The following is a 144,179-nucleotide window of genomic DNA, read 5'->3' on the forward strand; positions in this document are numbered from 1 at the left end:
CAGGCTTCCTGTGTGCGCACCTTTATTATATTTTTATATTAAGAATTTGAGTGCTTGCCAATTCTCATAAAACATATACCCACTCACCCACCTCTGCCACCAAATGATTCCGATGCAGAGACCATACAGGGGTTAATAAAATTGTTCCCCAGGGTTTCCAAGGCTGCAAATCTTTCCAGACCTCTATTTCTCCCAAGGAGGGGCTGGTAGGTTTACACTGCTGATCTTGTGGTCACCAGACTCCTCAGAGATAGGTTAACTCATTACATACAATGGATACTTAGGGTTTAAATCTCTAGAGCAGAGGATATTCTAGATAAAATTCCCAATTCTCAGCACCTTTGGCAGTTAACGTTGGTACTCTGGTTCATGATCCAGGATAAAGTGAAGGCTATCTAAACTTTTGCAGCTCCCCCAGATCCTTCAAGGGTCCACCCCCCCCCCCCCACTGCCCCAGGGCTGTATCATCACCTACTGTGTGAGACATCGTTCTGGCTACTAAATTCTTTAGAGGACAAGAACTGCAATGGTTATGATAGCTTAGGGCCTAGTTCATGCTTATTCATTAGATTTTCACAACTGAGAATTAGGGGTTTGTATGACCACATTGGTAATGCTATGAGAGGCTATGTGAAATAGCTTCATTACATTTGATAAAGTTATACTCAATTCATTATATGCTCACTCTGATGAGACTTAGAAATAAAATCTCTATCATAAAATTTCAAGAAATGTGAAGAATATAAATACAGTAAAACTTTAAATAGGTAGTCAACCAAACTTTTATTGGGGTTTTATTGCAATCTAGTTTCAGTAAATAAAGGGAAAGTAACCATAAGAATTCTGATCAGCTGTTATTCAACAAAACGGTTTTTCATGAATGCTTAAGGTCAGTGTATGGTCAGCTCGGTTTCTGGTATCAACTTGAGTACTTCATCATGGAAATGTATGCCAGATGTACAACAGTAAGGCATTGCAAGATCTTAAATTGTCTAACACAAACCGGAATTTACAGATTACAATTTCCTAGGACAATAAAGTAGACTAATATGCTACAATAAATAAGGATTTTTTAAAAAGGTGTCATTTAGCCCTTGTTTAACTAAATTCAATAATCAGCTTACTCTTTAAGTACTCCAGTTAATAAAGGTTTGATTGTACTTTTCCAAAGATAAAAAATTAGTTACTTGTTTATGGCAAAAATTAAGCTTAAAAGTACATTCACACTGTCCTTAAAAGCATGTTTACATCAAATCTGAGACTTTTGGAATCATGGCTAATCTGGCAATAAAGAAAACGTATGTAAAGAATAACTAGAAGGAAATTGCCCCAGCCCAACTTCCTCCCCAAGCCCACCCGTCCTCCCCGCAGAGCTGTGCTTTACTGTCACGCCACAGGCTGTGTGATGTCGGCACTGTCAGGAGAGATCGAACTGAGAGCGGCAAGGGCCCAAGGGCAAACAGTGTTGTGACAGGTACAACAAAGCTTCATTTAGCTCACAGTGGTTCAGTTTTGCCAATATTCCAAGATCCAAATTAAAATTTAAAACGCTGATATGGAACAGCATTAGAAATACATTTATGCATAGTACAGTATCACTTCCATCTTTTATTAGAGAAATCTGGAATGTTTATAAAGTAAATAAATCATAGGGAGTAAAATTCAGATTTCATATACAATTTGGCAATGGTAGTCCCACTGTTTGACAACTTTTTATAAAAGAAAAAGTTAAAAATCTAGTAAGCTACCTTTATACAAAGTTGCGATATTTATGCCTTTATGTAGGAAAGAAAATTAACATTTATAATGCAGATTAGGACATACAGTAATCTTACAATATTTTACAATGTAATGAAAATAAAAACACAACACAAAATTTGTCCTTTATAAAACATATATTTTGCATTTACGAATGCAAATGTGGCACACTGGTGACTACTGTACTATCAATACCAGTCTGTTTCCATCTATAAATGTCCGACTGTCATAGAATTACACTGGTAACAATGTTACAAAAGAACTGTTACGCCCCCCACTCCCCCCAAAAAGAGGAAATAGGGATAGGGAAAGGGATGCAAAGCGAAGGAAAGATCAACACGGTGCTGGTTCGCCCGAGTGTATTGTGGTGGGTCAGAAAAAAGATTTATTAATTTTTCAAGCCAAAACATCTCTATACATTCTGTATTTCGTACCAATGCCTTTATTCAAATTTGGCAAACGTCAGGGGAAAGGTTAATTAGTACCATATACCTCACACATCAGAAATAGGAATGAGATGGCAAAACATCAAGTACTTCAGTATGATGTCTCTGATGGTATATTTCGAGACACACACACGTATATACATATACATACACACTACACATTGCACAAAACACTAGGGCATTATGGGTTAGAATGAAATGACAGCACAGGGGAAAACAGGAAGTACTTTTTAGCTTTCAAAAACCTTTACCTTGAGGCAAAAATATGGTGGCACATTGTTGGGAAATTATTAAAACTTAAGGCCCCTGTCCCATTTTTAATAGAACATTATTGAGGTACATTTTTATATGCTTTGCCACAGGGTTATTATTTTGTTGTTTTTTTGGGGGGGGGGACACGGGGAGGAGAATAAACAAACACGAGCATGACTTACTCTCACAATATTGAACTATGGAGTCAACATTGCTATCTATTAAAAACAAAGACTGCTTGGCAGATTTCCCCAAGTTCCAATGTGATCTCTTCTGGACATACTGGGAAGTGAGAAGCTTTTTGCTGAGTCTTCAAGAGTAAAGTGCATATCTCATCACTCCGCAGCAGCAGGAAATAGAGGGAAACATTTGCCAGTCTTTCTAGAGGGAGGGAAGGCACCATATTTTCATATTTAAAGGAAGCTGAAACTGGAATAAAACAAAAGCAAAGACACGGGTAACACCCACATCTGCCTCCAACCTTGCTCTGGGGTAAACACACTGTGATCCCCACAGTGATAAAAGACGATTTTACTGGGGGAAAGGGAGAAATATAGGAATAATTATTATTTCCAGAACCAAAAAGTGGGATCAAATCGTCTGTTAACAGAACAGAATATATAAAATTAGGTTTGCCTCAGAAAACCTGAGACTTAATGGCCACATTTAACTATATTGCCAACAAAATATCTCATTCTAAAATACACTCAGTAATTAGGAACTTTTTTTTTTCCAGGAAAGAGCTTAATGCCCAGTACTAGACCACTTCAAGAGAGTGTCCTAAATTACTTTTTATTAAATAGGAACACAGGTGACTTCCAGAAGAGTAGAAACTACCGCCAGTTGTATACATCTCCCTAATGCTCGTACAGAACCTAATGTAAAATTCTTAGCAGACAATTGGTCCCATTTTCATTGTTAAAGCACATCGTATTTAAAGCACAAACTGTAATGATTATACTCAAAGTTACCTTAAAAACACAACAACCTAGTTAGAAGCTGGAGGAAAAGATGCAAAGGACGAGAGAGATAAAACAGTATCTAACCCGAAAATGAAGAAACAGATCAGCCCTTTCACTTGGCGGTTGGTTCCTGTGCTGCCCCGCCCGCCCGCTCTCAGGACCATGTGCATCCATCCCATGTCACTCTTGTCCCACGTTACAGCCCCTCAGAGATTTGGCACACTTAGCAACCTACTCAGAAGCAGCACGAATGGAGCAACGCATTAAAAATGGAAACTGCATCCCCATGCCACTGACGTCTTTTTAAAAAACAGCAAACTCTTTAGTAAAGCACCAAGGTCACACACACACACGAAAGAAAGAAAATCTGCTGTGCACACAAACCAATGGCACTGAAAGTGCTAAGGACACCTTTTACCATTTCTTTTCTTTAGAATGGTCCTGCTCGATGGTTCTGCTAACACACTGCTATTGTCTAGGCTGGAGGGAATTTGGACCGATACTTTTTCTTGTTGAATCCAGATCATAAGCTCAAACTTGCACGGATTTTGTGAAGAGAGTGAAATATTTTGTATAGGGTGGCCAAACCTGTACTCCACCCAACCTTTTGATATGTTCTGGTGTTTGGAAAACTAGAACATGCTTGATTTTCAAGGACACTCCGCAGTTCATATGAACTTCCATTAATCCTAAATCCTTAAGTGTGACACAGTCTAACTGCTACAAGACTTTCACTGTCCCTGCTCTGCTGGCAACAATATTAATATCCTGTAGAAAGCAAGAGATACTCGAAGGTCCAGCTATGAGTGAAAGGAGAGCGGAGGAACGAAACAGCGGGCAGAGGACAACTGCAGCCGTGGAACCGAGTGAATCACTGCTAAAGTGCTGGGGAAGAGTGCCCACAGAGAGAACGCCGTACCTTTAGGGTAAACTCTGCATGGTCAAAGTATCTTTTCTTTTTTTTCTCAGCTGCTAAAGAGATCACCTATGGACACGAGTGAAATTAAAAATGGAAAAAAATGTTTTATCAACTAAAAAAGTAAACAGCATATAAATAAATACTGAACAAGGGCAACCCTGTTATAGAATAACAGTAAGTTCCAAATGAACCTTCAAAATCATTAATTTGATGGGAAAAAAATGCAAACCAAACAACAATGAACACATAAATCCAATCTCAACCTATGTACAAACTTAGACATTTTAAGTTGAAAAAGACATCAAGCAACAAAATAACATACCCCAGACACCAAAGGAAAAAAAACCCTGAAGGTAAACGGAAGCCTAATGGCACAAATACCTCCAGAAGACAATGATACTTATTTATAGGACAGGAAACTACAGAGACCGTGGTTCAGATTTTCCAATGTTTTTGGGTAAAGTGACCTGAGACTTGATTCTTGAGCCTATTATAATTTTGATTAAGAGATCTGGGCATGCCCTTCAAATGACATCATGAGATGAGTAAACATAAAGTCCTTTCTCCTTCTCGCCTTTCTCCCACACCAACAGCCAACCTGATCCAAGGACCCGGGACTCTCTCCAGTGATGCTCAAGGCAAAGGAGCTGATTGGTATATAAGGAGGTGTGGTATTTATATTTCCTTTACATAGGTCTTGGCTCATGTTGAAAAGCCATCAGTGAGGGAAGTGAAGGATTCCTCATGTTACATGCTGGCGGCCACATACCATGGACAGTGAATCTACACATATTACTTTCAAATCCTAGCGTTATCTGCTAGCAATGCACATTATCAAGAGGCTTTATAAAATGTTTTCAATGCCAGCCATGACTTACACGTGAATGCTATGCCTAAGTCCAGAACATCCAAAGGAAGCAACCAGCACGTCACTTACTCCGACTCCCGTTTTAAATAGGCGCTGTGACCACGGGAGGGCGGCAGGACAAGAATGAGTAGTATGTGCTGACATGAGTGTCCTTGATGAGTGCCTGCTCTACGCGAATTCCCTTTACAGAAGCACACGGGATAGTCAGGAAACAAAATTTTATCAGTCTACAAAAAGTTAGTGTTTAGAAATGAAAATGAAGCACTTGCATCTTCATTTTTTAAAACTTCACAAAGGTGCAAACAATGTAATGCTTTCCAGGCTCACATGGGCAGATCAGTACTATTATGCCTAGTCTTCCTAGATGTACCATCATCTCGTGGCAGTGCTTTCTGCAAATTTGACATAGCAGCAGTTTTCTCAATGTCTATCACAGCATACAACTCGGTGCGCCTGGTGGGGGTTTGTGGCAGCGACGTGGTAGGCGTTTTTGGAGTCTGAGGGTTGTCAGAATCACTGCCACCTTCCAAGTCAACTTGTATGTAATTGAGCTGCCTGTGTTCCAAACTCGGGCGTCTAATGTCAAAGTTAAAGACGGTTGGTGCGCAGTCCCGACACCTTGCATGCTCCGTTCTGTGAGCGCTGGCTGGCACGGTTACATTCTCTGTATTTACATAGTTATGCATTGCATCTAGATGATTATGGTAGCCATTCAGAGATGGGGTCTTTGGTCCTAAGTTGTCATCTTCATCTCTACTAAGCTTGCGGGCTTCCCAAACAGGAGGCAACGAGGGCAGGTTTTCATAATTTAATAATGCAGTTCTCCTCTGCGCTGAGTTGTTGATGTTCTGGGTATCTGAGGTACTGGTGGATGTCAGACGACCTCTCCTGATCCCTGAGGCACTAGGGATGGATAGCCCATTTATATTTTCATACACTAGTTTGTTAACAGAGGGTCCATCTCTTCGCTCATCACTGTCATATCCAGTGTCCCATTCTGTGTTACTTGCTCCACTTGCGCTAAATTGATCTCTTCCAAGTTGCTCCAGTTTCTCTTTTTCCATTAATTGCTTCTGAACAGGAGTTGGTCCTAAAACAAATTTGACTCCTTCAGGCTCAAGAAGAACCTGAGGGTCCCTGTCTTCAGTACCACTTGGTTCCTCTTTGGGGGTAGTGCTTTCAGCGTTAGAAACCCTTGCCTCCAATGGGACATGCACGCTGGTTCGGTTTTTTCGCTCTTCTTGAACACCTGTAGTGTTGACATAGGTATGTACCTGAAAGGAAACAAAAGGTGAGTCAGGAACTCATTGAAAACAACAGCAAAACACAAACAGAAACTGGCAGGCCATACCAGTTAATTTCAGTTAATAACTTTCTTTCTAAATGCACTGCTTTGATTTTTGATAACATAACAATAAGTGTGTGTGTGTAGCAATGTCTTCCAAATTTGGTAAAGAAAAAAAAGGTACTTTAAAAGGACACACGCAGTATTGTAGTTGATTGTGAAACACAAGATGTATTCTGTTACAAAAATAAAGATTACTGCTCTGATATCATTCTAGAAATTCTCAATAAAGCATTGTTATGACTTGAACTGTGTCCCTTCAAACTACATGTGGCAAACCCTCACCGACACATTACAGTGATGGCTAACCCCCTTTGGGAGCGTTTTCTTCTTTGCGTCAATGAGGCCTTACCAGTGCAGGTGTTGTCTTAAACCAGTAAATTGTGAGATGTACAAAGAACAGATAGGCACAGATGGAAGGATGCACAGGAGGAACGAGTCAGTCATGTGGAGTGCTCTCCAATGATTGCCAAAAAGAAGCTGAGAAAAAGACTCCCCTAGAAAGTCAGAGATCATCTTTCCCTAGAACCAGCATCCTGAATACAGACCTCCTCATCTGTGAGAAAATAAATTGCTGTTTATTAAAGCCACCTACTTGTGGTAATTTTATTATAGCAACTCGAAGAAGTCAAGACATGAAGACATAATTCAGTAATCACACATATCGGAGTGATTTGTCACTATTTGCAGATTTTATCTAACTGTACCAATGCACTGCCATCACGTTGAGATTTGTGACTATTTGCAGATCATATCTAACTGTACCGATGCACTGCCATCACGTTGAGATGTGTCACTATTTGCAGATCTTATCTAACTGTACCAATGCACTGCCATCATGTTGAGATCTGTCACTATTTGCAGATCTTACCTAACTGCACCAATGCACTGCCATCACGTTGAGATCTGTCACTATTTGCAGATCTTACCTAACTGCACCAATGCACTGCCATCACGTTGAGATCTGTCACTATCTGCAGATCATATCTAACTGTACCAATGCACTGCCATCATGTTGAGATCTGTCACTATCTGCAGATCTTATCTAACTGCACCAATGCACTGCCATCACGCTGATGCCAACTCGTAGCAGCCCTAAAGCGCAGGGTGGGACTGCCCCTGTGGGCTTCTGAGAAGGCAACTCTTTACAGGAGGAGAAAACCGCTTCTTTCCACCCAAGAAACGGCTAGTAGTTTCAAACTGCTGACCTGGCAACCAGAAGTGTAACCACTACACCACCGGGGTCTTCAAAAGGTTCATGGGAAATGCACTGCATGAAAAACTCTGAACGGGTTTCAAAAAATTTTCACACCAAAAAGTACCTCAATAGGATGTTTGTAGCTAAAATATAAATATTTTTGAAGTATATATAAAAAAACCTTAAAAAAACCTAAGAAATAGAATGCAAAATTAGAAGAACATAGTTATAGCAAATAAAGAACTTATAATTATTATGTAAGGAACAAATGATACTGGTTTTAAAAATACTAAATCTCAATAATAAATACGGTTTACAAAAAAGAATCACACCTAACTAATACTTAGATCTGCCAGATATTTCTCTTCTCAAATTAAAAAAACAACACACAGAATCCAGGAACTGGAGTGGGAATAGTGATACCAGAAGGGTAGGGGGGAAGCAGGGGAGAGGAAGGGAGAAAGGGGGTACCGATAGCAATGATTGACACATCACCATACACCCCTCAATAGGGGGAAGAACAACAAAAAACATAAGGAAAGGGAGACAGCGGTCGGTGTGAGAGATGAAGATAATAACAATGTACAATCTCTCAGGGGCTATGAGGGAAGGGGGGAAAGAGCTGATATCAAGGGCTCAATAGAAAGTAAATGTCTAGAAAAGAATGAAGGCAACACATGTACAAACATGCCTGATTCAACTGATGTATGGATTGTGATGAGTTGTATGAGCCCCCAGTAAAATAATTTTAAAAACCCCAACACAATAACTAGTTCCATAATAACATTAAGAAGATTTTACCTTCCTGCTAATAGTCTACTAGTTATGAAAAGCTGCATAAATTCTTAATCCATTGACAGTTACCTCAGTGGGAACTATTTATATCTTTATAAATTTCCAACAGCATGTGTGTTTATCTGTGGAAACATCTCCCGATTCCAGAAACCAATTTAATACTATGTTTTCCTTAACATCTGCAATGAGCATATAAGCCAGTAAACACCGTATATACAAGTCTAAGCTGACGCAATTATCAGCCGAGGCACTTAAGTTTACCACAGAAACTGCATTAAGAATGCACTGGGAAAAATCGGCTTCTATTTGAATATGTACAGCCCACACAATTTCCTCGGTTTCTTCATTGCAACAGTAATTTGTCAACAGTGACGGTTAAAACTCAAAGTAAATACAATCTTCAAGTTTATTAGCACATTCACACTAACGTCACATTCATTGTCACTATATACTAGCAATATACTTACTTGATCCTCAGATACAAGCAAAGGGTGTGTCGATTCTTCACCTACTGAAGGCAGGCGTGCACTTCCCACAGAAGGATGTCTGCTTGAAGGATGAGATGAGCCATCTCCAAATGAGGGATATCGGGGATATCCATTAGGTAAATTCTGAGCAGCAAACCCTGGAGCTGAGAAAATTTTGTTTATTGGTTTAAGGAGAAAGACAGGACATGGGGATGGGAGGGAGAATGACCATCAGGTTTCTCCTGAGAGATTGAAGGAAGAGAGTAGAAAACAAAGGAACAAATAGCCCCATTCCATGTTTTATTCATATTTTATCATAGTAAGTCAAAAAGTATTATTATTAGGATTCCTCTAACAAACAAACAAACATGCTCAAACAAAACATGCTCACACATGTCTATGCAATCAGGGGACAGCTGCAGACAAGATGTCTCAGAATACACCTGTCTTAATCTGACTAGGAGACATTCAAAAATAGAAATGAAAAAGTCTAAGCCAAACAGTGGCTTCAAAGACTGCTGGGGTGGTTAAATTCAAGGCATAGAGGTCAGCTCAGAAGACTATGACAACTGTTGTTTGCAATTCCAAAGGGGTGATTTTGGTAGGTTTTCTAGAAAGAGAAGGGGCAATCAAGGCGGCTAAATAGGAAAACTGAAAATGACACACCCAATCCCCCGTTGAGGCTCGCAAGGTCTGTCCTATGAGAACTTCACTGGAAAGCCCACCCACCCTACAAGGTCTGACTTTGGTCCTTTAAGACTTCATTTTGCTCCCCAAGTTCAAATACCATTGAAAAGGAACATCTGAGCGCCTGTCCCTCAAGGAGGCTTCAGCTCTCACCTTGATATGGTGTAAACCAAAGAGCACCGAAGTATTCAGGGAAGGGGTGGAGACAATGGAAACACTGCTTTCAAAAGCATATAAACGTAGATGCAGGATATGTGAAAAAGCAATAGCTACACATTTTTGGTTAATAAAGGCTTCTGTGATATTCTGTATCAATACTTTTTGACTTACTCTCATTTTGAGAATTTGCTGTTTTGAAAACAGACAGTCATTAATCAGTCACTGATGGTTTCTGGGGTGCTACGCACACTGTGACCCTGGGAATGGGCACTTACTTGTAGGGGTTCGAGGTGTTCTGGGAACCTCCAATTCTGCCTGAGGGTTGGTCCTTTCTACCACTGGCTCCTCCACCACATTTATACTATTATTTTGCATAATCTCTTGCAACATGTTGAATAATTCTTCTGCACGAGCACACTTAAAGGCAAAGATTCCTATAAATATAAACCAGAAGGGAAAAATGGTGACCAAGGTGTCAAAAGAGCTATAGAAGCACCGCCAAAGAAAAAAACCTGCAAAATACGCATTCTGTGCGCCAGCAGCAAGTTTCAAAACATAAGACCCAGAAGAAAATCAGACAAAAAACAAGGTTGCATACTTAATCTAGTCTCCTTTCTGACAGCAGGGGGAGCACATTTCTTCATGCTTAAGGGGAGCAGTTACCATTTCATAGGACTTCTTATTAGGCATTTTACATCATTATTTTGCTTCATTATTCTAAGAACTCTCTGAGAGAGAAGCTCTAGCATGACAGTGGGTTCTGAGTTGGGCTGCTAAGGGCAAGGTCAGCAGCTGGAACTCACACAGCCACTCCTTGGGAGAAATGCTCTGTCAGGATGTACAGTCTTCTAAGCCCTTTGGGGCTGCTATGGGTCCAAATCTAACCAACGGCGGTGAGTTTGGAGCTTTTAAACACGTAAGACAGGTATCATCACCATTTCACTTTTACAGAGAAAATTCTTGAAGCCCAGCAACAGTTATGCAATCTGCCGAAGGCCATCCGGGTATTAGGAGCAGAGAAGTAAACAAGATTTGGTTGACTCGTGTTTAGGCTCTTTCCCCAACATCAAGTTAAAATGAGAGACACAATGGGGTGTCCACAAGTTCATGGGAAAATCGCACACCTTTTAATTCCATTTTCCCATGAACTCAGTATTTTAACTCCCCCGTACAGTTAAGGTACTAGAATTATTAGCTTACTGAAAGTCTCAAAAAGCTGAAATATGACAAAAAATTCTTTACAGGGGAAATATGCTTCAGCAAACATGCGTCACATGAACAGTTAACCATATCTATCTTTTGGACAATCCACTTGTGTGCTGCTTTTTTTCATTTCAACATCACATATACAATAACTGAAAGCACAACGTTTTAAATATATACTGCTTGGAGAGAGAAATACTACCCACCTTGTCCCGTTTGACACCTTCGGCCACTTTCAAAAGAGAAGAGATGTGAGTCATAGCCATAGCGCCGCAGGCAGAGGTAGTGCCATTTCACCGAGTCACGTTTGCGCGTATACAAAATCAGTTCTGTGTCTGTAAGCTCCATTATGCCAGAACCTAACTCATTTCCATCATCGTCCACATTAATGACCTAAAAAAGAAGGTTCGATGAATGCTAAGGTCACCCTTCCACAAGATACTCAAACACATAGTTTACAACTCACCAGAAAAAACATCCTTGGCTCAATTATCTATTCATTTGCTAGGCCATCAAACGCATGTAACACAGACTGTGTAGCAATGTATTGCTTGGCTCACAACTATAAGGAATTTACATCATCATCGGGGAGTCAAGATATACAAACAACACCACAAACCCAACAGCACAAAAGGAATATGAATGCAAATGAGTGCCAAGGAGGCTGTAAAGGTGAAGAATTACAGTTTAAGGCTATTGGAGAAACCTTCATATAAGAAAAGGCTTTAGCTGGGTTTCAGGGACAGTTAAATTTACTTAGGGAATAAGAGGGGAAAGCCAAAGGGTAAGAAGTTGTAGGACATGGAATAAAGATATAAGCTAAGGTAGAAACAAAGAAGGTTATACTTCAAATAGACCAAAATAAGATTGGCATACAGTTCATGTAAAGGATGGGGTTTTTATTGCAGAGATTCAAAGAATAAAAAGTACACATAACATTTATGGTAAGCTTATTATTACATGCCTAGAAATGAGTGAAGTGGTTCACATACATTCTCTTCATTTACACAATCCTGACTGCAGGTACTACAATATTTTCCACTGTATAAAAATGGAACTAATTTGTGATAATGTAACCTGTCCAAGGTCACAAAACTGTGAAATAACAAGGTGGTGACTTATACTCAGATTTGTTTGATCTTGTGACTATAATTCATCACAATCGGACTAAGGTCAGATTACAAACATGCTAAGTAGCTCTGGATGAAAAAGGGACAGAGCAGAGTCTAGAGAGAAAAACACCACAGACCTGTTAGTGAACAGTTTGATGAATGAAGAAAGAGGAAGATTAATTTTAAGGCAACTTCGGGACAGGTTACTGGGGTGACTGGAGGCAGACTGCAGCGAGGAGATAGATCCTGCAGCCATGAGGTGATCAGGTTTGGGCTAGGAAGCAGGGATGGGACAACAAAGGTACCCTTGTGGTGGCATTTGAAAGCTAGGACTAGCACAATTGTGTGGCTAGTTGGATAGAGAGGAGCCCGAGAAAAGTCAAAGAGGCTTCTACATTGCTATCAGCAAACAGCTAGCAACACTTGCTAACAAAGGAAAGACCGTTTGGAAGGGAAGGAAGCAAAGGCATAAACGTGAGGAGGTTAAGAACCGACCTTAAACTTGTTTCGATGGTTGTCTGGGACGGTGTCTTTATCTGGACAGCTACAACAGCTACCCATGGCTTCTTCAGAAGACCATGTGAGCTCTGTGGGGACATGATTTGGAACCAGCCATTAGACGGAGGGTACCAAACCAAACAGGAAAACTTTAAAACCACTGAGCACATGCCCTGCACTATTTTCATGAGGAAAATAAATGTCCAACAAGGTCCATGGCTTGTGTTGGATTTTATATAATTGGTCGATGAAAATTCATCAGTGACAATGAGAATAAATTTTGTAAGGCAGACTTCGTAGAGATCTTAAATTTTCAATTTGCAGAGTCTGCCTAGTCTAAAAGTTGGTAGTCAAGGTGGTTATATTCAAGGAAACATTATTACATATTCTAGTTTAAAATAATACAATTTGTAGAATTAGTGATTTCCCCTCCTTAAATGTAAACATCATTTTACCTAGATCTGGCCATTAATATTCTTAGTCTCTGCTGCAGCATCAGGAGTTTAATCATACTTCAAAATACCATGTTTGATTTGCTTGCTGATTTAACCTATAAAGAATAGAAAAAAATTTAGCAACTTCTCATTTCTTTTAAAATAATGGTTCCTTAAACTTCTGGCAGTATTAATTCAGTTACTCTATTTAAACAAACCAAAATCCAAAAATACCGATAAAAAATATTTAAGAAGATATATTTAAAAGATTAACATGATATTCACCTTATCATTAACATAGCCTTTTCTAAACAAAAATAAACATGCAATCATCTAAATTCCATGATAGTTGGATATCACAATCTTTCAACATGGGACAATTCCCTCCTCCATACAGTCATCCCTTGGCATCCACTGAAGGTTACTTTCATAAACATCCCTCCCATACCCAAACCTTTGGATGCTCAAGTCCTTTACATATAATAGCATTACATTTGCATATACCTATATATCTCCTCATATTAAAAAAATCTCACAAAAGCTCCCAGAACCTTTCCAGGGCAGTCTATCAGAAGACAGATGGTTATGAACAAGCATGCCATAATCAGAGGACAGCAATAAATTGCAATCTGGTGATAAAAGAGTTACAAGAGACTTGAAATATTTTGCCAATTTCTTGTCACTTTCTCTATAGCACAGGAAAAAAAAAGGCCACTCAAAAATAAGAGTACTAGCGTTATATAATATCCTGAATACCTACCCGAGGTCAAGCGTGACATTAACGGCTTTGTACCATTTCATTTTAATCTATGTATTACTGTAAAACCAAAAGTTTCAACCCTGGACTTCGAATAACCTATATATAAAATCATTTCAGCTAGGTATTTACTGATGCCCTTCTCAGTTATGGCACTCGGAGTTTTTTCCTCACCAGCCCTTTCTTTCCTCCAGAAGCCTAAACATACATCGTGTATTTTTTTTTTTACATCGTGCATTTTCTCTGGCTTATAAAACTAAGCAGAACTGAGCTAAATCTACCCTAAAGCATTTCTCTTATATGAATACATATAATCATTGTTCATCTCTCTCCTCTAAAAATATTTGGCCAATGAGAAAAACCTCTACTTTGTCTTCTTCTGCTTATTAAGGACCCCTCATCCCAAATCACATCAATTATAGTAAATAAGATGAACAGAACTCAAAGTTAATTCTGTAACTGCCTGTAACTCTACATTTAAAAAATAGTCCTAAATTTTGAAGCAGAGTTAAATATATGAAAGAAATCAGTGAACCAACTTATAAATGTCTTTAAAAATAATAAAAGGCCGCCATTAGAATGTTTGGAAAATTTTGGTTCTGCTCACCCACCTTCAGTCTGCTTTTTGAGAATCAATTATTTATTTGGTTTGATTGTTTTTTAACTTTTATTTAAGCAAAAGTATTGTGGTACTTTTGCTTGCTTTTACTGTTTTCCAGTGCAAATATCGAGCATGCTGGTTATATTAGGGATCCAAAGGCTTTTTTAGCTTCAGTTAAAAGGATATTCCTAACAAAACAAAGGAAAACACAAAATGAGTTCCAAACAAATGACATACCAAAGCACTCCTGGAATGAACACAATCCATTAATAGACTTTGGTGTCCTACTTTTGCCTTTGGAACACAGATACCTCAGAAATGCTCTCTGACTTCCTCACCACTGTGGATGGCCAAGGAAGGAAAGGTAACTGGGAGGTAGAAAGAGAAAAGAGGCAATCATAGCCACTAACTACATGGAGCTATAATTTCATTGTTGGAACATGGGTTTTGTTTGGTAAAACACGTATATAATAGCATTCTCTACTTAAAAAGAACACAATGTCTTTATACGTAGAATCACCTAATAGAAATACATTTTCATAAAAAGAAAATCATGAACAGGCTAAATATTACCTAGATTTAATTTGAATTATGTCATTTAACTCTAAATTACTCAAATATAATTCTTAAAGGGTGAAACTAAAGAGAAGACTAAAGTCTATTCACAAATGTGATGATAAATTTGGTGCTTAGAAAGATAGGTCTATTTGTTCTTCCAGTTCACCGAGGGTGAATCTGGCCTACCTCCTTTAGTAGTTCGGTTCAAATACAGACAAGATAGTATTTATGGTAAGAAGCACTGCAATACAACTGTAACAGCCATGTTTCATGACATAAAAAAAAAAAATAAAAGAATGACTCAAAAATCTTCTTTGGGTAAGTAGTTTGTCTGGTTGTTTTGCAACTATTTTTGGGGATTTTCACTTATTTATACATATTACTTTTTGTTTATTCTCAACATTAATAGGGATTTTAAACATTTTAGTTGTTTTTAGGTGGAGGTAATTATAGAGAGATTTCCAGTAAATTCTGCTACTTATCTAAAACCCAGAGTGTTCAAAAGCATTAACACCTGCAATGAAGGAGCCTCACTAGCTGAAAGCTCTAAGTACATACATCCACAACAAACCGCAAAGATGGAAGGCTGAATCTACATATTGAATGTGATGTATCCATAGATCCCTAACTCACTGTTCTCCTGTTAGCCCTGCTCCATCATTTAACCCTCAAAGAAAAACATTTCAAGTATGCTATTTGCATATTACCTCTCTCTCTGAGACTTAGGTTGGGGAACTCTATATCCCTTATACTGTAATATAAACTAGATTCATCTAATTTTTTTCAGTAACAGACAAATATTTAAATAAACTGCCATCAATTCATTTTTCTACAGATAAATATAAAATATTTAATAAAGTGACCTGTTTTTATTTCAAACAGTTGTTTGAATTAAGCTAACAGATGACTAGTCGGTAGGAAAAACTTATTTGTAAACAGTTATCAATATGATTGAGGAGAACAAAAAAGGGAGTTCATTCTTTTTTTCCCCATTCATTGAAGCACTCAACAAGTACTTTCAGAGCATCTGCAAGGAACTAAGTTAAATGCTAGAAATGAAGACAAAATGTACAGTCCCAAATTCCAAAGAGTTATCTCTAATGAGGAAGACAGACACCCCACCAAAAAAACAAAACAAAACAAAACAAAAACCCAATACAGAGGAGAGTTACACACCCCATTGCTACGAGTATGTGACTCAAACAAGGAGGACAGGAGTGTCCAGCAAAGCTTCCTGGGGAAATGTGATTCCTAGGTTGGCTAGAGCAGGCATCCTCAAACTACGGCCCATGGGCCACATGTGGCCCACCGAGGACATTCATCCGGCCTGCCAGGTGTATTTACCCCGTTTGCTTTTTTACTTCAAAATATGATATGTGCAACGTGCAGAGGAATTTGTTCATAGTTTTTTTGTTAAACTATAGTCCGCCCCTCCAACGGGTCTGAAGGACAGTGAACTGGCCCTTGTTTAAAAGTTTGAGGACCCCTGGGCTAGAGGAAGGGCAACTCACACTAAGAGCACAATGTGAAAGTGCAGAAGCCTAAGAGAAAATGGCCAAGTCCAAGAGTAGCAAGTAGTTCCATATGCTGGAATGCAGGGTGGACATAGGAAATCATTAGCAGATAAGGGGGAAAAGAGATTTCATCCAATATCATTTTGCAGAACATATTTTCCCTTACAATCTTTTTTTTTTCTTTAACAAATGCTACATATATAATTTTATTGGGAGCTCTTAGAGATATAACATTCCACAGTTCAATCACATCTAGAATTATTATACAATTGCTACCACAGTCGGTTTCACAACTTTTAATTTTTCTTGAACGTCTTGATATCAGCTCCTTTTTATCCCCTCCCTACCCCACTCTGCCTCCCAGGAACCCTTTTTTATTTATTAATTTTTTTTATTTTTTATTTTTTTAATTTTTTTTTCTTCTTTTACATTTTATTAGGGACTCCAACAACTCTTACCACAATCCATACATATACATACATCAATTGTACAAAGCACACCCATACACTCCCTGTCCCAATCACTCTCAAGGCATTTGCTCTTCACCTAAGCCCCTTGCATCAGGTCCTCCTTTTTTTCCCCCCTTCCCTTACAATCTTAAAGGCACCAATGATATGTCTAGTAACATGAAATTAGTAAGAATAAATTAATGGTACTTTCCTATTGATGGTATCCCAAGCCTAACGTTCAAGTGACAATATCCATCTGGAAACACAAACATTTACCCTAGAGCACCGGAAACTAAAACAAGCATCAATTTTTAGGAAGAGAAATACAAAAGTCAATTAAAAAACGTACAACTGTGCATGTCTTTTGCAATTATTGAGAAAATGTTATTAAATTGACTTGCTAAAATGAAGTAATTAAAAAATAAAACAGCCTTAATTTTTAATAATGCAGGCCATAACTAAATCCTGGAATCATAACCTTGGGACATTCTTACTACTCAAGACACTGGTGATGAAATCCAGACAATCAAATTTGGATACCCACAGTATCTGCCCTAAGATATACAAACGCACTTACAGAAGTGCAAACGCAGCAGATGACTCACTCTGTTCTAGCCAACAACAAAATCATTAGCACCAATAGCAACAATCCCAGAACCTCACCTTCAACTAGAGGGCAACGTATCATCAGCCTTGAGAATTCACATACAAAAGTTCTTGGTTTTAGTGTTCTATGTTAATACATAAAATATGTAGAGAAAAAATCACAGTCCTCAAGCAATACCGAAAGGATGAAACATTCGGAGTGAGCGATCATGTAACTCTCTCCATTAAAAATGGGCATATGCAACGTAGGAAGAAGAGGTCTGACTGTAAGATAAACATAAGACTGTATGGTAAACATTCATGACCGTAAGAAAACATAGTTTTCTCTAGAATGTCTCTCATGAACTCTGATGAATATATTTGATGCTACCAAGAAACCACATTCAATTTTCTGTATATTAGCATTCTACACAGGAACTTATATAAAACATTTACTATGCCATTTTTCCCTCCTTCTAGTGTACAGTTTAGTGAAAACAGCCTCATTAGTCTTGTTGTATAACATTAACCATAATCCATGGTGATTTCCCCATCACTACAGATAAAATCAAGTCTTCTCCAAAGAGTGATTTCTCCTTTCCACTGAGTCCCAACCCTAATAACCAATTGAACACATTGGTCTCAGCATAATTATCTAGAATTTTCATATTTTATAAATATATATATATATGAGATCATACAATATTTGACCTTTTATGGTTGACTTATTTTGCTCCGTTTAATGTTGTTGAGGTTCATCCATTTTGTAACATGCATCAGGACTACATCTTTCTACAAAGCTAAGTAGTCTTCTATCATATGCTATTGCACATTTTGTTTATTCATTGTTTGCAACGTTTACTATTATGAATAATGCTGCAACGTACATTAGTGTGTACACACGCACACACACTTGTGTCATTGTTTTTAGGGTTTTTAAGACTGTAAATTTCTTTTTTTCAGGGGAGAGCGCGAAAGAAGTCCCCCACTACCACAAATTATGCAGTCGAGTTTCCCACATTTGGGGAAATCTCAGGGGTCAGCACATCCGGAGTGCAATGGATAAGCCTCGCCCTGGGAAAACCACCTTCGTGATCATGGTATCTCCCATGCCAGGTAAGTATGACTGTAAATTTCTAATGAAAGCAGAGAGACATCTTTCTCCCTTGGAATAGCTGGTGGCTTTGAACTACCAACCTTGTGGTTAGTGGTCAATCCTAGCCCATAGCACTACCAAGAATATTTGAGGACTTTCAATAAAACTTTATGCTAATCATTTATTTTTCTGTCTTTATCTTTTCCATTTTTCTCTCATATACACATATAATACATAAACCTAGAACAGATTAAATTGAAACACACACTGAATCATTTGGTAGTGATGATAGGGACTCTATATTTTTACCTTATGTTTGACAGAGGGTGAACTGCTTTTATAATCAATAATAAATTATAAAGAGCGTACAAAGCAGTATTTAATAAAGACTTCTTCCAAAAGAAAAATTGTAAATATATAAGAGCCCAAAGGCAGACTCACATATAAAACAGGTTAGGGCAAAATGCAGAGTACACTGGCCAAACGAAACGCCTGAAGGCTGCAAAGAGGCAAAGACCCAGTTAGTCTGGGCTGGAAGCCTGTCCATACACAGGACTTAGCATCTCTTGGTTTTAAAAGTGCCTGTAGCCAGCAAAGCTCAGAATCCATGTGTCTGGGAGAATGCTCCAGAAGGTTATCGAATAAGAATTTGTGGAGGGACATAGACTGGGTTTGCTCCAAACAAATAGAATGCAGTTGGATACCTGGTATCAACGACCCACTAAAATACTTACAGAAAGACCATGTTTGGTACCACAATATGTTCTTTCAAATTTTCTCCTTTTCCTTCTCTTACATCTTCTATTTGTTCCCAGTTCTTAGCCCTAAGGCCTGAAGATGGCACCATGGTGTCATTCAGCAACCTGGGTAGAATTAGCAGGGTGACCACTTGGAGTCCGAGTTGTGCCAACTTCTTTAGTGAATAAGCTAGCCTATTGAATCTGGTTACTGAGTCTAAGCTGAGGTCCTCAGGAGAGAGAGAGACTGGTGGAACTCTTAAGATTCGGACCCTCAGACACCTTTCTAATTTAGAATATAGGCTATTCCCAGAGATTACTTTTCAGTCACATCATAGCTTATAAGAGAACAGCACTATCTGGGAGGAACATGCTCTTCAGAATAATTCACTATCAAGATCAAAAGGCCAGTGTCTGTCCAAAAGCAAAGTTAAGAAGACAGTAAGGGGCAGAAACAGTGGAAAAGAAGCTGACAGCCAAGGTGGAGATGGGGAAAGTGCTGATATACTGTAGGGATTGCCACCACATCACAGGGCAAATCCGTGTAAATTGTTGAGTGGGAACGAATTTGCTATGTAAACTTTCACCTAAACCACAATGAATATGTTTAAAAATAAAATGGATGACTATGAGTCAGCATGGTGCTGATGAAGGTGGGCTGTTTGTTTTATTTTGATGAATGACAGCCAGTAATGTACAAAAGTGGCAACGCTCCAGGACTTCCCTGGAGTGATGCCAGGATTCAAAGATTTTTTTAAAATGAAGAAAACCAAAGGATTCTCCACACTCACAGATGAAAGGAGAAAAGAATCCTTCTTATTAATACATATGAACAAGATAAATCTCTTCAGAGGCTTCTCTCAACTGAAGGTAGAGTAACGACAGTGCAGCTTTGGGGGATTCAAGTAGTCTCTAAAAGGACCCAGCACCCTGGATCGAAGAGAGAAAAAAGGCTCTAGTGTTCCAGAATGGGAAAAATGGTATACCTGACAAATGTACTACCAGGATCAGGTTGTTTTGTTAATTAAAAACAAAATTAAGATCAGAAACCCTAAATCAGGTTTTCTTTATGAAGTTCTACATGTTTGACAAGCTCACATACATTTGTTCCGACTGTCCACTAACAAAATGCTTAGAAAACAATCAATTTGTAAGACAATGATGGTCTGTAGTATCCCCTCACACTTACTAATACTCATCGGCTTTAAAGGGGAGATGAATTAAACACTTGGGCATGATTACTTTCTCCTCCACCTTGTTGCTACCCATTTAAGGGCTCCCTACCAAAGGACGTGGGACAAAGACAGGCCTTTCAACTCACATAAACAGTTACAGTCTTAGATGCTCACAGGGGGCAGTCCTACATGTGCTATAGGGCCTATGTTAGTCTGGGTTGACTAGAGAAACAAATTCATAGGCACTCATGTGTGCGAGAGAACTTTATATCAAAGATGAATTGTCTATTAAGAAAACATCTCAGCCCAGCCCAGTTCAAGTTCCTAAGTCCAAGATTAGCCTATATATCCAACACCAATCTATAAATTCTCTTCAGACTCATGAAACTTGCAATGACGCTGAACGCAGGAAGACCAATGGCCAGCGGGTCTTATTGATCCAATGGTGATGGGAGCATCTCAGTGCTGGTGTGGGTCTCCATGTGGCTCCTCCAGCGACAGGGCTCTGGCTCCAACAGCATAGCTCCATTTGGCTTATCAACAGGAATGGCTCACCTCCAGTGAGCTATTTATCTCCATTGTCTCCAAATGAGGTCATCAAGCTGCGATCTGAGAGGCAAGACTCCACCCCTTTATTGACAAATTATGTAATTGCCACAGGGTTGCTATCAGTATTGACTTAATGACAAGAAGTCTGTTTTTCCATTGGTGTAGAATTAAGAAAATTTAGTAGGGTCCATCTTACTAATTCAAAACAGCCCTGAAGTTATTTGGCAAAGTGGAAAACAGAGTAACAACACAACACAAAACACACCTATTTAAAAAAAAACAAATCCGTGAACATATAGTTTAAAGCATATAAAAAGGACAAAAATTCTCCAAACAGAAGCAAGTCTCCCCATCGCCTTCTAAACCAACAGTTCTCAACCTGTGGGTCATGACCCCTTTAAGGGTTGAACAACCCTTTCACAGGGGTCGCCTAAGACCATCGGAAAACACATATTTCCACTGGTCTTAGTAACCAAGACACCGCTCCTCTATCTGTCTCCAGGCAGGTCTGCCCACATGCAGATACGCCCACATACAGTACCTGGTGTGATGCCATCATTGCTTCAATCCCATCATATACACCCCGTACAAATACTGGTGTTTGTGACAGGGTTGGTGTGCTAGACACGGTTCTCTAAAGAGATAAAACCAGATTGCTGATAATTATATATATATTTACATATATATTTATAAAGATAGATATACAACACAAGAAATGAACAGTGAAATTATAAAGCAGTACAAATGGCTCAGTGCGACTCACTCCCGAGAGAGAGTTGTGAGACACTAGCAGTCCTTTAAATCTTGAGGGCCGTCAGGTAGTCCTCTGTAGAGAGAGAAAGCTAGGCTATCCCAGCACAGGCAGCAAACAGCAAGGCAGGTCACCATCAGCCAGCTCACCGTCAGTCCTCAGGTCTGGAGATGTAAATTTCATTCGTGTGGTCTTAAAGGGACCTCAACTTACAGCAACACAGTCCACAGGCTAGGCGTCCCACAGGTAAGTGTGCCCTTTAAATTGAGGCACAGAACAAGCAAGGCAGTTGCACACTGGTCCAATGATTAAAGCGTGAGAGACAAGAAAGGCGAGGCTCACCAAGCCACTTATCTCTCTGCCCTTCAACTAATCCCACTTGTGGTTATCGGCCAGGCTGGTACAATAAACTATCTCAGTTGGTGCCATATTTATGCGGACCAGTCACACGTGTGTAGAGAGCAGCTATTGTGTAGAGAGCAGCTACTGTGTAGAAAGCAGCTGCTGTGTTGAAAGACTATTCTGTTGAAAGCAGCTGTGTTGAAAGCAGCAGTACTGGAGGTAAAATGACACTTCATCAATTATAATTACTGGGTAAATGTAAAATCATGTACTGTAAAATCATCAACCACTGCAAAAATATGTGTGTATGTATATACACACACACCACCATGGGCGCTTAATCTGGATGCTGATCAGTCTTTTTATATTCAGCTGTGGTTGATGTGACTACTGTCCCCTGTGATAGTAACAGACATGTAAAAAAAATGGTAAATCATAGCAAACTTTAATGAACTGTATTGACAACTACGCTATGTATCATCTTTTGTATTATTAAAGCTATTGCTATATATTATTTTCATCAGCAAACCATCCTATGACAATGGATCATGTAGACACGAACGTTAAGAAAAGAAAATATAGTGGGGATTTTTTTTACAGTATGGTTGTATCTCAATAATTACAGCAGGAATTGCTGTGAAGTTCTATCAACCGAATCCATGAAGCCAAACCAACTGAAACACCATTTTGATAGCAAGCATCTGAGCAGTACCAGCAAAGAGACCAACTATTTCAGAAGCAAAGCTGATGGAATCAAGAAAGCAGACTTGACAATGGTGACAAGTACCACAAGCAAAATGTAGTAGCCATTGAAGCTTCATTTTGGTGGCTCTCAGAATCACCAGAGCTATGAAACCGCACACCAGGGATTTACTGTTGCCAGGGGCCAGAGGATTTACTGTTGCCAGGGGCCAGACATTGTTCGAGCTATGATCAGCGATGAATTTGTTATGAAATTGAGTGCAATTTCCTTATCTAACGATATTGTCTGCAGAGGAATAGATGGCATGTCTGCTGATATCCTTGACCAGGAAATCCAGGAAATTAAATCAGCTCCACTTCCAATATTTAGCATTCATCTTGATGAATCTACAGACGTTGCAAACCATTCACAGTTACGGGTTTACGTGAAGTATGCTAATGATGGAGACTTTAAAAATGAGTTTCATTTTTGCAAACTTCTTGAAACAATAACTACTGCAATGTGATGTGATTGACATAGTTGGTTCATTTCTGAAAGAGCATAAGATCTCTTGGGAAAAGGTCTGTGGTGCTTGCACAGATGGTGCTCCAGCTATGCTAGGTGTCGATCTGGATTTCAACATCAGAACTCACTGTATAATTCAACAGCAAATATTAGCAACAAAGATGCTGCCATACGAGTTACAAGAATAAAAAGCATCATAAGTTGTCAATTTTGTAAAGGTGATACTTTAAACAGTCAACTGTTTTCGCAATTGTGGAACAAGTTAGATGCGCGGAATAATGCTCCAATATTTCACACTGAAGTGAGATGGTTGTCGGGAGGAAAAGTTTAAAACGTGTTTTTGATCTTCGTGATGACCTCAAAACGTTTTGTAATCAGAAAGCAAGACCACAGTTTGAAGCACTTTTGAGGGATAAAAGTGAACTGCAGGAAAGAGCCTATGTGGTTGACATCTTCTCCATCTTGAATGAGATCAATTCATCACTGCAAGGACCAAATGCAATATGCCTCGATTTGTCTGAAAAGATCCGATCATTCGGATCATTGGGATCCGATCATCAATAAAAAAAAAATTGGATGAAAATAGATGAAATTTCATACTTTCCACATCTACCTGACACCCCATGTGCACTTGCCAGATGCCCATTCACAGTCAAAGCTGAAGATGTTCCTGAGAAAGCACAAGAGGAATTCATTGACCTTATTAACAGTGATGCAGTAAAAACTGATTTCTCTACAATGCCAGTTACAAAATTCTGGATCAAATGTTTGCTGTCATATCCTGTTCTGTCTGGGACTATGTTGCACCTTCTTCCAATTTCAACAACATAAACATATCTTTGTGAAACAGGGTTTTCCAGCTTGTTGGTTATCAAGTCTAAATACAGAAGTAGCTTGTTGTGGAAGATGATTTTCACCATGCTCTTGCAAAGACTGCCCCAAGAATTTGTGATCTGGTGAGAAACTATCTCAACCTTTGCACTGACATTGGCTTTCTACATACGTATTCCAGCACAAAATGTTGCGATATAATTTACCGTTGTTCCTGCCCCTCCCCCGAAAAGAATTTGTTCCAAAGGACGACATTGACTCTGCAGCTATGGGAGATGGACATATTTGATCAGAGCACACGGGAGCAGATGAAGGGGCAGGAGGAGAGAGTGGAGCACAGCCTGGCCCACCAGGCCGTAATGATGATGTTCCTGAGTAGAGCAGCCAGTCCACAGAGAGAACATGGCTGGCCCTACTATGAGACATGATGCCCCTCAGTGACTAAGGGCGATACAGGGGACAGCACCGGAGACACAGTGTGGGAATTGCACCTGACCTGATCCCACCATACCGAGGCAAAGCACTGGGGGAGTGCAGCGGAACAGCAAGGGAATGGAGTGGCAAGGTCCCCAGGGAATGCTGAAAGTGGACTTCAGGGCCAGGGCGTGGTGCCCCAACAGACTGGACTGGAAAACGCTCCTAAGGGCCAGCAAACGATCCCTGAACTAACTACAAGCTTTTCTCTTGTGAACTGTTTTGTTCTGTTCTTTTTCAGTGGTTTGTTTTGGTTGTTTTGTTGTCTGGTTGTATACTGTTGCTTTGTTTTCCTCTGTCTAGTTTTCGTGCATGTTAGTGACTCCACAGGTCTGTCTGAATAGGACAGGCTGGATGAACTATCTGGATGAAAAACAACGGGACCGACAGTTCCGGGGGGACTTGGGGTGGGGTGTAGGGGGGGGTAAGGAAGTGGTGTTAACAAACCCAGGGACAAGGGAAAAACATGGGACCCCAAATGGTAGAGAAGGGGGAGTGGCAGGCCTGGTGGGAAATGATCAAGGGTAAGGTTGCTTAGAGAAGAGGTATACTCTAGCCCAGGTGGCGATGAAGCATGGTAGTAGGGCAGGAGGAAGGTCAAGGGAGATGGAGGAAAGAGCTAGGAGTCAAAGGGCATTCATGGAGGTCTAGACAAAGACATGTACATGCAAATATATATAGGAGGATGGGAAAATAGATCTATGTGTCTATATTTATAGGTCAAGTATTAAGGTGGCGGAAGGACCTTGGGCCTCTACTCAAACACTCCCTCAATGCATGAATACCTTCTTTTATTAAATTGGAACTCTATGATGCTCACTCTCCCAACACAACGGCTGGAGCCAAAGTGGGTGAACAAGTAAATGTGGTGAAGAAAGCTGATGGTGCCCGGCTATCAAAAGAGATAGTGACTGGGGTCTTAAAGGCTTGAAGATAAACAAGCGGCCATCTAGCTCAGAAGCAACAAAGTCCACATGGAAGAACACACCAGCCTGTGTGATCGAGTGGTCCCAAAGGGATCAGTTACCAGGCATCAAAGAACAAAAAATCATATCATTGACTGCACACCTCCATGATAGGATCGCTGAAGACAAATGGGTGCATAAGCAAATGTGGTGAAGAAAGCTGATGGTGCCCGGCTATCAAAAGAGATAGTGTCTGGGGTCTTAAAGGCTTGAAGGTGAACAAGCGGCCATCTAGCTCAGAAGCAAATAAGCCCACATGGAAGAAGCACACCGGCCAGTGCGATCACGAGGTGCCCAAGGGACCAGGTATAAGGCATCATGCAAAAAAAAAAAAGATATAAGTGTGTGTATGTATGTGTATATATGTGTATATGTATATATGTATGTGTATATATGTATATATATATCATATTAAATGAAGGGGGAAGTGCAGAGTGGAGACCCAAGGCCCAAGTGTCGGCCAATGGAGATCCCCTCATAGAGGGGTTTAGGAGAGGAGATGGGTTAATTAGGGTGTGAGGTAGTATCGATGAAGAACACAGCTTTCCCCCAGATCCTGGATGCTTCCTCCCCCCAACTACCATGATCCGAATTCTACCTTGCAGGGCTGGATAGGACAGAGGCTGTACACTGGTACATATGAGGGTTGGAGGTACAGGGAATCCAGGGTGGATGATACCTTCAGGACCAAGGGTGTGAGGGACGATGCTGGGAGAGTGGAGGGTGAGTGGGTTGGAAAGGGGGAACCGATTACAGGGATCCACATGTGACCTCCCCCCTGGGAGAGGGACAGCAGAGAACCGTGGAAGGGAGACTCCGGATAGGGCAAGATATGACAAAATAACGAGGTATAAATTACCAAGGGCATATGAGGGAGGGGGGAATGGGGAGAGGACCTGATGCAAGGGGCTTAAGTGGAGAGCAAATGCCTTGAGAATGATTGGGGCAGGGAATGTATGGATGTGCTTTATACAATTGATGTATGTATATGTATGGATTGTGGTAAGAGTTGTTTGAGTCCCTAATAAAATGTAAAAGAAGAAAAGAGAAAAAAATGATTAGGGCAAAGACTGTACAGATGTGCTTTATACAATTGATGTATGTATATGTATGAACTGTGAAAAGAATTGTATCAGCCCCAATAAATTGCTAAAATAAAAAAAAATTTACCGTTGTTATATTAAACATGCTACACCGTGCTTCAAGACAAAATTTCATTTATTTGTCATTAGAAATAAATATTTCATATTATATCATTACATATTATTTTGTGATTAATTACTATGCTTCAATTATGTTGTTTTTAACAATGAAAATATATCCTGCATATCAGATATTTACATTATGATTCATAACAGTAGCAAAATTATAGTTATGAAGTAACAATGAAAATAATTTTATGGTTGGGGTCACCACAACATGAGCAACTCTATCAAAGGGTCACGGCATTAGGAAGGTTGAGAACCACTATTTTAAATAGAGGCCTAAATGAAATTTTGAGCCTATTTCTTGCATGATCCTTACCTAAATGTATGTTTCTCTGAAATAGGTCAAGAATATCTATTTCTAGTAACATGGCAGATTAGATGTTCAGAGAGGCTTTACTGCTCTAAACCCACTGTTGCTGAGTTGTTTCCAACTCATAGTGACTCTGTACCGTGAAGAACTCCTTTGGGTGTCCTACACTGCCAGTTTTCAAAGGGATCTATAACTTCATCTTTCTCTCACAGAGGAGCTCCTTTCAGTGGGGTTTAGCTACAAACCTCACAGTTAACTTACTGCACCACCACCACAGCTTTTTTCTTGCTCAGAGAAAATGTCTGCAGCCATCCACTGATCAGAGAGGTAGGTTTAAACATGGTTTGCTGTAATAAACCTGTACACATATAAACTGCAACCTTAGTAATACTTTTTGATTTACACTTGTAAAAATGAAAAATAAATTGAAGAGAAAAAGCAAGTGAATAGATGATAACACTGAAGAGCAGTTTAAAATATTTCTACTGAAAATTAACAAGGGCCCTGATAATCTTATAAGTGATTATAATTAAACAACCAAAGAAGAATAATAACAATCTCTCTTTTTTTTTGTTTCCACAATTTTCTATATTTTTGGTTTGTAATGTTTGTTTTTTAAAAAATCATTTTATTGGGGACTCTTACAGCTCTTATAACATTCCATATATCAATTGTATCAAGCATATTGGTATATATGCTGTCATCATCATTTCCAAAACATTTTCTACTTGAGCCGTTGGTATAAGCTCTTCTGTTTACCCCTCCGTCGTAATCCTTGATCAATTATATCTTGTTATTATGTCATCTTACACTGTCCATTGTCTTCCTTCACCCACATTTCTGTTAACAATCTTTTTTTACCTTCTGTTATCAATCTTAAACCCTTCCAAAAGCAAGCCAAACCAAACTCACTGCCACTGAGTAGATTCTGATTCATACAAAACCCAACCAAGATGATGAGTTTAGGCTTTCTTTTCTTCTTGATAGTGCCTGAGTTCTTGAAACTGCAAGTGACAGTCCAGGCACAACAGGCTCTATTCACCTGGATCAGCAGAGAAAGCAGCAGAAGGAACAGAAGGAGGCAATGGAACATGTTGTAACTGTCTCTAGGAACAACTGTCTCCTTTGCTGTAAGCCCCAAAGAACTGGATTGTTTCCAACTACATTTATTGAGCAGAATCCTGATCATAAAGGGGGAAATGTAGAACAGAATGTGAAATTCTTCTGGAATCCAATCTTTCTAGACCCCCAGAGACCGGCTGCACTCCTGGATAGTGTTGCCTGGAGATAATCTTTAAATATGAAAACAAAAATATCCCTCAAGTCTTCTTAAAATCTAACAACAGTTTAGCTTAACTAGTACAAAATGGCTGCCTTCAGCCCATGCTCTTTTAAGATCTAACTATATGGGATCAAACTGACAAAAGAACTTCAAAAGATTGGATAGAAGGAATGTTCTCATTGTCATCAAGTTGATTCTAGCTTATAGTCGACTCTACAAGGGCAAGGTAAAACTGCCCCTGTAGGTGTATGAGACTGTAGCTCTTTTTCACAAGAGCGGAAGTCTCACCTTCTTCCTGCAGAGAAGATGGTGGTTTCAAACTGCTAACCATGAGGTTAAAGCCCAACTCATAACCCACTATGCCACCAGGGCAGTATGTCATGGGGGAGGAGGAGTAACTCCGAAAAGGTGTTATGAATGGTTGAACAATTCAAAGAAAATAATCAATGTACTGGATTGTACTTGTAGAAACTGTTGAATCGGTGAATGTTTTGCAGTGTATTCTCTGAGTAATAAAAAGCAAAATTATAAAAGCTAAAAATCCAACCAGGACATTATGAGAAAATTTACAGGCTAATTTGACTCATGAAAACAGATGTTAGCACCCTATATAAATGCAAGTAAACTAAATGTGGTGATTTATATAAAAGATAATTCATCATGATGAAGTTGGGTTTATCCCAGAAACATATGGCTACTTTTAATTTGAAAATCTCTATAACTGATCACATTTAACAGGTTAAAGAGGACAAAAACAAGTCATCTCCAGAATTCTAGTAAAACTTTCTGATAGACTTCAACACCTACCATTCATAATTAATAATTTTAAAAACCCTCTTAGAAGGTAGAAATATAATTAAACTGCCTTTACTTGAAAACAAACAAACTTACTACAACAAGCGTCATTTCCCAAACAAACTTACTACAGCAAGTGTCATTTTCTGGTGAAACTGAAAATTACTTCCTTTGAGATCAGGAAGATGAGAAGAAGTAAAATTGTGAATCTGTGAAGACATCTAAGATAATACAGATATAATTCAGTGATAAATTCACTAACAATACAAGAAGATAGATAAAAGCCTACCCAGATATGGAAACTTGATTTATGATACAAAAGTAGCTTTGTAGATCAATGAGAAAAAGAAAATATTTTCAACAAATAGTATTGGGATAATCAATTATCCCTTCTGAAAAAATTGAAATTATATTTCTTACCTTTCACAAAAAAACTATTAAGAGATTTAAGAATTAAACATGAAAGACAAAATCATATAGCTTTTAGTAGGTAATGTAGAAGAGAATATGGGACCTCTCGATAGGAAACGATTTCCTAAACAAGAAAAACTACATAGGGAAAATTCCATATGTCTAAATAAATTAAAATCAGAAACTGTCCTTGGCAGTAGAGTGGGTTATATGGTGGGTAGCTAACTGCAAGGTCAGCAATTCAAACTACCAGTCATTCTGTGGGAGAAAGTTAAAGCTTCCTGCTCCCAGACAGATTTATAACCTTAGAAACCCAAAGGGGCAGTTCTACTCTGTATTATAGGGTCACTAGGAACTGGAATAAACTAGATGGAAAATTGACAGATGAGCTATCATGGTATGTATGATGAGTTATAAAGATAATATTTATCCCAAAATAATCTTTTTGTCCCTTATATCAAGAAAAATAATTCCCACTTCATTCTCCATAAAAACACACTCCCTTCTACCTAAAACTCACACAGACTTAAAGGTAAGCACTTTCAATTTAAACTGTAAGCCTCTGGTTCACATAAAAACAAAATGATTTTAACCACACACAAGCTCCAACGTTTAGACTCATAATTTCTACAGGGCTGCCCACCCAGCACTTTGTGAGCATTTGATTAAGGGGAATGAAGCACAGTCACACCACATTCCTTCCCTCAGCTCACACATCAAGAACCTGCCCTCGCAGCTGCATTCTTCTCTAAACAGCCATGGTCACCTTAGCAACCCTATGCTCCTAATATGGACAGCTGGGCCATTTAAAGTCAGACCTTCTTGGCAAGGAAAATGCTTGTTCTTCAAATTGGGGACCAGAGAAGAGGTTTTCCTTTCAATACACATTACAGAGGTTGATTTAACTCGATCAGCACTTTTGTTCTGTGGCAGCAATTTCTGTTGAGTTTCAACCGATTCCGAGTTTTTTTCTATTTTGTTTTCAAATTTAAAAGCAAGTGGTTAAAAGACAGAAATCAAGACAGCCCAAATGGGCTTTTAAGGAAGAAGGGAATATGAAATAAAAAGGTATTTGAAGTAATTGTATCCTTTTATAAACTTACATTTTTGAAAGACCAGTTTTACTGAAATTTAGTTGTAGTATCTGAAACCGTAGCACACAGTCAGAAAAGAGAGGCAAGAGACCTGTCTTTTTAATATCATAGCCTATTTCTGAACAATAAACATACAGTGAAACTTCACAGGTTAACTGCAGCTTTTTTAAACAGACTATTAAATCTGCATTCCTTCTGTGAGATCTCTCATAATCTTTCCGCAGGTCCAAATACAAGCTAGGTATTAAATACCAAAAAGTCAGTATATCAGAGCTCTTTCAGCTCCAGAATGTCTTGGAATAGCACTGGAGTGCTCAACACCATCTTGATGTGTCTGTACCCCCAATGTTGGGCCCGAACCAAAGTAAGCCCCTCGGGATAAAAGATTCAGGTTTATAATCCACTTCACATTAACAAACAAATTACTTAGGGAGTGAGGATGGGCCTACACATTCTCAAATATGTGACTTAAATTGCACCTGTTATATACAGTAAGCTATCAGTTGCTATGGTGGCAGGATAGATCAAGAAAAGAATCTGAAGTGACTCCCATAGCTGGTTTCCTCATTTGTAAAATGGGAATACAATTTATCCTACTTCACTATGTAAAAACATAATAAGGTCCTAATAATGAAAGTAATATGTTAACATAAAATGCTCAAAAATTGAAGGGTATTTTGGAAACAGAGAAGGGTTAGAGAGATGGAAAAACTATCTTCAGAAGTGCATAAACTCATATGGAAGATATGCTGAGAAACAACAGCTTCACCTTGTGATATGTTTGTTTTAAAAAGATTTCTATCATCTTGTAGCAATAGTTTTGGACTTAACCTTGTATTTGGGTTAAAAAAAAAAAAAGCAATGAAAACCCCAAAGCGACTGCTCTCTAGTCAATTCCAACCCTGTAGGACAGAGAATTGTCTATAAGGTTTCCAAGGCTGTAATCCTTACAGGAGACTTTGCCACCTCTTCCCCGTGTTATTATTATAATGGTGTTATAATGACTTTTAAAGTAAATTTCCTTTAAAGTTGTGATTAGATAATATTACACTTAGGATTCTTCAAATGAGGCACAGTACAGCCACAAATTTTCTAAAATTCTATGTTAGACTTTGTCAAAGTAAAAATATAAGTTGATACTTTAAAATGTCTGCTCGGTCTTCATTGTCTGTCCGAGTAGATAACACGGCTGTGGAGTAAAACCAGATTTAGCCACACTTACTCGTCGGGGTGAGGAGCCACGGCTGCAGCGTACTTTATGACATACTGCTGTCTCATCACTGTTCCAGCCGAGTACCTACTTCTTAAGGGCCATTTCTGAAATAAAAGACAGTTATTCAGTTACTTTAAATATGATATAAAAGAATTTAAAACACAATCTTTTAGGATAGCTAAATGTTTACTGACCACAGAGAACAATCCAAACCATTCTTGAACCCTCCAAAACAGAAGAGCAGGCACACATACTATTAATGGAGCGAGGGGCAGTGGGAGGGCTGGAGTACTGGCTATTGTCCCACAAGAGCACATCTCAACTCCTGAATAATGGTGCTCTAGTCTCTGTGGCTCTCCAGGTCTGTGACCCAGCTGGGCCTCACGATTCCTAATGGGAAACTGAAATATGAAGGGGGAGGAAAAGGGAGACAAGCTCAAAACCCACTTGCTGTCAATACACTAAGTTAATTCACTTTCCGATTATCATACTAATATATGATATCATACAACTAATGAGATAGAAATAGAGAACAATACAGTTAGCAATGTTGAGGGGCACAAGGCAACAAAGTCCCCAAGGAATACGGAAAATAGAATTTGGACTGGGGGAGTGGGGCAGGACTTGGTACCTCATCAGACTCAATCACAAAACATTCATAAGGGTCAGCAGACAGACCTGGAACCATTTACAGGCCTTTCCCTTCCCCCTCTTCTTTTTTTTGTCTGGTCTATCTATATAAGATAGGCAGGATAAATAACCCTGAGGAGAAAACAATGGGACTGAAGGCTCTGAGGGACACGGGAGAGGGGGAAGTGGGGGAAAGGTAGGGGACAGTCAACAAAACTCAGGGTCAAAGGAACATCAAGAGATCTAAACTTGATGGAGTGGAGAGCACAGAATGCCTGGGGGGGTTTGATAAGTGCAATGTAGCCAAGAAGAATTACAGAGAGCCAAATGAAGGTAGGTAGAGCATGATAGTAGGACAGGAGGAAAGTAAAAGGAAATAGAAGAAAGAGCTAGGAGGCAAAGGACATTTATAGAAATATAAATTTAGGCATATATATTAATATATAACAAAAGGGATATAGATCTATGTACATGTATTTATATGTTAAGCATCAGGTAGCAGATGGACATTGGGTCTCTCGAGTCCTCCCTCAACTCAAGAACATTTTGTTCTTATAAACTGGCCTTCTGTGATGCTCACCTTCCCGACATGATCACTGAAGACAAAATAGGTGCATAAGCAAATGTGGTGAAGAAAGCTGATGGTGCAAGGCTATTACAAGATATAGCATCTGGGGTCTTAATGGCTTAAAGTTAAACAAATGGCCATGTATCAGGGAAGCAACAAAGTCTACAGGGTAAAAGCACACCCAGCCTGTGTGATCACAAGGTGTTGAAGGGATCAGGTATCAGGCATCAGAAGACCCAAAACAATCATATCAACATGAATGGGGGCAGGGTTGGAGTGGAGACTAAGTGCCCACATGTAGACAATGGGACATGCACTCACAGAGTCAACCAGGATGCAGTATAGCCTCAATGAACACACAACATTCCTCTAGTTCTTTAATGCTTCCTCCCCTCCAATATCATGACCCCAGTTCTACCTTACAAATCCTACTAGACTAGAGCGTGTACACTGGTGCAGATACGAGGCTCTCGATGCAGAGAATCCAGGTAGATAAGCCCCTCAGGAATAGCAAAACCATGAGATAGGGGACAGATGGGGGGGAGGAAGGAAAGAAAGAAGGAACCGATTGCAATGATCAACATGTAACCACCCCCCAACAGAAATGTGGGTGAAGGGAGATAGTGGATGATGTAAGATATGAAAATAATAATAATAACAATAATAATTTGTTAATGGGTCACGAGGGTGGGAGGGTGGGGAAGGGATGAAAAAAGAGGAGCTGATACCAAGGGTTCAAGTAGACAGAAAAGTTTTGAAAATGATGATGGCAACGTATGTACAAATGTGCTTGACACAATGGATGTATGGACTGTTAAGAGCTGTACGAGCCCCTAATAAAATGATAAAAAAAAGATTTATTAAATAATTTAAAAATTAGCAATGCTGAACAAAAAAACCCATACAAATGGGCTGTTTCTTCACATTCATGACTACATACTTCATATAGGCCTTTCAATATTAATATTTCCTGGTAATACTGCTTCATTTCTCTGGCTTGTGATCATGATCTTTCATATTTCCTTCTCCCCCCAAACCTCCACTACCTGTAGCCTCCCTAATTCTAAAGTGATAGCCTGGCTTTGTATTTCACTGAGAAAAGGGGAAGCTTTCAGATAAACAGAAATTCCATTCATCTTCCCACAACCACATGCATAGATAGACATACTATGGAATCACGTCTTGGTGCCTCTTTTCTGTTGTTCTGTCTGAATGATTTCTGTCATACGCATTTCCTCTAAAAGAGGAAAGCTACTTTCCCAACAAGTCCCTTTGTAAAATTCTGCTTCACAACTTGTCTATGACCACAGGTGAGTTTTCTTTCAAGATCCATTTGGCCTAAATGGTGCCACTTTACACTGTGACCCAAGCTTTGATACACATGCTAGAAAGTTTTATATATGAGGAACTTATCTACAAAAATATTAGTAAATGGAATTAAAAATATGAGTTTCTGTCCAAGACTTTTTGCAATAGAGAAAGGTTATCAACTTGGCCACCTATTTCGCCCATGCAGGACAAAAAGTGCCAATCAAAGAGCTACTCGCTAGCTATTTTTGTTTAGCATTTTTCAGGGGGGAGGGGGGAGGTGAAGGGAAAAAAGAAAACCTTCCCTTGTTCACCTCAACAAGGCCACCAGATTAGTTTTTTTCAAAGTAAGAGTATGCCACTCCTCTATTCTAACTGCCCCAGTGAAGGCCCATCTCATTCTGACTTCATCTTCATTCTCTTTGCCAATGGTCCCTCCACTGTAGGCCCAACAACCTCTCTTTGCTTTTCTCAAACACCTCAAACCCCATTCTTCTACTCTCTGCCTGCAACACCAGAAGGAAGTGCTAGTGGTGCTGTGGGGGAACACTGGGCTGTAATCACAGGCACATGTTTTAAACCCAATGGCTGCTCTCCCAAAGAAAGAGGAGCCTGTGTGGTCCCTAAAGATTTAGTGTCGGAAACCCCTAGGAGTGGGCTGGTTGCAACATCAACTCGTTTTCAGGCTTATTCCTCTTCCACTTCCTTTAGAACTTGGTTTTTAATAAAGGCACCTTGTCAAAGGGAAATGCCCTTCCAAACCAAAACCCAAAACAAACCCCAAACCTCACTGCCATCAAATTAACTGGGGCTCACAGCAATGCCACAGGGCAGATTAGAGCTGCTTCCGTGGGTTTCCAAGACTAAATCTTTTTTTCAAAGACTAAATCTTTATGGACATAAAGTCTTATCTTTCCCTAGCAGAGTGGTTGGTAGGTTCGAACTGCTGATCTTGTGGCCAGCAGCCCAATGCACATAACCCACTACACCGCAACTTCAAATATCTGTCTCTGTTCTTTAAAAAATATTTTTATGATCACAATTTGAAAGAGTCAATGACAATATAGTATAGCTACTATCACAGCTTGTGTTTGATTGTTGTTTCTTTTCTAAATTATCTGTATCAAAACTACAAAGGGTCATTAATAGGGTCACTATGAGTTAGAATTGAATCTAGGGCATTTTGGGTACCAGAACTTTAGAAAGGAGTGGTGGCTGATTTGAATGTAGTAGGTCCAATTAAGAAACAACAACTATTAGCAAAATAAATGGTGTTCCTTCTTTCCACTCTGTAAGGGGTTTCTGTTTGGGATCACATTATTAAGTTCCAAGTAATTGAAAAAAGAAAACAAAAAGGTTTAACTACTTCAAATTTATCTCCTCCTTTAGGCCCCATGACCACTAGAAAGAATCAAAAGACTCACTAGCTCCAACATGATTAGACTAGCTCTGACATGGTAGGGATGCTTGAACTTAATTGTTTTTCTTTAAATAAACAAAATCCCCCTGGGCGAAGGCCTGCTCTGCCTTTTAAACATTCCATAGCTGGCAAGCTTCAGGGACTTAAGAGAGACAGCCAGGGGAAATAGAAAAAGTCAGTACGATTCAGTGACTACATTGATTAGTCCTTGAACATCCAAACAAAGATATCAATTTTGGCAAAAGTTCTCTAGAATTGCCCGAAAACTGACTTAGCCACATATCTTTCATCTGAACAATCTATTTTCACTTAGTTTAAGGTTCACAAAGCATTTGTTATGTACCTGTCAGACTTGAGGTACAAAAAGCCCAAGAGTACAATGAAAACAATTGCTGAGCTTCCAAGAGTTGAATCCTGAAATTTAATATTAAAATTTGTTTTGTTTGGGGTAGAGGGGGCAGAGAGAATCTTTGAGCATTTTTATGCAGAAATGCCCCATTTGTCTGGGAATCTTATTTTAGCAAGGTCACTCATTTCGAGCCACACCCGTGGCGCTCACATTTATAGACTCTAGCTCACTTCACTCTCACGAGTCCTCTACTGGAAGGGTATTGACCAAGCAGAGTGCTTACAGAACTTGCCCAAACCAGAAAGGGGCAGACCTAGGATTAAAAATATGAGCCTATCTTTTTAAACCTGTAGTAACCAGGTATAAAAGTCTTAGTCATAAATTCCACATTTCCATTTACAGTAATTGGTGTTCATTCGTGATGATTAATCTGAATCACCTCTGACTATACACCCTAAAAAGTCTACGAAGAAATACAAGAATTTAATCCAGTGGGGGTATACACATTGTTTATCAAAATAGATTCTTTACTTTTCTGAATATTTGAAATATTTCTCTCTCTCCACAGCAATACATGTGTGTTTGTATACACTTACTGATATACATACATGTAAGTCTAAACATTCCATTAATTTATTTTAATTTACAATAAAGATATTAGTTATGACACATTTCTCCTTGAAAAAAACCTCGTGTTAAACTAGTCCTTGATATCAGATAACACTTATTAACCTTAGTCCACAGCCAACAGAATCTAATTTTTTTTTAAATCACTAATCAGAAAAATACTGGGTAGGCATATTTCCTTTCAAAATTGCAAACTTAGTTGGATGTTATTAAACACAAAATAAAGTAACATATTATTCTAAAATAAAAATCAAGGTGATTCCTTAATAATTGGCATGTGGCCCAGGAAATCCAACCTTGCTACATTAATGTACTTAATTATTTGGAGAAAGTGAAATTCCTTGGAACAAATTATTCCCATGGCTAAACAACATGCCATTTAAACATCAATTTATGACTTAAATTCTCTGCACAGAGAAGGATCATTTTAGAGTTTCCAAAAGGCCTAAACATATGCTAGACTTCTAAATACATGATCATATCCTGGAAATTTTCAACATAAATTAAAATTTAAAAAAAAAATCTAACTTCGCAATCCTCAATTCACTTGATGGATGATTAAGGGAAAGGCAGAGAAGAGTGATACACTCTCCCAGGACATCATCGATAAATGATACACTATTTAAAAGAAAAAAAGAACGACAATCCCTGAAATTTACTGTGGAGGTTCTACCCTGTCCTGCAGGATCACTATGACTCAGCACCGACTCACTGGCAATGAGTTTGGTTTTTAAATTAAGAATTGGGCAGCATGGGATAAATAAGCTGGAGGAGAAAACAATGGGACCAACATTTCTGGCAGGGGGGAGGGGAAGGGGGTGTCAACAAACCCAGGGACAAGGGTACAATAAGTGATCTAAAATTGATGGCAAGGAGGGCAGAGGATGACTGGTGGGGCTTGATCAAGGGAAATGTAGCCCAGAGGAATTACTAAAACTTGAATGAAGGCCAAGGAAATAGAAGAAAGAACTAGGAGGCAAAGGACATTTATAGAGTCTAAACATAGGCATGTACATATGTAAATATTATTTATATATGACAGGGAAATACATCTATGTACCTATATTTTCATGTTAAGTATTAAAGTAGCAGAGGGCCTCTACTCAAGTACTCCCTCAATGCAAGAACACTTTGTTCTAATAACCTGGCATTCTGTGACGCTCACCTTCCCAACACCATCGCCAAAGACAAAATGGGTGCATAAGCAAATGTGGTGAAGAAAGATGATGGTGGGACACAGGGAGCTAACACCCAAGGGGAGGGTATTGTTTATATCTCCACAGGGAAAGAGGGACCAGACTTCAACCTAGTGCCCAAGGTGTGAATGCAACATTCTGGCTTTTAGTAGGGAACCAGTGGAGAGGCCTGGGGGGCTTGCCCCAGTACCAAATACTAAGTGGACACCTGGCCCTACCCACAAAAGAATTTATTTCAAAGGACGGCATTGAATCTGTAGCTCTGGGAGAGGGGCATATCTGATCGGAGCACACAGGAGCAGATGAAGGGAGAGTAGGACAGAGTGGAGCACATCCTGGCCCACCAGGCCTTGAGGACCATGAACCCAACTAGAGCAGCCAGTCCACAGAGAGGACCACATGGCCAGTCCCACTATGAGACATGACGCCCCTCACTGACCCATGGCCCTGCAGGGGACAGCACCGGAGACGCAGTGTGGGAATTGCGCCAGACCTGATCCTGCCACACTGAGGCAAAGCACTGGGGGAGTGGAGCAGAACAGCATGGGAATGGAGCGGTAAGGTCCCTAGGGAATTCTGAAGATGGACTTTGGGGCCAGGGCGTGGTGCCCCAACAGACTGGACAGGACAACACTCCTCAAGGCCAACAAATGATCCTTGAACTAACTACAAGCTTTTCTTTCTTGTTGTATTTTGTTTTGTTCTTTGTCAGTAGTTTGCTGTTGCTGTTTTGTTGCATATTGTTGCTTGGTTTTACTGTCTTGTTTTTGAGCATGTTATTATCTCTGCAGGTCTGTCTAAATAAGATAGGCTGGATAAACTATCTGGAGAAGAAAACAATGGGACCGACAGTTCTGGGGGGGACAGGGAATAGGGGGAGGTGGGGAGAAAGGAAGTGGTGTTAACAAACCCAGGGACAAGGGAACAACAAGTGATCCAAATTGGTGGTGAGGTGGGTGTGGCAGGCCTGGTAGGGCATGATCAAGGGTAATGTAATGAAGAGGTATTGCTGAAACCCTGGTGGGGACCGAGCATGATAGCGGGACAGGAGGAAAGTCAAGGGAAATAGGGGAAAGAGCTGGGAGGCAAAGGGCATTTATAGAGGTCTTGATAAAGACATGTACATATGCAAATATATTTATACATGAGGTTGGGGAAATAGATCTATGTGCCTATAGGTTTAGTATTAAGGTAGCAGAAGGACATTGGGCCTCCACTTAAGTACTCCCCAAATGAAACAATACTTTCTTCTATTAAATTGGCATTCTATGATGCTCACCTTCATGACACAACCGCTGAAGACAAAGCGAGTGAATAAGCAAATGTGGTGAAGAAAGCTGACGGTGCCTGGTTATCAAAAGATATAGCGTCTGGGGTCTTAAAAGCTTGAGGGTAAACAAGCTACCATCTAGCTCAGAAGCAACAAAGCCCACATGGATGAACACATCAGCCTGTGTGATCATGAGGTGCCGAATCAGGCATCAAAGACCAAAAAATCATATCATTGGCTGCACACCTCCATGATACGATCGCCGAGGACAAACAGGTGCATAAGCAAATGTGGCGAAGAAAACTGATGGTACCTGGCTATCAAAAGAGATAGTGTCTTGGGTCTTAAAGGCTTAAAGGTAAACAAGTGGCCATCTAGCTCAGAAGCAACAAAGCCCACATGGAAGAAGCACACCAGCCTGTGCAATCACGAGGTGTGAAAGGGATCAGGTATAAGGCATCATCAGGACAAAAAAATCTTACCACAGTGAATGAGGGGGAGAGTGCAGAGTGGAGACCCAAAGCCCATTTGTCGGCCACTGGAGATCCCCTTGCAGAGGGATCTAGAGGAGGAGACGAGCCAGTCAAGGTGGGACGGAGCACTGATGAAAAATACAACTTACCTCTAGTTCCTAAATGCTTCCTCCCTACCCCCACCCCCCCTATCATGATCCCAATTTTACCTTACAAATCTGGCTAGACCAGAGGATGTATACTGGTACAAATAGGAACTGGAAACACAGGGAATCCAAGGTGGATGATACCTTCAGGACCAGTGGTGTGAGTGGTGATACTGGGAGGGTAGAGGCCAAGTGGGTTGGAAATTGGGAACCGATTACAAGGATCTACATGTGACCTCCTCCCTAGAGGACGAACAACAGAAAAGTGGGTGAAGGGAGACGTCGTACAGGGCAAAATACAACAAAATAATAATCTATAAATGGTCAAGGGCTCATGAAGGAGGGGAGAGCGGGGAAGGAGGGGAAAAAAGAGGACCTGATACCAAGGGCTTAAATGGAGAGCAAATGTTGTGAGAATGATGAGTGCTATCAATGTACAGATGTGCTTTACCCAATGGATGTATGTATGGATTGTGATGAGTTGTATGAGCCCCTAATAAGACAATTAAAAAAAATAAAGATGATGGTGCTGGCTATCAACAGATATAGCATCTTGGGTCTTAAAGGCTTGAAGATAAACAAGCGGCCATCTAGCTGAGAAGCAACAAAGCCCACATGGAAGAAGCATTTCAGCCTGTGTGATCACAAGGTGATGATGAGATCAGGTTATCAGGCATCAAAGACCCAGAAAAAAAAATCATACCAATGTGAATGGTGGGAGGGAAGGGTAGAGTGGAGACCCAAAGCCCATCTGTAGACAATTGGACATCCCTTACAGAAGGGTCACAAGGAAGAGACAAGCGAATTAGGATGCAATATCGCACCGATGAAACATACAACTTTCGTATAGTTCTTTAATACTTCCTTCTTCCCACTATCGTGATCCCAATTCTACCTTACAAATTAGGCTAGACCAGAGCATGTACACTAATACAGATAACAGCTCGAATCCAGGACAGATAAACCCCTCAGGACCAATAATGAGAGTAGCGATACCAGGAGGGGAAGGGGAAGGAAGGGGGATAAAGGGAGAACTGATCACAATGATCTACATATTATCCCCTCCCTAGGGGATGGACCACAGAAAAGTGGGTGAAGGGAGACAGCGGTTGGTGTAAAACATGAAAATAAAATGAGTTGATATCAAGGGGTCAAGTAGAAAGAAAATATTTTGAAAATGATGGCAACACATGTACAAATGTGCTCAACACAATGGATGTATGTATGCATTGTGATAAGAACTGTAATAAAATGATTTAAAAAAGAGAATTGGGCGGCTAACCTAAATGTTGGCAGTTTGAACCCACTAGGGGCTCCTCAGGTAAAAGATGAAATAATCTGCTTCTATAAAGATTTACAACCACAAAAACCCTTCCGAGCATTTGTACTCTGTCCCATAGGGTTGCTATGAGTGAGAATAGATTCTTCAATAATGGAAAGGGGTACTACCTTCCCACCTGGCTAATGAGAGATCATCAGAGACAGACAGAAAGAGTGTGTGTATTAAATACATGTGAAAAAAAAGTCCATTTCAACCATTTTTATATGTACCTTAATTAAGCTTACTCTGTTTGGCAGAAGGAGCCCTAATAGGGTAGTGGTTTTACATTGGGCTGCCATCCTCAAGGTGGGAATTTAACAACACCAGTAAGCAACAGCAGAGATAAATAGGGCTTTCTCTGTCCATAAAGAGTTATAGGCTCCAAAACTCAGAGGCATGCCTACTCTGTCCTATGGGGTCCTTAAGAGTCTGCATGAATATTAAACCAGTGATCCTCACCGGTATACAAGAAAGAACATTATATCATCAAGAAGCAACTTTACATCCAGAGCCCTAGCCCAGTCAACTCAAGTCCATAGGTTTAATGCTGGTTGGAGGCCTCTCTCTTCAGATTTACCTGTCTGTAAGCAGGTGACACCAAAACGTGAAACTGGAAGTGGGGGTAATGCTGAACGGTGAAGTGGAAAGAAGTAAGATCATAAGATGGTGAGAGCAGGCACCCGTGGGTCCACTATTGCTGGTGGAATGGTGCAGTATGAAGCCAGCTCAAAGGGTTATCAGTTCTCATACAAGAGGCCACACCCTCAAGGAGGTGCCATCAAATTACCACTTGATTGAAAGATTGAACTCTGCCCTTAGTCAGGAGTGTCTAGTTTGCATAATATCTGTGTGTGTTAGTCTGGGTAAACTAGGGAAACAAATCCACAAAAACTCATATGTATACAAGAGAGTTTTATATAAAGGATAAGTGTGCATTAAGGAAGCATCCCAACCCAGTGCTGTCTGAGCTTAAGTCCAACATCAGACCACATGTCCAACACCAATCTACAAAGTCCTCCTCCATCTCACCAAACTCACGCAATGACAGAGACTGCAGAAGGAAAACTTAATCAGTGAATGTGTAAGCATCTCAGAGCTGGCAGGGGTCTCCACACAGCTGCTCCAGCACCCAGGGCTGCATCAGGGTAGGTCTATGTGGCCTCTCCTCAGGGATGTCTTGCAGGAAGTGAGCCTTGCCAGCTGAAGCAGGGAACTGGCTAGGGCAGCTGCATCCTGGTCCAACCCTCAGAAAGCAAGAGACCCAAGAACTAGAAAGGCAAAGTTCACTGAGCCATTTATCTCTCCGCCCTTCAGTTAATGTTTATCAGCCAGGTTGGCGCAATAAACCTTAACTATCTCACTGTGTATGCAATGATAACCACTATCCATTTAGAAATTTTTTCCATTACTCTTAAAAGAACCCAATACTTCTAAAGCAGTAACTGCATTTCCTCTCCCACCTACCCTGGGCAACCACTAATAAACTTCAGTCTCTGTGCATTTGTCTATTTTAGATATTTCATGTACTGTATATACTTGAGTATAAGCCAACCCGAATATCAGCCGAGACACCTAATTTTACCACAAAAACTGCATAAAAATGTGCTGAAAAACTTGGCTTATACATGAGTGTATATGGTAAGTGGGCTCATACAATACAGAACTTGCCCTTTTGTGTCTGCCTTCTTTCAGTCAGCATAATGTTTTCAAGGTTCATCCATGTTGTGGCATGAATCAGGACTTCATTTCCCTTCATGACAAATAACATTCTATTGCATGTAGGTACCACATTTTATTTGTCTATTCAACTGTTCCCATCATTTGACCCTTGTTAATAGTGCTGCAATGAATACTAGTGTACAAACATAAGAATCTCTGATTTCCATTATTTCTAAGAGTGACTTTGAGGCGCTCTCCAGGATGGAGTTAATGCAGTCTCAAAAAGCCAAATGCCATCATTCCAACTCCAGAGTAGAAGGTACTTTTCAATGAATGTGATCTATAGGGGAAGTAATCCACCACGCCAAAAGTCCCTATTGCTTGATAGCCTCTTCTCAAAGAAGCTAACACTATGGTAATAACCCCACAATGGTGATCCCCACTCCATCAACTCTCTCAAAAATAGAAGCAATTTTTACAAAGTTCATTTTAGCCCTCTGTTTTCCTAAGAATGCAGGCAGTCTCTGGAAATATGGGCATGTGCTTTTTCTACGGCTGTCTTTAAATCAATTTGTACTTAACTCAGAATAGATAAGTATGGTTGATATCAATCAAACATCAGTTAGTTAAATGTTTGTCTCAGTATATGCTACATAGTGTACTTTTTCTATACTAAAAAAAATAAAGCATTATTTTTTCCAGGCATGAAAAATTAAGTTACACTAAATACTTTGAACATAGTAACTGTAATGATGATTTTTTGTAGTACACTGCAAAATAGCATGTTTGTTATTATAAAACATTTAACGTACCTCAAAACTTAAATAGAATAGGTTTTAAAGGGGCTGTTTTGTGACTACAATCTGTAATCCATAAAAAAGTTGCACACATATACCAGAAGTTAAGTCCGCCAGCCTCCACCCTGAATTTCTCTTTTACTTGAAAGGATAAAACATTATCTTCCTTCTTTGGGAGTTCTAGTATATTCTAAAGATTTTTCAGCAATGCAAAGGGTGTAAGACAATTTTCCCCACAATCAAATTCTAAGGTATTTTCTCATGGTAGGCAGTGTACAGGGTCAATAAACAGATCAATGTCTATAATAAAATTCCAGCAACCTGAGACCAAAAAAAACTCAAGTCTCATGAAAGGACTATCTGTACTTCCACAACCCAGATATACCTGCTCTCCCAAGCTACTACTATAAAATATGGCTCTTCTTAAAACCCATAGTTACATAGATAACATAGATTTGGTTACATAGATAATTCAGAGAAATTAGGGTAGTCCTTATGGTGTATTTGGGGTATTGAAGTTCTGGCCCAGTGGTCCACTCCTTTTATAGAAGGCATTTCTGCATATATGTGATAGCAGCAATTCTTATCTAGATGACTAGTTACATTTATCATTAAGTAAGAAATTGCATACACCAACATTTTCAGTCTACAGTTTAAAAGGACAATTTCCCATTTGAAGATTGCTAGTTCACAAAAGAGCACACAAATGAGGTATAAATCTCAAAGTAAAGTTGTATAATAGTAGAGTATATGACACCCCTAGCATTTAAACAAAATTCTGTTTTATAAGAGCTTCATTGTACAGTATACGAAAAACGCATACAGAAATAACTTCTCAAATTAAAATTTATATCATCCTAGGATAGATTCAATAGGGTAAGGACAAAAAGCACAGTATACTCAAAACTAAAATTTAATACTGCAAGAGGGCAAAGTCACTTTCAATTTCATGGACATTTACCTTACGCGATGCATTTCTCTAGCACCCAGCCCATATGTAGACTGTTTACATGGAAGGGGGTTTAATCTATTATTCACTTTGACAAAATTACAGCTGCACAAGTGTGCAAGGCAACATTGTAAATGTTTAGGCAGCACAGAAAATCTGCAGAATAAACAGATTTGTACAAAAGGAATAACTAACACAAGTTGTGGTTTATGAAGAAATACTCTAGTTTAGGTGACATCATAGTAACTGCAGGAGTTTGTCTTTATTTTACCCCCAAACGAAGTTGGATACTTCCCAAGCTAAATAACAGCTACTGTTTATTACTCCTAGATATCACATCCCCCCCTCCAGCTTTAAGACAAAATACCTATCAAAAACCAGACTAACTAACACCATTGATGTCAAGTTGATTCTGACTCATAAGCCAATTTAAAATGCAAGCTGGTAGAGGGGGTTAGGACCTACTGTTTACTCTATGAAAACATTCTAAACAAAACCAAAAACAGCTCAATATTTCCCAAAAGCAAAGGAGGAAATGTTTCTTACATTACAGTATTTTAACCTACCATTAAAAGTAACAAAAGGATATAAAGAATGCTGCCTATAGGTCGACATATATATGAATATGCCTTTCCTTCCACATGTCTGTCTTACTGTATGTGCTTCTCCCCCACCCTCCAAGCCTTGTCTACCTGTCCCCCAACCCTCACCCAAGCAGCCGGTCTTTCTTATACTCAGTAACTCACTTCCCAAGCATTGATATTCAGAAAGAAAGCATTTCATCAGATTGAAGCTTGTAGCAAAATGAATTACAAAACAGTCACAAAATGAAGGGAGAAGTAAGTGTGCACATGGACTCAAGTATCAAGTGAAAACAGATAAAAATATAACAAATTAAACCCACATACTTTTAACTTCCTGAGGCTGTCCCTGCATGAAGCTGCTAAGGCACCTAGAGGACTAGAGGGCCGACAGCAGCTGGAGACATGATGTCGCCTTGCTGGAGCATATCACAACAGAGGATAATAATGGGCACACGTGGTGGGGAATGAGTCCAGTCTGAAACCCCCACAACAGGAAGAACCTAGAAGGGGATGTAACAGATCAGCACTGGGAGAAAAGCAAAGTCACAAAGCCCCTGAGGATCCCCCAAAATAGACTTCAGGCTGGGGGCACAGTTCCCAGAACCCCCCAGGACCAATGGGGAGATAGTCATGAAGGTCAACAGACAGACCAGAAATTATGTATGCTTTGGAGGGATTTGGGGGGCAAGTTATGTTTTTTCTTTTCTCTTTTTATTCAATCTTTTGTTTTGTCTTTGTTACTGTTGGTTTGCCTACCTATATAAGACAGCTATGGGAAGTGAGCCCAAGGAGAAAGCAAGGGAACCTATGGTTGTGGAAGGACTTGGGGTGGGGAGGAGGCGGGGGAAGGGAGTGGTGAGCAAACAACACTATAGACAGGTGTGGTAGTTACATAATCTGGTGTCAATTTGGGTTTTGAGAGGATTAAGAGTGAAGGGGTGGAATCTAGTCTGTCAATCGGGTCATAGTCAATGAGGCCTCTGTGTGGGCATAGCCTTCTCCTGAGGACTCTGGGAACTCTTTTTTTCCTCCTTGGAGGTGGGAGACACTCTATCTCTCTGCTCACTCCCTGCAAGGCATTTCTGAAGAGAAACCACATGAAGCTACCCTGATTCAGCCAGTGCCCTTAGAGCTGGAGAAGTCACGTGGAGACCACTGCCAGCGCTGAGATGCTTACACTGCCACTGGATCCACAAGACTTCCCTCCCACTGGCTTGTGATCATCCCGCATTCAGCATCATTGCATGTGTTTCGTGAGTCTGAGGAGAATTTTATAGATTGGTATAGGGCATAGGGGCTAATACTGAATGTATGGACTTGATCTGGACTGGGATGTTTTCTCAATATTCAATTGCTCTCGTATATAAATTCCTTTCTTATACACATATGTGTGTATGTGTGTCTATGAATTTGTTTCTCTAGTCTACCCATACTAACTCAAAAGGGGAACAACTGGGGAATTAAAATCAACAATGAGGATGATGTGGAGATCTTGGAGGTGTTGGAGCAACAGCAATCTAGCTGAGAGGAATTATTAAGAAGCAGAGGGTGAGCATGATGATGGGGCAGGAGGAAGGTAAAAGGAAACAGGAAAAATCTAGGAAGCAAAGGTATGGATAGAGGTATAAACATGGAGTATACGTATGTAAGTACATTAATTCATAAAAACAAAAAGTATTGGCCTATGTCCATGTATTTATATGGTAATACACTGAGGTAGTGGGTGGACTTTGGGCCTCTGCTCAAGCCCTCTCTCAATGCAAGAACACTTTAACAACCTGGCATTTCATGATGCTCACCCTCCTGGAGCTATCCCTGAAGAAAAAATGGGTGCACAAGCAAACGTGGTGAAGAAAGATGATGGTGCCTAGTTATTAAAGATACAGCATCTGGGGTCTTAAAGGCTTGAAGTTAAAGAAGCGGCCATCAGGCAGAAAAGCAACAAACTCACATGGAAGAAGCACACTAGTCTGCACAATCATGATATTGACAGGATCAGGTAACAGGCATCAGAAGACTCCCAACCCAAACCAGCCAGCCAACAAACCCATATTGTTGAGAATGAGCAGGGTCAGAGCAGAGACCAAAACCCATCTGTAGACAATGGGCCATCCCCCCACAGAAGGGTCACGAGGAAGGGGTGAGTCAACCAGGGAACACTATAGCACTGATGAGACACACAATATTCCTCTGGTTTCTTGAGACTTCCTCACCCTCTACTATCATAGACCAAAGATTGGTAGATTGGTAAAGAGCTCACAATACATGGAATCCAGGTCAGATAACTCTCTCAGGAACAGAAATGGTAGTGTTACCAGGAGGACAGATGTAAGGGGAAGAGAGGGGGTGAGGAAGGGGAACCAACTGCTATGATTGACACATAACCACAGACACCCCACCAGAAGAGAACAAACAACAGAAATCATGAGGGAGGGAGACAGCGGTGGATTTAAGATATGAAAACAATAATAATTTATAATTTATCAAGGGGTCACAAGGGTGAGGGGGGAGGGAGGGAAAAAATAGCAGTGGATACGAAGGGCTCAAATAGAAAGTAAATGTTTAGAAAATGATGGCAACGTATGTATAAATGTGCTTGACACAATGGATGTATGTGTGGATTATGATAAGAGCTGTACAAGACCCCAATAAAATGATTTTTAAAAATTGATGTATGGCATCAATTGTATCAAGCATATTTTGTATCAAGAAATTATGTATGATCAATTGTATCATACATAATTTTCTAAACATTTACTTTCTATTTGAGCCCTTGGTATCAGCTCCTCTTTTTAACCTCACTCCCATTTCCCCTCCCCCGCCCACCCCCACCCCCCGATAAATTATAAATTTTCATATCTCGCACTGACCGCTGTCTTCCTTCACCCACATTTATTTTGTTCATCCCCCTGGGGGGGGTGTTATGAGTTCGATCATTGAGATTGGTTACCCTGATTTATTATATTATTAATGAAGGTGACAAATGGCCTTGTATGGGGCCAGGAAGATGGATTTTGGTTTCAGTTTCATCTCCTGACACCTGGTGACTTTTCTCCTGATCTGGTTGGTAGGCAATTCTAATTCTGTGTTTTTATCCCCCCCTCCCCCTTTTCTCATAACAAGCTTGACTAGGGGACAGCTTCACGAGAAGGAGAAAGATGAAGATGGATTCTTGTATGTGGCCTACAGCAGAGAGAACACGTTTGGCTTCCGAGAGCCAGCGCAGGGCTAGGTGCACCATTCCTCTTTGTGGATCTTGTAAATAGCCAGCCGTTTTCAGTGACTACACAGACCCTTTTGACATAGACTGATTAGTGCATTTGTAACTGGATTTATTTCTTAATATATTGGAAGTTTTTGTTCCTTAGATTAATAAATTATCAGAGTTTGAGTTTTTCTTTTGGTGCATTGTGCTCATGGCTCTAGGCCCCAGGGAATTTGTTCCTTTAGGAACCATATTTAGTGAAAAGATGTCCACATTGAAGTGAGGTAGGTAAGGTATTAAGGTGACCGAGAGGGAGAGGACACATTGGTTCTGGATTATATCTGAAGTGTTAGATGGCTAAGTATTAAAAGCATCCAGATAAATCCTTAGCAATCAGAACACTTGCTTCACTAGATTTTTGCCACTGCCAGTCCTGTTGGACTGAGCTAATCTGTTCCTCTTTCTGAAACATAAGGTAAATGATTAACAATAAAACTTCTCTTGTGAAGGCAAAAAAATTGATGTATGGATTATTATAAGAGCTGTAAGAGCCCCCAATAAAATGATCTTCAAAAATAATTCAAAAATAATGCAAAAATCCATATATATATATATTATACATAAGAGCTTACTAAAATGCAAGCTCTTTAAGAGATTCATTTATTAAGCTTTGAATACTCTTAAGGAAGATTACTTACCCTCTTTCAGCTTACTTCCTCATCTCTAAAACCAACCTAATTAAAGTTGTGAGGATTACATGCAATAATACTTGTAAACACTCCGGCTGGCCCAGCAGCACAACAGCTGTTAATATCAACCTGTACCCAAAATATCAGGTGCTGTGAACATCGTTCTTTTTATCTGCTGAGCATCTGAACTTTTCCCTTCTTAAACTGAGAACTTCCTTTACGATTTCAAAAGATTAAACATCTTCCACATCTCTTAGTTATGTAGGATTCTGCCAATCACATGTACCCAGTGCATACTAGCACTGAGCAACAAGTAAGGCAGAATCAGAGATCAGAAGAAACATTCATAATCAACACCTGCAGCAAGATCTAGTCCAGGGCAGAGGTAGCAGCTTTCTGAATCATCCAGAGCTAGCACTGTCACTGGAGCAGACCATCTACGTCTAGTTCTGTGGTTCTCAACCTTCCTCATGCCACAACCCTTTAATACAGTTCCTCATGTTGTGGTGACACACCAACCATAAAATTATTTTCATTGCTACTTCATAACTATCATTTTGCTATTGTTATGAATCGGGGGACCCTGCAAAAGGGTCATTGGACCTCCAAAGTGGTTGTGACCTACAGGTTGAGAACCGCTGATCAGGTTGGTACTGGGATCCTCATGGGGCTTGTGTGCATGGTGCATTATAGTGCTGTTTCTGGCTACTCGGTCCTGTATCTGGTTTCCTAACCTGTGCAGCACTTTCATGAGCCAGTGAATTCCATCCAATATTTTTAAATATATGATTTTCTTGAATTGATTTTTACCAGCCAAATCATTGGATAAAAGTTATATCTCACCTCATCAGCCCCACACCCCCAAAGTATTTTCACTTTCAGCCCTTGGAGTGAGTTTGTTTTTTTGTAAAGAAAGGTGAGAAATGTCGAATTCAATACTTTCCAAGGTGGGCAACTCTGCCCCTTGAGGGACACTAGAACTATCCAGTGGGGCTACAAAGGCAATAGCTACACTAGATCCTATATTATGGCTATAGCATAAAAGTGTTTAATGCCAGGTGGGCATCAAAATAATTTTTTTTTCTGAAAAGGGAGTGGTAGGCCAAGTACACTTGGGAATCTATGTTCTAAGTAATTCTAAGATGTTAAAGAACCTTGTCAAAGTGAACTGATGGCACCGGAAAATGACTATATACAAAAGTAAAAAGTAATTCTTATTGAGGTAAAAGACATTACCTTCAATATGCCAGAAAATGTTATGGGAATATGAAGAGACTTCAAGAAGTTCACGAAAATACCCTATTATTTTTCAGTTCCATTTTTCCCACAAAACCTCCTGTAGTTCCAATAGTATTTTTTTACTAACAGAACTTCTCCCCTGAGATTTTATAGAGAGAAGTAATTCCTCTTCCCCACTTAAGAGTCCATAAATATTATTAAAAGATCATATAAATACTCTTTTTGTGTTGTTTTAATAAACAACTTAATAAAATAGCTACTTAACAAAGTTACTATATTATCCGTTAAAACAGCACAGCAAATCAGATTTCTTTGGAGTATGTTCTTTTGTAGTTTAGTCATGCTTTCTCCAGTGCCTAGAATATGACAGCTCAAATCTGTTAATTTTATTATTTGTCAATATAAATTTGATACCAAGTACATCGAAGGGGTGAGACTATGTGCCTATAAGTAGTTTTTTGCTTTTTACATCTCAGGATTCAGTTACCATGTAGAGCTTAAACTATGTTTTAACAACTATAAGAACAATATTTAAAAAATGAAATGGTGTTTTTAAAAAGTGACAACCTTTTCTAAGATTTAGATTGTAAAATAAAGCTAAGCATTTGAAAACATACACTGATGTCTAATGTATACAGCAATAAATATATCAAAGCCACAGAATTTTCCGGTTCATCAATTTTCAAGTTTATGTTATTAGGGCTGTGAGTCAGACAATTTACCCAAAGAATTTATCTTTTGATTACTAGCTGCTTGCTATCATTAGAACATTGTTCTCCCGCTCTTCAAACGAAGTAAAACTAAAGTCAATTGGATACTGTAATGGTATTGATGCCCAGATTTAAAATGAAAATAAATCCAAAGTTCACTCACTGCCACTGAGTTGATTCCAACCCAGAGCAACCTTGTAAGAAAGAGCAGAACTGGCCTGGTGGGTTCCTCAGGCTGTAAATCTTCATGGGAACAGAAAGTCTTCGTTACCCCAAGGAGTAGCTATGAATGTCAAGCTGCTGACCTTGTGGCTAGCAGTTCAACACATAACCCACTACTCAATGCAAGTGACTTCAAAACCAACTGTTTACGCTCTGTAATAGTAATAAAGTTTTGATTAATGAGAATTTAGAAGCACTTTAAATTTATCAATGTAGAAAAATCAAAATGAAATGGAAAAAATGTTATGGTGTTCAAAAATTCCTTTCTATGTAACAACCAGGAAGTATTATAAGTTAAAAACCATTTTTGCCTATATACTAAGGATAACTTCATTCGTCAAATTAAAATTTATTAGCTGTTATTCATGTATGCTCTCTAAACACAACTTGTACCTAAACATCATTATACAAAATTATCCCAATGAAAATAAAATTTCTTTTCTGGTCACAATCCACTTACTTTATAAAAGGACAATATGATTCCTTAGGAAGAGTTTAGAAAATAGTAAGGAACAAAAAGTTCGTGGGAGAAAGGTGAGGCTGTCTACTCTGGCTAAGATTTCTTGTCTTAGAGACAATAAAGAGTAGCTCTACTCTGTTTTAAAAGGTTCACTGAGTTGGAATTGACTCGATGGCAGTGGGTTATGCTAAACAGCATGAACCTTCTATTCAGGAGGATAGGAAAAGGAAAAAGTTCAGGTAAAATATACAACTTTTAATTCAAACTTGTCCAAATCAATCTTACAACCTAGCTATATATGCATTTTTGAAAGACCTAGATGCCAGGCTTAAAAGGATGCAAAGTTTATCTCTATAATTATTACACACTATTATGAGGAGTAATTTATGCTATTAAACAGCAACTGTAACAGGCAAAGTATTTTTTTTTCAAATGGTACTAATAAACTCCTGTCAAAATAAAGTACAAGAACAAAAAGTACATGGAGTCTAAAAGCGAACAGAATGCATGTATATGCACAGTGACAGAGAAGGTTTACAGCAAGAACAGCAAACCCAAAGCACATGCATTGCTATTTTCAAGCCTTTAAAACTGGCAGACAAACACAATGGGTGGGATAGCTCTGCAGAGCCTGGTGAAAGTCTCCTGCTTTTCCAGATGACCACAATAAAGCAATGGAAGTGTCAGACCTCATAAACACTGCTATCTGTTTACAACGGTTGGTTGTAGGGAAGAAAACATGAAGGAAGGGATGAGTGCAAGGAAAACTAACCATATATGCCGCACCCACTGAGTAGGCTACTTGCTTCCTGTAGGTTATCTATTGGTTTCACTTGATCCTGACAACAAATTTTCTAACTATTAATATTATGTCTATTTTAGAGATACAAAACACTGAAGTTTTGAGAATTCTAAGCAGAGTAGTGTATATAATAAGTGGTAGAACTTTCACTCTAAACCAGACCTGAGCACTCTTCTTTACAATGGACCACGGAATTCAACAACTGACCTAACCCTCTATCCCTAGATGGAGAAAAATAATTCCTATATTAGTTTTTCCCAAATAAATGTTAATGCATTTAGGTAAACAAGCGGCCATCTAGCTGAGAAGCAACAAAGCCCACATGGAAGAAACACACCAGTCTGTGTGATCACGAGGTGTCGAAGAGATGAGGTATCAGGCGTCAAAGAACAAAAAGTCATATCATGGTGAATGAGGGGGAGTGCGGAGTGGGGACCCAAAGCCCATCTGTAGGCAACTGGATATCCCCTTACGAAGAGTCCTGGGGAGGAGACCAGCCAGTCAAGGTGCAGTGTAGTAAGGATGAAACATACAACTTTCCTCTAATTCCTAAATGCTTCCCCGCCCGCCCCCCCAACCATCATAATCCCAGTTCTACTTTACAAATCTAGCTAGACCAGAAGCTGTATATTGGCACAGATAGGAACTGGAAACACAGGGAATCCAGTACAGATGACCCCTTCAGGACCAGTGGTAAGAGTGGTTACACTGGAAGGGTAGAGGGAGGGTCGGGTAGAAATGGGGAACAGATTTCAGGGATCTACATAAAACCTCCTCCCTGGGGGACAGACAACAGAAAAGTGGGTGAAAGGAGACATTGGATAGTGTATGATATGACAAAATAATAATTTATAAATTATAAAGGGTTCATGAAGGAGGAAAGAGTGGGGAGGGAGGGTAAAATGAGCTGATGCCAGGGGCTTACTTGGAAAGCAAATATTTTGAGGATGAGGGTAAGGAATGTACAAATGTGCTTTATATAATTGATGTATGTGATAAGAGTTGTATGAGCCCCCAGTAAAATGATTTATAAAATTTTAAAGCATTTAAGTAATATCACTTTTCTAATTTGAAGTGTTGAAAACATAACAAATAAACCAAAGTTTCAATCTTTTTATTACTTTTGTAATTAATATTTTATTCGTATCTTATATGTACATCTGTGTTTATTTCTACTCTTTAAACATGTTCTACTCTTATAAATGGAGTTTGAGGTCAAAATGTGTGAACACATTTTGTTGGAACAACCAATTTTAATATTATTGGAATGATGATGAGATGACACCTGGAGGATATGTTCTTTAGAAAAGCAAAACAGTGAATCATACATACACATGCCAAAAAAAAAAAAAAAAGGATTGACTGATTGACTTATCTTAGGGAAATGGATCACTTGGTTGTAGAGGTTAACAACTCCCAAGTTCATGAATCAGACAATAGGCTGGAGGCTTCTCCTGACTCCACTAGCTACAGGAGCCAACCAATCCCAAAGTTAGCAGGTATTATGGCAGACCACTGAACCAAGTCTCAACAACTGGAGGTCAGATGATGACCAGTTTAATCGTAAGACCCAGAGTGAGCAAAAAGCCATAGGACTTTGTAAGAGGGGCCATATATATTGGATGCAGGCCACGTTCTCAAGGAAACTCGCTTTCAAATGACTGGCTAGTCATAGCAGATCACATTAGGGAGGTAACTGCATTAGATCAAATCTCATCATGGTGCAAGACTACATTCCCAAACCACCAAACTACATTACAACCGTGAAGTCACTGAGAATTGTGGTCCAGTCAAGTTGACACGCAATCTTAACTATCACAAAAACTATACCTTGTTCTTGTTTGCATCCATAATCCTAGGCACATGAGCAAATGTTCAGTAAATTACACGAGATAAAGGTTTTCTTTTCCCTATCCACAGTCTTTGAAAGAATTTAATACATACCTAAAACACAGTGCCATCGAATTGATTCCAACTCATTCCACGATTATAATTCTTTATGGGAGCAAAGAGCCTCATCTATGTCCTGCAGATTGCTGGTGGCTTTGAATTGCTCATCTTGCGGTTAACAGCCTGACAGTTCATCAGTATGCCACCAGGGTTCCTTTAATACATACAGCAGACTCAAAATAGAAGATAAATCATGTTTTTTAACAGGCTGGATATAATCCTTTTTAGGGACAAAAGGGTTATGAATTCTGACTATTGATACTCATTTAATATGATTCATTATGTTTAAAGAGCTTAGATATCTCAGAGTATATTTAAAGACGACAGTATTTTAATAGGTTTCTAACAAACCTAGCGAGTCCTGCTGGCTTGGTGGGTTATGCATTAAGCTGTTAATTGCAAGATCAACAGTTTAAAACCACCAATCATTCTGAGAGAAAGAAGCTTTCTATTCCTGTAAAAAGCGTTACAATCTTGGAAACCAACAGAGGCAGTTCTATAGGGTTGCTGAGTCAGAATCAACTTGGTGGCGGTGAGGTTTTTTTTTTTTTTTGGGGGGGGGGGTGTTGTTTTTCCAGGGGTGGGGTGGTGATGGTAACAAACTGAAGACATTATTGCTCTAGGTTGAAGTTTTTACATAAGTTTCATAACCTGCTATTGCCTGTCAATATCATTTTAGAGCATTTTCATATGCAAAATGTAAAAGAGATAAATATTTTAACTAGCTAAACTTGACATTTTTCTTTAATTTTCACTCATAAGTTCTTATGGTAATAGTATAGTAAGCAATTTCCCCATAAGGATGAAAAATAGATCGACTAAGAGACATAATGGAGGCATTTAAATATACAAAGAGGTTAAGAAACTTTGAACCCAAGAGTTTCAGTTATCTAGTGCTAATGTTAACAGAAATACCACAAATGGATGTCTTTAACAGAGAGAAATTTATTCTCTTTAAATTTAGGCTAGAGGTCCAAATTCTGGGCACCGACACTAGTGAAGGGCATTGTCCATGTGTCAGCTCTGGGGACTTGGAGTTCCTTGGAGATCTATATGTATCTTGGTCTCATCAACCTTCCCTTGAGTCTAGGTGGTTCTCAGCATAGAGACCTCCGGCACAAAGGGAACACAACACTCAGCTCTTCTTTCTTGGTGGTCAACAGGTCTCTTCTCCTCTGCCTGTCTCTCTCTTCTTTTATCTCTTGTAAAATAAAAGGGGATGCAGGCCACCCGCCGCCTCCCACCCCAGGGAAACTTCCCTTACAAAGTATAGGGCTGTGATCTGAGTAAGGTTGTTGCATCTCATCCTAATCCCCTTACAACTGACTGATGACATCAGATCACATCATGAAGGATGACACCATTTCAAAAACTAAACTAAATTCACTGCCGAGTCATGCCCACTCATAGTGACCTTAGAGGGCAGGGTAGAAATGCCCCTGTGAGTTTTCTGTGTTTCTTTATGGACATGATTACATAATGCCAAACAAATGAGAAACATGATTCAGCCAAGTTAATGTTTATTTTGAGTGAACACAATTCAATTCATGACACCAGGTATTCTGGCTTCCGAGCCATATCCCAAATCACCATAAAGCATTGCCTCACAATAACGAGAACACAGTTACTGGGTTTTTCGCACAGTACTAAGTAGACATTAGGAATTAAGGACACAATGACAGTATGTGTGCAAGAAAAGATATTCAACTAACTTTGATGGATGGTTTATTTATTTAGCAAATAATTAGTATCTACTGTGGTTCAAAAATTATATTAGAATGCGGGAGTGTTCTCCAAACTTTGAAAACTCTCAGTCTAGGCAGGAAAACTGTGCACACAAGGTACATAATAAGTGTCAAATAATTAGTCACACGTGTAAGGGAATAATTAACTGCCAGCATACTCAGGAAGGCAGTAGTGATTGTGGCAGAATTCTTACCATATCCATGGAGGAAGCCCAAGTTCACCTGCCAGCCTATGTACCTCATATGCATAAACCAAACAGAACTCACAACCATTGAGTTAAAAAGAGCTATAATCTCTAAAGTAAGCAAACTTCATCATTATTTTCAAACAAATTCTTAGAACTTTCAGTTAGTATTGAGGTCAACAGTACCCAATACTTTTCTCAGATCATTAACTGATACAGTATGTAATTCATTAAACAAACACTTGGGCATGCAGCAAGTTTAAAGCCTGATTATTTTAAACCAGCCTTCAAACACACTATTTCATTATTCTCCAAATATATGTATTCCCCCCAAAACAACAAAAGTTGTTTTGTTTTTTTTAAGTTGGTAGAAATGTCCCATTACCTTTTAATCTTATTTTTCACAAGCATTTTGAAGTCCCTTGTACATTTAAATAAAAGAACTCACATTAAAAAAAATAATTGTATTGGGGACTTGTACAATTTGTATAACAATCCATACATACATCCATTGTGTCAAGCACATTTGTACAATTGTTGCCATCACCATTCTTAAAACATTTGCTTTCTTGAGCCCTTAATATCACCTCATTTCCCCCTCCCTCCCTACACACCCCTCCCTCCCTAATGAATCCTTGAAAATGTATAATTATTTTGTCATATCTTATACTGTCCGTCATCTCCCTTCACCCACTTTTCTGTTGTCCATCCTCCAGGGAGGAGGTTATAGGTAGATCCTTGTAATCGGTACCCCATTTCTACCCCACCTTCCCTCCACCCTCCAAGTACTGCCACTCTCACCACTGGTCCTGAAGGGGTCATCTATACTGGATTCCCTGTGTTTCCAGTTCCTATCTGTACCAATGTACATCCTCTGGTCTAGTCAGATTTGTAAGGTAGAATAGGGATCATGATAGTGGGAGGAGGAAGCATTTAAGAAGAGGAGGAAAGTTGTATGTTTCATCGTTGCTACCATGAAATCTGACTGGCTCATCTCCTCCCTGCGACCCTTCAGTAAGGTGCCCAGTTGCTTACAGATGGGCTTTGGGTCTCCACTATGCACTCACCCTCATTTACAATGATATGATTTTTTTTTTGTTCTTTGATGCCTGATACCTGATCCCTTCAACACCACCTGGCCACACAGGCTAGTGTTCTTCCATGTGGGCTTTGTTGTTTCTGAGCTAGCTGGCTGCTTGTTTATCTTCAAGCCTTTAAGACCCCAGACGCTATATCTTTTGATAGCCGGGTACCATCAGCTTTCTTCACATTTGCTTATGCACACATTTGTCTTCAGCGATCCTGTTGGGAAGGTGTGCATCATGGAATGCAAATTTAATAGAACAAAGTGTTTTTGCATTGAGAGTAAGTACTTAAGTGGAGGTCCAATGTCCATCTGCTGCCTTAATACTAAACCTATAAACATATGCACATAGATCTATTTCCCCACCATCCTATATAAATATATTTACATATGTACATGCCTGTATTTAGACCTCTATAAATATCCTTTGTCTCTTAGTTTTTTCCTCTATTTCCTTTTACTTTCCTCTTGTCCCACTATCAAGCTCAACCTTCATTTGGGTTTCAGTAATTTCTCTCAGTTACATTACCCTTACCAGGCCTCTCACACCCTCCTTGCCACTAATTTTTTTTTTTGCCACTAATTTTGGATCACGTGTTGCTCCTTTGTCCCTGGGTTGGTCAACACCACCTCCTTACCCCGTCCTCCCCATCTCCCATGTCTTCCAGGGACCATTGGTCTCGTTGTTTTCTCCTCCAGACTACTCATCCAGCCTATCTTATCTAGATAGATCTGCAGAGATAATATGCACCCAAAAAACAAGGCATAGCAAGACAAAGCGACAAAAGAGAACACAATGATGACAACAAAAAAGAAAACCAATGACCCAGAAAAGAATAAATTAATAAAAAAAGAAAAAAAATTTAATTAAAAAAAAAAAGAAAAACCTGTAAATAGATCAATGTCTGATTTTTGACCTCGAGGTGTGTCCTCCAGTCATGTCCGATGGGGTGTCACACTCTGGCTCCGAGCCTATGCTTTGCACACCCTCGGGAGCTCCCTGCTCTACTCCTCCTCTTGCTCTGCCGCACGCCCTTAGTGTTTTGCCTTGGTGTTGCAGGGTCAGTCGGGGCCAATCCCAACACCGAGTCTCCAGTGTTGTCTCCCTTCGAGCCATGGGTGAGCGAGGGACATTGTGTCTCATAGTGGGATCAGCCATATGGTCCACTCTGCTCATTGGCTAGAACTCACATTTTTGCAACTCTTTGTTCAAATATAAATTTGGGCACTTTGAATAATTAGTATTTGTAAGTGCCAGTGCTGGTGGTAGTCGAACTTAATGTTTAAATGTGAATGTCAAATGACACAAAAGGATAAGCTGAAAAGCTATTTCATGGAAAAATATTCAAAGTGCTAGACATACTAAAGAAAACTGGAAACAAACTTATCTCCAAGAACTGTAGCAACTTGCAACATTTTAATAGTCACATTTTTATGGGTAAAAATCCACCAACTAAATATAATCTAATTAACGTATTTCTACACAAAACCAAGAATCATATTCCAGAAAAAGCAGACTTCAAAGTACAAGATTAAAAACATGAGCAACTACATCAGAATCTACTATGTTTTAAAAAATAATTAATGCAGTACTTTTCATATACAGATAAATGCTATCGGCCTTAGATTGCTTTTCCAGAAGTACTAATGGTCTGTGCTGGTATATAATATATACTGTTATTTTTACACAATGCATGTGCTATATAAGTATGTGTGGGTTGGTTGGTTTTTGCAAACTGTGCAGTCCCTTCTTACAATGATTTCCTATGCATGTTATATAAGAAAACAATTAAACAAGAGCTGTAAAGGATAGGGAACATTAAAATATTTGTTATATTATTCACACGGCACACACACAGAATCAAAGAACAACAGAGTCAAAAATACATTGCCCATTATTACCCAGGAACATGAGCGAAACTCCTGAGACAAGACTCTGGTGCTCCAAGTGTTTGAAATAGAGCTGTGCAAGACTGGCAGCAAAAGTGTGTGTGGTGGAGCTACCAATTAAGACATGAAAAAATTAACATGCAACATAAGACAGTGAAAGCACTGAGTCTTAACTATAAAATATGAAGGATAGTTATAAATTTAGAGAGAATAATAGGTAGCATAAAAGAAGACTTAGGTCAAAGGGCAGAAAAGTATTTGAAGAGATAAATGAGAAATCAATACTATTCTCCTTCCTTCTAGGTTTTGCTGTATGTTTAAAAATTCTACAACAAGGGACTTCCGGGAAGATGGAGACAGAGTGACACATACCAGAGAGATTCCTCAGAATCCAGCCCATGAGAGCTGCTTAGAAGGAAATTCAACAATGCTGGAATGCAGGAGATGCATCATAAAGATAAGTAGGCACAGACCCATGGGGTTTTCAGGGGCTAGAGGCTTGTGGCTTACCTTAGTGGAAGCTGGCTGGGACTTGACCTTGGCCCTGCCACTGTCTTTGCCAGAGTTGGGACCATTTGGAGCCCTTAGGGGGGCTTGGTCTCAACACAGCCACAGTTTCCGCCGCCCTCCCTCCAGCCCCCACCTGCCTCAGGGCAGGGACAGGACCCTTGCAGCTCCATGGGCAGGGATCAGGGTTCAGCTACATGTTACTTCGGTTTACATCTCTGCTCTTTCTTCCCCCACAGCCCTGGAAGGCTGCACAGGGGCTGTTTCTTGGCACAGCCACAGCTTGCCCTGCTAAAAACCAGGCAACCATTCAGGAGGCTAAAAGAACACCAACTGGACTAAATCACAAGAAGAAAGTCACCAAGGCACATAATAGTTGAACTATCCAACTTTGAGGAAAAGGAGAAAATCATGACAGCAGCTAGGGGGAAAAAAAGCAATCAGATATAAAGGTTCCCAAATAACAATATGCTCAGACCTATCAGCAGAAACTAAGAAGAAGAGGAGAGAGTGGAGTAACATATTCCAAAAATTGAAGAAAATCACACAAACCCAATACTCCACCTTGCCAAATTATCGATCAAGACAGATGGAGAAGAGTCTTCCCAGACAAGGAAAAACACAAAGAATACGTTAAAAAAAAAACCAGCCTTACAAAAGATCCTTGATGACACAGTATGGATAGAACAACACTCACCAAGCATAAATAAGAGACCGACACATAGAACAACCTCACCCAGAGGGCAACAAAGAGAAGTGAGACCCCAAGATAGCATTGGCTTAAGGATGGAAAGAAGTCAAGAATCTCACTCACACACGCACGCACGCACAACACACTAATGAGAAAGGAAAGTAGAAAAACTCCCAACACAAAAGGTATAAGATGACATCACAGAATCTGCAGATGGAGATAATAACCCTGAATATCAATGGCCTGAACTCAGGCATTAAAAGACTGAGACTAGTAGATTGGCTTAGAAAACACAACCCATCAATCCGCTACCTACAGGAGACACATCTCAAGGCTAGAGACAAAGATAGGCTGAGAATCAAAGGCTGGAGAAGGACCTACCAAGCAAACAGCAATACAAAAAAAAAGCAGGGGTTGCAATCCTAATCTCGGATAAAATTGACGTCAAAGTGCAAACCATAAAAAGAGCTAAGAAGGGACACTATATAATGCTCAAGGGAATGGTAGACAAAGAACCACTAAGCTTTGTAAACATATTCCCCGAATGAGAGACCGCTGAATACGTCAACCAAACACTGCAAAGGATTAAAAAAGAAATCACAGACTCAACAATTATAGTGGGAGACTTCAACACACCACTCTCTCAGAATATAGATTACAGGGAAAGAAACTCAAAAAGGAGGCTAGAGACCTGAACACCACATTTAGACAATTTGACCTGATATTTACAGAGCTTTTCATCCAAAAACAAAATACAAATACTGTGTGGGAAATGCGCCCGACCTGATCCTGCCACACCGAGGCAAAGCACTGGGGGAGTGGAGCAGAACAGCAAGAGAATGGAGTGGCAAGGTCCCCAGGGAATGCTGAAGATGGACTTTGGGGCCAGGGTATGGTGCCCCAACAGACTGGACTGGAAAACACTCCTAAGGCCAACAAACGATCCTTGAACTAACTACAAGCTTTTCTTTCCTGATGGATTTTGTTTTGTTCTTTGTCAGTGGTTTGCTGTTGTTGTTTTGTTGTATACTGTTGCTTGGTTTTACTGTCTTGTGTTTGTATATGTTATTATCTCCGCAGGTCTGTCTAAATAAGATAGGCTGGATGAATAATCTAGAGGAGAAAACAACAGGACCTACAGTTCCGGGGGACAAGGGATAGGGGGAAGTTAGGGGAAAGGAAGTGGTGTTAACAAACCCAGGGACAAGGGAACAACAAATGATCCAAATTGGTGGTGAGGTGGGTGTGGCAGGCCTGGTAAGGCATGATCAAGAGTAATGTAACGAAGAGGTATTGCTGAAACCCAGGTGGGGACTGAGCATGATAGTGGGACAGGAGGAAAGTCCAGGGAAATAGAGGAAACAGCTGGGAGGCAAAGGGCATTTATAGAGGTCTTGATAAAAACATGTACATATGCAAATATATACACGAGGATGGGGAAATAGATCTATGTGCCTATATTTGTAGGTTCAGTATTAAGGTAGCAGAAGGACATTGGGCCTCCACTTAAGTACTCCCCAAATGAAACAATACTTTCTTCTATTAAATTGGCATTCTATGATGCTCACCTACCTGACACAATCGCTGAAGACAAAGCGAGTGAATAAGCAAATGTGGTGAAGAAAGCTGACGGTGCCCGGTTATCAAAAGATATAGTGTCTGGGGTCTTGAAAACTTGAAGGTAAACAAGCGGCCACCTAGCTCAGAAGCAACAAAGCCCACATGGAAGAAGCACACCAGCCTGTGTGATCACGAGGTGTTGAAGGGATCAGGTATAAGTCATCATCAGAACAAGAAAATCGTACCATAGTAAATAAGGGGGGAGTGTAGAGTGGAGGCTCAAAGTCTATATGTCGGCTACTGGAGATCACCTTGCAGAGGGGTCTAGAGGAGGAGACAAGCCAGTCAAGGTGCAATGGAGTACCGATGAAAAATACAACTTTCCTCTAGTTCCTAAATGCTTCCTCCCCGCCCCTACTATCATGATCCCAATTCTACCTTGCAAGTCTGGCTAGACCAGAGGATGTACACTGGAACAGAAAGGAACTGGAAACACAGAGAACCCAAGGCAGATGATCTCTTCAGGACCAGCGGTGTGATTGGCGATACTGGGAGGGTAGAGAGAGAGAGAGTGGGTTGGAAAGAGGGAACCGATTACAAGGATCTACATGTGACCTCCTCCCTGGAGGACGGACAACAGAAAAGTGGGTGAAGGGAGACGTCAGACAGGGTAAGATATCACTAAATTATAATTTATAAATTATCAAGGGCTCATGAGGGAGAGGGGAGTAGGAAGGAGAAAAATGAGGACTTGATGCCAAGGGCTTAAGTAGAGAGCAAATGTTTTTAGAATGATGAGGGCAATGAATATACCGATGTGCTTTACTCAATTGATATATGTATGGATTGTGATAAGAGTTGTATGAGCCCCTAATTTAAAAAAAATCTACAACAAAACAGCAAGGGAAAAAACCAAGTAATATGAAAAAATGAATGAAATTTGAGATAAACTGAATTAGAAAAGGATAAATGCAAATGGAAGGGAAATTATTTACATTTTCAAAAGTTAAACATATGGGCAATTTTTTTAAAAGATGCTAACAACCGTATGAAGGTAAGTCAAAAACAGGGTTACGAGGGTCCTGTTCATACATGCATGTTTATTCCAAGCAAAACATGTTTAACTGAACATATTTTTGTGATCAGTAGACAGATGCACTCAAGTTCTCTCAACAATACACTTGTCTTAGTCTTGTTAGGGTAACATCAAAAGCAAGATAATTTTTTTTCCATTCTAAAACTATTTTGAAGTCAGCGAAAAGATCAAAATTTTTAATAAAACTCCAGTGGACATTTCCCTAGACAATTAAACTTTAAAACAAGTTAACGGGAATGTTGTCCCTTATAAAACAATCCTTTTTAGATGGATCAAGTATTTTCAGAAAGACTGGGAAGACCACAAAGATGAGCTATGACAGAGAGTACTGTCAATTTTGACGGAGGTCTAGAAACTAGTGGAGTAAGTCCACAGAATTACCATTAATGAGAGAGCACATAGTTTGACATTTCCAGCTTCAAGCAAACATCTTAGGTTCAGCAAACTTTCTACTCAATGGCTGCCAAAAAGCACTGTTTGAAGATCAACTAGATCAAAGAGTTCAACTTTCCATCTATCTTTTAAGCAAGATTGAAGCTAATGCAGATAATTTATGAGACAAGTTCCAACCAGGGACGAGTCTTGGATTTACCACTACCATCCAGAAAGCAAGGTTCAATCAAACAACAGCCGTTTCCAAGTCAGCACATAAGGTTATGACAACTTTTGGCAAAGAAGTAATTCTGATAAGTTTCTCTGAAGAACACAGGACAACCACAGAAGATTATTAGGAAAAAGTTTAAAGAAAATTGCATTGGCAATTCGCAAGAAAATGTCAGGAAAGTTGCACGAGGGACATATTTTCCTATCATGACAATGTACCTGCTCATTCTTGGAAGGCAGCTGGGCTATCTTTTAAGATTTCATTGGGAAACTTACTTTATCACGATACAGCCTTGTTTTTGCCACTTCAGACTTCTTGTTTCCCAAAGTCAACGCATATTTCAAAGGAAAACATTTCAATCCCATGGGGATGCCAAAACTACCATCAAAGAGTCCAAATTTCTTAAGGAATGGTTCAAAACACTGCCACTGAGTTGATTCCCACTCATAGTAACCCTGTAGGACAAGGCAGAACTTCCCCTTAGAAATGACTAAAGAGATGGAAACACCACCTTCAAAAGTACCTGTACCTAGACAGAGTATATATCAAGAAACAATAGCTTCCCATTTTGATACTTTTAACGAAAGTTAAAAAAAAAACATTTTTAGCAATACATTTTGATATCATATATCTTGTGTGTCAACAAATGTTCACATATCAATCAGCTTCATTGCATCATTATTACAATTCAGAGCATTATAATCCCATTTCCAAATGAAAAACTGTTAAAATGAGATCAACCAGTTAGTAACAAAACTACGTAGGTCAGCTGAGTTTTAGATGTGCTGATTCCCAGTTCTGTAATTTACCTATTACACTATACTATACTTTATAAAACTATGTATTGTTTTATACTAGACTTGCTTCATTATCTATTTCTTATAACAACCATGGGCATTAAAATACATGTGATAGTTAAGGCTGGGTGTCAAGTATGGCTGGGTTAAAATTCCCAGCAGTTTGACAGTTAAGATGTGGTAACCTCCCATGAGGAGATCTAATATAAAATATCACCAACATGATGAAATTGGTTATGAGCAGCCAATCATCTGAAAAGTTTTCTTGTGGGTGTGGCTTGCTTCCAATATATGTGGGTGCGCAGGCAAATCTTGTTTGCTTTTGCTGGGCCCGGATCCAGTAACTATCTAATCATCATTGGTCCATTGCACTGAGCAAACTGCCTGTCATTGTACCCGCCAATGCTGGGATTCATTTACTTCTACATCCAGAAGCCTGCCATCTGACTTCCCAATCTTGAGTTCATCAGCTCCTTCAGCTAGGGAAGTCAGGAAAATCATTCATCCTGATATCTGACCAATGAACTTGAAACTTGCCAGCATGGGTGAGCTGTTTTCTTGAGAGAAACTTCTCTACACAAATACACATAGGTTAAGTCTCAGTGGCTTTTCTTCTCTAGAGAACAGTGCCAGTCTGAAAGAGTGCCAAGCTCCCGTAAGAAAAAGAAGGTGCATGGTGGAGGAGGTGGGGAAAGGAAAACAAAAGGATGAATACAAGGAAGAAAAGGGTAGTGGGGTCATGGGGCATTAATCCACCCAAGGGGAGGGTATTGTTTATATCTCCACAGGGAAAGTGGGACCAGACTTCAACCCAGTGTCGCAAGGTGTGAATGCAGTATCCCGGCGTGGAGGAGGGAACCAGTGGAGAGGTCTGGGAGGCTGGCCCCAGCACCATAAATTAAGTGGATTCCTGCCCCTCCCCTGAAAAGAATTTGTTCCAAAGGACGACATTGACTCTGCAGCTATGGGGAGATGGACATATTTGATCAGAGCACACGGGAGCAGATGAAGGGGCAGGAGGAGAGAGTGGAGCACAGCCTGGCCCACCAGGCCGTGATGATGATGTTCCTGAGTAGAGCAGCCAGTCCACAGAGAGAACAACATGGCTGGCCCTACTATGAGACATGATGCCCCTCAGTGACTAAGAACGATACAGGGGACAGCACCGGAGACACAGTGTGGGAATTGCACCTGACCTGATCCCACCATACCGAGGCAAATCACTGGGGGAGTGCAGCGGAACAGCAAGGAAATGGAGTGGCAAGGTCCCCAGGGAATGCTGAAAGTGGACTTTGGGGCCAGGGCTGATGCCCCAACAGACTGGACTGGAAAACGCTCCTAAGGGCCAGCAAACGATCCCTGAACTAACTAGAAGCTTTTCTCTTGTGAACTGTTTTGTTCTGTTCTTTTTCAGTGGTTTGTTTTGGTTGTTTTGTTGTCTGGTTGTATACTGTTGCTTTGTTTTCCTCTGTCTAGTTTTCGTGCATGTTAGTGACTCCACAGGTCTGTCTGAATAGGACAGGCTGGATGAACTATCTGGAGGAAAAACAACGGGACCGACAGTTCTGGGGGGACTTGGGGTGGGGGGATAGGGGGGTAAGGAAGTGGTGTTAACAAACCCAGGGACAAGGGAAAAACATGGGACCCCAAATGGTGGAGAAGGGGGAGTGGCAGGCCTGGTGGGAAATGATCAAGGGTAAGGTTGCTTAGAGAAGAGGTATACTCTAGCCCAGGTGGCGATGAAGCATGGTAGTAGGGCAGGAGGAAGGTCAAGGGAGATGGAGGAAAGAGCTAGGAGTCAAAGGGCATTCATGGAGGTCTAGACAAAGACATGTACATGCAAATATATATAGGAGGATGGGGAAATAGATCTATGTGTCTATATTTATAGGTCAAGTATTAAGGTGGCGGAAGGACCTTGGGCCTCTACTCAAACACTCCCTCAATGCATGAATACCTTCTTTTATTAAATTGGAACTCTATGATGCTCACTCTCCCAACACAATGGCTGGAGCCAAAGTGGGTGAACAAGTAAATGTGGTGAAGAAAGCTGATGGTGCCCGGCTATCAAAAGAGATAGTGACTGGGGTCTTAAAGGCTTGAAGATAAACAAGCGGCCATCTAGCTCAGAAGCAACAAAGTCCACATGGAAGAACACACCAGCCTGTGTGATCGAGTGGTCCCAAAGGGATCAGTTACCAGGCATCAAAGAACAAAAAATCATATCATTGACTGCACACCTCCATGATAGGATCGCTGAAGACAAATGGGTGCATAAGCAAATGTGGTGAAGAAAGCTGATGGTGCCCGGCTATCAAAAGAGATAGTGTCTGGGGTCTTAAAGGCTTGAAGGTGAACAAGCGGCCATCTAGCTCAGAAGCAAATAAGCCCACACGGAAGAAGCACACCGGCCAGTGCGATCACGAGGTGCCCAAGGGACCAGGTATAAGGCATCATGCAAAATAAAAAAGATATAAGTGTGTGTATGTATGTGTATATATGTGTATATGTACATATGTATATATATATCATATTAAATGAAGGGGGAAGTGCAGAGTGGAGACCCAAGGCCCAAGTGTCGGCCAATGGAGATCCCCTCATAGAGGGGTTTAGGAGAGGAGATGGGTTAATTAGGGTGTGAGGAAGTATCGATGAAGAACACAGCTTTCCCCCAGATCCTGGATGCTTCCTCCCCCCAACTACCATGATCCGAATTCTACCTTGCAGGGCTGGATAGGACAGAGGCTGTACACTGGTACATATGAGGGTTGGAGGTACAGGGAATCCAGGGTGGATGATACCTTCAGGACCAAGGGTGTGAGGGACGATGCTGGGAGAGTGGAGGGTGAGTGGGTTGGAAAGGGGGAACTGATTACAAGGATCCACATGTGACCTCTTCCCTGGGAGAGGGACGGTAGAGAAGGGGGGAAGGGAGACTCCGGATAGGGCAAGATATGACAAAATAACGATGTATAAATTACCAAGGGCATATGAGGGAGGGGGGAGTGGGGAGGGAGGAAGAAAAAAAAAGAGGACCTGATGCAAGGGGCTTAAGTGGAGAGCAAATGCCTTGAGAATGATTGGGGCAGGGAATGTATGGATGTGCTTTATACAATTTATGTATGTCTATGTATGGATTGTGGTAAGAGTTGTTTGAGTCCCTAATAAAATGTAAAAGAAGAAAAGAGAAAAAAATGATTAGGGCCAAGACTGTACAGATGTGCTTTATACAATTGATGTATGTATATGTATGAACTGTGAAAAGAATTGTATCAGCCCCAATAAATTGTTAAAATAAAAAAATATATAAAAGAAAAAGAAGGTGCATTTCAAAGGGTTTATGCAGTTATATGTCTTAAAATGAGAACTACTGTTTTCATTTATAACGGGAGTGTTCACTTATAATTGGAACGGAGAATGTATAAAGTAAGAGTCTATGAGAGTAGAAGTCATCAAATATTAAATAGAACACATAAAGATAAATAATCTAGGCATTAGTAAGCTGACGTGGACCGTTACTGGACATCCTGAATCAGTCATCTGTTCTCCTATGCTGAGAAAGGCAAACGGAACTATAATGTCCGAGTCATCATCAAAAAGAACATTACAAGGTCTACCATGAAGAACAATGCTGTCAGTGATAGAATACTATCCAAATACCTATAATACCAGTTCTCTATTATTCAAATTGATGCACCAACCACAAATATCAAATATGAAGATACTGAAAATTCAATCAACTTCTGCAGTCTGAAAAGGATCAATCATGCAGTCAAAATGCAATGATCATTACTTAAGATTAAAATGGGAAAGTAGGAGACATGGAAGGATTAGTAGAAAATACAGCCTTGATGAGAGACTTTTGCAAGACTGATGGCTTATTCATGACAAGTACCTTTTCCAACAATATAAAAGGTCACTGTAAACATGGATAAGGAGCCCTGGTGGCATAGCAGTTACGAATTGGACTGCTTGCTAACCACAGGTCAGCAGTTCTTCTGGCTTCTCTACAGCAGACAGACAAGGCTTTCTACTCCCATAAGAATTAGTTTCAGAAACTCACAAGGCAGTTCTAACCTGTCCTATAGGGGAACTATGAGTTGGCATCAACTAGAGGGCAGCGAGTTTGGATTATGCAGTACACAAGTGGAAGTTGAAGCTGAAGAAAATAAAACAAGGCAAAAGCTTGAGTACCGTGTATTCTGCCTCAATTTAGATAGTACCTCAAGACACAGTGAACTTTAATGACTGAAGACCAAATGAGTTGTTGTGGGATAACATGGAGATCATACACAAAAAACCTCAAAGGTCATTAAAGAGAGGGGAAAGGGAAAAAAGCAACAAAAAGGATGTCAGAAAAAACTCTGGACGTTATCTTAAATATAGAGTAAGTACCTAAAGCCAATGGGAAAAAAATGATGAGAGCTGAAAGGAAAATTCCAAAGTGTGGTTCAAGATGACGAAGTATGGTATTATAATGAAATGAGCAAGCCTTGATGTGAAAAAACCAAGGTGAGGAAAATGCTTAGCTTTTCTCACACTGAAACAAACAAGCAAAGGCTCAAGCATTGCAGTACTGAGGAATTCTAGGGACAAAATATTTAACACTGTAGGAAGCACAGTTGAAGATGAAGAAGACAGTAATATTACCCTAAAGAACTGGTAGCACATGACCAAGAACCAATGGTACCAAAGGGCAAAGTCCAAGCTGCATGGAAGGCACCAGTGAAGAACAAGGTTCCAGAAATTGACAGAATACCATTTGAAATATTTCAACAACACAGAAGCACTCACTCGTCTAAGCCAAGAAACCTGGGAAATAGCTTCCTGGCCAACTGACTGAAGAGAGTCACATTTGTGCCAGTCAAAAAAAAATCTAAAAGAATACTGAAATCATTGAACATGATCATTAATACCATATGCAAGTAAAATTTTACTGAAGATAAAAAATGGTGACAGCAATACACTGATGTGGGTTTGGCTGAAAGCAGTCCAATACATTGATATGGATGGGTCTGGCTGAAAGCAGAAAAACTAGAATGATATTTACTTGCATTTTACTGACTTTGCAAAGGCATTGGGACTGCTTGGATCATAACAATTTATGAGTAACATTCTGATGACTACAACTTTCAAAAAACAGCATGCTCATGTGGAATCTGTACATAGAGCTAAGAGATAGTCATTTTAACAGATTAAGAAGCTTCCATGCATGCTCAAAATCAGAAAAGATGATCATCAAAATTACATATTTTCACCACATTCAGTCTGAATGCTGAGCAAGTTATTCAAGAAGCTCAACTATATGAAGAAGAATGCTGCATTAGGATTGAAAGAAACCTTAACCTGCAATATGAAGATGATGCAATCATACTTGCTGAAAGTAAAAATTTGAAATCCTTGGATGTGAGGGTGATCTGGCTGTGACATCTGTCACCCCATTGATCGCCAGGGTTGATTCGGCTGATCTGGCTGGCTAGGCGGGTGTCCCCTTCCTCCCTCACCGCTCCATGTGCGTCCCTCCCGAAGCTGCGCGCTTGGTTGAAGAGGACGACCTTCCCCGAAAATTTGAAATCCTTAAAGAATGGATTACAGGTAAAGAAAACAAAAATCCTCACAATCGGAAGAATAAGCAACATGTTAAGAGGAAAAGCTTTTGAAGTTGTCAAGGATTTCATTTTAGTTAGATCCAAAATCAATGCCATGGGAACAGCAGTCACGAAATCAAGACATTATTGCAAAGGGCAGAACCTTGCAAGATGCATCACCTTAAGGACTGAGGTGTACTGACCCAAGCCAGGGTATTTTCAATGGCCTCAAGCATGTGAAAACTCAACAATGAACAAGGAAAATCTACAAACTGATGCCTTTGAGTTATGGTGTTGACAAAGAATAATGAATATACTGTGGACTATGCCAAAAGGGTAAACACAATGGTCTGAGAGGATGTACAGCCAGACTGCTCCTTAGCAGTAAAGGCAGCCATGTTTTGGACATGTTATCAGGAGTGACCAGTACCTGGAAAAGGGCATTATGTTTGGTAGAGGGTCATCTAAAAGAGTAGAACCCCACATTGGATGCAATAATGGGCTCTGCAGCAGAAATAATTATAAAAATGGTGCAGGACCCTGGGGGAGTGCAGCAGAACAGCAAGGGAATGGAGCGGCAAGGTCCCTAGGGAATGCTGAAGGTGGACTTTGGGGCCAGCGAATGGTTCCCCAACAGACTAGACAGGAAAACACTCCTAAAGGCCAACAAACGATTCTTGAACTAACTACAAACTTTTCTTTCTTTCTTTTTTAAGCTTTTCTTTCTTGTTGTGTTTTGTTTTGTTCTTTGTCAGTGGTTTGTTGTTGTTTTGTTGTATACTGTTACTTGGTTTTGCTGTCTTGTTTTTGTGCATGTTATTATCTCCACAGGTCTGTCTAAATAAGATAGGCTGGATGACCTATCTGGAGGAAAAACAACAGGACCTACAGTTCCGGGGGAACATGGGATAGGGGGAGGTAGAGGGGAAAGGAAGTGGTGATAACAAACCCAGGGACAAGGGAACAACAAGTGATCCAAATTGGTGGTGAGGTGAGTGTGGCAGGCCTGGTAGGGCATGATCAAGGGTAATATAACGAAGAGGTATAGCTGAAACCCAGGTGGGGACTGAGCATGATAGCAGGACAGGAGGAAAGTCAAGGGAAATAAAGGAAAGAGCTGGGAGGCAAAGGGCATTTATAGAGGTCTAGACAAAGACAAGTACATATGCAAATGTATATATGAGGTTGGGGAAATAGATCTATGTGCTTATATTTATAGATTTAGTATTAAGGTGGAGGAAGGACATTGGGCCTCCACTCAAGTACTCCCTTAATGCAAGAATACTTTCTTCTATTAAATTGGCATTCTATGATGCTCACGTTCCCGACACAACCACTGAAGACAAAGCAGTGAACAAGCAAATGCGGTGAAGAAAGCTGATAGTGCCCAGTTATCAAAAGATATAGCATCTGGGGTCTTAAAGGCTTGAAGATAAACAAGCGGCCATCTAGCTCAGAAGCAACAAATCCCACATGAAAGAACACACCAGCCTGTGTGATCACGAGGTGCCGAAGGGATCAGTTATCAGGCATCTAAGAACAAAAAATCATATCATTGGATCGCCGAAGACAAATGGGTGCATAAGCAAATGTGGCAAAGAAAGCTGACGGTGCCCGGCTATCAAAAGAGATACCATCTGGGGTCTTAAAGGCTTGAAGGTAAACAAGCGGTCATCTAGCTCAGAAGCAACAAAGCCCACATGGAAGAAGCACACCAGCCTGTGCAATCACGAGGTGTCGAAGGGATCATGTGTAAGGCATCATCAGAACAAAAATAATCTTACCAGAGTGAATGAAGGGGGAAGTGCAGAGTGGAGACCCAAAGCCCACTTGTCGGCCACTGGAGATCCCCTTGCAGAGGGGGCTAGGGGAGATGAGTCAGTTAGGGTGCGATGTAGCACCGATGAAGAATACAGCTTTCCTCCAGTTCCTAAAAGCTTCTTCCGCCCCCAGCCCCCACCCCCAACTATCATGATCCATTCTACATTGCAAGTCTGGATCATACAGAGGATGTACACTGGTGCAAATAGGAGCTGGAGACACGGGGAATCCAGGGCGGATGATACCTTCAGGACCAGGGGTTTGAGTGGTGATACTGGGAGGGTAGAGGGAGAGGGGCTTGGCAAGAGGGAACAGATTACAAGAATCTACATGTGACCTCCTCCCTGGGAGACGGACAACAGAAAACGGGGTGAAGGGAGACATCGGGCAGGGCAAGATATGACAAAATAATAATTTATAAATTTTCAAGGGCTCATGAGGGAGGAGGGAGCGGGGAGGGAGGCAAAAAAAAGGGGGGGCCTGATGCAAAGGGCTTAAGTAGAGAGCAAATGCTTTGAAATGATGAGGGCAAAGAATGTACAGATGTGCTATACACAATTGATGTATGTATGGATTGTGATGAGTTGTATGAGCCCCTAATGTTTTTTTTAAAAAGTTTTTTTTTAATGGTGCAGGACCATAGAGCATTTCATTCTGTTGTGCAAAGGATTGCTGAATGAGAACTGCTTCGAGGGCACCTCACAACAGTGGCAGGAAGCAACAGCTGTTGCTGTTAGCAGGTGTCCTGGTGGAAGAATGGTTAAGCACTTGGTTGCTAAGTGAAAAGTCTAGCTGTTGGAACCCCCTCACCACTCTTCAGGAGAAAGATGTGGCAGTCTGTTTATAACGATTACAGCCTTGAAAGCCTTATGGTGTAGTTCTACTCTGGCCTATGGAGGTAATAAGTATCAGAATCAATTTGTTGGCAGTGGGTTTGGTTTTAAGCTGTAATACACAATAATTGTCGTAATACTCAAAGAACAAAGATCAAATAAATCTTCAGGACCAGACCCAAGGCCTTACCATTAAATGGAGATATGCTACCACCCCAATGTGTCCTCTTCAAACAAGTCAGGAGAGGAGAGGACTGCACTTAGTCAGCAGATGTCCGTGCTAACATCCTCACTCCAAAAATTCACCCCAGAACTCTTTCAGTTTAGCTGCATTTTTTCAGTTGTAAAATGAAAGCTACAAAAATAGGAGTTGAAAGGCCAAAGGAAAATGCTTAATATGCTTAAATGAAACATCATAAAATGGTCACAACCATGAAATGTGTAAGTTGTTGTGTAATATAGTTACTAAGCATACTATAAGCATGCTAAGAAATGATTCGAATACTATTTTTACACCTAAATTTAGAATTTTCCCTTCTCTAAACAAGATCTTACTAACTTTTCCACAACTCTAAATGTTGTACCCTCAATTACATCTATCACAAACTAAACACTCATTGGAAAAGCATTTAACAGGCATGCTTCCTTCAGTTTCCACTTCTTTCCCTGTTTCCCCAAATACAAGGGCAGAAATTCCTCTGCTCTCGTTATACTTCCACCTGAAACAACTGTGAACAGTAAGCCAGTCACTTCCTCTCCCTCTCAAACAAGGATCTACTGCTGAATTAAATGACCTCTTAACAGTATACAGAAGGATTTGTAACTGTTTTCCTTCCTATATTTCTAGGTGTGCTATGTGTGACTGGGAGGGACAGGGACATGGAGATTTGAATGGAGGCATAAAAATGCCAAAGCCAATTTTCAATCCTCCAAAGCAGCATAGTGCAAAAACCAATGTTCATGGAGTGGAAGACCCATGTCTTACTCCCATTCCTGTCACTTCACTATTTACGTGCAGTAGTGGTAGCAATGGCGGGGTGGGAGAAGGAGTGGTAATAATAAGCCGTGGAATTGATAAACATGGAAAGAAGGCTGTAACATACAGTGGTGGGAGGCCCTTGTGACTATGGTGACAAGGAAAAAAAATGTGACTCATTCTGTAAACTACAATTTAAGATTTAACTATTTAACCAACACTTGAAAGACGAGGCTATCTGCTCCTGTAAAGATATGCTGCCTTGTAGACAATGGGACATCCCTCACAGAAGGATCACAAAGAAGGGATCAGTCTACCAGGGCACAGTATAGCACCCATGAAATACACAAGAGTCCTCTGGTTCCTTGAGGCTTCCTCACCCCCCACCCCCCACTATTCATGACCCCAGTCCTGCCTTTCACTGTGGGCTAGACTGGAGTATGTGCACAAGTACAGATAAGAGCTCACGAAACACGGATCCCAGGAACAGGATGGGAATAGCAATACCAGGAGGGCAGGGGGGGAAAGGTAGGGAGAGGAGGGGAGGAAGGGGAAATTGATTGCAATGATCGACAAATAGCCACCCCCACGTCCAGGAGAATGAACAACAGAAACCGTGGGGAAAGGGAGACATGTTGGTGTAAGACACGAAAATAATAATTCATAATTTATCAAAGGATCATGAGGGATGGAGGGAGGGAAAACAGAGGAGCTGATATCAAGTGTTCAAATAGAAAGTAAATGTTTATAAAATAATCATGGCAACATATGCACAAATATGCTTGATACAACTGATTTATGGATTGTTATAAGACCTGTAAGAGCCCTGAATAAAATAATCTTTTAATAAAACAAACAAAAATATTTGCGGCCTTGGAAACACTATAATGTGTCACTAGGAGTTAGGACGAACTCTATGGCAGTGGGTCTGGCCTTGGGCTAGGTTTGTACAGTGCTCACTAAGTGTCTCCGGAACTGTTCTAAGAATGTTACAACTTATTGAATCCCCATAACAACTCAATGAACTAGGTACCAATGTTATCCCTACATTACTGATGAATAAATTGAGACATGAAGAGATACTATCAGTGACACAGCTACACAACTAAGTAAGTGGTAGAGTCAGTATTTAAACCTATGCAGCCTGCATAGTTTAAAATCAGGAAAGGTGTGTGTTAGGGTTGTATTCTTTTACCATTCTTGTTCAATCTGTATGCTGAGCAAATCATCAGAGAAGCTAGATTATGTGAAGAAGAGTGCGGTATCATGACTGGAGGAAGACTGATTAACAACCTGCCACATGCAGATGACACAACCTGTCTTGCTGAAAGTGAGAAGGACTTGAAGCACTTGCTGATGAAGATCAAGAACTTCCTTTAATTCTGTGATGCTCACCTTTTCTGACACAATTGCTGAAGACAATTTGGGTTCATAAGCAAATGTGGTGAAGAAAGCTGATGGTGACCAGCTATTAAAAGATAATAGTATCTGGGGTCTTAAAGGTTTGAAGATAAACAAGCAGCCATCTAGCTGAGAAACAACAAAGCCCACATGGAAGAAGCACACCAGCCTGTGTGATCATGAGGTGTCGATGGGATCAGGTATCAGGCATCAGGCATCAAAGACCCAGAACAAAAAATCATTATCAATGTGAACGAGCAGTAGTAGAGTAGAGACCCAAAGCCCATCTGTAAACAATTGGACATCCCCTTTACAAAGGGGTCACAAGGAAAAGACGAGCCAGTCAGGGTGCAGTATAGCACCAATGAAACATACAACTTTCCTCTAGTTCTTTAATATTTCCCCCATCACTATCATTACCCCAATTCTACCTTACAAATCCAGCTAGACCAGAGCTGGAAACACAGGGAATCCAGCACAGATAAACCCCTCAGGACCAATAATGAGCATAGCGATACCAGGAGGGTAAGGTAAGGTAGGGGTAGAAAGGGGGAACTTCTCACAATGATTGACATATAATCCCATCCCAGGGGAACAGACAACGAATAAGTTGGTGCAATGAAACAGTGGTCGGTGTTAAGAAATTAAAAAACAAGGGGCTTAAGTGGAGAGCAAATGCCTTGAGAATGATTGGGGCAGGGAATGTATGGATGTGCTTTATACAATCGATGTATGTATATGTATGGATTGTGGTAAGAGTTGTATGAGTCCCTAATAAAATGTAAAAGAAGAAAAGAGAAAAAAATGATTAGGGCAAAGACTGTACAGATGTGCTTTATACAATTGATGTATGTATATATATGAACTGTGAAAAGAATTGTATGAGCCCCAATAAATTGTTAAAATTTAAAAATAAATAAATAAATAAATAAAATCTAAAAAAAAAAAAAAGAAATTAAAAAAAATTATCAAGGGTTCAGGAGGGTGGAGGGAATAAGATGATACCAAGGACTCAAGTAGAAAATGTTTTGCAAATGATGATGGCAACTTATGTACAAATGTGCTTGACACAATGGATGTATGTGTGGATTGTGATAAGAGCTGTAATAGCCCCCGATAGAATAATCTGACACACACAAAAAAGGACTTCGGCCTTCAGTATGGATTACAACTCAACGTAAGGAAGACCAACATTCTCACAACTAGACCAATAGGGAACGATCATGATTAATTGAGAAAATGTTGAAGTTGTCAAGGATTTTGATTTACTTGGATCCCCAATCAATGTTCATGGAAGCAGTAGTCAAGAGATCAAAAGATACTGCATTAGGTAAATCTGCTGCACAAAACCTCTTTAGAAATCTGAAGAGCAAGGATGCTACTTGGAAGACTAAGTGGCGCCTGACCCAAGCCATGGTATTCTCCATTGTACGATACGCATGTGAAAGTTGCACAGTGAACAAAGAAGGCCTGAGGAGAATTGATGCATTTGATGTGTAGTGCTGGTATTGAAAGTATTGAAAGTTCCATGAGCTGTTACAAAAAGGACATGGCCAGAGTGCTCCTTAGAGGCAAGACTTCTTCTGACATACTTTGGACACATGATCAGGAGAAATCAGTGCCTGGAGAGAATATCATGTTTGGTAAAGTAGAGGGGCGGTGAAAAAGGAAGCTCTCAACAAGAGGGATCGGTAGTGGTTACATCAAGCACTGAAGCATAGGGAAAGTTGTGAAAATGGCACAGAACCAGGCAGTGCTTCATTCTGTTGTACACTGACTGGATCACCATGTGTCAAAGTTGACTCGATGGCACCTAACAAAATTACAACAGCCTGATCTCAATGAGCTCTGGTGGTGCACTGAGGTAAGCTAACCAAAAGGTCAGAGTTCAAGCCCTCACAACTCCCTGGAAATAGGATGAGGCTGCCTGTGTTCCATAAAGATTTATAGTTTCAGAAACTTTCTAGGGCAGTTCTACTCTGTCCTATAAGGTCATTATGACTTGGAATTAATTCTGTGGTAGTGGGCTGTTTCACTATGGGTGGATAATTATATCTACTTTGAATATATCATGTGATTTTAGCATACATTTTTCTGATTATTTATGTCTTAGATTAACATTTAAAATTATATCATCTAACCTATAAAGAAGGGTACTAAGAGCAAATCAGAAACTGCAATGAGAATTTTATTAACTATATTCAGAAATTCAATAAATTTCATTAACCACCACTCATGAAATTACTTTTAGTTCTCTGAAAATATATTAGTACCATACAATACATACAACTTAGCTACTATATTTTAAATTACTAGTCTGATTCAATGATTATCTATCAGACTATGTATCTGACCAACAAAAAGTACTCTAATGGTCAGAATTAAACACCATGTATTATAGCCGCCACCACCCCCCTCCCAAAGGGGACAAATAACAGAAATGTGGGTGAAGGGACACAACGCAGTGTAAGATGCAAAATAACAATAACAACAATATATAATTGATCAAGGATTGGTGAGGGTGGGACAGTAGGGAAGGGAGGGAGGGGAAAAAAGAAGAGTTTATACCAAGGGCTCAAGTAACAATGTTTTGGAAATGATGATGGCAACATATGTACCAATATGCTTGATACAATTGATGTATGGAATGTTATAAGAGCTGTAAGAGCCCCCAATAGAATGATCTTTGAAAAAATAATAAAACAAACACCATTTAACTCTAGTTATATTTCATTGGCTATTAAAAACCTTAACAATCCTATACCATCCCAATGTTTTATCTAATAAGTGAGTACAATATGAATATTTATTAAATTTTTATATTTAATATGAGGTGGACTGGCACACAGACAAAACAATGGATTCAAGCACACCAAGTATGATCGAAGAGATGACATGAAGGAATGAGCAATGTTCCACTTGACTTGGAATAAACTAATAAATAATAGTACGGTATTAATATTTCAATTATTTTCCCAAAAGATACATACTAATGCTTCTAAAATGTATTAGCATAGTTATATTTATAAAACTATTTTAAAATATTCTATAAACCAGAGAGAGAACTAAGAGTTCATTATAATGTTATGAAGGATCTGGGATCAAACCAATTCAAATGTTACAAAATCCAATAAAAACAACAAAATTCAATATACTCTCAGGGAATATGGGACACTCTCCCCTCCATTCCTCTCCCTGAAAAAAACAAATCAAAACAAAGCCCTACCAGACTTCTATAATTCCTCTTACAATAAACTAAATTTTGAAACAATTCCCAGAAGTGTTAATGCTAAATGTGACTCTTTTCGATGAAGAGGAAAATTATGCAAAATAAGCACTCTTACTGTCCAACTCAAACCATTATGATGACAATAAAAGACATCTTAAGATGACTTTACTGTCTCACAATTTTAATGCACTAGGAGAAAATATTAAAGTAGTATGAAGACATTAGTTAAATAAATATAATGATAAAAATATGATAAAATTGATTAAATACATCTGGAATATAGCACGGGGGATTCTATCAAATATGACAATAAAAGGGGAAAAGACAAGGAACTCATACACAGAAACACATGGGATTTACACTGAAATCATATGGAGTAAACTGTCAAAAACGTGAGGTCCCACCTACTGTGTTAAAGCACATAAAGCTTTGTATCCCATTTTCTATACAAACCCAATGAAGACTTCCTTTATGCTACATATACAGAAGGATTTCTGTTGGTGCAGTTTACTGTCCCTGTTCTTAGCCCTAGGGTACTTTAGTGCCCAATATGAAACTGGAAATGGGTGCTATCTGTCCTCAAAACATCGAGTTATTGGCAGAAATACAGCTCCATGTCTAAGAGAATTTTATGCTCCACTACAAGTCTTTTAAGTGGTATTCTTGTTTAGATGTAACTAAGACCACCTGTTTACTTAAACTATAAATCAAAACTTATGGGACACATTGTTCAGTGATATACTAGATCTGAATTTTCCCTAATGTGAGAATGCAGAAATAGTATTTATCATTAAACACTATTTTAAACAGATTAATTCATATTGCCTATATCCTTTATTTTATAGAAATTAGTGTTCTAAGGTTATACAATAAATCCTAGTTACCCACCACTATAAAATCGCAATAATGTTCTCACAAAAATACACTGCTTAAACATAAAGCCAAAATAGTCTACCAAAAGAAGTTTGATCTTGCCTTTCTCCTATTTCCACATTGGTGCTATTGGATTACACATGCTATTTAGTATTTATTAGGAATGAATATAGAAACGCATTAGAAGATTTCTACCACCAGATGAACAACTGTGAGCAACTTTAAAAAGTGAGAAATTGAAACAATTTGTCCACTTAGTTTTATATGACTGTAATTCTACTTTGAGGAAGGAAAAGCTATCTGTGTTTTAAAAGTTATAATAACATGCATGAAAAGGATGTTATTATGAAAAGTATCTAATTATATATGTAAATACCAATGTGATGCAATTGCCAATACTGTATGTAGTCTTAGAATAGTTTCCACTAGAACTAAAAGTTTGCTTCATCTTACCTTCCTAAACATTCATTCATTTTTCCTAGCTCTGTGCTTTAAATAACCTTAAATGCTTTGTATTGAAAAGCAATCTGTAAAGACATTTTAATATTAACTTTTAATTGAGGGGGTAAAAAATCCCTTGGCATTCTTCATCTACAAAGCAGCTCACTTTGAACAACTGGGACAGGGGTCCTCAAACTACAGCATGTGGCCCGCCGAGGACATTTATCCGGCCCGCCGGGTGTTTTTGCCCGTTTGGTTTTTTTAATTCAAAATAAGATCTGTGCGGTGAGGTCGGTGCACTCGGAGCTATCGGGGTGTGAGAGCAGGATGGGAACCTGGTAGCACTCTGTCTTTCTGCAGCTTCTCCGGGAGCGAGGTTTTCCAGAATCACTTTGAACCCACTGTCTATGTGTGTGCCAAGTGCAGCTGCAAGCACTTGAGCACTCGTCAGCCTTCACGGAGACCGTCCACGATGATAGTGTGGCCAATCGGCCTGATGCCTTTAAGGTGTCCTGCGGTAAATGCGGCCATGGGCTTGGCCTCGAGTTCCTCAATGAAGGCCCCAAGTGGAGGCAGTCCTGCTTCTGAATATTCAGCCCCTCCCTGAAGTTCATCCCTAAAGGCAACATATCTGCCTCCCAGGGGAAGTAAGCAGGCAGCCCAACCCCAAGCAGCCACAGGCAATGGTCACTCCCCTTTAGAACTACACCCTACTGACCTTCAGGCAGGGAGGGCTGGATGGGGGGTGGGAGTGGTGTTTCCTGATGACCCTACTCCCCGCCACCCCACCCCACCCCCGTGCCAGGATGGAGCCGAGGGCTGGTTCGTCTTGGCCTCCGAGGCTCGAGGCTGGGCTCTGGTCTTAGGGTGTCTGTGTCTTGAAAGACTTAACACCCTTGGCTTCTCTCCTCAGCTTGGCGGCCCCTCCCTGCCTGTCTGGTCTCACCCCTATAAGCCCCAATTCCCAAAGGGGCCCCAGCCCTCAGCAGGGTCGGTGCTGACCCCCTAAGTTGTGTGAGCAGATGCAACCACTACAAGGCCATGTCCCAGTCGGCGGCTCCAGCCCGGTCACTGCATGAATCGCTCTGGTCAGATCCTTCCAGGCTCACCAGGGCACTGATGGTCTGTGACCTGTTGGGGAATGCAACCCATGGCACAACCCCTGATCCATGGTCTTCCTACCAGTCCCAGGTGGGACCTGGGAGGTCTCCTCCCACAGTCTGTACCTGCCAAACCTGCCCCAGGAGGGTCCGTGCAGAGCTCCTGGTGGCGGCCTCACCCTCTCCAACTTTCTGAACTGATGGGCTGGAAACTAATAAAGCAAGGAGACCAGCAGGCTGCCGTGTCCATGACTGGGTCTGTCTCCACCCTTAAAAAAATGTGCAGTGTGCATAGGAATTTGTTCATAGTTTTTTTAAAAATTATAGTCTGGCCCTCCAACGGTCTGAAGGACAGTGAACTGGCCCCCTGTTTAAAAAGTTTGAGGACCCCTGCACTGGGATCACATATGACATGAGGCCTTATCCTTACACTCTTCCTTGAAGCACTATTCAGGATCTCACTCTTAGTATCAAAAACCAAAACGAAACCTGACTGCCACCAAGTCCAGGCTGACTTATAGCAACCCTACAGGGCAAGGTAGAACTGTCCCTGTGTGTTTCTGAAACTAACTCTTTATGGGAGTAGAAAGCCCTTTCTTTTGCAGAGAGGCTGGTAATTTTGAACTGCTGACCTTGTAGATAACAGCCCAACTCAACCACTATGCCACTAGGACTTCAGGCACTGCTAGCACAAAAGAGGGAAATGAAACACTGCTTCACAACTGCAGTACTAACACCTATTCTTGTAAAACTCCCCTCTGCAGCCCAGAGGGAAATCTATCAGCCTGTACACAACCACACCATCTCTGGCCACAGACTGGACAAAGGAGGGCTGCTGACAGTCTTCTTCACATTCCACTGGGGCAACTGTAACGCTTAATGGCAGTCAAGCAATGAGTGCTGCTTGATGCAGGCAGAATTTTAAAATTCCCCTCAAGGTTCCCACCACCTGGTGTGCATACACACCTTACATAATCCCTAGGATCAAGAATATGATGAGATTCACTCCCCTGAGTAAGGTAAGTTTTAAAAAATTGTTTTAAGAAAAGGTGAAGTCTGGGTGCACAAGTCGGAGATAGAAACTATAACCCAAACCTACTGCATTTGAGTTGATTCCAACTCACAGCTAGCCTACACAGGACAGAGTAGAAGGGTTCCTTAGTGTTTCTGACACTAAATCTTTACAGAAGAGATAGCCTCGTCTTTTTCCCATGAAGCAGCTGGTGGGTTTGAACTATAGATCTTGTGATAAGCAGCCCAACGATTAGTCCACAGCGCCACCAGAGATCCTAGAGAAAAGAAGTCAGAGAGATTTGAAGGTGGAAAAATTTAACGTAAAAGATTCAATAAACATCATAAATGGCTTTGAAGATGAAGGAGGCTATGTGGCAAATAACATATGTATAATGTACAGACTGTATAATTTATTTATTACTTGTTTCTATCAATGAAGGAATCTATCATCAGAACAGGGACATACCTAAAATCTTAAAAAACTGTGTAGCATCATAGAATGCCAATTTAATAGAAGAAAGTATTCATGCATTGAGGGAGTGCTTCGATAGAGGCCCACTGTCCTTCCGCCACCTTAATACTAAACCTATAAATATAGGCATATAGATCTATCCTCCTGACACAACCACTGAAGCCAAAACGGGTGAACAAGCAAATGTGGTGAAGAAAACTGATGGTGGCCCGCTATCAAGAGAGATAGCGTCTGGGGTCTTAAAGGCTTGAAGATAAACAAGCAGCCATCTAGCTCAGAAGCAACAAATCCCACATGGAAGAACACACCAGCCTGTGTGATCACGAGGTGCCGAAGGGATCAGTTATCAGGCATCAAAGAACAAAAAATCTTATCATTGGGTGCACACCTCCATGATACCATCACTGAGGACAAATGGGTGCATAAGCAAATGTGGCGAAGAAAGCTGATGGTGCCCAGCTATCAAAAGAGATAGTATCTGGGGTCTTAAAGGCTTGAAGATAAATAGGCAGCCATCTAGCTGAGAAACAACAAAGCCCACATGGAAGAAGCACACCAGTCTGTGTGATCATGAAGTGCCAATGGGATCAGATAACAGGCATCAAAAATCTACGGTTAAAAATCATAATGTGAATTGGGGGTGGGGGGAGGGAGTGGAGGCCCAAAGCCAATCTATAAGCAATTGGACATCCCTTTACAGAAGGGTCATGGGGAGAAGAAGGGCCAGTCAGGGCACAGTATATCACCGATGAAACATACAGCTTTCCTCTGGTTCTTTAATGCTTCTCCCCCTGCACCATCATGACCCTAATTCTACCTTACAAATCTGGCTAGACCAGAGCATGTACATGGGTACAGAAAAGAGCTGGAAACACAGGGAATACAGGACAGATAAACTCCTTGGGACCAATATTGAGAGTAGCCATACTAGGAGGGGAAGGGGAAGGTGGAGAGAGAAATGGGGAGCCGGTCACAATGGCCTACCTATAACCCCCTCCCAGGGGGATGGACAACAGACAAGTAGGTAAAGGGAGACGTTGGATAGTGCAAGACATGACAAAATAATAATAATTTATAATTTATTGAGGGTTCATGATGGAGAAAGAGAGGGGGGGAAATGAGGAGCTGACACCAAGGGCTCAAGTAGAAAGAAAATGCTTTGAAAATGATGATGACAACATATGTACAAATGTGCTTGAGACAATGGATAGATGTATGGATTGTGGTAAGAGTTGTATAAGCCCCCAATAAAATCATTTTAAAAAGTTCAAAGTTCAGAAGCAAATTTTCATTTTAAAAATAATAAGAACACAAGTGAACTGCTAATACTCCCTATCTACTCATCAAAGAAAAAAGCACTTCTTATCTGTGATCAGTGTTGGATTAAAACCCTGGCATATGAATCAGAAAGAAAAACTCTGATTAATAGCTATTCCTCAAAATTATTCTCCATTTTTGTGATATATAAGAAAATTTCTTCAAAGGAGGGACTAAAAAAGAAGGGTGGCGGGGAGAGAAGTTCTTCCTCTTTGGAGAAACAATAACAAAAACAAATGGCAGACTAATTAATGCTTATGGCTGTATCCACAAGTTTCAGAGTCTAATTATTGAATTAACAGATCCTGCTAAGACTCAATTATAAGAATAAGGGTGTGAGCCAAAGAATGCTTTAATCATTTGAAAGCTAGGCATAGATTTTCCTCGTTTACCTCCTTCCTTCACAATTTGCTAACAAATTGAGAAACTTACAAATTTTTATATGTTGATTGGTAGGAGCTCATTGAATCCAAATACATGTGAATTATCAGAACCCAGAAATTTCTCATGTATATTAATAGATAGTATCATATCTTGACATACATGGTATCACAGACTTTTCCCTTTCCCTGAATTTTCAACAGCATCACACATACTTTACTGAAATTTTCTAAGAATAAGAGAGTCATTATTACCCTCTCTTGGCCCATTTGACTAATCCTCTGCCTCTATTTCTACAGCCAATAACTCTTACTCTGCCATACCTTAGTGTTTTCCAAAGCATGGGATGTGTACTCACTTTAGGTGCAATGGAGAGAAAAATGGATAAAGAAGTTACTAGCTTTGTTATAAGATTACTGTGAGTCAGAGTTGACGGAAGAGCAACAGGAAAAATTCTTCTAGTCCCTAGGTGTCAAAAATGGTTTGCACTCAACTGGGAAAAGCAGATGTTTTGAAGTTAGTCATACAGCAGAAGAAAAGGCCAGGTGATCTGCTTCTTTTAAGATTACAGTCACAAAAATCCCATGCAGCAGGCCTACTCTGTAATACCTGGAGTCACCATGCATCGGAATTGACTGGGTGGCAGCCGCCACCACCACCACCAAGGTCTTCCAGTTACAAATTACCAGGTTTTGGGATTTGATTTTTTTTAATTAGACAACCTTTAGGCCCAAAGGAGTTAGCAGGCAACCATATTTGAGTATGAAGGATTGCTTTTATACGGGCTTTCTAGTCACAGTTTTGTGACTTCCACCAAAAAATTGGGTAGAACTATGCAATGTGACCACAAAGGGGATTGGACAATTTAAAAATAACACCAATAAGGAGCATGGCATCTTTGTGGGAGCAGGACCATAAATATAAGGCATAAGAAACTACAAGGGGACTGGTCAGTTTTTCCATCCCACCAAGCTTAAAATGAGTCATCTAAGAGACAGCAAAGGGGGGTTGGCTACCAGCAAGAAAATAAGATGGGAAAAGAGTGTGTCCTTCGGAGCCAGGATCCCTGTGCTGGAAACCTTCTACACCTAAGACAGGAGCACTCTAACACCAAAAGTGGAGAAAGGCAGTGAGAAGCAGTGGCAGAAAAATGGCAGCTTCACCAGGTGGCCAGCAGGGGCGGATGTAATGAACTTCTAAGGCCCATGGTACAAGAAAGTCAAATGCCTTCAGGTCAAAAGTTTGCAGGCTGAGTGGAGTGCTCCCTGGCACTTGCACTTGGCGGAGCTGGTGGACCCACAGACCTAGAATGCTGAGCGCCTTCAAGCTGAGGCTCACTGGCTAAGTGGGTATATCTGGGCACTTATTGGTGGAACCGAAGAGCTTTTTAACCCCTGCCCAAGCAGAGAAGAGATAGGACCAGCCTAAGAGGTCTGCCTACGGACACTGGTAATAAGGAGCTGTGCTGACTAGAGAACTGTATCACAAGCACTTCTGAAGCTGAATTGTAACCTGTTAATTCCTTAATAAAACCCCAAACTATGAGCATGGTCTGTGAGTTCTGTGTACCCAATGCAACACACTTTTGAAGGCAGCAGAAAAGTAGAGTATGTGGGAGAGACTCCTGGGATCAGTATTGGTAAAAGGGCTGGAAAGAGGAGGCATATCGACTTCTGCCTCACAGAAATCAGCCTTGGGTCATTGATCTTGATTCGCAAGTTGGATGAGGAGGTCTGACACAGCACAGCTACACCACCATTTTTACATTTATCTAGCTAACATTTAATACCATTATTTGTTGCTTTAATATTTTCATTGCCCACTTAAAATATCACTATTTTAAGTCAGTGATATTAGTACCAAAGTAAACTTTCTCATTAAAATGTATCATTTTGATAAGAGTTTTTTAAAGAAGATATTAAGGGGAAAAAACAAAAAAACAAACAAAAAAAGATATTAAAGGGAGTATGGGGGGAAATGAGCTGATACCAAGGGCTCAAGTAAAAAGAAAACGTTTTTAAAATCATGATGGAAACGTGTACAAATGTGCCTGACACAATGGATGGATGGATAGATGGATTGTGATAAGAGTTGTAAAATGATGTTTTTAAGATATTAAAGAAATAATAGAATCTTGAGTCAAGCCTCAAAAAAAACCTGGAATGTCAGAAACATATATTTGATCAGAACTATGTATCTTTCTTACTCAATTGTTCCTCCATATGTTCTCACTTCCGTAATGGCATTGAGTCAAGGACTGCCCCATTGAATTTACCAGACTAACTTGTTTTTGTTTTGTTTTTTTCAGACTTTTTACAGGAATAGACAGCCTTATCTTTATCCCTTGGATGGTGACTTTGAACTGCTGGTCTTGATCTTAGCCCAATGAATAACCACTACAACACCAAGGTTACTATTATACCAGTAGATAAAATTCAAAACTTTCAAATAAAACCGACTTTCTTCTAGATCACACCTCTACCCAAACCTCACCACTCTAAAGAAAGCCAAATTTCCCTCTACTACCATTCACCCAAATCTCAAAACCTAAAAGGTGTCTTTGATTCATCCCACTCTGCCAGAGGCTACCAATTTAGTCATTCCACAAACACTTGTTGGGTTTTTCTGCCATGCATAAATAAAACACAAGCCAATATTTTTTATTTTTCACATTTAACGAGGGAAGAAATGAAGCCATGGGCTCTTTGAGATTTTTTTTTGGGGGGGGGGAAGAAGGGCAGATTGGAAAAGGAATGCTCTAGCATATTAGCCACCCCCGTCAGTCTGTCTCACAATGAATGGTAACTTGTACATTGCGATGATGCTGCAAATGCTGCCACCAGTATTTCAAATACCAGCAGTGCCACAGTGGATAGATTACAGACTAAGGCAGACTGAGGAAGAAAGCTTGCTGATCTACGTGTGAAGATTTATGAATCCCATCAATCCTTTATACACAGTGTCCTAGTCAACTCCAGAGTAACTAACAAGTAGCACATTAACAGTGGTTCTTTCTGGGAAACAGAAATAAAGATAAGGACCATCTTCATATTTTCCTACATTTTATAAATTTTCTATAGAGAATCAAATCAAAACCATAACAAGATATCAACTCACTTCAGTCAGATTGGAAATGATCGAAAAACGAGAAAGCAACAGGTATTTGTAAGCTTGTAGAGAAACTGGGACCCTCACTCACTATGTGGGCATGTAAAATCGTGCAGCCACTGTAGAGAAGTTTGGTCAGTCCTCAAACAGTTGAACATAGAAATGACATGAAGGCCAGCAATCTGAAGCCTACGTATACAAGGGGTCTGCCCCCCAAAAACAGACATTGCACTCTCGCAGTACACATTTTTCCCATTTGGGGAGCATGGAGCAACTCACTCTGAGTTAGTATACCCAAAGGCGTTGTCTGGGAAGGTTCTCTCTGGTCACAGTGAATTTTTTTTGTAAAAGCAATTTTGCTTGAACCTCGTTAAGAGAACAGGGTGGGGCTAAGAAACTTTGTTTCCTGCTCAGGAAAAATGCTGCAGGAACTGTTGTGATGTTTAACACAGCTTACAAGGTCATACAAGGTCAGCGCTATGGGGGAAACTCCAGTGGATGAGTGGTTTTCTCATTTCAAAAAAGGTGAACTGTCTATTAATGACAAACCTCATTCTGGACGTCTGTTAACTTTCCAAAGGGACAAAAATGTCGACTCATAGAACAATTGGAATGGATTCCACCAGGTCAGACTGTCAATCTAACTTCCTATTCAGAGTTTCTGAAAAGATTGCCTAACAGTGTGACAAAATGGCCCTGATTTTGTGGCAGACAGGACTGGTTTTACCTCCACGACAATGCACCTGCTCATGAGGCCATCTCAGTGAGCCAGTTTTTAGCAAAAAACAGCATGCCTCTCTTGCCCCACACACCTTACTCAATTGACCTCCCTCCATGAGATTTCCTTTTGTTTCCATGAATAAAGAGGGCCATGAAAGGACAGCAATTTGACAAGATGAAGAGGTGAAGAAAAAAACAAGGGAGGTGCTGTCAGCCAATCAAACAGATGAGTTTGAAAAACGTTTCCAAGAATGGAATCATAGATTTGACAAATGTATTCGGTGTAATGGACAATATTTTGAAGGTACATGGTTGTTTTGTAAAAAATGTTAAATATATAGCTTTAAAAAAATCCAATTTTGGGGGGTTCCCTTGAATATACCCAGAAGAAGGGAAGGAATACAAATGGAAACCTGTACACCAATGTCAGAAACAACCAAATGTTCTATCAACAGAAATAGATACGCAAAAATGGTATGAATATACAATGGAATATTATGTCAGCCACTTAAAAAAACGAAGTGGTGATACATGCAGCCACATGGACGGACCTTAAAAACATACTGAGCAAAATCAGTCACATGAAATAAGCATACAGATAGCAAGCTTGTATAGGAGCTCTGGTGGCGTAATGGTTGCACACTGGGCTGTGATCTGAAAGTTCACAGGTCAGCAGTCTGAAACCACCAGCTGCTCCTCAGGAGAAAGGGGGCTTTCTACTCCCACAAACAGTTACAGTCTCAGCAACTCACAGGGGCAGTTTCAGGCTTTCCTATAGAGTCACGAGTTGGCATTGCTTTGATGGTAATGAGTTTGGTTTGGTATCCCAAACTCAAACTAACCCACTGCTTTAAAATCGACTCCAATTCACATTGAACTGTAAGACAGTAGATCTCTGTAAGATTTATAAGACTATAAATCTTTATGGTAACAGAATGCTACATCTTTCTCCAGCAAGCCAGCTAATGGGTGCAAACAATTAGCCTCTGATTAGCTGCTGAACATTTAACTATGACACCATTTTATATATTTACTCCAAAGCAAACATATAAAAAACAAAAGCAACCCCACTGCTATCAAGTCAATTCAAATTCACACAACCCTATGCAGTGTTTCTCAGACTGCGAACCTTTTCCCGCAGAGCCACGGTGAGTTTAAGCCGCCTGGCTGTGGTCAGCAGCCCAACGCCTACTCCGCAGAACCACGAGGGCTCTTGGACCAAAGACATAGAAACCAAGACTTGTTAACAGTTTTGAGAGCGAAGGGGGAAGGTTTTGTTTGGAAAGCACTGAGTTTTATGCTAATGATGGTAAGAAAGTTTAGATGAAGATAATGATAATGCGGTCCCAGAGGAAAAATGTAATCGATGTCACTGAGCGGCAAAGGTGGCAGTTATCGTGTTGGTAGCTCTCTCGTGTGCATGTATTTACTACAATTTTAAAAAAGAAAGAAGAGGGAAGAAAACAAAACATTCCAAAACATGTTCTGTGGGATCATTTCTCCATTCCTAGTCAAGCATCCTACTTTAGACTTTCCAGTCATCCTCCTGCTGGCCTCTAAGCAAACCTTTGTTAAGCAATAGTCTACATTGCCTAATAAATCATACATACAAGGTGCCAGAATAGTATTCTTGAATAGTTACCTTTACTAGATTGTGAGTCTAGCCAACCACCTTCAGTCTTGCCTTTAATAATCGGAGTTACCCACTCTGCCAGCTTTTCAGGGACTGAAAACCCTACCAATACAACATCATGTCCATGGTATCTAAAATCATATAGTTGTTCTGTCATGAACCAACTGTGAGACCATGGGAAAGTTAATTTCCCGGCACCTCAGTTGTTCATTTGTAGAATGAAGGCTAACATGGCTGCCCCATAAAGTTGTTACAAGAATGCCAGTGTGTGTAAAGAGACTGACTGATACATATAGTAAGAACTCAGTAAATAATAGTGTGTTAATATTTTTTCGTAATCATACTCACAAGTTCTGTTCAAGGCTAGTTTGCCCATTATCACAAGTGCATCACACTCAAACACTTCAAAAAACTCTAAACAAATTCAAGGTACACCAAGGCTTGATGATAAACAGTGGTGAAATAACATCCTCGAGACGTATCATAGTGCAGTTGTTGCTGCTGCCGAGGCAGCTCAAACGCACGGAGCCCCTGTATTCCTGTGCCTTCTGCACACTCTCCGCTTACAGGAATGCACTGTTTTCCAACCTAGAGAGGTATTCTTTCACCACCATATTGGACAAAATACTGTTGTGACCGATAGGGTTTTCAGTGTCTGATTTTTAGAAGTAGACCACTAGAACTTTCTTCCTTGCTTCTCTTTGTCCGGAAGCTCCACCGAAACCCGGCCACCAATGATGACTCCACTGATACTTGAAATACTGGTGACACAGTTTCTAGTGTCCCAGCAGCATGCAAGTCACCACAGAAAGTCAAACTACAGACGGGTGGTAGACTACATTAACAGTAACAGCAGCTACCCTCTGAACATAGCAAACCTGCTTTCCAGGTCCTATCACTCCCCTGCTCAAAAAATCTTCCACGGGAAAGGAAAAGTACTTAGTGGTCTAAAATACGAGCTGACAGACCTCCTCCCCAATGGACCGCGTGGCCATTGTTCCTCCATTGTTGCAGTTTTTTACATACAATCAGAAATGCCCTCGCTCCCACTAGAGCTGCGGCACTCGCTGTGCCCGCTGCTTGGAATGCTCGTTCTAGTGTCACACCCTAAAGCTCGGCAGAGCGGCTTTTCCTTACCTGCCGCCATCCCACCACTTTGCTTGCTCTGTAGTCACAGCACTTATTACTACCAACAAACGATATATTTACTTGTTCATTGCCTTAATCTAAGCACGAGTCCGTAACACCCACGACAGAAGGTGCTTTGTTTTGCTCATTGCTATGTCCACAGTAGTCAATTATGATTTGTTGTATGAATAAATGAATCTAGGTTAGATTAACTGCCTCCAAGACATTTTACCTTTAACTTTATAAATAATTCCTTCATTTACTATTAAAGAGCACAGATTGCACTGCTAACTGCACCAGTTGCCCTAAGGGAAAAGATGTGGTTGTTTGCTCCCATACAGATTTAAAGTCTTGGAAATCCAAAGGAGCAGTCCTACTCTGTCCTAGAGGGCTACTATGCATCAGAACCAACCACATGGCAATGGGCTTATTTAATATTATCATTGTTATATATTGTTTCTTCCTCATTTATAGACTTAGGATAACAATATCTACACCTCATTGGGCTGTGATGATTAAATACTTAACACACACATATATAAAATGCACCTAGAAGACTACCAAACAGAAATGTTCTATTACATATTATTATCAATGTCAGTAACTTGGATCCCATTAGGTTATTATAATATATAGTCCTTATTTTTCATGATGTATAATAATTATTTTTTGTAGGAAAATATAAAGGAAACGAGTATCTTCCTCTTGGAGTACTGAGTGACACAGTGGTTGAATGTTCATCGAGCTGTTAACAGATAGGTTGGCAGTTCGAACCCACCAACTGTCCACAGAAGAAAGTTGTGTCTGCTTCCATAAAGATTACAGTTTTGTAATCTAACTCATATGGTTCCTGTGAGTTTAAAAAAAAAGGGAGTGGAGGGAAGGGGTTGATATTTTTTTGGTTAGTATCTTTTTCTAGCTAAAAGTTATGCTGGGCAAAAAGCTGCAAACTGCATTGTTTCCTAATAATGGTTTCCTCTGAAAACAAACGAAACAGGCTTATATATAGCTACACATTAAAATATTTATATATTATTATAAATTAAATGATATGGTTTATATATCTGCTCTGACGTCTCTGAGAAAGTCTACATTGCTGTTAGTTGCTGTTACATTGATTCTGACACATGGAGATCCTAGGTGTTAAAAGTGTTCATTCCTTGGCTATAATCTTAACAGAATCCTATCACCAGGCCTGTTCTCCCACAGGGTGGATTCAAACAGCCTATCTTTAAGGTTGACAGTGGAGCACAAATAATCTGCACCCCCTAGAGACCTGTGATGGGAGTCCTGATGGTGCTGTCAGGTAAGCTGGGCCTTATTAACCTCAAGGTCAGTGGGTTATCTGCTCCCATAAAGATTTACAGGGTCTGAAATTCTACACAGGTCACTGGGTGTCTGGCGACTCAACAGCAGTGGGTTTAGTTTTTTCTCTTTGGGAGGGGCACAGGGAAGGGAGGGACAAGGACCTGGGAGAACAGTGCTCTTGCTGTTGCATTGTGCAATTGAGGTTACCAAAGCAAAACTAGGTTGCTGCTGTTTTTACTTTAGAAAGACACTTTAAAAATATTCAAGTATCTATAGTTTACCAGTACCTTTCATAGGCTCATTCCTACTGCTATGGATATGTTCATCACACTTCAATCTTTAAATGCAAATCTATGCTTTAGGATACTGATTTTTTTGTTGTTGATTATATATATATATATATATATATTTAAAACCTAATGGGGGGAAATCATACAGTTTTCATCAAGAATCAAATATTAATATGTTCAACAGAAAATGTAAGTTCAAACTACTTTTAAAGCATTCCTATCAACAAGTCTGGTAGGCACTATTTCTTGCTATCACTGAAATTCAGGATTTTATTATATGCCTCACCCCAAAAGCATCCCATTCTAATGAACTACTCAAAAAAACCTAGACTGTGTCTAACCTGAAAACTGCAATCCAGATAATCAAAAGATGCCAATAGATTTCCATACAACAAAGATAGCATTAATATATTAAAGTGAAAACATGAGAAAATCATTAATATACTTTCTAATGATATACAAAACAGTACTAGAAGGTTAGTTGCTAAATCTAGTAGGCACAAAATAAGTTAGATCGACTACTCAATGGTATCCCTTTTATTCTCTCTTAAATTGTCACCTGTTCAAGGCAATTCATTTCTTTATTCCCTAACATATTACCTTAACAGCTCTAACCTCTAATATTAGAAGGTATCGGTGTGTCGCTTAAGATTTATTAAAGTACAGGGTAATATCCAATCGCATATAGGTCCCTGATCCCAGAAGGTTTTGAGAGTTCAGAACTCTCCATCAGAGGACCAGGCACGTCAGACGTCCTTGGGTACAGCGATTTGTGTCTCTCGCTAGCCTCTTTGTCCCGTGTTTTCTACCAACAACACTGGCTTGGATGACAAGAAAGAATTCCGATGCCCATTCAGGGCTTCCGGTCCCAATGAACACTCACCTCTCACATCAAGTACGAGCCACAAAGACGCTGACCACGTTAATTATCTCAAGCAGGGACCACATATATCTTAAGCTGCTGTCGGGTTGCCCCAACCCAGGTCGCTGTCACACTGGGCTCTAGTGACCAGCGCGTGATGGGAGGAGCCGCGGTCTAATGGTGGGACAGTGGTGGTAGCAGGAGAGGCGCAGGAAGGCGGCCAGTGGGAAGAGGTGGAGGTGGAGAAGGTGAGAAGAAGTGGGCGAGGCTGGGTGAGTTTAAAGTCCATTAGGGGGGCCAGGGTGGGCAGCATAGAGGAAGGAGTCGGCGGCGCGCCAACGCACTTCGGGTGAAGATTGCGCACTGAAGCGGCCAGGGGTGGAGACAGGGCGGGGTGGGGGTGTCATTGAGACCCAGCGGCCAGATCGCAGGATCGCCAGCAGTGGAGACCAAGTTTTCACGCATACGTACTTGCCTTTCCGCAGCGCACAAGGTGCAGGTCCCAGCCAACCTTCCTTGGTGCCTCCCTCTCCCCTGTACACGAGAGCTTCAAACCATTCGTGGAAAAAACCCTTTATCTTTTGATTCCATTTTTAAACAAATGATTTAAAGTCCCCATATACACATACAACGATATTAACATCTCCTCTCATAAAATGTATTCTGGATAGTAGGTGCATCCTTGTATGTACTTAATAACCAAAACCAATCCCATGACACTGAGTCTATTTCGCTTTGTCTCACAGCAACCCTGAGACTGAAGCTTGAACAGAGCACCCGCTTAGCAGCAGGCTGGAAGTGAAGCTTGTACTTTCTGTCCAGCGCCTTGCCCTACCGCGCTGCCCGCACTTTAAAATGCTCTTTCTTACTGAGGCACTTCCACCCCAAGTATGTGTCCTGGGTGAGTCAGGAAACCAAACGCTGCTGTTGCTGCTGCATATATCACTGTTTTTTAGCTCCCAAAGAGCACTGACACTCCCTAGGGCTTTAGTTGTCATAAATTACCCAAGGTTTACAAAGGGAAGGGTCAGCACTTAAACCATCTCGACAGCAGGCAACTCCTTAAATTTTACCTCCTAGGCACAGCCCTTGCTTCACCCTCGTCCTGTTCCTTAGCACAAGCAAGAGGCACGGCTAAGTCTCCTACTAACTGTCAGTGTACCTGACAGCACCTAACAACATAATACTCACATTAAAATACGTGGTAGGACAAACTTAGTCCAGTAGAGACATGTTATAAATGTTAGTTGGTAGTCTTCAAAATGAGCACACTATCTTCTCTATGAGGGGCAGGGCTTTGGGCCTTCCAGAGATAACTTTTAAAATGGAAATGATACAAGGCACTGAAATTGATTTATTTGCTTTATCTTCTGTCAGAATTTAAGCAAGTTAGAGGCAGAGTCCATACCCTTACTGGACTTTGTATCTCCAGCGTTTAGTAAAAGTAAACATTTGGTAAATATATGTTAAACACCAGATAGCAAGTAAGCCCTATGTAATTATCTGCTACAAAGAAGCATACACACCGCACTGTAGAGAAAGGCCAAAGACTATTAAATAAACATCATTCTTACTTTGGAAAAAAATCTAAAAATATTAGGAGACTGCTAACAATCAAACAAGCAAACAAAATAGATCTAACATAGTTGATACTCAAAAGTGCTCATGAAGAGATGAATACGAATATAAGAGATCACAAGTATATAAATAAATATCAGTGGGATATAAGTTAAAGTGCTCAAATTAAATAGATTTACTCAAGAAATGGCTTGTTTTTAGTTAGCATAACCCTAGAGAATAAATATACACATGTTATGTTTATACACACACATATAGAGAAAATGTGTATGCAGCTAATATTTTTCAAAAGCAATGTAATAGCATACTCAGAGAAGAAACATTTAAATAAGTACTATCATTTGTCATTACAGCTAAATACTCAGCTAAATTTCAGAATTCAGATGATGGTAGCATATTTTAACAGGTTTAAAATCATTTAAAGCAATTTTAAAAACCACTTTAGATTTTAATGGAAGCTTATCATATTTCTGATATCTATAATCCATCTTAATTGTCTTAAATGGTCTGAGACAGAATAAAACCAAAAGGGCTAATGTCCAAACATCTGAATACTCTACAGAAAAAGCTGAGCTCGAGTCTACCCAAAGTCTGTTAGAAGCAACTTTTAAAAGCAAAATATAACAATTAATTATAAACCAACAATTTCAGAAAAATAAGTTCTTATCTAAAGCTTACAGAAGACCCTAACTTTGCAAACATCAGCAGTTTCTAAAGTAATAGTGTCCCTCTGTTTTGCTTGGTATCTTAACTTGCCTTTAGTTTCAAAACTCATGCCAACACGATTCCTCTCAAAACCTCAGGAATTCCATTACTAGTTTTAAGCGAAATTAAAGGAAAATAGACACATTCAAGCCCTGGCAGAAGCATGCACAAAGTATTTGTTGATGCTCACAAATAGACGGAGAAATTTAGACATGTCTGAAGGACAACGCTGTGTGGGTAACTGTTTTGCGCCATCATGGAATCAGATAGAGACTTCGTGCTGCCGCTTCTGGGCCAGCGCTGTTCTTGCTGTGTGCCTTCAAGTGGATTTTAACTCATACTACACTCCTCTGTGTAACAGCAGAAATGCCCTAGGAGGGTTTCTAGGCCATAATCTTCTAGGATCAGATCCTAAGGTCTTTTCTTCTACAGAGCCGAGTAGGTTATTTTAACCATCATCCTTTTAAGTTAGCAGCCAAGGTGCTTAATCATTGGCCATGCAGGCTCTAAACTAACTGAACACGATCTTTAAGCCACAGCTTTTGTGCATGTTTTTATTTCATAGAAAATGGTTAGAGTACCCCAAAAAATCTGTATGTAACCAAGATGTTACTGTTCTCTAAAATAAATACCTGGACACTACATCTACCTCTGATAGATAGATAGATAGATAGATAGATAGATAGATAGATAGATAGATAGATAGATAGATAGAACCAAAATTTTAAAAAAACCTATAAACATTGAACATACAGATGGCCTTCTTTTGTCTCAACATCTAAGAATCTTCTTTTCCATACTATTTCCCTTTTTCCTGAATCGATAAACCTAAACCAACAGTTCTCAAGCTGTGGGTTGTGACCCCCTTTCACAGGGGTCGCCTGATTCATAAGAGTACCAAAATTAAAGTTATGATGTAGCAAAGAAAATAATTTTATGGTTGGGGGGTCACTACAACATGAGAAACTGTATGAAAGGGTTGCGGCATGAGCAAGGTTGGGAACCACTGCTCTAGACAATTACAGGTATTTCCACACTTCACCCTTTCTACCACCTCCTTCAAACCCTAATTCATGTCACCCTATGTATCAGGATCCCTGAAAGGGATTTGTAAGAAAGTAAATTACTATGAAGGCAAAAATCTCACCCTGCTCTCTTCTCAGCAACCCCTTCCTTACAGTCTGAGCACAGCTGAGCAGCAACAAATGGAAGAAATGCTATTTTATATTCACTCAATTAGCATTTCTTACTCTTTTAACCGCTAACACATTCAACCAGCCCCTAACCTGCTCATCAGACACTACCTATTCTCCTGCCCCAGTACCAAAAGTTACAATCAAAGACCTAGATCTTAAGAATTTTGTGGACAAAATTGAAATGATATTAGAAGCATTAGAAGATAGAAGGAATACACAGTCACTGGACCAAAAAGAATTGATCAAAGCTCAAACTATTCCAGGAAGTGATATATGATCAAGAACCACTGCTTCTAGGAAGATGACCAAACCATGTTGAAGGAATTAGCCAGAGACAACGCTCCAGCAATTGATGGGTTACCAAATGAGATGGATGCTTAAATAAATAGGCACAACAATGGAAACATTCATTTATTTCAAGAAATTGGGAAGCTATTTACCTAGCTAACCAAGAGGGAAAGATCCATATTCATGCCCATTCTAAAATAAGGGAATAATTTCACCTCCCAAAAGAATAATAAAATTCATGAATAATTCATTAATACCACAGTGGAAAAATTTTGCTGAAGATAATTTTAAAATAACTGTCATCCTACACTGATAGGGAAGGGCTAAAAGTTCAAGCAGGAATTCCAAGAGGATAGGGAACAGGGACATCATTGCTAGTATCAGCTGGCTCTTGGCAGAAAGCAGGGAATACATGAAAGATGTTTACCTTTGTTTTCCCTACTACACAAAGGCATTCAATGGTGTTGATCATAATATTAACAATACTATAAAGAACAAGAATTCTAGAACACTTCCATTGTGCTCATATACAATGTACATAAATTATGAGACAGTTGCTTGAATAGAGCAAAGGTATAAAAACAAAACACGGTAAGTGGGAAAGTTGTATTCTTTCATTTTATTTATTCAATGTGTATACTGAGCAAATAATGTGAGAGACTGTGCTACAGAAAGAACTAGCTTCAGTATTGGAGAAGCCTCATTAACAATCTGAGATATGCAGATGGCACACCTAGCTTGCTGAGAATGAACACAACTTAGAGAAGCAATTATTGATGAAGGTCACAGAGCACAGCCATCAGTATGTATTATATCTGAACATAAAAGGCACAAAAATCCTCACAAGTGGGCCAATAAGCAACATCATAGTAAATGGTGAAGAAATAGAAATTGTCAAGAATTTCATTCTCCTTAGATCAACAATGCATGCCTATGGAAGTACAAGCAATCCCCAATTTACGACATATTCAGTTTGAATGAATTGCCCTTAAGATCACCCATTATTTAAAATAATAATAGTAATAATAATAAAAAGACCATCCATAATATTGTGTTTTTTGGTACATCTTATTGTTAATATTAATTTGCTGGTGTTATCATTGCCAGATGTTCACTCACAGATGTTTTAATTTGATGACTTCCTAATGAGAACACTGGCTAATTTATAAAGATACTTTGGAGGTAAAAAAAAGACTTTCATAAGAACTAACTTATAACAGAGTCACTGAAATGGGACCCCATTGTTAAGTCTGGAGTATCTGTAGTCATCAAAAACTCAAAGAATGTATTATATTGCATTGTAAAAATTTACTGCAAAAGACCTCCCCTCCCCCTCCCACATTAAGGGGGTTTATTAGGGGAAGTTAATAGGTTACCCTACCTAAGTCAGGATCAACAAACAGTACAGATACAGTCATTGATCTCCTTAGCCAGGAATCAAGTCTCTTTCCTTTCTTGCACCACTCCGCCATATGGTTCTTTGGCTTTTGCATCCATGGGTCAGGAAATCAGCCCACCTGTCACTGTGTCCCAAGTACTAGTATCGCGGTCCAGATAACGAGAAGTTTCCTGTAGTCTTGGCATTGCTCTTTACTTTTTTTTATTAAATATTTTTATTGGGGTGTCTTACATCTATCACAGTCCATACATGCATCCATTGTGTCAGCACATTTGCACGCATGCTGCCATCATCATTTTCAAAGCATTTTCTTTCTGCTTGAGCCTTGGTATCAACTCATTTTCCTCCTCAATCCCCCGCCCTCCTTCATGAACCCTTGATAAGTTATAGATTGCTATTTTCACATCATACATCGTCCTCTATTCGTCTTCACCCACTTTTCCATTGTTCATCCCCCTGGGAGGGGGTTGTGTTGACCCTGTGATCAATTCCCCCTTTAAGACATCACTCTGATGACTAGGTAAGCCTTATCCTATGCCAGGGGATCTATAACCACCTCATATACTTGCACGTAAAAGTCCAACTATGAAAAAGGAAGACAAGGTTTGATACATTTCTAATGATAGTGCTGGCAAAGATACTGAATATATCAAAGACTGCTGAAAGAAATTATGAGATCAGTCCTAGAGGAAACACAGCCAACATGTTACTTAAAAGTGAAAATGTCAAGGCTTCACACTAGCTTACTTGTCATCAGGAGGGGCCTATCACTGGAGTGCATCATGCTTAGTAAGCTAAAGGGACTCAATGAGAGGGATTTAAATTTAAACAAAGGCGGCAACAATGGGCTCAAACATGCCAAGCGTTGTGAAGATAGCACAGAAAGAACTAGGTAACCCTGTGCTTGTACTTAGGTCGCTATGTATCAGAGCCAACAAACAATTAGCAATGAACAATATAGCTCACAGCCTTGTTGTCATAACTAATTATAGTTTTATGAAATCTTCAGCAAGCCTAGAAAGACATATTTCTTTTTATGGAAGACTGTAATTAAAATTCAATGTGGTACTACAAATTGATCTCACATTGAGATCTGAAGTTCTAGTTGCAGTTAGTTTTCAGTGAGAAGTATGTAAACTAGTTGATTTGGTGAAAAAACAATTTTGGATCCCCACATCTAAAAATTAACTGAAATAAACTAATTTAGTTTGGGGGGATTTTGAAGATGTTCTAGAAAGCAAAATGCAAACAAAAACTACAGCCATGCTAGAAATTTTTGCATAAGCAGACTGAAACAGACTGTTATATCTTTCTCCCAGAGAGAGTGATTGGGGGTTTTGAATTGCCAACCTGTGGTTAACAGCCAAACATTAACCACTGTCCTTCCAAGGCCTCTGTAAACTAAATACCAGACTCTTACTATAAAAACATTTCAACTTATCAAGACAATGTTGGGTAAAGAGGAGAGAACTGGTTCATGCCTCTGGAAGTTTTCCATCAGCTTTCTGAAGCCCTGCTGTATTACAGATAACATTTATATATATATATATATATATATACATACATACATACACACACATATCAGATCCCAATCTGTTAAGGGAATTTAACATGAGAAAGAGCAAAGTTTATGTCTGTGTTCATTCCATTTCTTCCTCTTTACCTTCTTGTATTTCACAATTACCTGGGCAGCCACAAGACTGCAAAGTCTTAGCTATAGTTCTCATGTACACATAGCCAATAAAGAACAAAACAAATGCCCATAGATTAATTTTCACCTGGGAATACACCCTAAATTTTACAGATTGAGTGCAAAAGAACTAAAAAGGAAAATGAAACTGGGACCTAAAATATGGGATAACATTAGGAACACAGTACCAAATACAACCTGAAGACCACCCGAGAGTACCCAGTAATGCTGGGTAAATTAGACCTGAGAGGCATCGAGCACCTGCACAAAGGTAAGAGGATATGATACAGTCTACCCACAGAGAATGAAAGAGCATGCTATAGTCCAACCTACATAGATCTAGGAGCAAGTCAGTCAGTCCCAGGGTTCCACCATTTATTATCAGCCTGACCTCGGGAATATGGTTTAACTTGTCTAAGCATCAGTTTTCCCATCTTTAAAATAGAAACAATTACAATACTAATCGAGTAAAACCTTTTTAATGGGTTGCTACATTATCTCTCTTTTTTTGGCTACATTATCAATGTACAGAAATAAAGTTCTTGGTTCCCTCCATACATCACTGACAGCCACAGCAGGCTTACCACACGCATCTGGTACTCTTCTAAGGAGATCACTTTCTGATTATGGCCCCACCCTTCTGCTCCCGCCAAATTAGTGAGACACTTAACAAGAGCCAGCTGTTTGTTCCCAAACCAGTTTATGACAACTGTACTCATTAGTATAATTGTGTAATTTTAGATTATGTAAAGCAATGAATGATGAATGTGAAAGGGACTGTTTCTACGAACATTATGTCCAAAATTCCAAAATGAGTCAAAAGGCTAATTCGTTCAAAAAACTTATTATAGAATCAGTTGTGCGTAAAGCACTTCAAAAGAGTAAGAGGAAGAACAAAGTAAACAAATGTTTAAGAATTTTATACATTACACTTTTAAATATTTAAATTCTCTCTTTTGTAAGAAATAGAACCCTGTTGAATTGGTGTATGTTCTGCTATGTATTCATTTCTGTACAGGAGTAGAAAGTCCCAATCTTCCTAACACAGAATAGCAAGCTGGTGGTTTCAAACGCTTGACAGTCCAACACATAACTGGTCTACGCCACAAGGGCTCCTTGCTCTATGCCCTGCAGGGCGGCTAAAGCCTGAATCAACTTGGCAGCAACTCAAGGATATTTAATAGATAATGCATCGTGGCTGTGGTTTACCCTAAAAGTGCCTTGTAGGTTCTAATCAAAGGACTCATCCACAAAGAAAAACTCTTGACTCCATAGGAGGTGAAGGAATGCATGCGGGGGAACCCCCATAAAAAGCCAAGTCCACTGCCACTGACTCAATGCCGATTCATAGCTACCCTATAAGGCAGGGCAGAACTGTTTTTTTGGGGTTTCTGAGACTGTCAATCTTTCTCTCTCTCTTTTTTTTAATATTAAAAGATCATTTTATTGGGGGCTCTTACAGCTCTTATAACAATCCATACATCAATTGTATCAAGCATATTTATACATATGTTGCCATCATTATTTTCAAAACACTTTCTATTGAACGCTTAGTATCAGCTTCTCTTTTTCCCTCCCCCCACCCCGTGACCCCTTGATAAATTATAAATTATTATTTTCATATCCTACACCAACCGCTGTCTCCCTTCCCCCATGGCTTCTTGCTGCTCGTCTCCCTGTGGGTGGGGTGGGATGTGTTCCCTCTTCCTCCCCTTGCCCCACCTTCCTCCTCCGAGAGTGTAAATCTTTATGGGAGTACATACAACTCACCACAATGAGTTGATTCCTATCATGACCAAATAGGGTAGGTTAGAACTGCTCATGTGAGTTTCCGGGCCTGTAATCTTTATGGAAGTAGACAGCCCAGCTCCCTCCCTTGGAGTTGCTGGTGGTTTTGAACTGCTGACCTTTCAGATCGCACACAGCCCACTTGTAGTAATGTAACATGTCAGCAAGACCGGGCACTTAACACTGACAAAAATATGGAGAAAATCAATTAGGTTCTTATGTGGTACCAGTGGAGGGAGCAGCAGCTCTCTGAATAAGAGCCAGAAAGGAGAAAGGTCAAGTATACAGATTGAGGGAGGAGTTACCAGGGCACAGAAATAGAGAAGCAATGCAAAAACCAGCAACCACTATGTAGGTAATGTGTTCATCTGTTATTTTACAACAACAAAAACATTTTAAAACGTTCCTGTCATTTTGACATTACCTCCATTTTACTCTTCATGGAAAAATTGTTGCATAAAGAAATGAACTGTGTAACAGTTCTAAATTGGCACAATAAAGTACCTTTTCACCTTTAATTAAAAAAGAACACTGATGTCCACTTTCACAGTACTAATTAATACTATCCTTTTGAGAAGAAATTTGACCAAATGTTTCAAGATTAATATAAACCCTTATAACCTTTGCTTCAATAATCAGACATCAGAGAACCTACCCCAAAGAAAGAATAACATCAAGAAATCAATATGCTCAAAAATGTTAGTAGGGAAAATTCTTAATTTAATGAAATGTTTAATAATAGTGAAATTATGCTGGTGTCAGAAAATAGTATGTTTTTAAAAACCACAACATTGAACATATACTATAAATATGATACAAAATATACATAGGAAAGTTTATAAAAACTGAAATTATAATTAAGAATGTGTTTTATATTTGTTTCTATATAAATTACCAAGGGCATATGAGAGAGGGGGGAATGGGGAGGGAGGGGGGGGAAAAAAAGAGGACCTGATGCAAGGGGCTTAAGTGGAGAGCAAATGCCTTGAGAATGATTGGGGCAGGGAATGTATGGATGTGCTTTATACAATTGATGTATGTATATGTATGAACTGTGAAAAGAATTGTATCAGCCCCAATAAATTGTTAAAATAAAAAAATTTTTAAAAAAAGAATGTGTTTTATATTTGTTTCTATCCTTTCTTAAATGTTATTTTACTTTTAGATTAAAACAAATTGTATTTTGAAAGCACACATCTCCCAAAGCTATATAGGGGGGAGACTTCAAAAATATGTGGGGGAAATTCCGTCATCTCTTAATTCTACTTTTCAACAAACCTTTTGAAGCCACCCCCCACGTACTATATAATTCCACTCAAGTAACATTCTTAAATGGTGAATGAGTGGCTGAGGGAGAGGGGGCTGTGAGTACAAAGTGGTAGCACTCCGGAGTTCTTTGGGGTGATGGAACAGTTCTGTACTCTGATGGCGGTGGTGGTTACATGAAACTACACTTGGGAAAAAATTACACAGAACTGCACACACACACGCATACTCAGAAATGCTGGTGAGAAAAAAGAGTGAAAAAATATATGTATGATCTGTAGTCTAGGTAACCACAATGTACCAAGGTCCATTTCCTGGTCTTCATCTTATAGGACAGCTATAAATCACCTTAGGAGCTCTGCTGGTGTGGTGGGTTCAACCCCCTTGGGAACAACTGCTCTAAACAGAAAGCTTGATTAACAGTCTATGGTGACATGAACTGCAAATGCACTATTCCCCTCACCAAAAAAAAGCAGCATTATCTTGATCTTTGATTTCACTTGATGAAGTTTTTTTGGGGGGGCAAGACGTCATCCACTGACTTGATTGATGTTTGCTTTCAGGATCTTAAGAATAGCACCACATCTTGTCACCAAGAATGACCTTGGAAAAAATGTCTGGGTCACTTTGGAGCTTTTGTTTCAAAGCACAGCATGGTTCCACTCGACATTCTTTTTGGTAAGTCAGAACCCAAGACACAAATTTCAGTGACCCTTCTCATTCACAAGTCTTCCATTAAAATTCGCTGAACCGAGCTCTAAGATAGTCTAGATAACTTCTCCATCTATCTCTTCAATGGTCTGTCTTCGGTCTTCAAGAACAAGTACACAAATTTTGTCAACATTTTTGTCTGTTCATACAGAACGAGGTTTGTCATCAATTGACATTTCACCCGTTTTGAAACGAGAAAACCCCTCCTGTGCATTAGTGAGCTGAAATGTACTGATATTAGGCATTTAGAATCAGAAAATCATATGGGAGGACATCATACACGAAGACAACAAAAGGCCATAAAAAAAGGCAGAAAAGAAAACATGAAATTAGATGTGGTAGTTACATAATCTTGTGACAACTTGAAGTTATTAAAAGTGAAGTGGTGGAGTCTAGCCTATAATCAGACAGCCTGATGGTGCCTCCTTGTTGGTGTGACCTTCTCTTGAGGATTCTGGAAACTCTTCTCTTTCTCCCTGGAAGTGGGCCACATACTCTTTCTCTGCTTCACCTTCTGGTTGACAAGCCACCTGATGGCAGCCAGAGCCCTGGAGATGGCTCCACCGCCATTGGATCCACAGGACTTTCTACCCACTGGCCTGTGATCTTCCTGCATTCAGCATCATTTTATGTGCTGCATGAGTCTAAAGAGGAATTTATGGATATATGGGCTAATATCAGACTTATGGACTTGATCTACACTGGACAGAGTTGTTTTCTCAATATACAATTGTTCTTCCACATAAAGCTCTTTCCTATACATATATGAATATCTCTAGCCAACCCGGACTAAAACAGATGTTAGAAAAGATTCTGAAATGTGCTTTTAATGATAGAGTTAAAAAATAAACCCCAAACTCACTGCTACTGAGTTAATGCTGACTCATAGTAACCGAATAGGACAGAGTAGAACTGCCCTTGTGTATTTCCAACACGGTAACTCTTTATGGAAGACAGAGCCCAGCTTTCTCCTTCAGAGCAGCAGCTGGTTTTGAACTGCCAATCCTGAAGTGGCATAATAACATGGACTTTATATGCAAGTAGCTAAGGCAAACTGAAGAAATGATGAAGTCAAAGAGAAAATTTCAAAGGGCAGCTCAAGAAGACAAAGTAAAATATTACAATGAAATGTGTAAAGACCTAGAGTTACAAAGGAAGAACACCCAAAAAAAGAAGACATGGCACATCTTAAACTGAAAGGATTAAAGAAAAGAATTCAAGCCCCAGTTGTAATCTTGAAAGATTCTATGGGCAAAATATTGAAGGAGTCAGGAAGCACCAATAGAAGACGGAAAGAAGGCACAAAGCTCGTGCACCAAAAAGGACCAGTCACCATTCCATCCTATCCACAAGGAGCACATAAGCAAGAACCAAGGGAACGAAGGAGGAAGCTCAAGCGGTACTGAAAGCATTAGCCAAAAGCAAGGCTGCAGGAACTGAAGGAATACCAACTACAGTGCTTCAACAAGCTGACGAAGTACTGAAAACACTCATTGGTCTATGCCATGAAATTTGGCCAACTGACTGGAAGAGATCCATAAATGTACCCAATCCAAAGAAAGGTGACCCAACAGAATGTTTAAATTATAAAACAGCATCATTAATATCACACGCAAGTAAAATTTTGCTGAAAATCATCCAACAATAGTTTCAGCAGTACATGGACAGACCTGCCAGAAGTTTTGCTTTATAATTCAGATTCAGAAGGGGATGTGGAACAGGGTATATCATTGCTGATGTCAGATGGATCGTGGTTGAAAGCAGAGAAAACTAGAAAGACGTTACTTGTGTTTCACTGACTGTGTGAAGGCATTCAACTGTGAGGATCATAACAAACTATGGACAGCCTTGAGAAGAATAAGAAAACACCAGTGTTTTCATGTAGAAACCATATATGGATCAAGAGACAGTTGTGTGAACATTACAAGGGAATACTGACTGCATGACTCAAACTCAGCAAAGGTATGCATTAGGGTTGTAGTCTCTCAGCATACGTAATCCTTATAGTGGTCAAATCGTCAGAGAAGCTGGATTATATGAAGAACGCTACACTAGGAATGGAGGAAGGCTTCTTAACAACCTTTGATATGCAGATGACACAACTTGGCTTGATGAAAAAAAGTAGAACATGAAATATTTGCTGATGAAGATCAAAGACTGCAGCCTTGAATGTAGACTATGACTTAATGTAAAGAAAACAAAAATCCTCACAACTGGACCAATAGGTAACATCATGAAAAATGGAGAAAAGATCGAAGTTATCAAGAATTTTTATCTTGGTTGAATACACAACCAATGTTCATGGAAGCAGCATTTAAGAGATCAATGAGTTACATGAGGCAAATCTGCTCCACAAGATCTCTTTAAAGCAGGAGTTCTCAAACGACATGCGGCCCGCCGAGGACATTTATCCGGCCCGCTGGGTGTTTTTGACAGTTCGTATTTTTACTTCAAAATAAGGTATGTGCAGTGTGCATAGGAATTTGTTCATAGTTTTTTTTTTTAAACTATAGTCCAGCCCTCCAACGGACCTGAGGGACAGTGAACTGGCCCCCTGTTAAAAAGTTTGAGGACCCCTGTTTTAAAGTGTTAAAAAGCAAGGGTTTTATTCTGAGGACAAAGGTCTGTCTGATAGAAGCCGTGGTATTTTCAATTGCCTCAGATGCATGTAAAAGTTGGACACTGAATACGGATGACCAAAGAAAAGTTGATGCATTTGAACCATGGTGTTGGCAAAGAATATTGAAAGTACCATGGATTGCCAAGAGAATAAACAAATCTGCCAGCGAAGACGTACAGCCAGAAAGCTTCTTAGAGGCAAGGATGCAGAGACTTCTTCTGACATACTTTGCACATATTAGGAGACCAGACCCTGGAGAAAGACATCTAGCTTGGTAAAACAGAGAGGGATTTGTCTGAGATGGATTGATACAGTGGATAAGGAAATGAGCCCGACCATAGAACAACTGTGAAGATGGTACAGGACTGGGCCGTATTTCATTTTATTTACATATAGGGTCACTATGAGAGTCGGAACTGATTCAACGGCACCTGATAAAACTACACGTATGTGTGTGTGTGCATGCGTGTAATATACACTAAAGGAAGTAAAAAGATATTGCATCTGGGTTCCTGGGTTTATACTAAACAAAATGTGTTTAATTAAACATGTCTCTAATCAGTGGATGGCTGCAGGCAAATTTTCTAAGTAATATACTGCTCTTAGTCTTAGTAGGGTGCCTTCTAAAACTGGGGTACTTCTAAGACATAGACAAAAACAATTTTGAGGTCAGGGCCGATATCTAAGTAGACATCTTCCTAAATAATTGAAACTTTGTAACATATTTATGGGAAGGCTACCTCACATAGAACAACCATTTTTACAAGCATTTTCAGGAAGGTTGGGAGGACCTCTAGGAGGAGAAACGAGCAGGAAGACTGTCAACCTGAGAGCTAGAAAGTGGTGAAAGTTTGTAGAATTACCATTAATTCAAGAGTAACTGAAGTTGGGATCCCACGTCATTTGGCATTTCCAATTTTAAGTACAGAACTACAGAAAACTACAAGACAATACCAGTACCACCCTTAGTATCTAAACCAGCAAATATCCAGTATTCTTTAAAATTAAAAAAAAGAAAAAGATATTGCTGTTATTGAGTGCCACAGACTCCATTTCTACTCCCTATCAACCACATGGGATAGAACAGAGCTTGCTCATAGGGATTTCTTGGCTGAAACCTTGACAGAGCAGATTTCCAAATCTTTCTGCGGTGGAGCCACTGCCTGGGTTCGGACTGCCAACCTTTTGATTAGCAGCCAAGTACTCATTAACCTCTGCACACCCAGGACTCCTTAAAATGAAACAACACGAACATTCTGCTTTAGGAGGTATGCAAACATATATAAGTATTTCTATAGCACTCCCACTTTTTAAAATTATTTAAGAAAAATACTCAAGGAAACAACCCTTAATTTAACATTCATTTAGGCTAGTTTAAAGAGCCCTGGATAAACATTGGGCTACTATTCACAAATTTAGTGGTTCAAATCCACCGGCCTCATTGTTGAACAAGGAAGCTGTCTGTTCCCATAATGATTTACCTTCAAGGAAACCCTGTGGAGGATTGCTAGGAACTGGAAGAAACCAGGTGACAGTGGGTTTGAGAAATTAGTAGGTTAGACTGCGTTCAGAGATTGGGGAAGCTAGGTTAAGGAGCTCTGGTAATACAGTGACTAAATGCTTGGCTGCTAACTAAAAGGTTGGCAATTTAAGCCACCAGGTGCTCAGCAGAAAGATGAAACTGTCTACTCCGTGCAAATTTACAGTCTTGGAAACCCCACGGGACAGATGTACTCTGTCCTATACATTACTATGAATAAGAATTTGCTTTCATAGCACAGATTTGAGTTGATTAGGTTTGCACCTTAAAAATCTTCCTCACTCTAAATAAACCAAGGAGTCAGTAAGTTTCTCATCTAGAAAACAGGAATGCAATTTCAATAAGTGCTTATGTTAATAATTGGTTTGTGTTCCTGCTTGGATTTCAGTGGCTCCACTTACATAACCCATTATGCAAAGTGCCTGCACTCTTCTTTAGAAAGTGTTTTGAATACTGATATCTGTACAAGGTTTACTGGTTATATTAAATTAAAAAAGCTCTCTCCCTCTCTAACTTCAATTATCTTTCTTGCAGAAGGGGTGGAAAGGAAAGCCAATTTCTACAACTTCAGTATGTAAGAGGCAAATTATTTATCTTATTGGCTTATCATTGGAGTAATGACTTAAAGCAGCACCCATGCAGCCCCCACCATTTATAAGCTTTCTCCTGGGACTCTGGTTGGGAAATAGTCGTAACAAATTATTTGGAGCAACTTGTATAAACTCAACTGCAAATGGCCTAAGCTGCTACTTGAAATATGCTCTAATTGTGAAACTTTAGAAAATTAAACTCAAGAGTGGCAAGAATCACAATACAGTCCCTGTAGAGGAACAGAAGGGTAGAATGTACCCCAAACCGAAGGTGAATATGCATGTTAGATGAGTACTTTATCCTATCCTTAGGTTCTGTTTAAGCCAAGATTTTTGGATTTCATAGAACCATAATCTTAAAGGGGGGGGGGTGAGAGGAAGACAAGCATAGAGTTGCCAACTTTCATTCTGCCAAGGACATTTTAAAAAACAACTATCAGTTACCATCACCACCATTTCATAAAAGAACTACTATGTTCACATCAAAAATGGTAAGAGATCTTTGGCAGGGGCGGGGGGGATCTTTTAAATGGAACCGATTTAGCTTTAGGGAGAGCTAATTATATTCTTACTTCACTTAGGGTAAGTGAAAACTTTGTCATGGACGGACAGGGCTCCACAGTCCAGCTCACCAAGGAGCTAGCTCCCACTTGAGAAAGGCAAGCAACAGGAAGACAAGCCCAAACCAACCCTAACCTATTCTACAACAAGGAAAGGGAGGTGTGCAGGAGTTAGGGGCTCTCCCAAGGTTGCGGACCAAGGATTTTGACACAGATCTGTCTAATTCGGGAATAACATTTCAAACTATTATGCTAAATTTCCTCTAATATTATTCCAGTGGTATAAAGATCCACTCTCATCTAGTCAGCTTTGTGACCTATGACAACACAGGAATTTCCAAGACAGCTGGTGGGAGGGAAAGGTACACTCCCTGGTCATCATTCAGACTGACGCTAGATGGAACTTCTGACCTCTGCTTCATTAATACCAGGCTCACAACAACTAAGCCAACCAGCACAAAGCACACACAAAATTCTCACCACCAACAGCACTGAAACAGGACTGTTAGTTACGCCAGTCCCAAGTGTCCGTGATAACACTGAAATACATATTCATGAAAAACAAAAGGAATGAATTAATTCCAAAAAAGGAAATAAACATTTATATGGTATCAGCCTGAAAGTAATGAACCTATCCTCAAAAATTACTACTCTAAGGCTCATTTTGCAAACTATTATAGTCATCTTGGTTTTTACACACCAACCCTCAGGTTTCTCCTATTTAAATATCCAAACAGAAAACTACACAAATTTTATAAGTCTATAGTTCTCCGCAGGTGCCCCAGTGGAGTAATGGGCTATGCACTGAACTGCTAACCACAAGGTCCGTGGTTTGAACCCACCAGCCACTGTAAGGAAGAAAGATGAGGCTGTCTACTCCCATAAAGATGGTTTTACCCTGTCCTCAAGGGCTACTATGAGTGAGAATGGACACAATGGCAATGAAAACAAACAAACAATTCATGATGTTTCTAAGAAGTCCCTGGGTTAAAGTTAAACACCAAACTACTAATGGAGAAGTTGCAGTTCAAACCCACCCAAAAGTGCCCCTGAGACACAAGCCTGAGAAGCCTTAAAAACCTTTGGAGCAGCTCCACTCTGTGCACATGGCGATGTCATGAACCGCAATTAACTTGATGGCAAGTAATAGCAAAAATAAGGTTTCTAAGGCATCTTGGTGGTCTAGTAGTTAAGCACTGTATGAGTACCTACCATGTCAGCAGTTCAAAACTACCAGCTTCTCCTCAGAGGAAAGACAAGGCTTTCCACTCTTGCAAGGAGTTAATCGTCTCAGAAACCCACTGGGGCAATTTTATCCTGCCCTATAGGGCTGCTGTGAGTCAGAATCGACTTGATGGTAGTACGTTTGGAGTTTTTGTAGATAAAATATGAATTTTGTAATGTAAATAATAATATAACAAATAAAAATACCTTATGATCCTACCCTACTAAGATAATCAGACTATTTATAAGCTAATTAAAGACAGATCTATTTATGTTAATCAAAAGTACTTAGAATAGAGAAAGTTGGAATAAAAATGTAATTAAACACCACTTTCTATGAAAGGCAATATTAATAGCCAGTGGTAATAGACACAAAAAATTTTAGAATATTAAGGTTCTTTATATTGAAAACAAAACCAAGTCATCCATACACAGAAATAAATTAAATATTATATCAGAGATTTGCTTTCAAATTCTCACATACTAGTTGTCAAACAGATGTCTAAAAGAATTGGCCAGACATAACCCTTAGATAACCAAAGTCGGACATGCTGAACCAAATGATTCTAAAGGTTTGTCCTTCTTGAAATACGGTAATGAATCTAGTGTGTTTGCTAGCAATCGAAAGAAAATTTTACATCCCAATTGGATTTTCAATTATTAGGTTCTTTTTACTCCACGTGCACTACAACATGAGGGCATAGTTCACAGACTCATACTCGCTGCATAAAATAACCTGTCTTTTCTCTGTTTTAAAAGAGATTACATGTGAGGCAAAGATTGCAGTTGCTTTGTTTTTCTTTCCCCCTTGGTACTTTTAGCTCCTTACACACACAGAACCAGTCTTTGCATATTCATTAATTCCTTGCCGACAACAAAACTAAAGAAAAACTCAGTCGCTGATTCAATTCTGACTCATGGTGACCCTATAAGACTTAGTAGAACTAGCTCTGTGGGTTTCCAAGATTGTATTTCTTTGTGGGGGTAGAGAGCCTCATCTTTCTCCCACCAGCCTGTGGTTTCAAACTGCTGATTTTTTGGTTGGTTAGCAGCCCAACATGTAGCCCATTACACCACAGCTCCTGTGGCTGCTCTTTTAAAACACTGTCTAATACATGCATAGCCTTGACCTCACTCCCCAATGACAAACCCCTATTTCCAAAAGTCTATGGGTGTTTCCAATGTTTAGCAAGTACTCGAGAAACTCGAGAAACTCAGCACACCTCCTTTTCCACATTTCTTATAATAGTATCACCATCTCCTTTGACCTTAGCTAGAGTGGAATCCCTGTAGGTTTTCCAGCAGCTTCTGTCAATGTGTGGAGCTGAATCCCTCTTAGTTGTCTGTTCTTGGTCTGGAAGCTCCGCTGAAACCTGTCCACTTTGAGTGACCTTGCTGGCATTTGAAATAGCAATGGCACAGCTTCCAGCACCACAGCAACACACGAGCCACCACAGTACAACAAACTGACAAATTCTTGGATTTGAATTGTAGAGCTGGAGATGAATATTGAAATTACCTTGGACTGCTAAAAGAACAAACTGATATGCGTTGGAAGAATAAGTCCAGAGTGTTCCTTAAAGGCAAGGATGGCAAGACTTCATTTTACATATTTTAGACATATTCCCAGGAAAGACCAGTCCCTGGAAGGGCATGTTTGGGCCAGCGGAGGAGGGGCGGTGAGAAAGAGGAAGGCCCTCAAGGAGATGGACGGACACCTTGGCTGCATCAATGGGCTCAGCGTGGGAACGACTGTGAGGGTGGTGCAGGACCAGGCCGTGTTTCCTTCTGTTGCATGCAGGGCTGCTGTGATTTGGAGCCGCCTGGATGGTGCCTCCAACAGGGTGGAATCTACTTCCACCTCCTCCAAACCTTCCCCAATGATTCCCCCTCTCGCCAAGCTACTAAATCAATGGTTCAATCCTGCTATTATTAAATTTCTGTTTTCATCCCATACTAGAAAAGAATTAGACCTCAAAGCTGCTCATTGCCTCCCAAATGTTGAACTCCTTTCAAACTTGATCTCTTATTCCTGAAAATTAACCTTATATCCTAAGTCATCCAGTCCACAACATGTCTCTGAAAACACACTGTCCCTGCCTACCTCCACACTTCTGCTAATGCCATACCCTTGACTTGAAAGGCTTTATTCGTCCATCTAATTCCAACCCCTGACTTAGAACCCAGGTTCCTAGTGATCTGATAGATACATAAGCCTGAAGAAATTACTTAATATATCCGAACTTCAGGGGCCTCATCAGTAAGAAAGATGCTTATGAAAAAACCAAATTCACTGGGCATTGAGTCAATGCCGACTCATCGACACCCCAATGGACAAGGTAGAATTGCCCCGGTGAATTTGCAAGTTGTAACTCTTTACCAGACAGAAAACTCTTTCTTTCATGGAACTGCTGGTGTTTTCAAACTGCTGACCTTGCAGTTAGCAGCCCAATTCTTAACCACTACACTACCAGGGCTCCTAATGCTTATATGGCTATTGTTAAATTTAGAAATCAGTAAGTGCAAAATAGTAGCTTTAGCACTATCCTTACAAGCATTTCTATACTCCCATCACTTTTTATGATCACTCTAGCTCAAAGTGAACCTTTTCCCTATGTACAACTCTAAATTTTTAGGTCAAACCAACCCTATGGTATTTACATGTATTTGTTAAATTTTTGAGCAAGCATCTTACATCTCCCTACTAGATCTCTAATTCCTGAAGACCACAGACTTGATCTTTGTGTCCTACAATTACTAGCACAGTGCTTTCTGTGAGTCACTCAATAATAATAATAATAATGTGCCAAAAGTATACTATTCTTTTCTTCATTTCTGAAACCTTGGAAAATTATTGTCCAAATTGGAAACTTAGTTGTTAATGGCCATATCTTTTCTTGTTCCAATATGGTTGCCTAACATAGTCTGATGCACGTCAAATGTTCAATACCTGCTGAATTAAAGTAAATAATTTAATACAATTTACAATACTCAAGAGTCACGAGGATCTGCGTCCCCGTGTCATCTTTCTGCTCTTACAATTCCTAAACAATTCTCCTTTTAAAACATATGGCCAATGCTACCTTCAGTACAGACTGATCACCAAAACTGACTCCTCCAGATTCATTTCCAATAGTCTACCCTCGTGCCTGTTATAACCAATGAAGCAATCCAAGCAGATCTCTAGTCTGGGCAAAAGTCAGCATTGAATCTTCCCTCTTCAATATTTTCCTGGGTTTTATGAAACTATTCACTCTGAAATAACTTTTCCTTTGCATAGGAAAATGTGCTATCACCATAATCTGAGCTCTCTAATCTTATCACCTCCAGAGGAGGGAAGATGAGAGAAAAAGTACGAAAGTAACAGCAGTCTTTACATTTTACAGGATAAGTCCACAGGAGAGATGTACACCAAAGTGCAGAAACTTCACTAGTTTCATGAAGGTAGTCGATATATTTGACACTGAACAATAGAATCACCTGACAATGGCGAGAATCTACAATCATTGCATTCCCTTAATGGGCTTTTTTTTTTGTTTAAGACGCCATTAAATGTGGTTCAATCTTATTTCCCACTACCAACCTTTCCGCGGTAGTTTGTTGCCTAAATCTGTTCGCTAAAAATCTACCTACATCCACTGTCTCTTAAGAATGTCTCCATTTACCTGAGGTAAACATTTCAAAATTAAACACGCACACTGCCCTCGGCCCACGTCTGCATTGCAGCGACAGCTGTAGCAGGACAAGAAACCTCAGGAGGAACGGAGAACTTTTTGTTTAAGTGGAGAGAAATGACAGTTGCGAATGCAAAAGTAAACAAACACCGTGGTGGAGGGGGTGTGATGCGCCACTCTTTTGCAATCAACTCCGGTACGCGCAGCAACCACACACTGAATGCAACTTTGACTTCAGGTGGCCACAGGAATTAGCGCAGACTTAGGAAGAGCATCGTTTTTCCTGTGTGTGCGTGTGGTTTTGTTTGTACTGTGGACGGCTGACTTTGCTCAAGGAAGTTTTGTTTTGAAGGGACTTCAATAAGCGTTTCGGAATGTTTTCCAGTGAGTAAAGATCATGTGAGACACGCCGGTGCCACCGTGATCGACGTCAGCCGCTTCTGAGCGCCGTCCAAATCCATCCAGGGCAACCCCAGAGCGGGCTGGCAGGAACCGCCTCGCAAAGGATCCCCGACAGCTGAACACGCACCCCACAGCCCTGGGACGAAGGGGCCGACACCTCGGAGACCCGACATAATTACTGAGCCCGAGGGCAGTGCCAGGGAAGGCACAGCTCGGGGACGCCAGCCCAACACTGAGTTTGGTGCCCAGGTCCCGAGCTCCAGGTCAGACCCCGAAAACCAAGCAGGGCAGGAGGCGCGAAGCTGGGGGGTGAGGGGTGGGGTCAGGCAGGAACGAAGGGGTCGGACGCACCGGGGCCCAGCCCAGCCCCACCCCCAGGACCCCACCGCCCCAGCAGCTCCGGGAACCCCCTCCCCGGCTCCGCCCCGCCCACCCCCACGGCCCGGTCACCCCGCTCCTTCCCGCTCGGCGGCCTCGGCGGAGACCGAGGCGGCCCACCAACCCCTCGGCAGACCCCGACAGCTGAAGCCGCAGCCCCGAGCCCGCGGCGGGCGGCGGGGGCCCGAGAGCGCACGACGCGGCTCGACGGCCCGCCCAGCCTGCCCTCCGGTCCACTCACCGTCGGCCGGGGCGCCGGGAAGGGGCAGGGCGCGGTCAGCGGGCGCAGCACCCCGGGCTCCAGGCCGGGCGAGAGCCCCTCTTCGGGAGCCGAGCGAGCCTCGGCGGCTGTGCCTACAAGGCCTCTCTCCGGCCCAAACCTTGGAAAAGCACTTCCGGGGGAGTGGGGGGAGGGCAGGGCTTTGGCACCGGAACTGCTCGTGGCTGGAGCCGCCAGGGCCTCCCGGCGGGCGGGGCGGGGCCCGGCGCGTCGGGGTGTCCCGGCTCGGCGGCCGCGGCTCGGACCGCGGGGCTCGCGTTAACCCTTTACCACCGGCTCGCTGCACTTTCCCATCGTCGAACGGTTTCGCGCCAGCCACCTGACGGCACAGACGAGGAAACCGAGGCGCGGAGCATTTCGCTGCGGGAATGTAGCGCAGATACTCGGACTCTAGTCGCTCCAGTGTGTTCTTTCCACTCCAATGCCCCTCCTTAAAAAGATAAAAGTTAACAATTATTGAACCCTTGCTGGGAAGTACACACCGCAGTAGGCACTTCGAGTTCATCCATCAATCATTTCCAGAACATTTAGGTTGGTCCTGTTAGCCTGTGTTTTGTAGGAGCGGAAACCCCATACTGGAGCCCCTTGCTATCTGAAAGCAGAGCGTTTCTGTGAAACCTTACTGAAGCGGAAAGGTCATAAAACAAAGTAGCAAGAAACCCTGGTGATGCTGTGGGTCAGGCGTTGGGCTCCTAACCTCCTCGCTGGCAGTTCAAATCTACCAGCTCCCCTATGGGAGAAAGGAGACTGACTGCTCCCGTATGGATTGATAGGCTTGGAAACCCTGTTCAGAATCACTGTCAGTCGGAATTGACTCCGTGGCATAGGTTTGGGTTTAGGTTTTATATGGGATTTTTTTTTCAGCGTTCCTAAACCCCAGAATTAACCTACAGTACCATACCAAATAACACCCCAAAACCTCGCTAAACCCAAACTAACAAACAAGGTACACACACGCAGTTCAAAACACTGTAGCTTGATGCTGAGATGCTGAGCTTAGTTCTCTGGAGGAGTTTTGGTGTGCTGCTCCGTGATTCTCACTGTCTCTTTAAGCACTAGCTGCAAAACAAACGCAGTAAACTAATTTGGCTTTATTGATTTATTTTTTAAGCGAATATCTAATTCGGATTTTGTTGTTGTCGTTAGCGAAAACAGATACTAAAGTAGGACTTTCGTTAAAGCACGTGGTGAAGTGAACTTTTGAAAAGTGTGAGTAGCTGTACCACAAACTTGGCTCCTGGTTTTTATTTTAACAAACATTGTTTATATAAATCTCATCTACCCTCCATAGGATATTTAAGTTCTTCAAGCAAAAACCTAAGTATGTTCCCTAATCACTTTCAAGGAATACTGGTTGTGCTGTGGATTAGGCGCTGGGCTACCAAGGTCAGTGGTTGAAACCCATCACTGAGAAAGACCAGGCTGTCTATAGGGCCACTGTGACTGGGTGGCAGGAAGAAAACAAGAGCTGGAGGCTCTGGATTCATACTGCCTGATTCCTGGTGCCAAAGTGGTTACACCTCAGACTGTGATCCTTAAGGTCATCAGTTCGAATAGCCGCAGGCTCTGTAAGGGACAAAGACCAGCCTTCCTCCTCTCAAGCTTTCCACGCTGATAAAGAGTTACAGTTTTGGGAACTCCGGGTGGGGGGGGGGGCGGCAATTCTACCCTGCCCTTTAGGGTCACTATGAGTTGGCATCAACTTGATGGCAGGGAATTTGGATTTGGTCTGGCTTCGGTTATTTACATTTAACACCTTGGGCAAATCACTTAATGTTTAAATCACTCATGAATCTCAATTTGCTCTTTTAAAACATGCTAATTATATACATGTGTGTATGTAGTCCCTGAGTGGAGCAAAAAGGTAAGCACTCAGCTGCTATTTGGCAGTTGAAGCCACTCAGGTGCCGAAGAAGAAAGGCTTGGCCATTCGCTTCTGAAAGGTCACAGTCATATTTTCATAGGGTTTCACCTGTGGAGCCCAGTTCTACTCTGCACACAGGAGGTTCCCATGTGTTGAAATGTCCTGGCAGCAACTGGTTTTGCTTTGTGTAAGGTGTGTGTTGTTGTTATTGGAAGGTTTCAAGATGATGATGATGGCTGATAAGCACAAGGCAAAATGCCTGGAGCTCAGATAGGTCAAGTCAAAGAAAACAATTCTTTTTTTTTTTTTAATGTTTTTCTGTGTTTTATTGGTTGCATAATCACATTTGACTGTATGCATCATAACAAATTTTTTTTTAATTTTAACAATTTATTGGGGCTCATACAATTCTTTTCACAGTTCATACATATACATACATCAATTGTATAAAGCACATCTGTACAGTCTTTGCCCTAATCATTTTTTTCTCTTTTCTTCTTTTACATTTTATTAGGGACTCATACAACTCTTACCACAATCCATACATATACATACATCAATTGTATAAAGCACATCCATACATTCCCTGCCCCAATCATTCTCAAGGCATTTGCTCTCCACTTAAGCCCCTTTCTTATACCTCATCCACAACAGGGACAGTTTCTCTTCCAGTAGATTACTCTAAATAAAAAAGCCAGCCCACTGCCATTGACTTGCAATCGACTCAAAGTGACCCTTTAGGACTAGGCAGCTAAGCAGACAGCCCATCTTCCTCCTGATGAGCAGCTGGTGGGTTCGTACAGCCCGTTTTATTAGTAGCAGCTCAGCACTTTGACCACGGGACCCCCAGGATTCCTTCGGGTCACTCTAGCAGGGGTAATTCAGAAAAGTATGGGTTAGCAATAAGCAACATAAAAAAGTAAATATGAGAATAACAATAAAATGGAATTTTTTGCAATGTCAGAACTGAGGGGAAGTGAGCCAAGGAATGACCCAGGGGCCAGCTTGGATGCTGTGGAGTTGTGATCTAGAGGCTCGGAAGATCCGCAGGGTCACATGCCAGCCAGGGCAAGGAGAGAGGGAAGGAAAGAGGAGTGCAAAATCAGAAAGGCACAGAACATTTCAGGCAGATTCTGCCTCTGAAGCCAGACACAGAAGAAATGAAAGAAAGAAAGAAAAAGTGCTTCTTAATATGCATCCTATCTGCAAAACAAATTTACAAGTATCTCTTGAAACTGTGAGGGTGGAAGATTTGTAAAACTTTTCTAGTTATGGTAAATGGAAATATTTCAGATTCCAGCATTATCAATTTAAGATGCAGTACCATTACTATTGGCTTTATTTACAGCATTGCTTCAATTATTTTATTTTTGTGAACTAAGGAGTGACCCTAACTATTTTTGTGATAATTGGTTTCCCTGATACCCAAATTCAAGCTGCCTTTTCTTGCCTCTGGATGTGACGAAGTGAAAACCAGTCTGGGTTGGCAGACTTCATTTCTACCCAGGCCCTAGAGAGTGACCGCCTCTGTGTCACACACAGGCACTGGAAGATGTCAATTTTAACTTGGTCATCTAGCTGATAAATGGTGTAGGCACGATGTTGTACGTCTGTCTTTTCAGATGCTGTTCACCACCATGCCAGTGGCTCACAAGCTTGCTAGTGCTCAGAATTCCCTAGAGGACTGGTTAACATGTAGATTACTGGGTGCCATCCCCAGATTTTCACTGAACCCTACCATGGCTTCTCAAAGTGACGTCCCTGGGCCAGCTGCTTCAACACCATCTGGGAATGGGTTACAAATGCAAATGATTGCTTCCATCCTAGTCTTCCCAGATCAGAAACTTGAGGCTAAGACCCACCCAACTGTGCTATGACAGGCCTTCTGGGAGATTGTGATACACTCACAAGTTTGAGGGCCAATGCACTGAATTGCTCCCACAAAGTGCACCCCTCCCCCCTCCATAGGAGTTGCTCAGCTGAAACAGACGTTCTTTCCATTGCGTTAGATAATGTCTTGAAGGATTTTAATTAATTTTTTTTTTTGCTTTCAGTGGGAGGTGAGGCTAGAAAAAGAATAGCATTAATAGAAGATTCTTCTCCCCACCCCCATTACTTTAAATTTGCATGGAAATGTAACCAGATAATACTGGATTGGGTGGGGAACTAATCTCATTTGAGAACTGCTCTGTGCCGAGGGCTTTATATGGATTTTCTGAATTAATTTTCACTACACTACTATGAAGTTTTAAGCAGGATTTTGAACCTGTTCAAACCAGTTCAATCATGACCAAGGAAACAAAATCAGAACAGACCCAAATATTTAAAATGCGTGTGATCCAGGATGCTACTCAGAATTATAGGTTAAAGCCCGGAATAGGAGACTCCATAAAGGTGTATGTAGTAAGCCTTCAGGAGCCTGATGTTGGAGACTGGATTATTGCCAGCACCAAGAGCAACCAGGGGACCTGATGGTGTAATGGTTACCTATTTTGCTGCTAACCAAAGAGGTCAGCAGTTTGAGACCACTGGCTGCTCAGTTGGAGGCTTGCAGTTGTAGGGACAGTGTGTTTTTTTTGTTGTTGTTTAGGGCCACTATCAATCAGAATGACCCAGCATGAGGTAGGTTTTGGTGGAGAGCAACACACATTCAAAGCAAGTGGTTGGTCACTATCTTTGGGCCGGGCGTCATAGTTTTCTACTCAGTCTATCAAGTGATTTGCTTGCTCTGTGGTGCGCATGTTGCCTTTGTTTTCAAACAGTGAGTTTAAAGCCCCCCCCCCCCCCACACACACACCGTGATTTCTGTTTCAGTTAGCATTCTGGGTCACACACATTTTACAAACTCAGTCCATTCCAGTGTTTTGTTTTGTTTTGTTGTCAGCCGTGACTGAATTAGTCTGAACTAGTTCAATCAAAACTGGTTCATGATTTTAATGAGAAAAACTGAAAACTGAGGTGAACTAACTGGCTTCAGGCCACATACTGATTAAGTAACAGAATCAGATTAACGATCCCTCTGATTCCAGCACCCAAGCTCCTTCCATTTTGTTGGAAAACCAAATCCCAGTGTAGGCTCCACCACCCTAGCTATGCAACATTGAGTAAGTGGTTTAATCAGGAATGTCAGTATGAGGAAATAAAAATGTAAGTTCCTTGAGCCTTTTGAAGAAAAAGGCAGCCCCGTCTTGTTATGTGAGCCCTGGCATTGAAAACGTATCTGCCTGTATCCTGATTTATACAGAAGAGGTTCAAAGGCTGTACTGGGGAGGGGGGGGCAGGGGGGAGGAAAAGTTGTTTGACTTCACTAGTCAGTGTCTCCAGGAGCTTCAAGGAGGAGACAGAGGATTTCAGGCATCTACTTTAGAAATTACAGGGATTTTCTAAATTAATTTTCACTACACGGCTATGGGGTTTTATGCAGGATTTGAACTTGTGACCCCATTTGACTTGTTCATTATGCCCTGATACAAGTGCTTGGAAACCTTTTGTTCTTGTGAGTAGCAGCATGGTCTGCAGGCTGTTACCAGACTGCTAACCCATCCTCAACCTGGAGATCTCTTCCAAATGCCATTTTCTCTCCATCCCATGTACTCCTTCACTTTTCTGCCCCCGCCCAAGAAGAAAAAGCGTAATGTTCCCCTTTCTTTACTGTGTGCAAGGTGTGGGCTTTCAATCCCCATGCAGCTCTACCTTTGTTGACAGAATCATCAGGTTGCACAATTTGAGAGAGTACCATTCCCAAAGAGTACATACGTGAGAATGATGCTCTAGAGCAGCGCTTCTCCACCTTCCTAATGTCACGACCCTGTAACACGGTCCTCATGTGGTGGTGACCTTAACCGTAAAAGTATTTTCGTTGCTACTTCATAACTGTCATTTTGCTACTGTTATGTGACCCCTGTGAAAGACTTGTTGGACCAGCTGCTCTAGAGGGTCAACTGTGCAGACCCCAATAGAAAAAGGCCTCCTGGAACATGCAAGACTGTGGCACAGTGCTCACACACACCCCACACACACAGCCCACTCCCCACCCCCAACCCCCGCCAAATCCATTCCAGTGCTTATTGAACAAAGGAGCCATATACTTGCATGTCCACCCTTCACCAATAACAAGGTTCTTTCTTTCTGTTTTGTTTGTAAGTTTGATCAAATACTTCAACCACCTGGATAAAGTCCTGGATTCCACACCTTAATGTGGCAGTTTTCCTTCTCCTCTGTTACATTGTTGCCTGCCTCCCACTTGGCTTATTCCTTTGTCTTGATACAAATTGCTCAAAAGCATTTGCTCTTTTGAAGAACTCCACTGTGTACTACTGGTGTGTCAATTTCTCATCCTGTGGTGGCTTGTGTATTGCTGTGCTGTTGGAAGCTATGTACGTCCCAGTCACTCCCGGTGGACAGGTTTCAGTGGGGCTTCCAGATCAAGAGAAAGTGGGAAGAAAGACCTGGCGATTTATTTCTTTAAAAAAAGAAAGAAAAAAACAAGCCAGTGGAAACTTTATGAATGACAACAGAGCACTGTCTATCAGGGTGCTGCAAGAGGAGTCGTTCCGGGAGGAAGGAAGCAGGGCTGTAGGAGAGCTGCCTCCTTCAAGTGGAGTCGGCATTAAAGATGTAAAACATTCTGGACCTTCATTTGTTGGTGTAGCATAATTCAAAATGAACACAAACAGCTGGAAATATTCATTAATACATGCACATTCAATAATAAATAAAGTGGAATGTGCAAAATCTAAATCTAGAAAGATTAGGAATGGTTAAAAATGAAATTAGAACACCCCAAAATCAATATTTTGGGCTACATTAACTAAAATGGCCTGGTATTGACCATTTTGAATGGAGCAACCACATGGCACACTATGCCAGCCACAAGAACTTGAAGAGGAAGGACACTGCGTTCACGGTCAAAAGTAGTATTTTGTGTAGTAAGTTGTATAGTAAGCTCTATCCTCACATACTATTAGTGATAGGAAATAATCATATACTATTTAGTGCAACTATTTTTCAAATTTACACACCAACGGTGGAGAATCGAGTTTATGTGCCAACTGCTGCTGTCTAAAATTGATCACCATCGCAATCAATGATGATTGGAGTGTGAACGCTGCAAACCAAGGAGGATCAGTAGTTGGAAAATATGGTCTTGGAGGTAGAAATGACAGAATTTTGTGATATCAATAACTTATTCATTATAAATGCCATTTTTCAACAACTTAAAGAGTGACTATACACGTGGACTTTGTCAGATCGAATGCAAAGAAATCAGATCAACTCAATCACTCACACGCTGCCTTTGGAGTCGATTTCACCTCATCTAAGGAAATAGCGAGGGAGATGTGCACCATCAGCAGGAGTCACGGAGTGACTGGACCATCAGTTGTCCTCATGCGAAATTTATGAAGCGTAAGAAAGTTAAACAAGTCCACAAGCACTAATGTATGCACTTGAGTATATCCACCTGAATTTAAAGACCATTTCAAGAACAGACTTGACACATTGAACAGTAATGACTGAAGACCAGATACATTGTGAGATAGCCTCAAGGATATCATGTATAAAAAAAGCAAAAGGAATGCTTCCTCCTCCCCCTCCCCCGCACTATCATGATCCCAATTCTACCTTACAAATTCACTAGACCAGAGGATGTACACTGGTACAGATAGGAACTGGAAACACAGGGAATCCAGGGCAGATGATCCCTTCAGGACCAGTGGTGAGAGTGGCAATACCGGGAGGGTGGAGGGAAGGTGGGGTAGAAACGGGGAACAGATTATAAGGATCTACATATAACCTCCTCCCTGGAGGACGGACTGTGGAGAAGTGGGTGACGGGAGATGTCGGATGGTGCGAGATATGACAAAATAATAATAATTTATAAATTATCACGGGTTCATAGGGGAGGGGGGAGCGGGGAGGGAGGGATAAAAATGAGGAGCTGATACCAAGTAGAAAACAGATGTTTTGAGAATGATGAGGGAAACAAATGTACGAAAGTGCTTGGCGCAATGGATGTATGTATGGGTTATGATAAGAGTTGTACGAGCCTCCAATAACATGATTTTTAAAAAAACAAAAGGTTATTAAAAAGACAGGAAAGAAAGATCATGGCAAAGTAGATGTCTAAAGAAACTCTGAATATTGGTCTTGAACTCAGAGTAGCTAAAGTGAATGGAAGAAATTGTCAGCTAAAAGATGATTAACATACTCCCACTCCACACACTGAATATCTTACTGATTATCAGCTGGCACTCGGTGCCTAGGTGGTTTCTGACCTGGCTGAGTATATGTATGTCTAGAGGTGAGTAACTGGAGGAACATTCTTTCACACAAAGGCTAAGGTGTGGTTTGAGTGGTGGTGAGGAGGTGCTTTTTATTTTTATTTTTTTGCTTGATAAATACAAGGTCATATTTTTAAGCTAGTGATCCTCTTCCCCCCCTCCAACTTTCATATTCCAATTGCCAATAATGATCAATGCATCTTGATCAATTTCAGACTGGAGAAGTTGGTAGAATGCTTCAATTTTTTCATCACCAGCTTTGGTTGGTGCATGAATTTGAATACTACTTGTATTAACTTGAATACTTCTTGGTAGGTGTATAAATATTATCCTATCACATACAGCACTGTGTTTCAAGAGAGATCTAGAAGTGTTCTTTTTTAATGGGAAGCCAATTCCTTTTGAATTTGTATTCCTAGCATAAGCCAGGGGATTATTTGACTCAAATTGGCCAATACTGGTTCATTTCCACTCACAAATGCCTGGGATATCAATCTTTATGTGTTCCATGATTGTGGGGTTTATTAGAGAAGTAATTGATTACCATTCGGCATCAAAAACGTTCAGGATACAAGTCTTCGATCAAGATAGCCTTCTTTCAGTTGTGCGTGCAGTTATGTCTCGCTCCGGGCCAGACCTCTCAGCCTCTGTCCTGCTGGGCAGAGATTACACCGCTCATCTAGCTCTGCTGGTAAACGCCCAAAGACACCCCGTTAGACCTGCAAGCCTTAAAGTAAAGGCACTCAGCTCTAGCTCTGTGGATCAGCAAATAGCACCAGATAATTAAGGGGTAATATCAATCAATTTTAATAAGTCTTACTCTCCTTCTCATAATCGATATTTTCCCTGAGGGGAGTTTTGAATACAGTGAAATATGAGATAAACCAAGCAACAAGTTCCGATCCAATTGGTGGAGGGAATGTATGTGTTCAGCCTCTATGAAATGTCCTCCAATGTCCACCAGAATGTAGGGAGGAATAAATTAATTTTTCTACCCTTTGTTCATAGGTCATTTGGTCTCTGAAAGAAAATACACCTGAGCAGAAACCTTTAATATAGGAAAAATAATAACCATTATTATAAATGGAATCCTAGCATGACTAATACCTGGAAGTTAATAATGCATAGACACATAGGGGGAAACATAAGCTATGTAGCAAGAAGCAATCTAATGTGCAGAGAGAAAGCAAAACCGTTAGCTGCCTGTAGTTTACAGCAAGATCTAAAATTGCTCAGAGACAACAAACAGAACCAGAATTTGAAACCCCTACGGGCTTACAATTCTCTGTTGAAACATGAAAGTTTCTCTACAGTCACCCTCTTTTTCGTCAAATCAACCTCAAAACAAAATTACTTTTGTCAGAAGATAATGTCATCTATCCTTATTTAGAGGGGCCCTAGAGATGCCGTGTGCTGAGCTGTAATCTGATCCACATGGTCAGCAGCTCGAAACCACCAATAGCTCCTCAGGAGAAAAACTGGGCTGTCTACTCCTTTAAGCAGTGAACAGTCTCAGAAACCCAGAACCGTTTGCCATGAGTAAGCATTGGCTCTATGGCAGTGATGGCTTTTCAAAAGTCATTATTTATATAGATGCATAATGGATAATAATTTATCACATAGGCATTTTAAATTCACTCTCAGGTTAAAATTGTAAAAGCCTTTCAAGGCTAGGAAGCCAAGCCAAGGAACTAGCATGAAATTTCAACTATAGGACCCACCATTCATCTGTCAGTTTGTCGCACTGTGGTGGTTTGTGAATTACTGTGATGCCGGAAGCTATGCCACCGGTATCTCAAATACCTGCAGGTACACGTGGACAAGTTTCAGCAGCGCTTCCAGACTGAGAACAGACTCTGAGAAGGAATGGGGTTCCCACCTCTGAGGGATTAGCCACTGGGAACCGTATGAATAGCAATAGAGCACCGTCATACACAAGGCCAGCTGATGAGCCCAACAGTGTAGAAAGCACGTAAATTAAGACGAGGAAAGGCCTGCCCCTCAAAGCAGAGTCATCCACCATGGTGTGGATGGAGTGAAGCTCAGGACCTTCCTTTACTGACGGGGAATGACTCATAATGAGAAGAAACAACAAATGTTGATTAATAAGCAAAATGTAGTATGATGCATCAATCTAGAACATTGGAAGTCGTCAAAATGAAATGGAACTCTCCTTTATAAACTTCATTGCAACTAGTCAACATGGAGTCTGTTTTCTGGGGTTTTTTTTAGAATCAGAAGGGTCTCCCTATATGTATATAGAATGAACTGCTGGAATAAACCCTGTAGTCTCATTTCTTTAGGCTTTGATTTTATTTCTCTCTCTCTCTCTCTTTTTTTTTTAACCAATCAACCAGTTGCTGTGGACTAAATTCTGACTCCTGACAACCAATGGCTTTTTCAGAAGCAGATAAGCAGGTCTTCTCTGGATGAAGTCCCATTGCCAACTTGTTGGCTAGCACTGGCGCACATCAGCTGTTTGCACCACACAGGACTAGTACTAATGTGTATGACAGAGAGTTGACCAATGGCCCTCCAATGTGCATTACAGACTCACAGAGTTCTCTAATGAGAAATAAATTGAGCCATATTTTTCCCATTTAGAAATGCCATGTTAAAAAAAAGCCAACCATGTAGGAAGTGTCTTGATGATTTAAACACTCAGGTACACGGAGTGAGCATCAGTGTCCTCACAATGCATCCACATCCTTAGCTCAGGTGCAGCTGCTTTCTTTAGGTAGTACAAAAGTAGGCTTCACTGATGTGTTCAACTTGTCAATGAGTCTGGAACCACTGGTATATGAGGTCTCATGAAGGTTTTGAAGCTTTTTTTTAACATATGCTCTTATATATGCTTTTGAGATCATTTAAAAATTGTTTATCTAGGTTAGCCAATTTTTAGGTGCTATATTATACCATTTCTAAATAAGCAAAATACGTGCAGACATAAAATCATAAATATCATTACTACTAAATATCAATGGAATTATATATAATCTTACTTGTTAACTGAGTTGGGAATGGAAGAAAGAGACAAATACAAGTACTAGCAAACACTTTAATAAATTTTGCTGCTCTATCCACTCTACTTGCTCTTTTAATCCTCTATTTGGGATATGATTCTTAATTTTCAGGTGGGGAAGCACAAGATAACTTATTTCAGCAAGCTAGCAAGTGACAGTGCCAAAATTAAAACCCAGTCAATTTCCAAAGGTATATTCTTAACCAGTAAACTAATATTTATTGAGTTTTTTTCTATGTGCCATGGCCAAGATAGAGTCCCGATTGCAGGAGCCTATTAGGTTTGCATGAGAATGGGCTAATTTCTTGCAGTCTTTTATCATAGCTGCAATAGGCCCATACGGAGAACAGATAGATCCTTCTCATCTTCCATACTTTCTCTAAGTCAAACACGTGTGTTTATAATCTTCATTTTAGAAGTGTATAAACTGCTAGGCTTCTAAGACTTCATTTAATTCGAATATCATTCTACATGGAGTTTGGCTTTATTGAAAATTATCGTGACATTTTGTGCATGCTGGGAACAGAAGATAATTTCAAAGATAATGGAAGCAACTTTCAGCAATCCAAAATTGACACTGGAAACAACTGTCTGAAGTCAAATTGTGCTTGTGTGGAGCAATGGGAGATTCATTTTGCAAGATTTCACAGGAACAAAGATGCCACATGAGCATGAACGTAGCAAGCTCAAAAATACAGAATCTAAGTTGGAATGGGCGTTCATTTTTAAGCACACCTTACATTTAATTTCTAATTCAATATTGAGAACAAATGCTGGAACTGACACATTCCTTTAAGAGGTTGATTTGAATAACACTTGCCTTGTTGTCCAGATTGAGCCTTGTCCGCCCCTGTCTGGGCAATCTACGAGGTTGCCTTCTACCTTATGAAAATGTACCCATCCCACTCGGCCTCAGTTTCTCTTTCTGCAAAAATGCATGGTAAGTGCTTCTTTACATATTGCAGAGATGTTGTGAGCGACATAGCTAATAAATGACTACAAAGCACAGTTCTTTGAAGTATAAAGACTGCATAATTACTAAATACTATAATAATCATCCTCATAATGACAGTAATTTTCAACTAACACATCAAGCAGACCCAGATGCCTTTACTCACCTCCCAATTAGACAAAGGTACGCATGCCAAGTATGAAATGAAATAAAAATCTTAAACTACAGACTAATTCCACGCCCTTCTTTTTGCCTACGTAGGCTCGAATTCAGGTCGCCAGAGAGATAGCTCAGCTCCATCACTTGTGACACACAGGTTGTTTAAGACATTTCAACTTTTCCAGCTGATAAAATGACAGCTGCAGTGTTACCCACCTCCCCTGACTGAGGTGAGTGAGGCCTTAACAAATTAACACAGGTAACGCTCTTTGATGATGCTCGGCAGGCTATGAGAACTTAATGAATGTTAGCAATGATGATGATAATAATATCTGAGAGGGGTGGGGGTGGGAACTGGTCGTGAAGTTGTGGGCAGTAATGATCTTTCGAGAAGCAGACGGTCACACCTTCTTCCCTCAGAGCCGAGGGGCAGGTTCAAAGCTCTGACCTTTCAGTTCGCAGGTAAGTGCTTCACCACTGGGCTATCAGGGCTCCTTTAAAGCAATATAAAATTATCCAAAATGTAGAAGAAGTACAGGTTTACAGCATCAGCAAATGAGGACCCACACATTTTAAACAAGAATTTGGTGATCTGGCAGTTCAGAGAACATACAGAGAAGCCTCCCGATTTCTCCTGGGGAGTGAGACCACGTGGATGGGACGCCGAGCAATACAAAAGCAGGATTTGCCTGGATGTCCTTGTACCTACTTAATTTAATTTTCTTTTAACCTTCAATTAAATAAGAGGATATTCTTTTATTTTATTTTATTTTTTAATTGTGCCCTGTATGGGTTTTCACCTCGGCAACTAGACACTGAGAAGATAAGGAATCGTACGGGCCCAGATGGTATTTCATATGTAGCATAAGCTCTTCATACCTAGGCGTCTCTGAAGACCTTAAACCTAAAAGCTTATTCTGTGTGTACATATTCGCCTAGTTTAAAAAATATTAAATGTGATTATATTGTTTTGCACCTGGCTTTATTTGTGTGCTTTTAAGCTTTGTGCTTTTCGTGACAACTTAAATAAGGAACTCTCACCATAACTGTGTGTTACTCCCCTAACAACTATGCCTGAAGAAGGGTGCCTGTTAGGACGATTTAAGCACCCAAAGCTTCATTTCTTGCTAAAGCAAATTTCATTTTTCCTCACTTTTTCACGTCAATGTAATACAATGCCTTTTTAATCCTCACAGTGGGTATGATAGAAAGAACTCTTAGCGACCAGGAGCTTTCTAAATGGTGACTATGGAGGGATGCCAAGGAAATAAAATAGTGCCAAGAGCAGAATTCTCCTGTTGCTCTCTAAACCAACAGAAATCCACGGGGGAGCTGGATTTCTCTGAGGCAGGAAGCTTTTCACTCACAATAAAGAGTACATGTGGAGATTATATTTAGGACCTGGGAAGAAAGAATAAGAGCAGAGGGGCCGCCGACTACAAGAATCTACGTATAGCCTCCTCCCTAGGGGATGGACAGCAGAGAAGAGGGTGGGGGAAGACACCGGGCAGTGTAACATATGACAAAATAATAATAATTTATGAATGATGAAGGGTTCATGAGGGAGGGGGAAATGAGCAGCCGATATTAAGGGCTCAAGTAGAAGGCAAATGTTTTGAGAATGATGATGGCAAGAAATGTACATATGTGCTGGACACAATGGATGGATGAATGGATTGTGATAAGAATTGTACAAACCCCCAATAAAATGATTTAAAATAAAAAGAGCAGAGGGGTGTTGTCTTTTAGGAGACAGTACAAAGAGCATATTTTCTGAAGACTCGTGATCTTTCCAGAAAAGAAGAAAGAAGAATGCATGTATAATTATAGCAATGTATATGTATAATATATACGGCCCCCTGAAAGTAAATTACCTGTGGAAATTTTATTATTCATTCAAACAGCTCGAAGTTCTATACCAGCATAGGAAGAAAAAAAATCCTGGATGAAAAATGGGAACTTGGGGGCTGGAGGCACAGGGAATCCAGGGTGGATGATACCTTCAGGACCAGGGGTGTGAGGGGCGATGCTAGGAGAGTGGAGGGCGAGTGGGTTGGAAAGGGGGAACTGATTACAAGGATCCACATGTGACCTCCTCCCTGGGAGAGGGACGGCAGAGAAGGGGGGGGAGGGAGACTCTGGATAGGGCAAGATATGACAAAATAACGATGTATAAATTACCAAGGGCACATTGGGAGGAGGGAGCGGGGAGCGAGGGGGGAAAAAAAAGAGGACCTGATGCAAAGGGCTTAAGTGGAGAGCAAATGCTTTGAGAATGATTGGGGCAGGGAATGTATGGATGTGCTTTATACAATTGGTGTATGTATATGTATGGATTGTGATAAGAGTTGTGTGAGTCCCTAATAAAATGTAAAAAAAAGAAAAAAGAAAAAAAGAATAACGAGGGCAATAAATGTATAAGGGTGCTTTGCTCAATTGATGTATGTATGGATTGTGATAAGAGTTGTATGAGCCCCAATAAAAATATTTATTAATTAAGAAAAAAAAGAAAAATGGGAACTTGAATAAATAGCACTGCCTCTGTGAGTTTCTGAGACTGTAACTGTTCACGGGGGTAGAAAGCTCTGTCTTTCCCCTGGGGAGCAGTGGTGGGTTCGAACCGTGGACCTTGTGGTTTGCAGCCCAGTGCAGTCCAATGCAGAACTACTACATGGCCAGAGCGCCAGTATTATAGTCTTTAGGGTGAAAAGCCATATTGTTATTCAAGTAACGAGGAAGAACATGCAAAGTAACAAAATGGATAAAACGTCATACAAAGCTGTCATTAGCATGAGTCACAGTATATACACATAAATATATGACCAGAAAAAAATGTCAGAAGTTTATCCATCAGTGCACATTAATGTATTTCTGATTGGCAGGTTTTCAAGTGATCTTTATTTTCTTTGTTGTGCTTGTCTATATTTTGCATATATCCCTTATGCAAATAATTTAGACGTGCTTTTTAATTATACTACATAGCTACATAAAACTGGCCTTGAGCATCAAAGACCAAGAGTAATCATAGCATTGTGAATGAGGGGGAGTGTGGAGTGGGGACCCAGGGCCCATCTGTGGGAAATTGGACATCCCCTTACAGAAGGGCCGTGGGGAGAAGACGAGCCAGTCAGGGTGCGGTGTAGCAACGATGAAACATACAACTTTCCTCTAGTTCCTAAATGCTTCCCCCCACCTCACTATCATGATGCCAATTCTACCTTACAAATCTGGCTAGACCAGAGGATGTACACTGGTACAGATAGGAACTGAAAACACAGGGAATCCAGGACAGATGAACCCCTCAGGACCAGTGGTGAGAGTGGCGATATCGGGAGGGTGAAGGGAAGGTGAGGGAGAAAGGGTGAACCAATTACAAGGATCTATATGTAACCTCCTCCCTGGGGGACAGACAGTGGAGAAGTGGGTGAAGGGTGACGTCAGATGGTGTAAGATACGACAAAATAATTTATCAATTATCAAGGGTTCAATGGGGACGGGGAGCAGCAGGGAGGGAGGGGGAAATGAGCTGATACCAAGGGCTCAAGTAGAAAACAAATGTTTTGAGAATGATGAGGGAAACAAATGTACAAAAGTGCTTTACACAATGGGTGGATGTATGGATTGTGATAAGAGTTGTACGAGTCCCCAATAAAGTGATTTTTAAAATACATTTAAAAAACTGTCCTTGATTTTTTTATCTCCTAAAATCATAATGTCCAATACCTTAATTTAGTATTCAAGGCACTGTAGACCAGAAGCCCAACCTACTTTCCTAAGCTCTCTCCCTTTACATGAACCATTTGTTTCAATGAAAGTTTGTTTTAGCTCAAGCTCTCTAGGGTATGCTCTGGGTTTTCCTATTTTTGTACTTTTTAAAAAATTCTGGGATCCTTCCCTCCCTTTCCTATAATTCCTATAAAGCCTTTTGATACTTCAAGCACCAACACTTACTTCGTCCTAAGACTATGCATGATGGGAGTAGTCTCTAAAGATTGAAGTTTTGACATTTATCCAGCAGTTACCACATCTGCATTACATGCTTGTGGTTCGCTTCTTGTGACTCTGTAACTTAACCCCTAAATGCCATTTGTATTCTTAGAGAACAGGTTCTGTGACCCTTGGCATAACCTATCACATGGGTCTTGTTCCTGGTGAACGTGCAAGAAATAGTTGCAGTTGTTTTGGTTAGCGGTGATTTCAAATATAAGCCCATGGCCGTTGCATTGATTCTGACTCACAGTGACCCTGCAAGACAGACACACCTTCCCATTGGGTCTCCACGCCTGTACACCTCTGTGGAAGTGGACTGGTCCATCCTTCTCCCACAGAGCAGCTGGTGAGGCTCCAGCTGTCCCTCTTCCAGCCAAGTGCTTGAGCCACTGCACCACAGCACGCTTCATTTTTAATATATATTTCCAAAACAATGAACGTTATACTTTTGTTCTTAAAACCTGAAATAGCACCCCCCAAGATCTCTTATGTTTAATGTAAGCATGTTAGTTCTTTTATGAAATGATGGTGATGGTAATTGTTAGTGTTTTTCTAATGTCCTTGGCAGAATGAAAGTTGGCAACTCTATGCTCGCCTCCCCCCTCCCTTTACAGTAAGAAAGATCGATCCAAGATTAACCTTTCTGACAAATGAAATGAAATGTTCTTCCTCTTCCTTCCAACCTCTTAAATATGTTTCTGTTTCTTTCCTTGGAGATCTCATACAATTCCAAGATATCAAATGCTTGTCTAGACGCTAACCCATTGATGGTCTGTGGGAAGAAAGGGCATTCTACATGCAGATATTAGTCTAGCTTCTCTGGGAACAATTACCTGTATAAATGTAGGTGTGTGCATATGTAAATACATTAATTCTTAAAAATAGAGGTATTGACCTATGTCCATATATTTATAGGGCAATACACTGATGTCATGGATGAATTCCGGGCCTCTGCTCAAGCCCTCCCTCAATGCAAGAACATTTTGTTCTAACAACCTGGCATTCTGTGATGCTCACACTCCTGGCTCGATTGCTAAAGTCAAAATGGGTGCATATGCAAATGTGGTGAAGAAAGTGGATGGTGCCCGGCTATCAAAAGATATAGCATCTGGGGTCTTAAAAGTTTGAAGTTAAACAAGCAGCCATCTAGCAGGGGAGCGACAGCCCACATGGAAAAAGCACACCAGCCTGTGGGATCATGAGGTGTCGACAGGACCGAGTAACAGGCATCAGAAGACACAAACAAACAAACAAACAAACAAACAAACACTATATTGTTGAGAACAAGGGGGGTCAGAGCAGAGGCCCCAAACCCATCTGTAGACAATGAGACATCCCCTCACAGAAGGGTCACAAGGAAGGGATGAGTCAACCAGGGCTCAGTATAGCACTGATGAAACACACAATAGTCCTCGGGTTTCTTGAGGCTTCCTCACCCCCACGATCATGACTCCAGTCCTGCCTTTCACTTCGGGCTAGACTGGAGCGTGTACCCAGGTGTAGATAAGAGGTAAGAGCTCACTACACACAGAATCCAAGAATAGGAATGAAAGTAGTGATAGCAGGCATATAGGGAGAGGAAGGAGAAATGGATCCCAATGATTGACATGACCACACAGACACATACACCCCAGGGGGACGAATAACAGAAACTGTGGGGGAAGGGAGACAGCGTTTGGTGTAAAATATGAAAATAATAATTTATGATTTAACAAGGGGTCACAAAGGGGGGAAAAGCGAGTGAGGGAAAAAAGAGGAGCTGACACCAAGGGCTCCAATAGAAAGTAAATGTTTAGAGAATAACGATAGCAACATATGTGCAAACGTGCTTGATACAGTTGATGTATGGATAGTTGTAAGGGCTGTTAGAGTCCCCAGTAAAATGATCTTTTAAATAAATAAATAGATAACAGAAGAAGGGGAAGGGAAAAAAGGTTACCTACTCCTCCACATTGACAACTTCCAACAGGAGATGTCACAAACACAAAATGTGGACGATCTGCCCTGGAAGGGGTCTTAGAGAATAAGGACCCATGAAACTGGTTTCAAAACATTAGTTGAAAAATGGAATGAACAGATAATGGAATCTTTCTCACAAACTTTAAAAGAAAATAATCCCCTCATTTACTGTAACTTAAGCAACTGCCAGGAGAAAGGAGCAGACAAGATAAAGCAATCAGAGAAGGATCACAATTTCAAAGTGGCAGGATGAGATGGGTCAAAATGCCACTTTGGCCAATTTGCTCTTTGACCTCTCTCTACTGACTCAGATGCTTGTCAAATACCCGGGCTCCCAGTAGACGGCCAGCCGTAGCTCATTGAGAAAGGGTGTGAGGGAGTGAGGTTCTGGGGGGCAGCGTAACAAAGTCTACTCCCGAGAGGAAAAGCATCGTCCTTGCCAATCTTCCTCTTGTCAAAGTTGCTCTCCTTCCTCCTATTACACGCTTTGCATTTCAGGCTTAAATCTGTCACGAAACACCACCTTCGGCTAATGTGCCACCTTCTTTCTTTCCACATTAAAAAGTCCTGGCTCCTTTGAATGGTCGAGGTTTGCTCTCCATTCTGTGTGTGAGTACAAACATGTACAAATATTTATCCATCTCTCCAATCTATAGAAAACTACCCTGGGGTCTTGAAAACAGCCTCTTCACAGATGGAGAGAATGTGTGAGAAATGCCCTCAGTGTGCTGGCTACAGACTGCAGTGTCTGCCCGACACTGGGCCTCCTCTCATACAGGGATGCTCTGCTGAATGAGCCCTTGTATGTCAAGATTCAAAAAGTGCTTGTTTGCGCCTGCTGAACAAAGCTCTCACAGACAGTGGGATCTGCAGGGTAGCCACCAAGTGTGTGAAACCCATGTTTCCCTCTACCACATTGCCCAATCGTTTATCGTAATGGCAGTTCTCACCTTCATGTATAGAGGCCGGTGTTCTTGGTACCGTCTGCACAGAGCTCCCTCTGACTTCAAAAGAAGTGACATAGAACAGAAGCCCATGGTGTGTGGAGAAACAAGCAGCATCTGATCAGAATCAGGGTCATTTTTTCCCTTCATTCTTTCTGTATAAATGGCTAAATTTATACTACAGTATATCTAAAAGCTGCCTTTCACTCCAGGAGTTTATGAATTGTCATATATATAGATATACATATACATACACACACACTTATTGGGAAGCTCAATACTGAACTGCTTTTACATAGTAATGGGGAGGGAGGGGGTTGTGTCATAGAGAAATCCACCCCAACTTCACATTTTTCTTGGTCTATAAGACTCTCAAGAGACCAATGTAATTTTGGACTAGTTTTGAGGTTCTGTTTTACTGAAGGTCAGCATTGAGGCAAACCATGAAGAAGAAGAAGGAGAAGGAGAAAGAGAAGAGGAGAGGGAGAGAAGGGAGATGGCAGAAGAAAAAAAGGAGAAAATATCAATATTTATTAAATCTCTGGATGGGGGAGAACTTTCTAAGCTTACATGCAAGGGCAGAAGTCACTAGAGTAAAGGTTAGTAGCCTTGAATGCAAAATAATGGAGACTTCTACGTGTCAAAAATTCATGTCAAATAGATTCAAATGGAACTGGGGAATAAATGCAAGGCATTTTACAAGTGAAGGATTAATATTCCTATTGTATTCAAATTTTCTTATGATGAGTCAGAAACATCAAAATGAGTTCCAGGTGGGTGAGCAGCTAAACTTTAAAATTCCTAAGAATCTTTGATAGGAAGGAAGGATAGGTGACTCTGACTGCCGGGCCGGCTGCTATAGTTGAGTGCCATCCAGTCAGTTCTGTCTCATAGCGACTCCACGTGCGACAGAGCTAAACAGCGCTCAGGCCTGCGCCAACCTCACCATCAGCCTCTGTTGAGCCCCCTGTTGCATGCGCAGTGTCAATCCATCTCCTCGAAGGGCTTCCTCACCTTTCACTTTACCGACCGTGATGGACTTCTCTCGGGACTGGCTTCTCCTGGTAAAATGGCCAGAGGCGATGTCTCTCCACCCGCACCTCTAAGAGCCCTCCAGCTGCAGCTCCTCAAGGACCGCTTCGTTTGTTCTTCTGGCAGTCGGTGCTACTTTCCATATTCGGTGCCGGCACCACAATTCAAACACATCCATTTCCCTTGGTCTTCCTAATCCTTGTCCAGCTTTCACATGTCTATGAAGTGACTGAAAAGACCATGGCTTGAGTCAGGCGCATGTGAGTTTTCAAAGTGACAGCTTTGCTTGCCAGCACTTGAATGAGATCTTGTGCCGCAGATTTATCCTGTGTGATATGTCATTTGCTTTCTTGACTGCTGCTCACACAAGCATCGATTATGGGTCAAAGCAAATTGAACTCTTTGACCACTGTGGTAGTTGGATGAAAGAGTAGGGTTGAAATCCAACCTATCAATCAGGTCACAGCCTGGGAACTTCGTCACACTCCCTGCCTGCTGGCACTCTGTGTCAGCCCCCATGGGTGGCCCCATGTTGACCTCTGATCATGGGAGCAAGCAGTGCCCTGCCATGTTTTCACCAACCTTGGATCTATGTGACTCTTTACCCACCAGCCAGTGATCCCTCTTCTTCCCCCTTCACCTGGCTAGCCATGGGCTTGTGGACTTGAGGTGAATTAATACACAGTTCTTGCATGTATATGAGTGTCACTGGTTTTGTTTCTCTAGACAACCCAGCCTAACACAACAACCTCAATCTTTCTGCCGTTTATCATGATGTCGTCTACTGGGCCTGTGAGGGTTTGTGTTTTGTTCACATTAAGTTGTAATCCGAACCGAAGTCTTCAGCAGCAAGGGCTTCAAGTCCTCATGGCTTTCAGCAAGCAAGGCTGGGTCATCTGCGTATCACTGGTTGTTATGAAGTCTTTTTCCAATCCGAATGTTGCATTCTTTTTCAGATTGTCCAGCTTCTTGTGCTATTTGCTTAGCACGCAGTTTGACTAAGCATGGTGAAAGGATACAGCCCTGAAAAACACCTTTTCTGGTTTTACGCCACTGTGGATAAAGAAGAATCTCATCAATAAATGTGCTTGGGAAATTTTGATCTCCACATGCAGAAAAAACGAAACAGGACCCAGGTCTCACCTACACAAAAGAACAAACTCAAAATGAATTAAGAACCTAAAAAGGACAAAATAAATATATGGGACTTTATAATAGTTATGTTCATATACCAAATACATGAAACCTTTAAAAATCATGTTCACCAGACCACTCCACCCCACCACCACCTAAAAAATAAAAAAGAGAGTGGAAAGACAAACTGCTAACTAGGAGAATATCTTTGGAAATCATGTATCTAATAAGAATCCAATGGCCAAAGTATGTATAGAACTTCAACAACTTGACAACAAAAAGACAAACAACCCAATCATAAAATGGATAATCCCCTTGAATAAGCATTTCACCAAAAGGCCATTCCAATGCCCAGCAAACACACGACAAGATGCTCCGCATCACTAGCCATCAGAGAGCTGCACATCCAAACCACAGGGGGATACTAGTTTGCTCCCACTAGAATGACTAAGATGAAAAAAATCAAGATAACCATTGGAACAGATGTGGAGAACTTGGAACACTTATCCGTTGCTGGTGGGAATGCAGAGTGGTGCAGCCATTGTGGAACAGAGGGACTGTCCCTGAGAAAAGTAGCTATGAGCAGCAGCCTGACCCAGCATTTGTGCTTCTAGGAACACACCCAAAGACCTGAGTGTAGAGACTCAGAGCGAAGCCTGCATTCCAATGGGCATTACGGCACTGCTTGCCATCGATGAAATGTGGAAACAACCTAAGTGCCCGTGGGCAGATGAGTGGATAAACAAAACTTAGTATATAAATACAACGGAATACCACTCAGCCAGTAAGAAAAACGAAGTCGAGATAGACATTGGTTAGGAATAAAGAAGAGGAGGACGGTGGGGGGGGGGGGGTGGGGAAGGAAAGAAAAAAGCAACAATGAAGTCTTGGTACATACTACAGTATGGATGAAACTGGATAATATTATGCTGAGCGAAATAAGTCAATCACAAAATGACAAATATTGTCATTTATGTAAGTGACCTCACTTACATAAAAAGAAAAGAAAAGGCAATTGTATAGAGAGCAAAGTTTATTCGGGGCTATCAGAAGTGGAAGGGGGGAGGAAAGGGAATCGAGTTAATGATGACAGGAAACGTGCACTGATTAAGGGTAGGGTCGCACCCCCTATTGCTGTACTTGCTGTCAATAGTTGTAGACCTATACAAAAGCTGAAGAGGCAAAAGTTATATGATAGATATATTCACACCAAAACACGCGCGCGCGCCCACACTCACACACACACACACACACACACACACACACACACACAATGGCTGCTGGGGCTGCTTTTGTACAACAAAAAACTAATGGGACTGTTTCTTGGTTTGGAGTTTTAAGGTCTTGGCATATCCAGTTAATTGGCTTAATAATGTGTTAAATGCTTCTGTTCTACTTCTTAATTCATTGCATAATGTGCTTGAGTCAGGCCATCCAGGACACAATGTTTGATCTCTATTTTCCTTGAGTAACAGCATAAGAAGGGGGAGTCAGGCTAGGGAAGAATATGAAATGTGATGCTAATTGCCTCCATGAGATCTGAAGAACTGGATGGGGCCTGGCTACCATTTTGATGAGAGATCCCGTAGGAAAGTTCTGAACAAGAAGGGGTACAGGCCCAAATTTAAAATTCTTATGGGCTCCAGACTTCATGGAGCCGTGAAAGTTGGATAATCTCTAAACATTACGCCAAAAATATCCATTGACTTCTTAAAACCAAACAATAGTTTAGCATAACTAGTACTAAATGCCTGCCTTGAGAATTAGGTTCTCTTTAGAATTATCTATATGGGATCAAATTCATAACAGCAACTAAAAAAAGTAGGTAAGAACCTTCGAGGGCAGTGGATTTATGCCAAAGGAAAGAAGAATGGAAAGGAAATAGAGGAAAGAAATAAGAGGCAAAAGCTACCTATAGAGGTATAACTATTGGCATGTATATATGTAAATACATTAATTTATAATGAAAGTGGTAGAGGCCAGTATACATATGTTTATATGATAAATATTAAGATAGCACACAGACTTTGGGCCTCTACTCAATTCCTCCTTTAACACAAGAACACTTTGCTCTAATAACCTGTCACTCTTTGATACTCACCTTCCTGACATGTTTGCTGAAGACAAAATGGGTGCATAAGCAAATGTGGTGAAGAGAGCAGATGGTGCCCAACTATCAAAAGATACAGCATCTGGAGTCTTAAAGGCTTGAAGGTAAACAAGCAGCCATCTAGCAGGGGAGCAACAGTCCACATGGAAGAAGCACACCAGCCTGTGCGATCACGAGGTGTCAACGGGATCAGTCATTAGGTATCAAAAGATCCAAAACAAACAACTATATCAATGCAAAAGAGGTGGGTAGGAGTGGAGACTCAAAGTCCATCTGTAGATAATGGGATATCCCCCCACAGAAATGGTATAAGGTCCTGAATACTTCTCCTCCCCCCACTACCATGGCCCAATTCTAACTTTCAAATTTGGGTAGACTGGAGAATACACATTGGTACAGATAAGAGCTCTGTACCCATGGAATTCAGGACAGATAAACCCCTCAGGAACAGTAATGGGAGTAGTGGTATCATGAGGTTAGGGGGATCACCAGGGAGGGGGAAGGGTGAGAAAGGGGAACCCATCACAAGATTGGATATATAGCACGCCTCCCCTACCAAACAGGACAAATAACAGAAATGCAGGTGAAGGAAGACAACAGACAGTGTAACATATGAAATAATAATAACAATATATAATTGATCAAGGATTCATGAGGGTGGGAGAGTGAGAAAGAGAGGGGAAAAAAGAGGAGCTTATACCAAGGACTCAAGTAGAAAATGTTTTAGAAATGATGATAGCAACATATGTACAAATATGCTTGATACAATTGATGCATGGAATATTATAAGAGCTGTAAGAGCCCCCAATAAAATGATTTAAAAATAAATAAAGTAATATTTACCTGGCAGGGGAGATACTATGATCACGAAGGTGGTTTTTCCAGGGCGAGGCTTATCCATTGCACTCCGGATGTGCTGACCCCTTCGATTTCCCCAAATGTGGGAAACTTGACTGCATAATTTGTGGTAGTGGGGGACTGCGTTAGCGCTCTCCCCTGAAAAAGAATAAATAAAGTATATTTATAAACGACGAGGGGGAAATAGATCTATGTACATATATTTATAGGCTGAGTATTAAGAAAACAGATGGACAGTGGGCCCCTGAACAAGTACTCCCTCAACACAATAACACTTTGCTCTAACAATTTGGAAGTCTGAGATGCTCCCCTTCCTGGCATGATCTCTGAAGGCAATGGGTGCACAAGCAAATGTGGTGAAGAAAGCTGATGGTGCCTGGCTACCAAAAGATATAGCAACTGAAGTCTTTAAGACCTGAAGATAAACAAGCAGCCATCTAGCTGAGAGACAATAAAACCCACATTGAAGAAACACACCAGCCTGTCCCGACTCGATCGCTGAAGACAAAGAGGGTGTAGATGTATAAGCAAAAGTGGCGAAGAAAGCTGATGGTGCCTGGCTATCAAATGATATAGCATCTGGGGTCTTAAAGGCTTGAAGATAAACAGGCAGCCATCTAGCTAAGAAACAACAAAGCCCACATGGAAGAAGCACACCAGCCTACCCCGACACAAATACTAAAGACAAAGCAGGTGCATAGGCAAATGTGGTGAAGAAAGCTGATGGTGCCCAGCTATCAATATATATAGAATCTGGGGTCCTATAGGCTGGAAGATAAACAAGGGGTCATCTGACTAAGAAACAACAAAACACACATGGAAGATGCACACCAGCCTGTGAGATCACAAGGCATCGAAGTGATCAGGTATCAGGTATCAAAGACAAAAAAAAAAAAATCATGGCATTGTGAATGATGGGGAGTGCGGAGTGGGGACCCAGGGGCCATCTGTGGGAAATTGAACATCTCCTTGCAGAAGGGCCGCAGGGAGGAGACAAGCCAGTCAGGGAGCAATGTAGCCATGATGAAATATGCAATTTCCCTCTAGTTCTTGAATGCTTCTTCCCCCAACTATCCTGATCCCAATTGTACCTTGCATATCTGGCTAGACTGGAGGATGTTCACTGGTATGAAATAGGAAGTGGAAACAGGGAATTCAGGACATATGAACCCCTCAGGACCAGTAGAGAGAGTGGCAATATCAGGAGGGTGGAGGGAAGGTGAGGGAGAAAGGGGAAACAGATTCCAAGGTCAACATATAACCCCCTCCCTGGGGGACGGACAGCAGAGAAGTGGGTGAGGGAGACGTTGGATGGTGTGAGATATGACAAAATAATAATAATTTATAAATTATGAAGGGTTCAGGGGGGAGGTGGGAGCAGGGAGGGAGGGGAAAATGAGGAGCGGATGCCAAGGGCTCAAGTCGAAAGCAGGTGTTTTGAGAATGATGATGGCAACATATGTATGAATGTGCTGAACACAATTGATGTATGTACGGATTGTGATAAGAGTGGTATGAGCCCCTAATAAAATGATTTTTATAAGTAAATAAATAAAGTTAAAAAATGGAGGAAGATGGTTGGACAACTCAATATAATCAGGGTCATTAAATGGTAGCTGTATAAAAGATGAATGTGATCTCTATTTTGCTGCGAATATCGCTCCTCCCCCCAACAACAAAATAAGTAAAATTTCATTTTAAAATATTTTGGGAGCATTCTAGCTCCTGCTCACAACTCTAATTTCCTGCCCTGTTAGGACTAATTCAAGTGGCTAGCCATCACTTTCTGACAAAGAACTTCTTAACTTTAACAATCTTTCCTATTTACCTGGACCTACAATCTACTTTGCCCCCATTCTTTTGCTGAAGATAATTTTAAAATAGCCACAGAAATACAGCAGGGAACTGTGTGAAGCCCACGCCAGAGACAGAAGAGGACATAGGGAAAGGACTCTCACTGCTGATGTCAGAGGGATCTTGGCTGTGAAAGCAGAGAGTACCAGAAAGATGGTTCTCCGTGTTTGATTGACTGCGTGGATCATTACAAACTATGCATAACACTACAGACAATTGGAATTCCAGAGCACTTGATTACGCTCATGTGGAACTTACACATAGACAACAAGGTAGTCATTCAAAGGGGGCAGAGGGACGATGCATGCTTTAAAATCAGGAAATGCATGTGTCAACGTTGCATCCATGTTTATTTAATCTGTATGCTGAGAAAATCATCAGAGAAAATGGACTATATGAAGAAGAATGTGGCATCAGGATTGGAGGAAGGCTCATTTACAACCTGCAATATACAGGTAACACACATTGCTTGCTAAAAGTGAGGAAGACTTGGAACACTTGCTGATGAAGATCCAAGACAACAGCCTTCAATAAGAATTACACCTGAGCAAAGATGTCACTCTGAGGACTAAGATGGGGCTGACCCAAGTTGTGGTATTTCTAATCACCTCTTATACATGAGAAATTTAGTCAATGAATAAAGAAGCTCAGAGAAGAACTGATGCATTTGAATTATAGTGTTGGCAAAGAATATTATTGGGCTTCCAGAAGAACAAATAAATCTGTTTTGGAAGATGTGTACTGTGGCAGCTACATAATCTCCTGTCAACTTGCAAAACAGTGGAGTCTAGTCTGTCAATCAGGTTGCAGCTTGATAACCTCATTTGGGGGCTTAACGGAGATAAATAGATGACTGGAAGCCAGACATAGACACTCTCTGTCGAGACATTCCTGTTGACAAACCACATGGAGCTACACTGATAGAGCCAGAGCCCTGGAGCTGGAGGAGCCATGTGGAGACCCACGCCAGCACTGAGATACTTCTACCACCACTGGATCCACAAGATTTCCCACTCACTGGCCTGTGATCTTCCTGCATTCAGCATCATTGCATGGCTGTGTGAGTCTAAAGAGGAATTCACGGACTAGTATTGACACAGGGGCTAAAATTAGACTTAAGGACTTGATGTGAACTAGGCTGGGATGTGTACTTAATGTACAATTGCTATTTGATATAAAGTTCTCTCTTACACACATGAATGTCTATGAATTTGTTTCTCTAGTCAACCCAGACTAACCAAGAATGCTCAATTAGAAGGGAGGGCTTCATCTCTCATGCTTCATACATATTATCAGGAGAGACCAGTACTTGGAGGACCTCATGCTTGGTAAAGTAAAGGGTGAAAGAAAAAGAGGAAGATCTTCAATGAGATGGGCTGATGCAGTGGCGGCAACATTGGACTTCAGTACACGGAGGATGGCTCAGGATCAGGCAGTGTTTTGTTCTACGGTGCATAGATTTCTAAGAGTTGGAGCCAACTTGATAGCACCTAACAACAACAACAACAACACAATCTATTGATCCTTTAATGATTCACTGCCCCAAGAGTGTAGCATAAGGAATTCTGGTGGTACGATATATAAGCAATGGGCAGTTAACTGCAAGTTTGGGAAACACAAGGGAGCAGTTCTACTTTGTCCTATAGAGTTGTTATGAGTCAGAATCAAAGGGATGCCAACGGGGTTTAACCTGTATCTTATGTCCCTTGGTGGCAAAACAGTTTGTACATGACTACTAACCTAAACCTAAAGGCTGGAGGTTCAAACTAATCCAGAGGCACCACCGAAGAAAGGTTTAGAAATCTGCTTCTGCAAAGATTATAATCAAGAAATCCCCATGGAGTAGTTAGTCATATGCTGTAACAAATGGGGTTGTCCTGAATTTTAATCAAATTGAGGGTTTAATTTGGTCTGCGTTAATATGTCATATTCTGACTTTCATTCTTTTTAAAAATTAATAAATCTCCCCAACCAGAATCAGCCCGACACCCACCATGGAAGGAAGTGCCACAGAAAATGAAAACAGATTGTCTGGTGAGGGAAAGAAACTGACCTACCCTACTCAGAAGGAATCTGAAGCAAATGATGGGGGAGGAAGGGAGTGGAGCACACCAGGGCCCCCCCAAGCTCAGAGGACAATAACCTGGCTTGGAGCGGCCAATGCAGAGAGAGGACCATATAGCTGGCCCCACTGTGAGATGCGACATCCTGCACTGACCTGTGGCCCTACATGGGACAGCGCTGGAGACACAGTATGGTATGTGTGACCCAGCTCTGACCTCACCACACTGAGGCAAAACACTGGGGATGTGCAATAGAACAGAAGGGGAAGCAGAGCAAAGAGGTCCCAAGGAGTATCAAGGATGGACTTCGGGGCCAGGGCGTGGCACCCCATCAGACTCATCCGGAAAACATTCCTAAAGATCAACAAACAGACCTTGAACTATTAACAGGCTTTTCTTTTTTTTAAATTTATATATATATTTCTTTTTTCTCTTCTTTTAGATTTTGTATATCAGTGGCTTTTTTGTTTGTCGGTTTGCTGCCGTCGTCCCCTTGTTGTTAAGTGCCACTTTGTTTGGTGCTGTCCAGGTCATCCTAAATGTATGCGCATATTATTATCTCTGCAGGTCTATCTAGATCCGATAGGCTGGATAAACAACGTGAGAAGAAAACAACGGGACCAACGTTCCCAGGAAGACATGGGAGAGTGGGAGGTGGGGGAAGGGAGGAGGTGTTGGCCAACCCAGGGACAAGGGAACAACGAGTGGTCTAAAACCAGTGGCAGGGAGGGGATGGGAAGACTGGTAGGGAGTGACCAAGGGCAATTACTGAGGGATTACTGAAATCAGAATGAAGACTAAACATGGTAGTGGGACAGGAGGAAAGCATAAGA

General features: G+C 40.7%; 1 protein-coding gene and 2 non-coding genes across 6 annotated transcripts; 1 reads left to right on the plus strand and 2 right to left on the minus strand.

The window, feature by feature from the left end:
* Positions 1-1,577: 1,577 nt before the first annotated feature.
* On the minus strand, positions 1,578-115,246 carry FRS2 (fibroblast growth factor receptor substrate 2). 4 transcript variants are annotated; one of them, XM_075551296.1, is made up of 10 exons: positions 115,086-115,246; positions 45,629-45,804; positions 32,017-32,111; positions 14,472-14,649; positions 13,125-13,219; positions 12,667-12,758; positions 11,266-11,452; positions 10,132-10,290; positions 9,011-9,174; positions 1,578-6,479 (listed from the first exon to the last, which is right to left on the minus strand). In XM_075551296.1, exons 6-10 carry the CDS (start codon positions 12,730-12,732, stop codon positions 5,529-5,531), a joined length of 1,527 nt encoding a protein of 508 aa, XP_075407411.1. In that variant the 5' UTR covers positions 12,733-12,758; positions 13,125-13,219; positions 14,472-14,649; positions 32,017-32,111; positions 45,629-45,804; positions 115,086-115,246; the 3' UTR covers positions 1,578-5,528. The 4 variants fall into 4 exon arrangements, with proteins under 4 accessions (XP_075407411.1, XP_075407409.1, XP_075407410.1 ...); XM_075551294.1 differs by lacking the exon at positions 45,629-45,804; XM_075551295.1 differs by lacking the exon at positions 14,472-14,649.
* LOC142452259 (U1 spliceosomal RNA) lies at positions 18,528-18,691 on the minus strand. The gene has a single exon (XR_012785282.1). It is a non-coding gene; the product is annotated as a U1 spliceosomal RNA (small nuclear RNA).
* Positions 115,247-139,406: 24,160 nt separating the features above from the next.
* Positions 139,407-139,570, plus strand: LOC142452204 (U1 spliceosomal RNA). Its single transcript, XR_012785233.1, has one exon. It is a non-coding gene; the product is annotated as a U1 spliceosomal RNA (small nuclear RNA).
* The last annotated feature ends 4,609 nt before the right edge of the window (positions 139,571-144,179 follow it).

Source organism: Tenrec ecaudatus, chromosome 6, assembly GCF_050624435.1.
Source record: "Tenrec ecaudatus isolate mTenEca1 chromosome 6, mTenEca1.hap1, whole genome shotgun sequence".
NCBI classification, from domain to species: Eukaryota; Metazoa; Chordata; class Mammalia; order Afrosoricida; family Tenrecidae; genus Tenrec; species Tenrec ecaudatus.

Coding starts and splice junctions, on each gene's coding strand:
- FRS2 (XM_075551293.1), bottom strand. CDS start 12,732: ATGGGTAGCTGTTGTAGCTGTCCAGATAAAGACACCGTCCCAGACAAC. Junction 11,453..12,666: donor ACCATCGAAACAAGTTTAAG/GTCGGTTCTTAA, acceptor CTTCTTTTTTAG/GTCATTAATGTGGACGATGA. Junction 10,291..11,265: donor AAGGTGTCAAACGGGACAAG/GTGGGTAGTATT, acceptor TTATATTTATAG/GAATCTTTGCCTTTAAGTGT.